Here is a 143,777-nt window from a genome sequence, read left to right as displayed (position 1 = left end):
AGCTGGCGGGAGGGAAACAAGGAAGCAGGAAGGACGGTGTGAGTGTGTGGAGCTCAACTGGCCACCGGGTACCGGGTGCCTGTCACCTGGAGGACCTTCTAAAGAGAATTGGATTGTGTCTCCAAAGTATCTGCCACAGGGACAAAAGGGAGAAGCATCTCCACCATGGAGAAGCACCTCTCCCATGGGTGGAGGGCTTCCCGAGGTGTCAGCTCCTCCATCCTATTGGGTTGTGCACCAGGGGGTGAGGACTGGGCCTTCTGCTCAGTCCTCTCTTCTGCTTTCTGATCTGAGAAGAGAAAGAGAGGGGGCCTTTGCCTGAAGTCTGTTGTGGGGCTTGCAGTGACCCAAACTCATGGGTGTTCCAACAACTGGACCCGTCACTCCTGAGGGTGACCATATAGACAGGACACCCCTCCCTCAAAGGCGTTCACCTATGTCACATTACATGGCAAGGCGAACTGACTTGCAGATGGAGTTAAGGCTGCTCATCAACTGACCTTAAGACCTTAAAATAAAGAGGTTTTCCTATATTCTCTAGGCCCAGTGTAAGCCCCCGGGTCCTTACATGTGGAAGAAGGGGGCAGAAGAGTCTGTGTCAGGGGCATGCAGTGTGAAAGACTCGACCGGCCGTTGCTGGTCTTGGAGATGGAAGGGCTACGAGCCCAGGGATGCGGGCAGCCTCTAGAATCTGGGAAAGGCAAGAGGATTAAGATGGTGATCCAGGGGCCAGGGGCCCGGGAGGAGGAGGGTAATGAGACACTCTCTGCCTTCTTCTTTTGTGGGGCCGAGGTGAGCCAAGCTCCCCTGACCGTGCCTCGGCCAAGCTTGGGGCTGGCTTGTCCCTGTAGGTCAGGCATAGAAGCCACCAGAGCAGCCCGCCCATGTGGCTCCCCGTGCCTGGGCCAGTGCATTGGGCACCCACAGACCCCTGTGTCCACAGGTTGGCAGCAGAAAGTGAGGCTGACGGCTGGTTGTCAGTGACGAGGTCTGATGCCCACTGCCGTCTCCACAGCCAGGTGAGAGGGATGTCCCGTTGGGGATGGCATCTTGCATGTGGCAGGACCATGGACGGAGTGTGAGGCCAGTCTTCTCGGGGCCGGGTCACCTTACTACCCCCATCCTGTTCTGAGCCCCTTCCCCTCTTCACCCAGGGCCCGATCATCCCACCGCGGAGCTCAAACGGACTATGCTGTGGGAGGATTTGGTCAAGGTCGAATGCCACACAGGTGGCAGGGTTACCTTTTGGAAAGAGGCCCTGGCCCGCCAAGGTCTGGGAGCCCAGCTCTTCCATCTGAAAAGGAAGCCAGCAGGGGAGACGACTGAGGCCCTGCCGGCAGCTCCTCTCTGCACAGGATCCCCACTCGGCAGGGCAGCCTGGGTGGCCAGACAGTTTCCGTCTTGGTGAGGATGGAACTTGGGACACCAGGGAGCAGATGGGAGCCCAAGGCTCTGATGGGAACCGTGATCCCTGCCACTAACCTCTGTGTTCCTATTCTCCCTCCCTCCCTCCTTCCTTTTCTCCTCTCTCTTTCTCTCCCCCTTTGAATCTGAGATCTCCCCTTCAACTCGATTTCACACGTGTTTGTTCTGTCCCTACGTCTCACTGTCTCCTCCTCATCCCCTTCTTTTGCTTTTCATTTTGCTCTTCGCTGTTCTAACTTAGAAGTCAATCCCCGTATCCCGAGCAGCACACTTGCCCTTCTTAACCATCCTCAGACAATCTCAGATCTTTATCTTGACCTTCCTCCCCCACCCCCCAGTCCCATCAGAGCTGTGTTTCATTCCCTTGGAGCCCCAAATCTTAGCTAGGAATTAATAGCTCCGTTCCTGAATGATTCTTAGGTACGTCACCGGGGGAGGGGGAAACACTGTTTTCCCCCCAAGCCCAAGTCCTACAGCACCTGGCGAGTGAGCTGGGTGGAGGCCTGCTGAGCAGCGAGATTCTTCTGGGCCTATGGTGTGCCCTCAGGGGTCTTCCCTTCTGGGGATTGAGATGACAACCTTCTAGGTTGGCATCTTCCAGGTGGCAGGTGTGTTGGTTAGAGGGAGGACTGCCCTGAGCAGAGGAGCCTCTCCCTCCCCGAGAGCGACTGAGCACATAGAAGTCTACCTGTCGTGCACTCGGGGAACAGTCCCGAGGAGCGCCGCAGGGAGTGGCTGTACTCCACACAGTCATTCAGGGACCTGGGTTCCTAGTATGAGCTACCCCATACTCACTCGGTCATATTTGTCATCCACATGGTTGGAGCTGGGTCATTGCCAAGTCTGGGTTCCATCTCATGGGAAGAGGAAAGAGAATGTGGAGGAAGCAGTCCTTGCCACTTAAACTCCAGACCCAATAACATACATCACATCCTATAACATATACGTCACATCCACGGCAGCCTGGGGAATGAAGTCTGCTCAGGCGTCTTGCCCCAGCGACACCTGTCCATCACTAAGAGGTAAGAGGAACCGATCCAGGTGGACAGCTAGCAATCTCGGTCACACGGGACAACAGAGAAGCTATGGCTCTGACTCCATCACCATCCTCTGCCTTTTTTACTGGGGTGGGGAGCTCACGATTCCAGCCATAGGCTAGTCCAGTCGGTGGCTTCTTTGTATGAAGGGCTCAGGAACTCCTTGGGAAGTCACTCACCCCACGGGAAGAATCTGTTCTCACTGGGTTCAAGGCAAAAATAGCCAGGATAAGGGGCAGAGCAATTCTAGGCACAGCCCGCTGTCTGTCCCTTAGATCTGTGGTTCTGGGTCAACCCGCAGACACACGCTCAAGCCAGAGAGGATGTGCGAGGGCAAGGGGGGGTCAAAACCTAAAGACTCGCCCCGGGCACAGGAGAAGGGAGCAGCTTTGGAACAAGCCCTCTGAGGCGCAGTCTTGCTGTTCCCGCCCAGCGCTCACACCCACGGCTTCCAAGAACAGCCCCTCTGATTCTCTCTGAGGGGCTCCCATGGTCCGCAGCATGTGCAGTTTCCAGGGGTCTGTAAATCAAGCAGTAGGTGTGTGGCTGAGTTGGGAGGATCAGAGGATCCTTTCCAGGAACTTGACCTTTGAGTGGGTGGATGTGAGGATGGAGCATGGTCAGGGTGCTTTGGTGTTGAAGGGCACATGAGGGCATCTAACCTGTTGGTGATGTTCTGTTTCTTAACCCAAATGGTGGGTCTGTGGGAGGCTGGTTTATATTATATTCTTTTAAAAATACATATATTTTATTTATTTGACACAGAGAGAGAACACAAGCAGGGGCAGGGGCAGAGGGAGAGGGAGAAGCAGGTTCCCCACGGAGCAGGGAGCCTGATGCAGGGCTCCATCCCAGGACCCCAGGATCATGACCTGAGCCAAAGGCAGATGCTCAACCACTGAGCCACCCAGGCGTCCCTATTATGTTCCTGACACCATACTGATATATTAGGAATGTAATCTCCGCTTCCCAGCTTTATTGAGGAATAATTGATAAACATCCCTGTAGGGGCTTAAGGCATGCAGGCCAATGGTTTGATTTACATATATTACGAACGAATGTCACGTTTCATATGCTTTTGGTCACAAAAACCAGGCAGCAGTGGCGGTGGGCTGACTTGTCCTGCTTAGGGAACTCTGGAGGGAGCCCTGGCCGGTCCCTGGTGCTGGAGGCCTCCCCTGGCTGCTGCACGTCCTTCCCCAGACTCAGCTGGCATTCTGGGAGCTCTCCCAATATCTCTCCTTTCCCTTGTCCTCGGCCTCCCTCTGCTCCTTACAGATGCCACAACTGGTTTCTGTGGCTTAGAACCAAAAAGCCAGGCCTGAAACAAAGGAAACGGGACATGGGCAGCCACGCCCATGTCACAACCAGTCCCCGTGGAGGTGACTTTGTAAGCTGCTGCTGGGAGAAGGAAGGTTTGGTGGGGAGAGTGGGCAGCAGAGATTCCAGGTGTTGGGAATAGCATGTGCAAAGGTCCGGGGGCCGTCCGTCATTGGTAGGACGGGAGGAAGAAGGCTTTTTTGAGGAGTGAAGGTGAGCTTGGTGGGGCCTCGTGGGGGTGGTTGGGGGATGGAGGGCCTCAGGGCTGAGTCTGGGGGGTCGATGAAGGGGGCAGGTGGGGAAAGGCCTTGTAGGCCATGGAAAGGGGTTTGGAGTTTGTCCATGGGTCAAGGAAAGACACTAGCAGTTCAGTGTATGGGTGTGTATGTGCGTGTGTGTGTTAGTCACTTTCTATATATCTTATTGATTTTGTTTCTTTTTTTAAAAAGATTTTTAATTAATTTATTTGACAGAGAGAGAGAGAGAACAGGTAGGGGGAGAGGCAGTGGAAGGTGGAGAAGTAGGCCCCCCCGCTGAGCAGGGAGCCCGAGGTGGGGCTCGATCCCAGGACCCTAAGATCATGACCTGAGCCGAAAACAGGTGCTTAATCCACTGAACCACCCAAGCACCCCTTGATTCTGTTTCTTTGAAGAACCCCGACCAATCCAGATCTCTCTTTATTCCCCTTCCAGGACCACTTTCTCCTCTTTCATGGGAGCCCCACTTCTGCATGGACCCGCGCAGCCCTGGCTGCATCCATCACCCATTTGATCCCCAAAGTCCCGTGAGGCTGGTTCCAGGAAGTCTATTATCTAACTGTGAGCAGCGTAGTGGTCAAGGGCATGGGCTGCCGGGTCCGAACCCCAATTCTGCACCCCACGTGGGTGCGTATCTAAACTGCTTGTGCCTCAGTTTACTCATCTGTAAGGAAGGGGCGATCTTGTGAGCACCCACCTCACGATCGGGGTGAGGCTTGCGAAACCTCAGCTCTCCGTTTTACTGAGGGAAATCTGAGAGCCAGACAGGTGAAGAAGCTGCGTGCTTCCTCTGCAACTTCGAGAAAAAGCCGGTGAGTCCTTCCTGACCTCGTATGCCTGTCTGCCTGCTGCATAGGACCTGGCCCGCTCACCGGGAGGCGGCAAGCAGGGCCGCTTGCCCTGTGCTCTTTGTGCCCTTGTGTGAAGGCAGAGCTGTCCCTGGAGAAAGTTCTGGAAGGCCAGTCTCTGTGAGGCATGGCAAGCCTGAGTGGCCACTGGCTGTACTCCCCAGGCGCTGGCCTGGGCTCTTCTGTTGCCCTTTCCAACCTCCCACAGGGGGACCAAATTATACTTCTGACTTATTACAGAACCACGTGCCAAAGCCAGCGGCCACCAGCAGCCACAGGGCCTGCAGAGCCAAGGGCACAAACCTCTCTGCTCAGGAGGGCTACTGCCATAGGTGAGACTTTCTTTAATTGGTCCAATAGACAAGCCAACCTTAAGCCTTAGACCAGGAAAAAACAAAACAAAACAGAACAAAACAAAACAAAACAAAAGAACTTAGACCAGACTCACGCTTCTCAGGTTAAACTGGTGAAAAAAAAAAAAAAAATCCCTCTGCCCTATAATGTCTGGTGACAGAGAATCATGTGGTGTGACTATCTGGGTTTCAGCCTGAGTGTCACGAGACTGAGGTTTGCTCATGCCTTCTTTCATTCCCTACTCATTCATTTAACTGGTGTTTGTTATTTATTTATTTATTTATTTATTTATTTATTTATTTATTTAAAGATTTTATTTATTTATTCATGGCAGACACAGAGAGAGAGGCAGAGACACAGGCAGAGGGAGAAGCAGGCTCCATGCAGGGAGGCCGACATGGGACTTGATCCCGGGTCTCCAGGATTCCACCCCGGGCCAAAGACGGCACTAAACCCCTGGGCCACCGTGCTGCCCTAACCAGTGTTTTTGTTTTTGTTGTTGTTGTTGTTGTTGTTTTTCCTAACCGGTGTTTTAAAAGCACCTAAGCTCAAAGCACTGAGAGATCGCAGTGAACAAAACAGGCCAAGCCTCTGACCTCACGATGTTTATCTTTCACAGGGAGGAGGCTAAGAATAAATAAGAATAATACAAGCTAAGGGCACACTGGGGATGCCTTGGAGGCTCACTGGGTTAAGTGTGGGCCTTTGGCTCAGGTCCTGATCTCAGGGACCTGGGATCGAGTCCCGAGTTGGCCTCCCTGTTCAGCAAGGAGTCTGCTTCTCCCTCTCCCTCTGCCCCTCTGCCCCTCCGCCCTCGCTCGTTCCCTCTTTCTCTCCTTTTCACTAAAATAAAAAATAAATAAATAAATAATCTTTCTTCTTCTTCTTTTTTTTTTTTTTTTTTAAGGTAAGTGTACACTAGAAAGAGTGATCCTCAGGGTCTGACGAGCCAGGGTCAGGGGATGTCAGCTGTGGCAACAAATCATTCTCAGAGCCCAGGCCTGATGCAATGAGGGTCTGCTTCTAGCTCACTTAATAGTGCAATGCAGGGGTAGGGGAGGCCCTGCTCCCCCAGTCTTTGAGAAACCAGGCCCTGGCTGCCATGTGACCTGCCTGCCCCCAGAGCCTAGTGTCCGGGAGCCTCCCCTGGATCCTTGCACTCAGCCGGTGGCCATGGCTTGGACTATACATGCGGTGTCTTTTTTTCTGTACGCTTTCAATGTTTTCTATAGTGAGAAAATAAGTGGCAGTGTTTTTAAAAATTAGGTAATTGATTTTCCTTAGCAGATTTATTTCCATTAAGACATATCACAATAACAAAAAAGATGCCCACCCAGTGGGACACTTGACAACAGCCTTCTTATTAGTAGAAACAATTTCTCACATTCGTGATCCCAGTTCTTTACAGTTTCACAGTTTGCATATTTTGGTTCCCATTTCACTTACTCCCTCAGGAAGCTCTGGTCCCACCCACTGTCCGCGGGGTCCTGGTAAGATTCTAGGTGGCAGAGAGCAGCCATTCACCCAGGGGCGGTTGGGTTGATTGGACATTCGAATGTGCATTAATAAGTTCAGGAATAAAGTCATGAATAAATTTAATGAGTTCCTTTCCGGGGGCGCCCCAGATCACAAAGGGCCCCACGTGCCATGCGGTGGGGTTTGGGGTTTGGCCGGTCTCCTGTCGGCCCCAGGGGACCGAAGCAACAGCCTATGGCCATCAGCCTTGCTTTCGGAGCTCACTGCTGTGACTACTGGTCGGAGCTGGGTGAACACGGACGTGGGGGTTCTGGGAGACCTGGGGACAAAGAGCCCACCCAGGGCTCCTTCTAGAACCTCATCCCTTAGCTTCTGGTCGGTTGGGCTCTTCAGATGTTCCTGCTGTGTCATCTTCAAGCGCTCAGAAGCACTGGGGATCTCCCCCGATGCAACCGGGAGCAGCCCCGAAGCTCTGCAGGCAAACGTGTTTCGGATTCTTCTTTGTGTATCTCAAACATCAACAAAGCCATGTTTGTCAGCTGTGGTCGCCTCTCAGGGGTGAGTCAAGAGGTCCTGTGACTGGCCTGCCCACGCGGGACTTTCTGTGAGTAGGCGGGGTGCATGCACATATGCACACACACAGATACGTGCACACACTCATGCACACACAGACATGCACACACTCTTACACACACAGACACATGCCCACACTCACGCACATGCACACAGATACATGCACACAGACACATAGGTACATGTACACACACACAACACATGCACACACACAGACTCATACAGATACACACACATTCACACAATACAGACACACACAGATACATGCACACACACACATGCACAGACACACACAGATACATGCACACACGCACTACAGACACACACAGATATGTACACACCCACTTACAGATATATGCACATACACATACAGACACACACATACAGACATACACACACACACGGATACATGCACACACTCACGCACATACAGACACACACGCAGATACACGCACACACACGCATATGCATACTGGACTCGAAGATCTGCTCTGTGTCCTGGCTGTGCCCTGATCTTCTCGTGGCCAGCCACTTACCCTACTGGGAAGGCCAGGGCCTTCTGAGTTCATTTCCAGTGTTGCGATTCCACGGGGGAATCCCGTTATGGATAAAATATCATGTTTGCAAAAACTTAAACGGTGCTTGGGGATCATTTAGAAACCTTCCAGGAGAAGCACAGGGGCTGTTCTCACTCACTGCTTCCTAATTCCTGCCTTAAATCAAATTGAAGCCATGATGTGCTTTTTATCTTCAAAGCTGGTTTGAAAACTTGGGGCAGCTCCTGGTAAGAAGGGAATTTTGAGTTTACGTGCAACTGTGTTAACTCTTCCAGGTCCGTCGTAGTCATTTCCCACGATTCCGCTGCCATAGCAACCTTTCCTCTTACAGATGGAGAAACTGAGGCCCAGGCTGCGGGGGTAGGAGGGTCAGGCTAGTGGCAGTGCCAGTGGCAGGACCCAGGACTCCTGACTTTGTATCCGTGCATCCCCTTCAGGGAATCCAGTTCAGCCAACTAAACGCCTCAGACGGCGGGCACGTTATTTAAAATCGGCAAATCTTAGTTTTGTCCTTTGACAGATCGGGTGATTTCTAGTTCCTAAGGCTGATGTTGGTTGGGATTAAATAAGATGATGAGTATAAAGTACACAGCCCAGTGCCAAAAAAATAAGGAAAGTGCTGGAAAAAGATTAACTTTACAAGTATTGCCCCAATGTCCAAATAAGGAAATTGAGGCTCAGAAAGTTTGGGCTTCTTGCTGGGTGTGGGACATGAGTCCGTGTCCCCACATGTGCTATTTGTGCACAGGGACAAAGAGGATGCACCTCTAGCTCCTTTCGGCAGGAGTGTCACATGTCTCAGAGAGACAGAGGTCCCTGGGCAAGCCCATAGGGAGCAAGCCGGGCCCCCAGGGGCCTGCGTGAGGGCAGAAGCAACTGAGAGATGGACCCAGAATGAGACCCTGACCTTGGCCACCTGGACCTTAAATTGCTAGAGTCATAAGATGTGGCAACCAAAGTGGTCTCAGTCCCCACGAGCAGGACGAGGAGGCCAGCACGGAGCCAGCACTCCAGGATCCTCCTGAGTGGAGGATCTAGATCTTTCTAGAGCTAGAAAGCAGGCTGTTGAGATGCCATGAAAATCATCTTGGGGGTGCGAGGTTGGGGTTTCGGGGCAGAAGGGCCCTCTGGAGACTCTGAGCTTGTAAACTGAGGGTTTCAGTAAAATTTCCCCAAATCCCTGAAGGGCAAGGAAGCCTGGTTGACCACTACGTTTTGTGGGTCTCAAGCAGTTAGTTGGTTTTCCATAAACCTGGAGAAACAGCCCTGAGAAATTCGCCTTCACCTGCCCTGACGCAGCTCCCTGAGCTCTGCGTTCCGGGACCAATCCCACCAACGCTCAATGCCCCATCCCCTCGGCCTCTGGCAGGACCTGAGCCTCCTGGGTCCCCCAGGACCACCCACCTCCGCAGACGCTCTGCCCACCTCCTACTCTGACCCCGGCAGCACCTGCCTCTCCTTCCTGTGCTTAACCAGGTGAGCCACCCAAGCGCCCCCAGAGGTGGATTTTTCCTATCACGTGCCACAATCTCAGGGTCTCCTTCCTGCACGGAGCCCCCAGGTCCTTCCAAGCGCACCACCTGTCTTCAGGACACTTGCTCCTCCTCGTGGCCGGCACTCTCCGATTGCCCCTTTAGTTGCCAGTAATGTCAGTACGTGGCTCACTGACTCCCCAGCACTGTGCCCTTCAGCGCTCTTGGCATGTGACTACCCATCTGTTCTAGAAGCAGAGCCTGAGACTGGACCCTTGTTCAGCTAATTGCTTGGAGAACACTCCCAGGAAAAGGGGAGCGAGGTAGGCAGGACGGGCAGGTGGGAAAAAAGGTGAAGTGATAAGGCCATCTCTGCTGGAGACCAGCGTCAGCCCGACCCCAGGGGAGCTCTGGGACATTTGCTGCGTGGAGGCTACTTCCATGCTCCAGGGGCACAGGCTCCGTGCCCGCCATCTGTCTCCCACAGGCTGAGATCTGCAGAGCACTGGAGCCTGGGCAGCCTCCCACCTTCACCCCCGAGAACCTTCCAGTCGTCTGATCTCAAGGGGCGGCCCATGACCTATCCCGCCACCCATCTCAGCCACCCATTCTGATCTTGGCTTCAAGCCTCCGGCTTTCTGACCACCATCTCCTGTTCCAGCTCACCTCCTCCTGAAACTTCTCTGCCTCCACCGTCTGCCCCCCCTCTGCCTGCACCTGGAAGCTGATCAGAGCTGCGCAGACTCGTGCGACGGAGTGGCTGTCCTCCTTTCACATTCAGGAGCAATGGACAGTTGCATTAAATCCATGTGCACTTTCCCAGAAACCTCCCTAGTTTATCGCTCCTTCGATCTCTATGTCTTCCATGTGGCTTCCTTCCCTCCCTCGTGGCTGATGATCTGATCTCAGATTTTATAGAGACCGTAGATGTATCTAGATGAGAACGCCCTGTCGCCAGGTCCCAGCCCCCACGTTGGTCTCTGCATGCCCCACAATGGGAGCCATGCCCTGGTTTCTGTCTACGTGGCTCAGGATTTCACCCCCTGCCCCCACCTGCTCAGGGATGATATGCTTCAGTAAACTGTCACCTGTCTCTCTCCCATCACCCATTCTGCGGCCACCACGGGACACCCAGTGGTGGCCTGGGAAACTCCCTGGACCCCACGCCCTCGTCCATCCACCACCCACTCTTCTGCTCCCTTCCCAGCACCACAGAGTTGTCCTGACTGGTCAGCTCCACTTTGTCACCTCCTCCTCTAAGCCTTCCCAATGGGGCTGCTGTCCCCACGATTCCCCCTGAGATGGTTCTAGGTGACCTGCCATGGCACCAAAACTAATGCTCTCCTCCCTCAGCCTCCTAATGCCATTTGATGTGACTGGTCACATTGTCCTTCTAGAACCCTCTGTCTAGGCTGCCCAGTCCAAGGGCTGTGGCCCCTTTACGGGGTCCTCCTCCTGCAGCAGAGGCCGTAGGGTCGGAGCGCCCAGGGCCAGCCCTCAGTCCTGCCGCCCCCGTCTACACTCGGGCAGCCCATGTGCTGACCTTGAAGTCCCTTCTTCACTCGAGACTTCTTCTTTAAAAAAAAAAGATTTTATTTACTTATTCGTGAGAGACACACAGAGAGAGGCAGAGACACAGGCAGAGGGAGAAGCAGGTTCCCTGTGGAGATCCCAATGCGGGACTTGATCCTAGGACCCCAGGATCACACACAGACCTTCTTTCTGCCCCTCATCCTGTGGTGCTCTCAGGGCCTCTCAGGGCCTTTACACCCCTCATCCTTCAGTTCTGGAATGTTCTTCCTGAGATCGTGGTGTAGCTGCCTTCTCATCAAAAGCCACCCTGACTCCCCAGGCTGCCAGGCACTCTCCCCACGAACCTACATCTGGTTTGCTTTGCAGGGTCTTACTTACACGTTTGGCTCTGCGCCCGCAGAAGAACGTGAGCTCCTTGGGGACAGAGCTCTGAGGTGTCTGCAGCCAAAGCCCAGTTTGGAGGAAGGTGCCCACACACAGCACATCTCGAGAAGGGTTTCTTGTCTAGCAGAGAGGTGCCCAGAGGCGATGACCAGCCTCACAGGGTGAGCAGAAAAAATAGTGGTTAATGGGTTTGTTTTGGAGCTACGAGCCATGAGTCAGATTGTGTCCACATGGGAGGGAAGAGGCTGCTGGGACAGACCCCACGGAGCACGTTGTGGGGGCTGGCACAGGACGGGACAGGACACAGGACGGGGTCACAGAGGTTAACAAGGGACAGGAGTGCTGCCAGAGGTCTCTGGGCCCTGCCAAGGTGCTTTCCTTCAGGGCCGAGAATGAGGGCAGCCACTCAGAGCTGGAGGAAATGCATTTGTAAGGGCCTGTCTCCTGCGGCGCCCGGATGCTAAAATGCTTGAGCAAACACTAACCCACCTTCGCATTTAGGACTATGTCTGATGACATTCCAGAAAAGGAGGATCAGTACTGTGAGGCATAGTCTGGATAATCTGCTCTTCATCAGATGCAGCGAACTGACTCCAAGAAGTCAACACTGCTGGGTGCCCACGGTGTGTGTCTGCAGCTAATTGGGGATCAACATGGGAGTGGCTGGGTTAGGAGCTGGGCCCGAATCCAGCAGAATCGCCTCACAGACGTGGCCCGCTGATCCTTATCTGGAGTCAGATCACAGGCTTCCTGGGTCAGGCCATCAGGCCAGGACAGGGGAGTCTGAGGACAGGCACGTGGGGATGTCACAGAAGACGCTCCATCTAGAATCGGATGGAGAGTGGTCGGGGGTGGGAGGACCCTAGGGTTGATAAACCCGAGTTGGGTCGCTGAGCAAGCTTCTGGACTTCTGTGAGCCTCAGTTTTGTCATCTGTGAGGTGGGGTTAGCTACTCTCAGAATGCCCGACAGGCGGACAAAGCTGCGGGCTTCAGGCACCCGCGGAGCAGGGATATTCAAACATGCCAAGTAGGGGGGCAGAGACTTTAATATTTCAAATAGTGGTGCAGACAGCCAGCAGGGACAGGTGAGACTTTCTTACGCTCCCTTGTGCTTATTTTAAGGCTAACTTGTAGCACTTTGACGGACACATAATAGATGCTCAATAAATGCCCCTCTTTCCCATCTGTCCTACCTTCTCGGGGGTGAGCCAGAGAGACTTCACCGAGCTGACTCTTTGCCTGGGGGTTCTGTGACATTGTTCTCAAGACAAGAGCCACATCCTCTGTGTTCTGCATCCCTGGAACTCATGTGCACGGTCGTCAGCAAGGAGATCCGGCTATGAACAAAGTGCTTGTCCTGGAGACGGTAGGGTGGTGGTCTACACCTGTGCTAAGTCGATTAGCAGGTGGATTTGCGCTTTGCCAGGTGCCTGGTGACAGCATGTCAGGCTAGAAAATAGGAGAGTTTGGGGCAGATGGGGAGTCTTAGGGTGGGAGGGACATTTGAGGAGCGCCCCAGAGGAGGAGAGGGAACAAGCAGCACTCTGGGGGCCCAGCTTTGCAGATGGAAGAACAAGCAGGAAGGTCTTAGCACGGGAGGGCCTGGAATGTTCAGCACGCAGCAGGCAGTGGGGTAGGATCAGAGTAGCCAGGCAAGTGATACACTTAATCTTTTATTCTTGGCTGGACAGAAGGAGACCTCTGGAGGGTTCAGCGCTGAGGAGCAACAGCTCTGACTATCCTCTCAGAGGATCACTCTGGCTGCTGGGTTAATAACAGATGGACGTAAGCCAAGTGCGAATGGCAGAGAACAGTTATGAACATTTTGCCACAACTCAGGGGAGAGATGATGGTGGCTTGAGGTGGAAGGTCACCAGATCTACAGGGATTGCTTGCGATAACCAAAGTTGAGCTCAGCCAATGTACATGCCAGCCTCGTAGCGTAGCTAAGATAGTAGCTGCCCACTGGACTGATGTGTAGCAGGTGCTTGCATTCCATCAGCGTGCCTGCAGAATCTGGCAATGAAAACAACTGACATTTATTAAATGCCACTATGTGCCAGCCACTGCCAGCTTGAGTAGAACATGGCTCAGAACCAGAGCTACTGGCAGGGAAACTTCATTTCATGGGTATTACTAACCATAACTTTACTAAGCAGATGCCAGGGGTCAGGGACAGGCTGAGGACACGTGTGGCCGATGCAGTTCGGCAGATCCAGGCGGTGACCCGAGGGATCCAGGATGAAGTAAGGCAGGCACCCCACATGTCACCGGTATCTTAGCCCACTGGCTCCTCACAGGGATGGTGCTCTGTGCCAGGCAAGGGGAACAAAATGGAAGAAGCTGCAGACCTTACCCGTGAAAGTGTTTCAACCCAGCCAGGAAGAGATGCACAATGCTCCCCGGGAATACTCTTTTGAGCATAAGTAACAGAAAATCCAACAGAGTCAGATTCAAGTGAGAAGGAATTTTAGGGTCTGATGTCACCAGAGTCCAGGGGTATGTCTCGCTTCGAGAGATGCTCGCAGGATGGCACCAGAACCCCAGGACCTTGGGGACTATTGTGGGGAGGGGTGGATCCCCAAAAGGCTGTGACTGGAAAGAGAAAAATGGGTGCCAGGTGTCTGCAAGCCATCAAAGAAACTGCAACGGTCAGCTGGACTCCAAGCCTAATTGCAGATATCATCCAAGAGTCTGTTGGGGAGGGAGAGATTGATTCTGACTGCACGGTCAGCAAATGGTTGCAGGAAGGTAGTGTTTGAGCTGCAGCTTAATGGGGTGTTTCCGGCCGGTGGAGCAGGCAGGGAGAGGGGTGTGCTAGCCCAGGGTGGTGCGAGCCAAGGGGCAGAGGGGTGGGGGTGGGGGTGGTCCGCCGCCTGGGGATTGGGAGCCAGCGTGTGGCTGGAGCATCAGGGGGCTTAGGAGCGAAGAGAAGAAATCAGCTGGGGCCGGACTGTAGAGGCCTGTCGTGTCTGCTTGGACTTCCTCTTCTACGCGATGCAGGGCAACCGGAGGCTTGAGGACAGGGAGACGATGTGTTTGTTCTCTGCTCTGGAAAGACTGCTGGAGGCAGCATAGATTGCAGACAGGCATGGAGGGCAGCCTGGCAGAGAGCGCAGTTGGCGGAGTTAGCCCAGGTGGAAACGCTGGCCCAGGAAGCCAAGAAGTTAGACTCCGCAGGACGCAGGGACCGGCTAAATGTGGGAGCCGTGCAGAGGGCAGCCGAGTCCTTATCCAATATCCATCCATTCTCCTCTTTCTTGTCCACAGAAATTGAGTTTCGTTCAGGGCAGCACAATGCCTAGGGACTGCTCGCCTTTCCAAATGCCTTGCGGTGAAAGGTGGAATGTGACCCAGCTGTGCCAATGCCGGGGACACGAAGTCTACAGGCAAAGCTATTGCTCCCTGTAAGAAAAGGAACACGCTCAGTGACATGAACCTTTGCCCTGAATCTTCCCCATTCTTCCCGCTTGGGATGTAGTTGCAATGCTTGGAGGTAGGGCAGCCCTCTTGTGACCATGAGGATGAGAGCATCAAGGTAAGAACGGTGGAGCAGGAGCCTACCAGGAATCTGGGTTCTTTTTCTCTTGATTTTAACCTACTTTTTAAAATGTTATATACAGTACAATTTTCTTTTTTTTTTTTTTGCGCACAAGTACACGAGTTTTATCACATGCATAGGTTCATGTATATAGGTCTGTGTAAACCACCAAACCTAGGATATAGAACAATTCTATCACTCTCCCAAGTTTTCTCATGCTATCCCCCCCCCCCCCCCCTTTTAGGAATCTGGATCCTTGATGGCTTCTTTGAGCTGCAGCTTAATGGGGCATTTCCGGCCGGTAGTGCAGGCAGGGAGTGGGTGCACCAGCCCCACACTGCCTGCCTCCAGATTTCATGTTACACGGCACAAATAGATGCTTCTTTGATTAAGTCACTGTACTTGGATCATGACACATTATGGCTCAAGCCAATCTTTTTTTTTTTTTTTAAAGATTTATTTATTTATTTATTTATTTATTTATTTATTTATTTATTCATGATAGACATAGAGAGAGAGAGAGGCAGAGACACAGGAGGAGGGAGAAGCAGGCTCCATGCCGGGAGCCCAACGCGGGACCCGATCCCAGGACTCCAGGACCGCGCCCTGGGCCAAAGGCAGGCGCTAAACCCCTGAGCCACCCACGGATCCCCGGCTCAAGCCAATCTTAATGTTAGGAATGACTTTGGAAACTTGAAGAACCAGGTGGAGAATTGATGTCATTAGCTATGACTGGGAGCTGATTTGGAAGGATCAGTGTGTTAGGAAAAGAGCCCCCCCCCCCCCCCCCCCCCCCCCCACCGAGCCAGGCCAGCCTGTGGCCAAGTGGGGTCCTGGGTGAATCTCTTATCTGGCTCAACTCCTGGATCCCCAGCTATGAATTGGGATTTTAAAGCTGAATTTATCAAGAAGACCAGAAATAACCGCTCTATTATATAAGGTATCTGATACATGCTTTGGGTTCCCAGTAACTTATGGATTTGTTTTTGGGGTGTCGGGAAAGAGAATGCCAGCCTTGCTAGGGATTTAAAGTCGAGATCAGAGAAGCCAGCACAGGGAGGGCGCTGGGAACTCTGGCCTGTGTGTTCCAGCCTAGGGGACCGCCTCTCAGCTTCTCACTGGATGAGGATGACCCCAAGCCAGCGGTGAGGCTGGTGTGATTCCTGAGGGGTAAGCCCCCTCCTCTTGTCCAACACAAGTATGCTGAGGGCGGAATGACGTACAGACCAGACACAGAGATGACTAACTATGGGGTGGTCAGATGTTTGCGGGCTCATCTTTGATATCACATTTCGTGCAGCAACATAAACTCCAAGGAGCAAACACATGGAGCTGACCAGCAATGTGTTTATAATAGTTGTTGGGGAGGGAGGTGACTTTTATTCAGGCATTCCATGGGGTGACTCAGCTCTCATTCAGCCCCTCCACTCAGGCCGCTTGCTGGACCCGGGAAGGCCGTGGGCAGCAGCGGTCTGAGCACCAATGTCTTGCAGGACCACGATCTCAGGGGGTCAGGGGATCCAAGGGTCAGAGGGGCACCGGAAGCCATCTGCCCACTGGAGGGGAGTGCCTGGCCCCTTCTCTGCCAAGATGTTGTTCAACCTCTGCCCCGATGCCCCCAGAGATGGGGACTCCACCTCCCCAAGGACGCCCATTCCCCAGGACCCTGGGTACAGGGGGCAGGTCTTATCCATCTCCTACCCTCAGAGTCCGGCACAGTGTCAGATTCCAGAATCGTCCATCCCATTCTCTTCCACCCAACACCAGCCTTTACTGAGGCTCAACTGAGCTAAGCCAGAGGGTCTCATATGAAGAAATCCCAGCCCCGGCCTGAGGGTCCCAGCATCTAGGGAGGGAGAAAGATGGCAAGCAGGTGGTGACAATATAGTGTGACGGGTGCCACCAAGGGGGTCGTGCAGTATAATTGCTGCACAGGCACTCCCGCAGGGCACACTGTGCTCTCACCTGGCATTGCGAGTGGGGGCAGCATGTGGAGGCTGAGGTTAGCAGAGATTTCTCTGACTCCTAGCATCGGGATCAGATCGGCTGGAGCCCCCACTTCTCACCCTGGGGGAATTCAAAGCTTTTTCCAATATTTCTTGGGGATTCAATTTCCCATGGATGCCTCTGGCCCCAAGTCCTTGATTCCATCATATTCGGTTCCTGGCTTATCTCCCTGCCCCACATCTCACCTGTGTGTTGAACCTGACGTGGACCCCGGCTCCCTCGGTTTCTGCGGATGAGTCAGCGGACACGAAGCTTGCGCCACGTGTGCACGAGCACAGGTGCGAGACTCCCCTGAAGCTCTGTGAGGAGGGGTGGGCGTGCATTGCAGCATCTGTCCCCTGGGCCGCGTAGAACCAGCGTGTCCCGTCCTTTCCTGAGCAGAGGGCTGGGCCGGCATCACGTCCTCGCTCTGTGCCAGCGTTTCTCTGTGCTAGCCACTTCCCGTCGTTGGCTACGAGGGCACTTGCTTCTCAGACTCATACTAAGTGCCCAATAAATCGTACGCTTGGGTTCGTGTGTGTGTGTGTAGTTGTGTGTGTGTATATTTTTGCTCATTTCAGACATTTGCCCAGCCTACTGAATATATTTTCTAAATTGAGAAAAATCAAGAGAAATGATATTTGCATTACGAGGCTCCCACTCTCTGCCGTAACTGTTCAGCAGGACGTGTCCAGGTCAACATAACTTAAGAATATTTTTATTAGAAAGAGCTTCTTAGCCTTTTCATGGCCTTGGGATGACTGATTTCTTTAAACATTTTCAAAACTTAACTTTTCATGCTTACGGATTGTCCCACCTGGGCCTGCAGTGCAAGGTGCAAAGGGATTTGTCTGTGACGCCTCTGTGGTCAGGGGTTTTGGGCTATTCTCTTGCGGCCAGATTTGATGTGAAAGGGACAAAATTTTGCACGGTCAGAGGGCATTTCTCGAGAGGGCCTGTGATTGGGCTTGTATTTCCTTCTCCCTTCCTGTGACAGGCAGTTGCTTACCACTCGGGTCAGAGGGGGAGCTTGGAAATGCTGGAGGCTTCCATCCCCCTGGGAGTCTGCCTTTGAGTCCCCACAGCCAGAGAAATGAATGAGTCTGTCCCGCAGCCTTTGTCACTCATGGCATGCACCCCTGCTGACCCCTACAATTGTCCTGGCTCCCGGGGTGACACTGGGGGCAGGCAGGAGGCCCTGGTAGGGAGAGCAGAGAAAGCAGATGGCTGGCAATCTGCCCTGCCTTCCCACTGTCCCTCTTGGCCTTGGGGATGCATGTGATGTCCCTTCTGCTTTTCCCCAAGGACAAGGTGTGGATTTGAAGAGCTGGAATCAGTAACATGGCAACTGGTCTTTATTCCTTCCTTGCTTCCCAAGGGACGCAGGGCCCACTATTGTCCTCTCGAACTGAGGGAGGAGATGCGAGGGGTCAGGAGATGTGGGCCTGAGCCAGCTCTGCTTTATGGTCTCAAAACAAGGAGACTGTGCTGCGTGATTGAGTTCAGTGACTCCCTCCAACTAATTCCCTCCTTCCTTAGTCCCATCTCATTTCTAATTGTCCCTCACAAATCCAAGGGCTCGTCAGGGCCAGAAGCTTTGCAGGGCTCATCTCGAAGTTTAGAGTGCCCAGCTTTGGGCCAGCCTCCAGCAAAAGCTCCAGAGATCCAGCAGGTGTGGGTGGTATTAGATGGTGGGCCTGTAGCCCTGTGGCCTCTGGGGGATCCTGGCGAGTGAGGAGCCTCTCCCAGCCTCCCTGTAATGGGATGAGAATGTCCATCCAGTAGGGTTAGTGGAGCAAGGACAAGGGCACTGGTCCTACATAAGAAAATATGCCAAACGTGGTGGCTCAAAGCAAAACCCGTTTGTGACCTCAAAGTCCTGTAGGCCAGAAGCCCAGGCCGGCCAGCTGGCTCTCTGCTTTGGTTCTCCTAAGACTAGGACCAACGTGTTGGCCAGGTTGGGTTCTTGGCTGGAGGCTCTGGGGAAGAATTTGCTTCCAGACTTATTCTCATTGTTGGCTGAACCAAGTTCCCTACAGTTATGGAACCAAGGTCGCCATTGCCTTGCAGGCTATGAGCCAGTGGCCACCGTCAGCTTCCAGGGGTCACCACATGTCTTGGCACATGTCCCTCGTTCTGTTAGGAGCAATGCTGCAGGGAATCCTTCTTGTGCTTCGCACATCTCTGATTTCTTCTTTTGCCTCCAACTAGAGAAAACTCTCTCGAAAGCACTCAGGGCCAGGCTTCCTTCCCACCTCATCCCAGATAACCCCTGCAAAGCCCCTCCACAGCAGTACGTCGGTTAGTGTGATTGAATAACCAGGGGGTGGGATGGGAATCTGGGGCCATCCCTAGAATCCTGCTAATGTCAAGTGCCTGGAAGAGTAGCTGGTGCACAGAAGGTGCCCAGCCTCGTCAGAGAGCTGGAAGGGTGGTCCTTCCCCTCACTGGGCTCATGTAGATCACAGAGGTGTCCCTGTGGGTATGGAGATTCCTAGAAGCTGGAAAGCACAAATCCGAAGCATTTCCTCCTGGATAAGGTAACCTTTTTGCAACCATGAGGAAAAAGCCAAGATTGTTACAGAAACGAAGGCCCTAACATCACCCAGCCACTGCATCCCTGGGAAATCACAGAGCAGGGTATGGAGGGGGATGGTGGTAGGCTTCAAGCAGGGGAGTGACTTGACCTGGTGCAACCAGCTTGGCTGCTGTGTGACGGATGGACTTCAGGGAACAAGAGTGGAATCTGAGAGACGAGGATGAGGTCATTGTGTTAGTCCTGGGGATGGAAACCAGAGTGAGCGACAGAGAAGGTGAGGGAAGGGAAGTGGTGGATTGTAGGTACCTAGAATAGCTCGTGGGAGGGAGGGAGGCTGGGGGTAGAGGGTGCACTGTGTCAGGTGGGAGATGCCGGGGGGAGAAAATAAAAGTGCAGGACTCTGCACATGGTCAAGTGTGCAGGTCCGGGGCAGAGGAGCAGCTATTCCCTGCGAGCCAGCCTCTCCGAGAATCCCAGGAAGAGTCTGCAGTGTGCATTCTGGAGAGGGCCAGGGACTCGGCACGTTTAAGCAAGTGCCACAGAATGACTTCTTCCCCTCCAGCTCGAAAGCTTTAGCTCAATTCAGGTCTAGTCCTTAAGGCCCAGAGAGGCCACAATTTGCCCAGAGCCATAGGCCATTTAAAGGCCACCTGCCAGGACACCTGGGGGGCTCAGTCAGTTGAGCGTCTGCCTTCAGCTCAGGCCATGATCCCGGGGTCCTGGGATCCAGTCCCGCATCGGGCTCCCTGCTCAGCGGGGAGCCTGCTTCTCCCTCTGCCTCTGCCCCCCACTACTCATGCTTGCTCCCTTTCTCTATCTCTCAAATAAATAAATAAAATCTTTTTAAAAAAGGCCACCTGCCACATGGTTTACCCATCATATCTGGCTGCCTCCCACAGGGGCTTGTTCTCCCACCATTTGTCCTTTAGAAGGGCTAAATGTTGCTTTGCTAACACATGAAGTTCACCTCTAAACTGTAGGAAAGAACAGGGGCTTTCTAGAGATGGAGCTTTCTGGAATTTTGTGCCATGCCTGAGAGATGATGTCCTAGGGGTCACGGGTCTGACATCAGCAATGCAGGCATATTTTCATCATGTTGCCACATTCTTTCCCTCCTCAGAAGATGGGGCCTGGGAGGAGCAATTAAAAGTGGAAATGGGGATCCCTGGGTGGCTCAGAGGTTTGGCACCTGCCTTAGGCCCAGGTCGTGATCCTGGAGTCCCGGGATCGAGTCCCACATCGGGGTCCCTGCATGGAGTCTGCTTCTCCCTCTGCCTGTGTCTCTGCCTCTCTCTTTCTCTCTGTGTGTCTCATTAATAAATAAATAAAATCTTTAAGAAAAAAATTAAAAATAAAAGTGGAAATGGTTTGTCCAGAAAGAGAGCTGTCATGCCCAGCACTTCTGGTGCCAAAGCGCCTGGCCGAGGAATCTGGATGAGCACTCAGTTGTGGGGCAGTTCCTGCATGTAAAGAAAACTCCATACTCGGTGCTCTGGCAGCCTCGGGGCTTATAAACGCCGTCCCCTACCTCCAGGCAGTGTGTGTGTGGGGGGTGGCGAAAGTCCAGACCAGAGAGGTAGACAGCCTGGTTCTCCCGTTTACAAGCTGTGTGACTTCAAGCAAGCTCCCTGACCTCTCTGAGCCTTGGTTTTCCAACCTCAAGGCAGAGGCGATCATATCTGTCTCATTAAATTATTAGGAGTAAGCCAGCTGGTACATCTGAAAGCAATTAGCAAAGTGCCAGGCCCTGGTAGGTGCTCAGAAACATCCCTTTTTTCCTTCCCTCCTTCCCATCCAGCTGCACACAGCGAGGATAACTACACTTGTGGCCTGATGGTTTCCCCAGAACCAGGTGCCCCACGCAAACAGCACCTGCGGTATCCACCTCAACAGACCCTCAGGTACACTGGGAAGAAATGTTTCCAGCTTTGTGCTCAGGCTCACCCCTGGATGGAAGGGTGCTGTTGAAGCAGCCCCAGAGCCCCAGAGCCTCTGTTCTTCAACCTGGGTGTCCCAGAGATGACTCAGGTGTCCAGTGCACCACTGACCCCCGTCCTAGGAAGAGAGACTCATACAACCTGACCTGCCCTCATCAGCAGCCAGGACAGATACAGGTGTGAGGCCAGCACAGGAGGCTGGTCTTCACCTTCCCCCTAATGACGTGGCTCCCCCAGGTCTGCTGTATTGTTTCCTGCCTCTCTTGCTTTGCTCTGTTCAGGCCCTCTTCCCACCTTTATGTGGCCAGAAAGCTCTGGCCAGCCCTTACGAGTCAGGAGGACATTGTCTTCTCCACAAATAAGGTCCCTCATCTGAAGAGTGGGCCAGCATTTGTCCTCTGGCCCCCTGTGACTGTGTCCGTGATCTTCCCACTGCACCGTTGTTAAGTTGTCTGGTTCACACCAGCTAGTCTGTGGGCTCCTCTGCACAGGGACAGGCTCTCATTCAGCTCCATCCTGCACGCCCAGCCCAGAATGTGGCACAAAATAGCTTCTCTGGGGTTGTCTGTAGACACGCACCCAGCTGCACTTGGCCTGCTGAGGCTGATGTCGAGGCAGACAGGCTCGCTGGAGTCATTGCCCTAATGGGTTAGAAACCTGATGATGAAGTTTATTTCTCATGCTTATGAAATTAGAGACAGCTTGCAATGTTGGGAAAAGTATAAGGAGAAGAAGAATGAGTAATACTCTCTCCACCCGGAGAGAATTCCTGTTCATATTTGATTCATTTGCTTCCAGGCTTCAATTCTAATGCATTGTTCCATGTCGTATTGTTTGCCAGAGTTGTAATCCCTTATGTATACAACTTGGCAGGCCCTGTTTTCCCTGCTTATTATTATAATATCATAAGCATTTCTCTCGAGTGACTTGTAAATATCTTTTAAAAACCGTTGCATAATCTCATACCAGGTAGATTTGCCATTGTTTACAGAATGAATCCCTGTTATTAGAAATGAGGGTTGTTTCCCCATTTTCATTTTTAAAAAGGATACCGTGATGGCTCAGCTATGCACACAGTCGGTTGTTTATTTGGAGGTACAGGGCCCTGTCCACACAGCTGCCAGATTGATGTGCCAGATGGAGCCACGGCCAGCTACCAGCACAAACACCCACAGATGCATCATATTGGAGCCAGACAGGATTGATCTGCTTTTCTTTCTTTTCTTTTTTTTTTTAAAGCTTATATTTATTTATTTCACAGACACAGAGAGCGCAAAAGCAGGGGGAGCGGCAGGCAGAGGGAGAGGGAGAAGCAGACTCCCCACTGAGCAGGGAGCCTGATGCGGGGCTTGATCCCAGGACCTTGAGAGCACGACCTGAGCCAAAGGCAGATGCTTAATTGACTGAGTCACCCAGGCACCCTTCTTCTTTTAAGTGGAAAATTCACACACAAATTCTATTTTATAGCTTCCTTCGAAGGGTCAGAAGACTGGGTGGGCCCTGGGTCCATGTTCCTGCATGTGAGCACCCGCTGGAGCCCGCCAGCTGGTCAGGTGGGGTGTGAGCTCTCCTTTCACCCTGGTCTCTTACTCACTGGGATCCCTCCCTCTCTGTAGTCCCCTACATGTGGAGGCCATGTGGCAGCAGCCACTTACTACTGTACCTGCGCTGATTTTCTTCTCAATGAGAAGAGTCAGATATTTCTCTGACCTATACTTCTTTCAAAATGCAGGCCACACTGAAAGGGCTTTGCATCTCATAAAACACAGGAGCGATCCTTTTCTTGGTGCAGATGAAGGATGTTCCTCATGATTACCATGCACATCGAATCTATCTTTGTAGAAAGAATGCCCCCGGGTCTATAGGATCACGCCCCCGGCCGAAGGCAGCGCTAAACTGCTGAGCCACCCGGACTGCCCTCTAGGTGCTGTTGAAAAGACTGAATGTGCCTTGTAGGTCTAAAAATATCTTTATTCTACTCTCATGCTTGAATCTTAGTTTAGTTGGGAATTTAATTTTATATTGAAAAGAAATTTTGCTCAGTACCCTAGACCCAGCAATTGCACTACTAGGCATTTACCTCAAAGATACAAATGTAGTGATCCAAAGGAGCACCTGCACCCCATTGTTTATAGCAGAAATGTCCACAATAGCCAAACTATGGAAAAATCCTAGATGTCCATCAACAGATGAATGAATAAAGAAGATTGACATATAATATAGAGAGTTATATATTATGGAATACTACTCAGCCATCAAAAGATGAAACCTTACCATTTGCAATGATGTGGATGGAACTAGAGGGTATTATGCCAAGCAAAATAAGTCAATCAGAGAAAGACAGTTATCATATGATTTCACTCAGATGTGGAACAAAACGAGGACCACAGGGGAAAGGAGGGAAAAATAAAATAAGACAAAATCAGAGAGGGAGATAAACTGTAAGAGACCCCTAACTCTAGGAAACAAACTGAGAGTTGCTGGACGGGAGGTGGGTGGAGGGATAGGGTAACGGGGTGATGGGCATTAAGGAGGGCACGTGACGTAACGAGCGCTGGGTGTTATAGGCAACTAGTGAATCACTGAGCTCTACCTCTGAAACTAATAATACAATATACGTTAATTAACTGAATTTAAGTAAAATAAAATTAAAAGAAATTTTGCTCAAAAAAAAAAAAAAAAAAAAAAAAAAAGAATGCCACTGAAACACTGTGAAAGCTCCAGACAAGCCACGTAGGTTCCGAGGCCCTGGCCTGCTTCCCGCATTAGGGTTGTCTGTGAGGCACCGGCTCATGCTTCCGAAGGCAGCCGCTCCAGTGGGAAGCTGTACAGTCGGGAGGCTCCAGGCAGCAAATGAAGACATTCGATGCGAGAAGATTCAAACAGTGAGGACATGTACATCTCGCGGAACTCTCGGTCCAGAGGCAAAGGGCTTCAAGTACAGCTCAGTCTGTGTTGGGTGCTCTCACCAGAGATCTAGGTTCCTTCCAGTCTCTCTACTCAGCACTGATGTCACCCTGATGCTGGTCCATGTCCCATTGACCACTGGGACAATGTGCCTCCCTAGTCACCCTCACCAGGACAAGACACACATAGGACACTTCCCTAACCACATAGATGGCTTCCTCCAGCCTGACCAGGCCAGCTTGGGACACATGCCTGCCCTCTGTTGGATGGTGTCACCTGAGGAGTGATGCATGCAGATTGGTGGCATTAGTTGGGGTGGTGGTATGGATCTTGGGGGTCAACCTCACGTCCACCATTGATGTCTTCCCTGAGGCCCCCTGACTCTGCTCATCTCAGTTCTGGCTGGGTTTTCCATTTGCAGGGAGTCAAGCTAAGCTCTTCTTGAACAAAGTCCCACATGGAAGCCCTGACAAAGCCAGTTCTCCCCAAAACAGGCAACCGGGGGTGGGGGGTACATCTGTCGCCTGCAGCCCTCTTCTCAGAGAGCAGACAGGCTGCTCCATTTTGAGCACCGCAATCATCTCACATTGGGCTGGGGACTCCAGATTACATCTGAACAACACCATATTTTGACATGTACTTTTTTTTCAAGCATCCCCATGGCCCCAGGAGACTGACCGATTAAGGCAGCACCCAAGTGCGCTGTAGAGCAGCAAATGTTTCAGTGAATGGGAGCAGGGGTAACCTCTCCCATCAGACTTGCCATTCCCTGCAGTGGCCACACTACATGCCGATGTGATGGGACCTGGGCCGGGTCTGCGGGGGACCTGGTTATGGAGCACTGTGTGGGGCAGGGGGCAGCTGTCCTCATTTCCAGGTTGCATGCCCTGCACAATTGACTGTTCCGGGCGGGAAGGTTTCCCGGCTAAGCAGTCGGCTGCGTAGCCTCTCTGCCACCTGACCCCGCATCCTGGGCCCGAGCCAGCTACAATCCAGGAAGCTCCAGTCGTGAAAGTGATGAGGTACGTAACAGCCCAGGGGGTGGGCAGCTGCCTTCCCGATGCTAAGGTAATTATGCCTCTGCCACCATTACCCCGGACAGGGATGGGTCTCCAGAGAGCTCTCTAAACGCACATTAGGCCCGCAGCCAGGGCCGCGTTCTCTTGCAAAGATGTTCTTTCACACTTAGCAGTGGGAGAATGTTGGCACTGGAGAGGATGACTTGGGGGATCTGTGAGGCTGAGTCTCGAAGCACCTGCACAGGGTGACCTGGGATGCTGGTAAAAAGGACAATCCTTGGGCATCAGCAGTCCCCACCCCCCCACCGGCATCAGGCCCTCTTGGTAAACATATCATGTGCGTTTGGCATCCAGACAGATCGTGCAGTTGTTGAGCACGGCGAGTGATGGCGTTGGTCAGAGTACCCATGGTTTACTGAACTGCGTGCGGCTTTGTTTGATCAGCTGTTGAGAGAGGGCTCTTAAGCCTTCTGTAGATGACAGCCAGGCTCCACTTCCCCAAATGTGCTTCAAATCATAACTTTCTATTCAAAAACGGGTGAGGGGAGTCCAGCAGGTGCAGAGCGAGACCAAATCCCATAGCACAGCTTTCTGGGCCTCCAGATTCCAGCTCTGCCGGCTTCTCCAGCCTCGCCTCTTACCCAGAAGGATAGTCCAAGTGTCCTCAAGGGGTCTCACTGCCAATGAATCAGCATCCAGAGTGTGGGTGAGTGTCAGAGAGTAGGACTTACTCCCTCAGCCCTCCTTGGGGCACGACGAGCCACACCCCAGTGACCCCAAGCACTACAATTGTGTTGGCACTTGGAAAGAGCCCCATTTGAAATGGCAAGTCAAGAGTGCCACTTATCATCTGGCAATTTTGAGCAGGCGATAACAGGCTCCTGCTAGGTCAACCTTGGTTTCTGGCTATTTCTCAAATTGAAGCCGGCAGTAGAAGGGAAGCAATATAACATTGTGATATCACATAGAACGTGGGCTACTCTCCAATTTCTCAAGAGGAATCTGAGATTATGTTTGGATAAGTAATAGGAGTTACAGAACAAGAGAATGGATCCAGGGGAGGCCTCTTTGAAGACCAATGATTAAGTGGCCAACCGCAGTTAAAGTTGATTTATTCCAACATTGCCAAATGTTGGGGTTCCTCTGGTAGGGCCTCCAGGCTCTAGCCCCTCCACCCCCATAAAGGCTTCCTTGATTTCCTTTTCAGACTTGCTTCCAGCTCCCCACCCTCTCCCCCACCCAACCGTCCCATCACCGCCCCATACGTGTTTGCTCATATCCTATGTTCAGGGAAAATGATGAAAATAAGTAGAGGCTCTGGAGACAGACTTGGGATTGTATCCTTGGTCCGCCACAGTGGCTTTAAGAGGCTGAGCTAATTGCTCAACCTTTCTAAGCCTTGGTTTCCTCAGCCATAAAGTGGAGCTAATAATAGGAGCCTCCTCATAAGTTCTTGTGGAAATTAAAGAGGTGATACATGCAAGGTACTAGAGCCCTAACCCAGAAAGGGAGCTCTACTGATGCCCGTGGCTAGGGTGTTGACGGGGATGACAATGATCACAATCCTCGGTTCATTCTGTCTCGAATGTAAGCAATTCTCTTTACCTGTGATTCTCTTTACCTGTCTCTCCTTCTATGATGGAACCTCTGAGAAGGAAGAAATTGTATCTGATCTCTGCATCCCAAGCACCCACTGTATGCCTGGAACAGAGTAAGCACTTGGCAAATGTCTGTTAAAATGCAAAATGAGGTGACCCAGACCCTAAAACTGGTATGCCAGCACATTTCTTTCTCAACAGTGTGAAGGACTCAAAACTTCTGGAATCACCAGAAGGCTAAGCATTCTGTCAGAAGACATATTTTCAGACTTATCTAACGTAGTTGCTCAGGCTGCCACATGCCAGGGGAGATGTGAGGTCAGACTTACTTCTCACTTGCATCTTGGAGTCTTGTTGGTGTGTTGTTGCTTGTTGAGTTCCTGCAGTTGTACACTCCAGGATGCAGAGTAGGGCGGCCTGTTTCAGAAGCTGGCTCTGCTCCGCTTATTTAACACTTCCCCCCTCCCCACACTGGGGGACTGGGCAGGGAAGGGACCAAAAGATGGGCCAAGGCCAATCTCCCACACCAACCCATTTAATATATTGGTCCAGAGGGAACTGGCTGGCGTGTTTTCCCGTTCTTGGCACATGCCTGCAGAAATGTTTGTTTTGCAATGTCCAGGGGAGCCGCAGGTCTAGAACAATGGTGAATGATTTATTTGGCAAAGTGTGTTTGAGTTCCAAAGTGTTGCTAAGTACATTACATCACTGTCCTTTCTTTTCAGCTCTAACCAGTGGTTTCCAGATCCATCCAGGAAGAATTTCACTTCCTTCACATGATTTTTTCAAGGTGCTGCTTTATCTTTCCCCCCAATCTCCCTAACCCTTGGAAAATTATCACTGTGCCTCTCAACCTTCTAGCCGCGGGGAATCAATGTTATATAAATGTTAAAGATCAAATTTAAAAATGATAAAGATCAATCACAAATGAGTCTTAGTCCATTCTGTATCAGAATCCTAAGACTATTAAATTAATCGTTAGCTAAACAAATTCTTCCCTTGGAGAACCAGTTTTCAGTAAAAAACCAGACAAAGAGTTACCAGTGGGAAGCTGTACAGTGGGATTGCTTCCCCAGAATGAATGGAACACAGAGCAGGAATTGATTGATACACTGCTAAGCTAAGGAATATATCTTGTACGTGTTTTTAAATAAAATTGTTTGTAATTTTTATGCTATTTTGTAACTGTCACCTTGTAGTTAAAATATATCATGGCATTTTCTTAAGTCATTAAATCATTTCCCCCCACAATAATTTTTAACTGTTCCAGAGTATTTCATCAAATGACTGTTCCATAATTTATTCATCCCAAATATTTTTGTTGGATGTCTGGAATAGTCTTCTCTTGATGCAATTCATAATTTATTTGCCAGATGTCCAGTAAGCATCAACCACTTGCCAGGCCTTCAGTGGATAAATAAGGCACAATCCTGATCCTTCAGAAACTCCCAGTTGATCTCATGGTCGATTGCCCTGAAGCAAGTATTCTATCCACAGACATGATGGACAAGGCACAGAGACAGGCCTACTTCTCTAATGGGTGGGGACTGTCCCAAAGCCTGCTATCCCCACTCACCCAAAGTGCTCAGACTCTGAGTGGCACCTGTTAGAGGTGGAAGGCTCACACTGGGCCGGGTGCTAATTCCTCTTCTCCTTTTCTACCTCCTTCTAGGGTACCAATTTTTAACCCCTCTGTGGGTTTGTCTCAGCTGGTAGACTCTAAAAATACCAACACCTAGGGTGCTTGGGTGGCTCAGTCGATTGAGCATCCGACTCTGGATTTCGGCTCAGGTCATGATCTCAGAGTCATGGGATCAAGCCCCACATTGGGCTCCATGCTCAACAGAGAATCTACTTCTTTCCCTCTGCCCATCCCCCCGGCTCATGCATGCTTTCTTTCTCTAAAATAAATAAATAGATCTTTCAAAAAATTTAAAGAAACACCAATGCCCAGTCTGATCAAAGATAAACCATGAATAGGACTTGAGAAGTGGTGTGCTGGGAAATACCGAATGGTCAGCTCTCAAAAAAGTATTCATATTTATAAACGTACATCAGTTTATCATAAATTTTACTGATATAAAGGATGGTTATGACAACTTACAAAATAACTTAAAATATGTAATACTCTTTCTTATAAATTCCACAACCAGTGATTCTTACAGAAAGCATTTGCCAAATCTGTGGTTGCAAATGACAAAGGAAGCTAGGCCTACCATGGATGATGGCTGGCGCTTTCATTTATGTTAATAAGCATGACAAGAGTGAAACAACACAGTGTGTCAGAGCTTCACTCACCTATCAGTGACAGGAGCGACTTCTTTGCTGGATTGCTGAATATTCTCTCTCGTTGTACTATTCACAATATAATAGCTACAAACAACACTTTTTGAAGTGTCATCTGCATTATTAATATTGTCTCCATCAGTGTCATAAGTTTAGACAATTAACAAAATGACAAATCAAACTCTGATTGCTAGCATTTGCTGATTCCTGGGGCCTAAATTCTCCCGTGGCTGATTTCAAGCTACTGGTGTGACATCACTGAGCACAGACCCAGAGGAGGTGCTAGGTAATGCCTCATTATGTATAGTTTCAACCATCCCGATGTGTTGGACCTGAATGACCCCAAGCACATAGGTCACATGTAGTGAAATAGTTTGAAAATGAGGACTTTTGAGTATTTTCCATCATTGTTTTAAACAGAATTTACTTAGCTATAAATTTATGTAGTTTAACTCTTGATAATATCCATGCAAAACTTCTGAAAATTTAATCATCAGTTTGCACAAGCCAGGAAAAGCCAGCTCTCCCACAGCACCAGGTCCAAACCCAGGGACTGGGATCTTTCCAAAGCCTCCCCGAGTTATTCTTATATCCAGCCATTATTGGACAGGGCAAAGGTTCTTTTATTGTTTGTTCGTTCTGTTTTTGTTTTTGCTGGTGAACTCTTTAAAGTAATTTTGGAAATTATCCCTCCTTCCATACTTAGCTTGACACCTAAAACTCATCTTAAGTTGAGATAGTTGCAAAGCCTCGAATTTCCAAAATATTCTAAATACTGATATTTTAAAACTAAAACTGTCTCATCTCACTTCTAAAAGTATCCCATGGAACTTGAGTGACCTTGAAGCCTCTGTTAAGAGAATTTTATTTCAGATGCAGCAGGCCAGGTCGCTGCCATGGTCGCTTCCTGTGTCCACTAGTTATGTCTGTCTGCTCCCAGATGCCTTCCAGGTTCACTATATTTTGATTCTTGATTTTAAAGCTTCTTTCTTCTCCTCCACTTCCAAGAAAAACTATAATAAAAAGTACCTTATTCTAAATAAGTAAGTAAGTAAGTAAAAGTATCTGATTGAGTTTAAAATCCATAACCATTTGATACTAGGTAGGGGAAGAAAAAAAATCTTTCTTCTTTATACCTTCTAGGTTCTTGGCAAGGGCTCTATAGCAAAAAGATTAACAAGAGAAAAACAGAAAATTATTAGCAGGTATGTTTCATACATGTGTGGCAGAAACACAGGGATGGGTAACTCTAAGGGGTGGCTAAAACTTGGGCTTATCCAGCATCTTCAAGGAACAGTGCTTTTGTAGAGAGATGTCAGGACAGAGGTTTCAGGCTCCCAGGGTAGCAGACAAACATATGGGGGAAATAAATGGAGTCAAGTTTGTGTGCATGTTCCCCTGGTGCCATTTCTGGGCTGATGAATCTAGATCTGTCTCTAGTAAATGGAAATTTACACCTTACCTTGAGGCAGAAAGAGGGAGAGTAGATAGAGCTTTTCCTACATTTGCTTCATCTTAATTGCCTTCAGCTCAAAATAATTCTTATGTAAGAGATACATATTTTGGCATGACAGATTCTGGCTTCCTTCTATACCCATTATCAAAAATTTATGTAATACATAAATAATTCATTGTCAAAAGTTATTATATATTTTATAGTGTTCTTTATTTTCTCTTTGAACTCCTATATCCACTCCATTTTCCTCCCCTCCAATTTGATTTCAATGTAGTAAATAAAGTCCTTGGTGGCCATGAAATCATGGATATAAGTAGAAATGCAGATGATTTTTATTCCCTCTGAACGTAGACATTAAATGTAAGAAGTTTCCTGAATGGAGATGTCATGATGATGACTACCAGTACACAATTTGGCTAAGCAAGAGAAGATGTTGAAGACTGTTACTATCCAAACAAAAAAGTAAAACATAACTGGAAATGTATGTTGTGGTGAATGTCTATTGCTTTCTCCCTCCTTAGTTCATGTATCTGTGGATGTGTATTATTGCAAAAATGCATGCAAGGCAGGCTTCAGTTCTGTGCTACTTTTTGTCTTTACAGGTGTAAGTTCTGACCAGCACAAAGAACAAGTAGATGGGATAGAAAGAGTTTTGTTATAATGTCACTAAATTCTTCAACCATCTTCTTTTTTTTATGTTTAAACTTAGATGTTTTTATTTGTGTTATGTATTGAATGAGTCTTATTTATTTATTTAATTCAATTTGTCAGCATATAGTATAACACCCTGTGCTCATTACGTCACATGCCCTTCTAATGCCTGTCACTCAGTTACCCCATCCCCCTACCCATCTTCCCTTCATCAACCCTCCATTTGTTTCTCAGAGTCAAGAGTCTCTCATGGTTTGTCTCCCTCTTTAATTTTTCCCCACTCAGTTTCCCTTCCTTCCCTTATAATCCCTTAAACTATTTCTTATATTCCACATATGAGTGAAACCATATAATTATCTTTCTCTGATTGACTTAATGACTTATTTCATTCATCACTGGATCCAGTTCCATCCACGTTGATGTAAATGGTAGGTATTCATCCTTTCTGAAGGCTGAGTAATTTCCATTGTATACATAGACCACATCTTCTTTGTCCATTCATCTTTCGATGGACACCGAGGCTCCCTCCACAGTTTGGCTATTGTGAACATTGCTGCTATGAACATTGGGGTGCAGGTGTCTGGCATTTCACTACATCTGTATCTTTGGGGTAAATACCCAGTAGTGCAATTGCTGGGTCATAGGGTAGCTCTATTTTTAACTTTTTGAGGAAATCCTATACTGTTTTCCAGAGTGGCTGCACCAGTTCACATTCCCACCAACAGTGTAAGAGGGTTCCCCTTTTTCCACAACCTCACCAACAATTGTGGTTTCCTGTCTTATTAACTTCAGCCATTCTCACCAGTGTAAAGTGGTATCTCATTATGGTTTAGATTTGTATTTCCTTGATGGCAAGTGATGTGGAGCATTTTTCATGTGCTTGTTGACCATGTGCAGGTCTGCTTTGGAGAAATGTCTGTTCCTGTCTTCTGCCTAATTCCTTGATTGGAATCAAGAAATGTTTTTTGTTTTTTGGCTCTTCAACCTTCTTCTTCTAAGTCATATTCCAAAAGTCATAGTTATCTCTTGTCTCCAATGTATTTTAATACTCTATTAACACAATTAACCCTTCTTAAAGTTATTTAGAGGAATTAGAAACCATCTCACTAACACAAAGGCAATTAGACTTAGATATTTCTAGCTGTTCCTTTGTTTGACACTGAGGAATTTATACTCAAGACAAGATCCCCTAGTAAGAGAGGCTAAGGATCTACCTTTCCTTTATGAGGTGGAAAAGGCAGGTGAAAGGACAGGAGCTGCTTGCCTCTTGGACAGCAGGCTGGGTTCTCGGGTCAATCAGCTTTAGGAAAGAGTCTACTGGAAGTTGACAATCTAGAAATTTATTCCCTTAAACAAGGCATGCCTGCATGTCCTGTTGGTGAGTCTTCTTGTGCCCAAAGGGGTATTGTTGCCCAGTTTGAAGACCGCTGCTGTAGACTCTCCAGGAGAAACAAAGGAGAAACAAGGAGCTTCCCCACCCCAGCCACAGCAGTGCCCTGTTGTGACCTGGATCCAACAGATCCTGCAGCTGGGGTGGATGTTAGAGCAGTGGCTCTGCCCCAGTGACCATGACTTCATGGACCACTTTTCATGAAAGGCTAGAAAACTGCTTCTAGCAGGAACAGAAGCCATCAAACCCCCATGCCCTGGCTCCTCATTTGAAAGTGGGATTTGCACACCAACTTCACAGGGCTGTTGTGGGATGAAATGAGACAAAGAACACTTCAGTGTTTTGGAAGTATCAAGAATGATTCAAGTCCAGGGAAGTGGTTCTCCCCCAGAGCAGTGCTCCAGAAACAGCAGAAGCACAGGGACAGTGAGGGAAGGAGCTCCACGGTTGTTGGAAACTGCTCTGCACTTTTCAGATAAGTCATCCAGGACCTGAAGGCAAAGCAAATTGCAGAGGCTCAGGCTCTTTTCCACATCCTCCTGGACCTTGTTTCCTGGGCTCGCCCAAGGAGAGTGAACCTGTGTCTGATTTTGCCAACACACACTATGTGCCAAGTTACACACTGGCTTGGAGGTTTCTATCTGGCAGAAATGCCAATATTTTTGGTTCAGTGGAAAAGATAAGCCCAAAGATTATACCTGTGTTGACATCAACCAGGGTTGTATCTAGTCCAGCATCTCATTCTAACTTTAAAAAATGTGTTTAAAAAATCCAATTCCTATACGCTTCTTGAGACAGCTCTCTTACTTTACTCGTTCCGTCAGAAATAAACTGAGTAAATCTTTCACTTGTGTTCATTCTGTATATTTTTTTCATTTTATAGACATATATTTAAAATTTTTATTCATTCATTTCAGAGACAGAGAGCACAAGCAGGGGCAGCAGGCAGAGGGAGAGGGAGAAGCAGGCTCCCCACTGAGCAGGAAGCTTGACTCAGGGCTTGATCTCAGGACCCAGAGATTATGACCTGAGCTGAAAGAAGACACTTAACCCACTGAGCCACCCAGGTGCCCTTTCATGCTATATTTTGATGAGAATCCTGTTTTAAATTTTTAAAAAGTTATACCTGGACAGTATACCAGATATATATAAGATAGATAGATAGATAGATTAATAGATAGATAAATAGATAAAAATTGCTTTTGATTTTGTTTAATTCTCTTGATAATCTTGGAAATAGACCCTATCACCCTCATTCTACAGATGAAGACAAGTAGGCTCAGAGGCAGAGGAGTTTGCCCAAGTGGTCCAGACAATGAGCAATAACAAGTGGATAGTGGGACGTGAAAACAGAGTCTTGGAGGTCTTGAGGCATCTTATTTGCATTTCACTGAAACCGGTGAACTTTTAATGGCAAACTCATGCCCCCTCCTACCATCTATCTCCGAGGCTATCTGCTGGCCCCAAGCTGGGTGAACTTGCTCTACTCTGAGCTCCTGCACTTCTAGCTGTGGGATTATTTCACCCACATTCCTGCCAATATGCCTCAGATCACTGATGCAGTGGCCCCTGGGGGCCACTGAAGGCTATGTTATTGTTTCCAGGCTCTAGGGCCGACCAGAACCCCATAGCCCGGTACTAATTCTTCAGATGCATCAAATTAGCCAGGGGGTGGGATGAACTGCCCTTGGCTCCCCTCTGTGAGGACCACACCTGATCCAGGCCCTCTTTCTCCCCCAACACCATGCTGGTATGGCCTAGCAGGGACTTAAGAGCCCCGAGCAGCCAGGGCTCCCAGTCTACACCCAGTCACTGCTAGTGAGATCTGTCAGCCCGGGCAGCTGGTGGCAACCAGAGCCCCTGATGGCACCATTTGGCAGAAATCTCTTTTTTTTTTTTTTTTAAGATTTCATTTATTTATTTGTGGGAGACATAGAGGTAGAGACACAGGCAGAGGGAGAAGCAGGCTCCATGCCGGGAGCCCAATGTGGGACTCAATCCTGGGACCCCGGGATCATGCCCTGAGCCTAAGGCAGATGCTCAACCACTAAGCCACCCAGGTGCCCCAGAAATCTCCCTTTTCAACCAGGGACCCAGATATGTGTATGTGTGTGTGTGACCTGCCCTTTGCCCTCAATTACAAAACATACGTATTATTTTGTATGATCACATTTCCTCATCTATTTATACTGTATAGTGTTCCCTTGTGTGGATGGCTCCACACTTTAACAAATCCCTATTGCAGGACATCAGTGTTGTTAACGGAGCTTTGCTGTTACACACAGCCTTGTGGTTTTTAACAAGGTGAAATGTAACAGAGTTAAACACAAACCTAGGGGACACCTGGGTGGTTCAGCGGTTGAGCACCTGCCTTTGGCCCAGGGCGTGGTCCTGGAGTCCCAGGATCAATTCCCTCATCAGGTTCCCTGTGTGAAGCCTGCTTCCCCCTCTGCCTGTGTCTCTGCCTCTCTCTGTGTGTCTATCATGAATAAATAAATAAAATCTTAAAAAAAAATACAAACCTAGTATGAGAAGACCCAGACCCTGAACTCCACGGTCCATCTGATTTTAGAACCTGAGCCCCTCAGACAGAGGAATCTGCCAGGATGAGTGTATTAATCACATTTTTTACTCTATATATTTTATGACCTTTTGGCATCTTGGGGCCTCACAGACCTGGGAGGGATGGTCCAGCCCAGGGCTGGCTAATTCCTAAAGATAGCAAACTGCTTGCCGTGAGTTGAAAGCCCACACCCCCACCCGCCTGCTATACCAAACTCACACACCATGTCAATCTACCCCCTGCCCTCAACCACCCAGGGCCAAACTCTGAACCACCAGGGACCACCTTGCAGCCCAGAGCCTGCCAGATTATGCAAACTATCCAATCCTAAATGTACTCGATGTACCTACCCAGCCTCACCTGTTCTGTCCTGCAAGAACCACAGTGGAGGGCAGCCCGGGTGGCTCAGTGGTTTAGCGCCACCTTCAGCCCAGGGCATGATCCTGGAGACCCCAGATCAAGTCCCACGTCAGGCTCCCTGCATGGAGCCTACTTCTCCCACTGTCTGTGTCTCTGCCTCTCTCTCTCTCTCTCTCTCTCTCATGAATAAATAAATAAAAATCTTTAAAAAAAAAAAAAGATTCTTAAAAAAAAAAACCCACAGTGGAGGCTCAGGCTCTTGCTCTCCCTTCACTCCTGCCCCCTGACTCACGCTGCTGCTTCCCCATGTGGCTCCGGGTGCACACAGCTCGTGTGCCCCTTTCTCCTGGGGATTGTAAGTCGTAAACTGTTCTTTGGAGGCAGTTGTCTCTGTCTCTGTCACCTTCCCATATCTGATTAAAACAAAATCCTGGACACATTTTAAAATTATGAGGAGACCAACTGGGCTTGGCTGGGGGTACAGACCTCCCACCCTAGTTTTTGCTCCTTAGCCCTCCGCCTGTTCCAGCCATCCTGGGACATCCACCCTCTTCTGCTAGTCTAGCCAGTGTCCTCTACCGGGGCCTGGTCAATTTTCCAACTCGGCCCAAGTCTCAGCTCTAATGCTTTGGTTTAAATCTGTTAAGTTTCCAGAACACTGCTTTTGGGGGCCCTGGGTTGCTTCCCCTGTGGGCACTCACTTTCCACTTCTGAGGGTTTTTTTTTTAAGATTTTATTTATTTATTCATGAAAAACATAGAGAAAGAGGCAGAGACACAGGCAGAGGGAGAAGCAGGTTCCTCTGAGGGAGCTCAGTGTGGGACTCAATCCCAGGACCCCGGGATCACACCAAAGGCAGATGCTCCACCGCTAAGCCACCCAGGTGCCCCCCCCCCCACTTTTGGTGGTTTTATGCAAAAACTTCCAATAAAAATAGTGACCAGGGGCTCTGGTTGCCACTAGCCGCAATCTTCTCCAAGGCATTAAGGAACACTTGTGGACCATGTTGTCTGGAAGGAGCAGAGGAGCTGATTTCACTTGCAGGGAAAGCATCTGTCCTTTAGGAGGATCACTAATGCCAAGGTTCTGCTAAAGTTTTCTTCATAGCTGAGCTTTCAGATGATAAGAACACTAAATAGAGCACGGCTTCCTAAAATAAATGTCAAAGTCTTCCATGAAGCTTTGTCTTGAAGTCAAAATCCTCTGTTTCTCTTGAGAAATTCTTTTTGGGAAGCCTAGAGAAGAAGGTAAAAGAAAAAGTAGAAATTTGACATGCAAGATGAGGCAAGATTTTTCCTCAAGTAGGAAATTAAGTTGTCCTCAAATTCAACTTCACTGTCCTTTGTTGAGTCTCAGAAAGCCATGAATGTTCTTGAGAACTGCTGGTAAAGTGGAAGAGTCTGTCCATGTTGTGAGCCGTGTGGACTTCACGCCAGGAATGCCACCCCTCTGTGCTGTCTTCTCCAGACTTGCTCGGTGCCCTGGCTGCGGCACAGGTCATGGAAACCCAAGGAAGGACTCTTCCAGTGAGCTCATGGCACTTGCAGGAGACCCATGATGGGATTGTGTGGGGTCTGTGCTTCCTTCAGATGCTCCACCTGCAGATCTTGGAGATATGTCTCCCTTGAAATCGGAACCTAATGGCACTCAGACTGACCAGGGATTCAAAGAGGCAGGACTCTGGGGAGGGAGTTGAGGGGGGTCAAGGGGACCAAGAGAAGAGAAAGGGGTTTGGTTCTTTAGTGCCTGCAATGGGGTGGCCTGGTGGAGTTGCCCCAGTAGCAATACAGGGGCAAATACCCATGTGCATTAAGACAACAGAATGAGATGAGTTGAATAGGAAGAAAAAGTACTCCTTACATCCCATGCTCATGCTCCTGTGGGTTTGATGGGTAGAAGATAAGACCCAATGTCAGCACGAAGCTTTGTGAGTTTTGTACATTCTTCTGGGCTCTGCGTGGCTGTATGTTCTTGACTGGCCTCAAATCAGGATGTGCAATAATGAACCCCCCTCCACCTCCCACAAATGAAGGTTGGGTGCTCCCACTGAGCTCGAGGCAGCTGGCAATATAAGAGGAATGGGGAGGAGAGCGGGGACATGGGCAGTCTTATCTAGAACCTGCTATGGGAAGGATCGAAGTCTGTACCTCCAAGTCATACATACAGAAGCCCTGGGTCAGAGCTGCTGGTTTAGACTAGGCTCCAGGGAGGCCAATTCAGAACCAGCTTGACTATAGACTCCAAGCTCCATGTGCACATCTATGGACCAGGGGGCTCACACAGGAGGAGGCAGAGCAGGAATATCTAGAAAGCTAGAAACATTTGAACGGGTCCAAATGGGGTTGAGGGCTATTCAACATTCTTTCTGGAAGTTTCACATTCTTGGGGAGGGAGTGGTGTGCTGGAGCTGACTTCTGTAGGCTACAGCAGCGTGTGATACTTCTCTTCCCAACTCTGTGCTCTGTGACATCAGGTGAAGGAGGCCGTGGTGGGAATATTTACATCATGGCAATGAGCAATTGCTACAAATCAGGTTGTCCTTTCTCCCACAGAGTTGGTCTTTAAGCATTTATGGGAATGGTAAGCATCTCTGGCCATAGGTAAGGGTGGTGGGAAGGTGTGTGGGAAACAGGGAGATCTATCAGACAGATCGCAACACGTGCAAGTTCTGCCCCTGAGCCACCTGAAAACTAATCTTAATCTAGGCCTGAAAGAGAGATCATTGGGGTTTTTTTGGTGAATTCAGCAACTAATAGTGAAAAATGAAAATGGCATGGGCCTAAGAGTCAGACAGGTTTGCCTGGGTTTGGACTTGAGTTTTGCTACCTATCAGCTGGTGACCTTGTGAACTATGAACTGCAATTTCATTGGTTTGGAGCAGGACAGCAGTATCTGTCTCTTTGTGGGATGCATTCCGTGAGCTGGGCATTTTGTATACACTGTCTTTACCCCTTACATGCCTTTAATAAATGTAGAAAAGTATTCACTTAGTCACTAAGGATTTCTTGGCCACTTATTAGGTACAGTGTGGTGGGTAATGTGATGCCCAATATGCCAGCAGTATATGGGAGTGTGCGAGCAGGGTGCAACTTTGTTGTATGACGCTGTACCCAGCCCTCAATGGCCCCAGTGAGCCTGACCTCCTGGTGTTCACACCCTTGTGTAGTCCCTTCCCAGAGTCTCAGAGCTGTTCTGTGTGACCAACAGCATGTGGTAGAGTGATGGTGTATCACTTCCCAGACTGGGCTAGAGGAGTCCGCAGCCTTGGTCTGGGGCTCTCTTTCCTGAGTCACTTACTCCAAGGGGAGGCAGGCACCATGCTGTGAGCCACCCTACAGAGAGGCCCCTGTGACAAGGCACTGACAATGTGCGGGTGACCTTGAGAGTGTATTCTCCAGCCCCGGTCAAGCCTTCAATTGATGACAGCCCTGACTCACTGCAGCCTCCAGAGAGATGCTGAGCCAGAACCACCCATTGAACCCCTTCCAGATTCTGACTCTCAGAACCTGCATGAGGCAATAAGTATTCATTGTCTGAAACTGCCGAATTTGGGAGTAATTTGTTTTTTTTTTTAATTTTTATTTATTTATGATAGTCACAGAGAGAGGGAGAGAGAGAGAGAGAGAGGCAGAGATATAGGCAGAGGGAGAAGCAGGCTCCATGCACCGGGAGCCCGATGTGGGATTCGATCCCGGGTCTCCAGGATCGCGCCCTGGGCCAAAGGCAGGCGCCAAAGCGCTGTGCCACCCAGGGATCCCAGGGGAGTAATTTGTTACGCAGCAAACAAATAGTAAACATAGATGGGTCTAAGGATTCAAAACTAAAGAAGTAGTATGGTATTTTACAGATGAGGAAACTTAAATTGAGATAAAGCTGTATGCAACTTGCTCAGGCAGGAGGCCATAGAGCACTAGAGAGGAAGGAAGTCTTAGAAATCATCGATTTAACCACATCGTTTAAAAAGGTAATTAAAGGGACACCTGGATGGCTCAGTGGTTGAGCTTCTGCCTTTGGCTCAGGACATGATCCCGCAGCCCTGAGATCGAGTCCCACATCGGGCTCCCTGTATGGAGCCTGCTTCTCCCTCTGCCTGTGTCTCTGCCTCTCTCTCTTTCTCTCATGAGTAAATAAATAAAATCTTTAAAAAATAAAAATAGAAAGATAATTAAAGGGGTACTTCGGTGGCTTAGTTGAGCATCTGACTCTTGATTTCAGCTCAGGTTATGATCTGAGGGTTGTGAGATCGAGCCCCATGTCGGGCTCTGCGTTCAACGGGGAGTCTGCTTGAGATTCTCTCTCCCTCTGCTCCTCTCCCTGGTCACTCTCTCTCAAATAAATAAGTAAATCTTTTTAAAAATTTTAAAGAGATACTTTAAAAAGAATATTTGTTTTTAAGTCACCTTATGGCATCAAAAAAATTGCACCCTAATGCCATTCCCCCATCATGTCAAATATCTACATTTCTCCATGGCCCCTTCCACTCTTCGGCTACAAGTTGAATAGTTATTATTCTATTTTTTAACAGTTATTATTCTAATGTGCATGCAATTTTAAGGCCAATTTTTTAAATTTCATGTTCCTTCATTTACATGTTGTCATCTCTCTACACAGATGTCACATTGATCAGTTTAAATGTGTGTTATTCCATGGTATCAACGAGTCAGGCTTCCTAGGCCTTCTAGTAGAATATGTTTCTGTTGTGTATCATAAACAACTTCCTGAGAAACACCTATAAGTGATATTTCTATTTTTCCCCAGTTTTCTCCTTTCAATACATTCCTAGGAGTGGAATTAATAACGACATATGTTTTGGCTCTTAGTATAGAGAGAAGGGGTGCCCGAAGGGATGTCTTAATTTTCTTCTTCCTATACTTCTGATATGTCTGGAGGTCCAGAGAGGGTGCTCCCTCCCAGCATCTAGCACATAATGGTCTGAGGTCTGTAGGAAATAACTCATCTTGATAGAAGGTGGGGGGCTGAGCCAGAGAAATAACAACCACTATTTGTTGACAGTCTGCTGTATTTCAGACAAGTGATCTTCATGATTTCTTATATCTAACTGTGAGAGGTATCTGTGTATATGTGACCCATTTTACATCTGGAGAAAATAGGGCCACACAACTGGTACATGATAAGACTAGCATTCCAAACCCAGATCTGATGGACTCCAGTGTTTTTCTCTCTACACAACATTGTCTTGAAGTCAACTTTTATTTCTCATTACATTGACCCCTGAAACCCTTTGGTTATTGTGACCTGGGGACCACGGTATTGGTCTTTCCAGAAATCATGTCAGCTTCAGCATCCACAGTGACACATGACTGCATATACTGAACTGCAAACTTACCTGCACTTGTACTTGATAATTTTCTTCATTTTCTCTGGTTTAAGGCAAACTCCTCAATTTATTTTTATTGCTTTTTTTTTTAAACTCCTCAATTTAAATTTGGAGTGAAAGTGTTTGCCCAAGATCACCTGGTGAATTACTGTGCAATTTTGGCTCAACCCCACCTCCCATACATTCCTACTTTATAACTTTCTGTCATCCTACTTCTTTCCCCCATCCATCCTCACATTTGCATTCTCAAGAGAGGTTGAACATGGCCCCTTTGCCACAGTTCTCCAGGAAAACTGGTTGAGAATCAATTTGTCAAAGAGTCCCCTCCTTTGTAAACTGAGCCAGGGCATGACTAATCCCACACACCCAGGTCCGTCCGGCGAGACAAAGCCAAGGACACCAGCCACTGTGCCTCTTCCCAGGCCACAGGAAACCTGGACAGCAGCCTCTGCCAAACTTTGAAGTGTGTGTTTCCTCAATGCTGCAGGCTCCGGGGCAGAGGTTCCACTTTCCACCTCTGGCAAGTCAGACGCCTTCACAGGAGAATGTCTCCCTATATGGTGGTTGTTTTTCCATGCTCCAGGCTGGTTCCCAAAATAGGGGCTGGGGAAGTCCTCTCTTTTACTCACCAAGGGAAGGGCGTCTTCCAGAAAAGACGAAGATATCTTGGGATGGAACTGGGGAAGGGGAAGGCAGAGCGACAATTAGACCTCTGGGATTGGTCATTAAGGGAGGGACATTATGACTTATATTGTGGACTCCAAGTCCATTAATCAGATATGAGGGAAGAGGTGGGCAGCCTGGAGGGGACATGACTAGTTCCAGAAGAGTGGCTTCAAGTGCTCATAGGGGTTTTGTTATGTTGTGAAGAGATCCTAGAATCATTTCTTCCCCCTTTACTTTTTTAATTGAGGTAAAATAGACAGTAATATAAAATTAGCCATTTTAAAGTATACAATTTAGTGACATTTAGTCTATCCACACATCGCTGTGCAACTACTATCTCTACCTAGTTCCAAAAAAAAAAAAGAAAAAGAAAAAAGGGAAGAAAACCCTGCACTCCATTCCCACTCATCCTACCCTAGCCCCTGGCAACCACCAGTATGCATTCATTCTGTGCCTATGATTTACTCATTCTTAGTGTTTTATATAAATAGAACTGTATGATATGTATCCTTCTAGTTTCATTCTTCTGCATGTGGATGTCCAATTGTCTCAGCACCATTTATTGAAGAGACTGTCTTTCTTCCAGTGGATAGTCTTTCCTCCTTTATCGAATATTAGTTGACCATAAAGTTCAGGGTCCACTTCTGGGTTCTCTATTCTGTTCCATTGATCTATGTGTCTGTTTTTGTGCCAGGACCACACTGTCTTGATGATCACAGCTTTGTAGTACAACCTGAAATCTGGCATTGTGATGCCCCCAGTTATGGTTTTCTTTTTTAAAATTCCCCTGGCTATTCGGGGTCTTTTCTGATTCCACACAAATCTTAAAATAGTTTGTCCCAACTCTCTGAAGAAAGTCCATGGTATTTTGATAGGGATTGCATTAAACGTGTAAATTGCCCTGGGTAACACTGACATTTTCACAATATTAATTCTTCCAATCCATGAGCATGGAATATTTTTCCATCTCTTTGTGTCTTTCTCCATTTCTTTCAGAAGTGTTCTATAGTTTTTAGGGTATAGATCCTTTACCTCTTTGGTTAGGTTTATTCCTAGGTGTCTTATGCTTTTGGGTGCAATTGTAAATGGGATTGACTCCTTAATTTCTCTTTCTTCAGTCTCATTGTTAGTGTATAGAAATGCCACTGACTTTTGGGCATTGATGTGTATCCTGCCACACTGCCAAATTGCTGTATGAGTTCTAGCAATCTTGGGGTGGAGGCTTTTGGGTTTTCTTTGTTTTTTTTTTTTTGTTTTTTTTTTTTTATTTATGATAGTCACACAGAGAGAGAGACAGAGAGAGGCAGAGACACAGGCAGAGGGAGAAGCAGGCTCCATGCACCGGGAGCCCGACGTGGGACTCGATCCCGGGTCTCCAGGATCGCACCCTGGGCCAAAGGCAGGCGCCAAACTGCTGTGCCACCCAGGGTTCCCGCTTTTGGGTTTTCTATGTAGAGTATCATGTCATCGGCGAAGAGGGAGAGTTTGACTTCTTCTTTGCCAATTTGAAGGCCTTTAATGTCTTTTTGTTGTCTGATTGCTGAGGCTAGGACTTCCAGTACTATGTTGAATAGCAGTGGTGAGAGTGGACATCCCTGTCTTGTTCCTGATCTTAGGGGAAAGGCTCCCAGTGCTTCCCCATTGAGAATTATATTTGCTGTGGGCTTTTCGTAGATGGCTTTTAAGATGTTGAGGAATGTTCCCTCTATCCCTACACTCTGAAGAGTTTTGATCAGGAATGGATGCTGTATTTTGTCAAATGCTTTCTCTGCATTATTGAGAGGACCATATGGTTCTTGTTTTTTCTCTTGCTGAGATGATGAATCACATTGATTGTTTTACGGGTGTTGAACCAGCCTTGTGTCCCAGGGATAAATCCTATTTGGTCATGGTGGATAATCTTCTTCATGTATTGTTGGATCCTATTGGCTAGTATCTTGTTGAGAATTTTTGCATCCATGTTCATCAGGGATATTGGTCTATAATTCTCCTTTTTGGTGGGGTCTTTGTCTGGTTTTGGAATTAAAGTGATGCTGGCCTCATAGAATGAGTTTGGAAGTACTCCATCTCTTTCTATCTTTCCGAACAGCTTTAGTAGAATAGGTATGGTTTCTTCATTTGGGGAATATAAAAAATAGTGAAAGGTAATAAAGGAGAAAGGAGAAAAAAAATGAGTGTGAAATATCAGAAAGGGAGACAGAACATGAGAGACTCCGAACTCTGGGAAACGAACTAGGGGTGGTGGAAGGGGAGGTGGGCGGGGGGTGGGGGTGACTGGGTGACGGGCACTGAGGGGGGCACTTGACGGGATGAGCACTGGGTGTTATTCTATATGTTGGCAAATTGAACACCAATAAAAAATAAATTTATTAAAAAATATATAAATAGCAAAAAAAAATGTATCCTTCTATGTTTGATTTTTTTTTCACCTAGCATAATGTTTTCAAGGTTCATCCATGTTGTAGCAGGTGTCAGCACATCATTCTTTTTTTAAAAAAATGATATATAGTTGACATATAGCATTATATTAGGTTCTGGTGTACAGCATAATGGTTTGATATTTGTATACATCGTGAAATGTTCACACCACAATATGGCTACTGAACATCTGTCACCCAGACACAGTTGCAAATTATACTTTTTATGATGATAACTTTTAAGATTTTCTTTCTTAGCAAGTTTCAAATATGCACTGCAGTGTTATTAACTATAGTCACCGTGTTGTACATTATTTATTTTATACCTAGAGTTTGTACCTTTTGAGTGTCTTCAGCCGTTTTGCCCACCCCTTCCCACTCCTGCCCCCTAGCAACCACCTCTGGCAACCACCAATCTACCCTCTGTATCTATGAATTTGGTTTCATTTTTGTTCTAGCTTCTACATATAAATGAGATCATATAGTTTATGTATTTCTCTGTCTGACTTGTTTCATGAAGCTTAATGTCCTAGTACTTCATTCTTTTTATGGCTGAATGATGTTCCATTTTATTTATCCATTCATCCGTTGATGGACATTTAGGTTTCTCCCCTATCTTGGCTATTGTGAATAGTGCTGCTATGGATATTCATGTACAAGAACTTATGTGAGTGCCTGTTTTCAATTCTTTTAGGTATACACCAAGAAGAAGCATTGCTGGCTCAAATGGGAATTCTATGTTTAACTTTTTGAGGAACCATCAGATTGGTTCCTGCAGCAGCTGCATCATTTTACATTCACACCAGCAGCACATGAAGATTCCAGCTTCTTTGCATCCTTGTCAACATTTATTGTTTTCAGGTTGGGGGGGGTTAATTTTATTTTTAAATTTTTAAAATTTTTAAAAAGATTTTATTTATTTATTCATGAGAGACAGAGAGAGAGAGAGAGAGGCAGAGACTCAGGCAGAGGGGGGAGAAGCAGGCTCCATGCACGAAGCCAAATGTAGGACTCCATCCTGGGACCCCGGGATCACGCCCTAAGCCAAAGGCAGATGTTCAACCACTGAGCCTCCCAGGCATCCCTTGGGTTTTTTTTAAAAATAGCCATTCTAGTGGGTGTGAAGCATCTCACCTCGGTTTGATTTGCATTTCCGTAATGACTAATGAGGCTGAGCATCTTTTCTTGTGTCTGTTGATCATTTAGAGAAATGCCTCTTTGTGTCCTTTGTCACTTCTTAAATTGGGTTAGAATAGTTTTTGACCTGAGAAATGAACAGGACCTTGGGGATCATCTGTTGCCTATATACACACCTCTTATTTTAGACATGAGGAAACAGAAGCCTAGACGGGTACAAGGCTGCCCTCAAGATGACACAGATGGTCACTGAGCTGGGACAGGACATGATCTCCTGACAAAGCTCCATGCTTCCTTATAACTGCTTTGCAGATTTGACTTAGGGACAGGTCACAGATTTGGGCAGGTTGGGCTTTGGCTTGAAGAAAAGCTCTGGAGTCAATCTAGGGTCCCATCGATCTGGCTTGCTGGTCCCCCAACTGATGGATGTAGGGCCTTAAGAGTAAAACAATGGCCATGGAGAGTGAAGTTGGCTGGATTCACATTCTACCCATCATCCTAGATCCTGTCTGTCCCTCCTTCTGTTTTGCTTCACTGTATTTTTATTCCCATGCAAACTATAGTATTTTTATTCTATTTTTATTCCCATGTATTTTATCCCCACTGTATTCTATTTTTATTCCCATGTGGACACACAGACACACACACATCATGCATAGACACACATACATGCATGTGCACACACATACATGCACACTCATGCGTACACACATGTGGATACATACACAGACATGGAACATTTCCTCTGTCCCACCATTCTCCTTTCCCTTCAGTTTCCTACCATGCTCTCTGGAATCCCCATTCCATGGCTTCCTGAGTGGTTTTGTACTTGCCTGTAAAGTGTAGATCCTGTCCTTCAGACTGTGGAATTTACAGACCCTTGTGAGAGGGCAGTTCCATGGGGGAGCATGAAATTTTTTGTTCTTGTCTGAAATATCCAGATTCTCACCAGCCGCAGATTCTTCAGTGCCTCCTGCTTCTCCCGGGTCTTCAGTGGCGCCATACTGATCTCCTTCTCAGCTCCCAGCAGCACCAACAGTGCTCAGCTCTCTCTTATTTTTGCAAACCTCTCCCCTGAACTCACACCTCCCTCACTGTAGCTTTTTCTTTTCCTGTCATTACAGACTCCTCTTCCTCATCCTCACTCATTGGCCAGCCTGTCCTCTGGCTCTTGCCTTCCACTCCCCATTCCACTGAAATGGCTCTTCCCAGGGTGATCTGCAGATCTCTAAATACGACCAATGCTTTTGAGACTTTGTCTTGTACTACCTCTTGAAAATCTGAAAAAAAAAAAAATGCACGTGGTATTGTGAAGCCATTTTTTCATCATTAAAAACCACGTAGGTGAACTTCCCCCAGCTAAGAACCCTCAGGTGGCTTAGATGTGGTCTCTCTCATGGGCCCTAAATTTAGGCAGTCCAAATATAGACCAGAAAACCCACTCCTGTAGATTGCACCTGCAGAAGGCCTAGTCTCATGGGTATGTGACCTGTGTAGGCCCCGCATTGGCCCCATGCTCAGAAGGCCTCACACTGACTGAATGCCTTGTTGAGGCTGTCTTGAACTTATCATTATGTCTTTGAACTTGTGTTTTGTAAGTGAAATCTGATGGGACTCTGGAGCATATATGTGAATGAAGGAAATACTCACAATAGGTGTGTCCCTATTCCTTACTCCTTATTCACACATAGTGTTCAAGATGCCCTGTAGACTCATGATGTGTAAGAGTCCAGTGAGACTCAAAGTGAGTACAAGGTAAGTGTGTGACATCCACAACTGAATAAGAGGTGAGCTATGATACTTTCCTTTCTGACCAGAACTTCCTTTGAGAGCAGAAATTAGGTAATGGGATTCCAATTGAACGGAAAGGAAAGACGGGCGCCCAACAACTTCCTTTCCTATCAGTGAGCCCAAGGGCAAGAGTTTTGGGAGAATGTGTGCCTATCAAGAAATAAAATGAAATTGGTTGAGTTAATTTTGTGTAATGTCTCAATTGTTCTGGTAAGAACAAAATACCTATGCACAGACAGGCTGTGAAACACAAACTGTTTCACTTCATTGACTCCACCTGTGAATTATATGTTCTTATATTTACATTTAAAACTGGAGATGCATGATACAAAGATGAATAAAATTCATGCCAATAATTTAACACTGGAATTATTCTTTTTTTTTTTAAGATTTTATTTATTTATTCATGAGAGGCAGAGAGAGAGAGGGAGAGGGAGAAGCAGAGACACAGGCAGAGGGAGAAGCACGCTCCATGCAGGAAGCCTGATGCGGAACTCGATCCTAGGACTCCAGGATCACACCCTGGGCCTAAAGCGGCGCTAAAACGTTGAGCCACCCAGGCTGCCCCTGGAATTATTCTTTACTTAGAATAACATTAAAACCAAGTAAAGGGTCACCTGAGTGGCTCAGCTGGTAAAGTGTCCAACTCCTGAACTCAGCTCAGGTCTTGATCTTGGGGTCATGAATTCAAACTCCATGTTGGGCTCCATACTAGGTACAGAACCTACTTAAAAAAAAAAGAAAAAAGAAAGAAAGGAAATGAAAAATAATCATCACAACACATTGGAAGAGAGAGACTGGACGAAAGGAAAAGCTTTATATTTTTAATGCCTTCAATGGCATTTTTCTCCTATTTTTTTGAACCAGGACCCTATGTGTTCATTCCGTACTGGACCCAAAAATTATGTAGGTGGCCCTGGGAGCTGGACCTGGCTAAAAAGGGCTTGCTAGATTCTCTGGGCTGCAGGCAACAGAACTGGGACAACTGGCAGGAGTGGGGAGGAGGGTTGGGGCAAACAAAGCAAACAGATTTGGTGTAGACTCCAGAAGTTCTTTGAACAGAGGAAGTGATCCGTGATGGAATTACTTAAATTGTGAGGTCCCTGGGTTCTGGAAGATTCTGTGTAAATGAATAAAGGAAACTTCATTTAAAATAGAGTTGGAGGCTGGGAAATGAACTAGGGGTGGTGGAAGGGGGGGAGGGCGGGGGGTGGGGGTGACTGGGTGGCAGGCACTGAGGGGGGCACTTGACGGGATGAGCACTGGGTGTTATTCTGTATGTTGGCAAATTGAACACCAATAAAAAATAAACTTATTAAAAAATAAAATAAAATAAAATAGAGTTGGAGGGCCAAAACAGGGAGCTCTTATGCCCCATCAACTCACCACCAGTTGCAGACCTGACAGGAAGCAAGGAAGATGATTTGCTTGTCCAGCCAATGAGAATCTGCCACAGTCACAGCCCAACCAATGATAAAACATCACCACCCTAAACTCTCACTTTCCTCTATGGACTTTTGTTTAAAGCAATTTCTCCTAGCTTCTTCCTTTTTCCTATACGGTAATGTTCTTCTCCTTTGTTCTCTACACTTGCCTACAGGTGTAGGTGTCCTGGATTGCAATTTCTCTGCAATTTCTGAATAAACCCATTTTGTTGGTAATACCAGGCTGTTTTATTTTCAAGGTCCATAATTCCAAGCAGAAATTAGAAGTTCTCTATAGGGGTTATAATTGAAGAGATCCCTGACATGAGTGCAAATGATCTTAGAGACCTCCTTGAAGACTATCAATTCTGTGACTTTCAGTTGGGGGAGGGCGGAAGACAGGTTAACATCCCTTCTCAGAGGGCAGCCCTGGTGGCCCAGAGGTTTAGTGCCACCTTCAGCCCAGGGCATGATCCTGGAGACTCAGGATCTAGTCCGCATCAGGCTCCCTCCATGGAGCCTGCTTCTCCCTCTACCTGTGTCTCTGCCTCTCTCTCTCTGTGTCTCATGAATAAATAAATAAAAATCTTAAAAAAGAAACAAAGACATTAAAAAAAATCCCTTCTCAGAAATATCTATGTGACATAATAGGAAATATATATTTGGTATTTGTTCTTGGTTCCTGACACCGAGCTTCTAATACCTTTGGAATTTCCTCAGAGATAAGAGTGCCTTTTGTTATTCAAACCCCTTTCAACCTTACCTGAGTTTATGCTAATGAGGTGACTCTTGGTGGGCCCCTAGATGGCCTCAGGATGGGGGCTGATTGTCAGAGGAACCAATCCTCTGATTAGAGGGTTGGAGTTTTCAGCCCACCCTCATATCTCTGGTAGGTGAGAGAGGCTGAAGATTGAGTTCAATCATCAATGGCCAATGATTTGATCAATTGTGCCTATGTGATGGAACCTCCTCAGAAACCCCTAAATGATGGGACTTGGGGAGTTACCAAGCTGGGAAGCATATGCACATGCTGGAGGCAGTGGGGGGTGAGTCTGAACTTTATGGAGACAGAAAATCCGGTGCTCAGGATCCTTCCAGATCTCTCCCTATATACATATATCTTTCCATGGGGTTGTTCATTTGCATCCTTTAAAATTAACTGGTAATAAAACCAATAAAGTGTTCTGTGGAGTTTTGTGAGCTGTTCTAGCAAACTTAAAAACCTGAAATAGAGAGGAGGTTGTGGGACTCTATGTTTTGTAGCCAAGATGGGTAGAAGTATAGGTTACTTGGGGACCCAATACTTGTGACTGGTATCTGAAGTGCGGGCAGTCTTGTGGGACTGGTCCTTAAACTTGTGAATCTGAGGCTAATGGGTAGTTGGAGTCAGATTGAGTTGTAGGACACCCACTTGGTATCTGAAGAGTTGGAGAATTGGTTGGTGTGAGGAAAAACACCCCACGCTTCTGTGTCAGAAGATTTATGAGTCAAAATAGCTCATCCTGGGATCAATTATTCCAGAATTCAAGACTTTCCAGATTTTAGAAAGTAAACACTGCATATATCATACATTATGAAAGACTCCTAGGGGAGTTTGAGAAACACCCTAAAATGGAACACTAGTATTTCTGGAGCAAACTATATGAGCAATGCCTTATGTCAGATTTTTCTTGGAAAGGGGCTCAAATCAAGTTGGATTGTTCTACCAAATATGGGAAGCCTTTGGAATTCACAGTTTTGTTTTTTTTTTTTTTTGGACTTTGGCATTGCAAATAAGGGACTGTGGATCTGCGTGGGAACTTTCAGAACATTTCACTGACTCTGTGGGGAAGGAAAAATCATTTTCCCTCTACTCTTCTAGGTTCTTGGCTGAGGTCCCCTGCAATAAAAGTCAGATTAATAGGGGGAAAACAAACAGAATTTAATGACATGAATACCTTCTCTATGCATGGGAAACACCCAGGAAAACTGCGTAACTCCCCAAAATGGTTGAAGCCAGCACTTTTTTTTTTTTTTTTTTGAGAGAGAGAAAGTGTGTGAGCAAGCAGTGAGGGGCAGAGGGAGAGAGAGAGAGAATCTTAAGCAGACTCCACATTCAGTGCAGAGCCCAAAATGGGGTAGCCCACACTAGCTGTAGCTTGGACCTGGGGCTTTGGAGGCCTCATGCCCACCACTCACCACCCAGATTCCTAGTTCCCAGGCTCTCCAGCTAGGCCAGGTGTGGTGGGGACGCAGGGCAAGATTCTTTTAACATGTTGAGCTCACGGGGGAGACACTGCTTGGACTTTGGGGTGTTGTCTGTTTTGTGGCTGCTAATCTGCAGTGAGCTGGTGGTGGGTGGAGGAAGGAGTGGCCAGGTGGCTGCCCAGCTGGATGAAAAATAAATGTTCTTGTATTCTCACTGAAAAAAAAGGGGGGGGGGGCTCTATCACATGACCCTGAGATCACGACCTGAACGAAATCAAGAGTCAGATACTTAACCAACTGAGCTGCCCAGATGCTCCTAAGCCACCACTTTAATTACCATCTCTAGCTAAAGACAAAAGACTATGGCAGGGGTGGGGGATGGGGGTAAGGGTAGGCAGTGAGGGGAGGTGACCAAAATATTAAACGGGTAAGGTTGCTGTGCAGATTTAAGTGATCACCTTCCCCACTGATAAAGAGTTTCCAGAGATTTAGTCATCCTTATCATCCTGGTACAGAAAAGAAGACACCTTTCTAAATGGAGACTTCCCTTATAAATGCTCATTTCTCTCACAAAAGGGTAACTCAGTGTTCTGAGCTTCTTCCGTGTCTGCTGTTTCTTAAAAATGGCCAGCCAAAAATAATCCTTACACCAAAGAGGGTTATTTTGTAGTGGCAAATTCTGCTTCCCTTTAACTTGAAAAAACAAACAGAAGAAAAATCCCAGAAAACATTTAAACTGAGGAGCCTGAGGCATTTTTAAATTTCATGATTGGAAAGAGGAGCCAGTGCCTGTGTAGTAGTTTAGGTCTGAATGAAAGGATCAGGGGCTCCTCTGTGTGTTTGATGCTCACGACAACCTTATGAGTGAGGGTGCATGGTCACCCTCCTTTGGCAGGTGAGGAAACGGGTTTACACGTGGCCAACCATCTCATGGTTCATAAATGTAGGTGACTATGTGGGAAGACAAATGCCAAACTCTTTCCAGAACAGTGAAACTTCTCAAACGGTGCCCAACAAATGTATGTCAGGCAGTGCAGTTATCGATGTTGGACTTCTGTCTTATAAAGTGACAAATAACAAAGGCTCTGAGCCTCCCAAGGCCTCCTGCCTTATCCGGTTGCTCTAGCTCCTTCCCTGTCATCTTCTAGACTCTTCCACAGTACAGAAGGCAGACCAGATGGGGAAAGGGAGCCTCCTGCTTCAGACACTATGCCCTATTGTGACTCCATATTTTGGCTACTACACCTGTTAGAGGAGCACTAAGATACTGATTATTCTGACCCGCAGAGGGCCAGAGCACCTAAGGCTGTTGCCTTCTGTCAAGAACATTCCCCCCCCCCCCAAATATTTCCTAAGAGTGTTCCACTGAGAGAAAGGTTAGAAGGCCCTGCACAACTGCACATTCACATATTCCACGCTTGTCTAAGCATCACGATCACCTGGAGCTTCTGTTAAAAACACAATTCATGGGTCCCACGCTGACTCACTGCAGAATCAAAATCTCCAGGCAGGAGCCTAAGGAAGATGTATTGTGCATAAGCTCTCCAGGGGAGTCCCCTGACTGGGCCAGTTTGAGAATCACTGTGCCATTCATTTTGGGCAGAAGGATTGATTCATTCAAATTTGGGAGTGTGACAGTAAATAACTGTCCCTAGTTCTCATGCATAAACAACTTGATAGACAAAAGCTCTCGGCTCTAATTATTTCCACTTCTCTACAGCCACTTCCTCCCTTTGTCAATGTATATGTGTATACTTGCAGCTCCCACTTCCCACAGTCTAGCCCCGCTTCCTGCACTGGCCTGGCTGTTCCGTCCCCCACCGATGGCCGCAGAACATACGGTGAGCACCTTCTCCAATTTTTCTCCCTTTGCTCCAGCCCTTTGCTGGGGTCTCAGGAATAATAGGCCCCCTCCCCTGCTGGCATTTGACCCCAAATGTCTATTTGTCTAGCTCAGTTCCTGATTGGCTCGTTTTGGCAATAATCTGATAATGTTTCTAATCATGGGAGCTGGTATTGGTTAGTTACAGAGAGAAGGCTTTTCTCCTCTTCCTTTTTCTGACACTGCCTGTGGCCACCCACAAATCTTGTAGCTGCATCCATGGACACGTGCTTTTATACTCCAAAGAGCTCTTGGTAAATAAACCAGGGTTTTCATGTTCCTCTTTTTTTGAAGGATAAAGAAACATGGGGCTGTTGTGGAGAAAACAATTTCTTTCTACGCTTCTAGATTCTTTGGCTGGCTTAATAAACAAATTAACATAAAACATTAGTAGGAGAAAACCACATTGAATCACATGAGTATAGAATAATATGATAAGAATATGAGACCTAAGGACAAGCAGGCAAATGAGGTTTATGTGCCATCTTGAGCTTAAGATGGGATAGGGACCTGGGGCTTCTAAGAGGGTGATTTGAAAGATGGTAATAAGAACAGATGTTTGGTAATTAGATGTTTGTCCTGCCATAGAGACAGGTAATAGTTATCTCTTGGTAATAGCTCTCTTGCTGGGCCAGGCCCCTTTTGCAAATAACTTTAGATAGTTTATGGGAGAGGTAAAAGTGTTCTTGAGTCTGCTGGGTCTTGATAGCCTTCAGCTAAAAAAAGTCTACAGCCAGAGTGGCACATTGTGGGGACACTTGTTTTGAGCCCCTTTAGGGCCAAATGGAATATTTTTGTGGGGGGTGAGGTGGGTAGTAATATTCTTAGCCCTTGATGCTACCAAAAGGAAGTAAAATTCTTTTTAGTTTAGATCTCAGGAAATAAACTGTTAATTTGAAATCATTACTGCTCATAAACTTCCTGATCCTTCATTTTTCCAATCTGTTGATTCTATATTACAGAGGGAGGGAATAATGGTTTCAACAGCATGAAATATGGTAAATTCTTTTTAAAAAAAGATTTTATTTATTATTCATTAGAGACACAGAGAGAGATGCAGAAACAGGCAGAGGGAGAAACAGGCTCCCTGTGGGGAGCCTGATGCAGGGGTTGATCCCAGGACCCCGGGATCACAACTTTAGCCAAAGGCAGATGCTCAACCACTGAGCCACCCAGATACCCCAATACTGTAAGTTCCTTAAGATGCCAGTTCACATTTTATTGTGGAAATGGCCTGGAATTGGGTATGGCAGTCTTGTCATTTACTGTGTGATGATAGAAAAGTCACTTAACTTCTCTGAACTTTTTTTTTACATGAAAAGTGGATGGCATTTGCATTAGAAGGAAAAATGGGTGACAATCTTCCACCCCTTCCTAAATTCTCACCCTTTGCAATGGGTTGTACCCATCAAGAAGTGGTACCCATTTCCCAACCCTCTGAGTCTGAGTGGGCCTTTTATTTTATTTTAGCTAAAATAATGATGGATGTCAGTTCTAAATCTAGGCTCAAGAAACCCTGCTCACTTCTGCTCTCTTTTGGAACCACGCCCAACTGCCATGTGAGAAAGCATGGAATGGCTTACTGGAAGGTGAGAGACATGTAGAGCAGAAAGGAGCCATTCCAGGAGAGGCCATTTAGATAAGCCAACCTCCAATCTGCTTGGCAGATTGTAAACCCAGATGAGGCTAAGACTTCCAGCTGAGCCCAGCCTAATCTGTCTACATGCAGAGCAGTGAGCTAAATATGCTTATTTTTTTAAGCCACTATTTTTGGTGTGGTTAGTTATGTTGTAAGAGCTGATATAATATGTTTATGTTTCAGGACTGTCGTGTAAATAAAATTAGATACTATACATAAAACACCTGAATCAATACATAATGATGAACAAACTCACTTGGATGAACTGCTAATCCAGCTGAGGTAAAAATTTCATTACCCCCCGCCCCAAGTAGAACATGTCAGCTGCAATGTCCATGGCCTATATTTAAAAATAAATATAGTTCCCTGAAAAGAAACAGCAGTAATATAAATAGAATGTTTCGAAAAGAGCCCAGAAAACTTAGCTATCATCCCACTCCCTCTAACACAGGATGGAGTCCAGATACCTTAGCAGAACCTGCAAAACCCTACAAAGTCATGGTCTAGGCTCTGCCTGTCTTCCCCAACCCCCCTCTCCTATTCCTCCTTGTTTTCAGATGTTCATATAAATAACATGTGAGACGTCCCTAATGTAAAATGCATCTATCTGGGTCCTTAAGCAAACAAAAACTCACAGGTGAAATCTATTTTTAATCAGCGTAATTAGGGTAAAATCTACATACAATATATACATACAGTTTGGTGAGTTTGACAAATGCATACATCATGTAACCACCACTCCAGTTGAGACACAAGCATTTCCAGCACCCCAAAAGTTTCCCTTGTATGTATTTCTAGTCAATCCATCTCCATCAACAGTTCCGGGGAACCACTTACCTGATTTTCATCTCTATAGACTCAATGCACCTGTTTTGAGAACTTGTGACTGCAGCAACCATTCAGCACGTACCCTTCTTGACTGGCTTCTTTCTCTGAGCATAATGGTTTTGGGATTTATCCATGCTGAGGTGTATATCAGTATTTCATTCCTTTTTATTGCTGAGTAATATTCCCTTATGTGGCCATACTACAATTTGTTGATCCAGTTGATGGCCATTTGGGTTGTTTCCAGTTTTTTGGCTTTTCTGAAGAAAGCTAGCAGGAACACCTATGTATAGGTTTTGTTGTTGTTTGTTTGGGGTGTGTGTGTACATATACTTTCATCTTTCTTTGATAAATACCTAGAAGTATAATCGCTAAATTATACGGTAAGTATATATTTATGAGAACTACCAAATTGTTTTCCAAACATTTGTACAATTTTATGCTCCACCAGTGGTGCATGACAATTCCAGTTGCTTCTTGTCCTTGCTACACCTGATCTTATCAATTATTGGACATTTATAGATTTTATCTTGTGAAGTCTCTATTCATGTTTTCTACTATCTCCTTTTAAATCAGGTTGTTTTTAAATTTTTTATTACTGAGCATCAGATGTCCTTTGTGTACCCTGAATACAGATCCTTTGCCAGATATATCTATTGTGAGTATTTTCTCCTGGTCTGTAGCTTGTTTTCTGACTTTTTAAATTGTGTCTTTTGAAGAGTCAAAGTTCGTTTTTTTTTTTTTTTTCCAAGTAGGTCCCCACTGATTGGAGCCCAATCTGGGGCTTAAACTCACAACCCTGAGATCATAACCTGAGCTGAGTTCAAGAGTTGGACACTTAACTGAGTCACTCAAGCACTTTGAACTTTTGAATTTTTAAGATGTCCAATTTATCAATTGTTCATGGATGGTGCTTTTTGTACTTTAAATCTTGGCTTACTACACTGTCATAGATACCTTCTTTTCTGTTTTCTCCTGTTTTATAGTTCCAAGTTTTAAGTCTATGCTCCATTTCAAATGAATTTTATATATGCTGTGAGGTAGTTTGAGGTCTGTTTTTTTTCATTTAGATATCTACAGTTGAGTTTTGAACAACATGGATGTGAACTGTGTAGTTCTACTTATATGTTTTTTTTTTCAGTAAACAGTACAGTACTGTAAATTCACCTTCTCTTCCTTATGATTTTCTTAATAAAGAAAATAAATATTTTCTCTCTCTTATTGTAAGAATACAGTATATCATACATATAGCATATACAAAATATGTGTTAATTGACCTTCTATGTTATCGGCTTCTGGTTAACAAGAGGCTATTAGGAGTTAGGCTGACCATTAAATACGATGCTATCTGTGACCTGCCATAAATACTCTTTATTAGGATTGAGGAAGTTTGCTTTTTCTCTTCCTAGGTTTCTGAGTGTTGGTTTTTCCCATAGAAATTTTTTTTTTTAATTTTAGACTATGAATGGCTGTTGAAACTTGTCAATGTTTTTTTCTGTATCTACGAAGATAACCATATGGTTTTTCTCCACTCTATTGTAATGAATTACATTCATTTTAAAAAATAAGTTATAAATAACTTCAAACTTACATAACATTCATTCCTTTCAATGACAATGACTCAATGACTTTTAATAACTTTATTGCGTGGTGCAACCATCATGATGAATTTGTGTTAGATCATCCTCACTTCCCCCGTTAAGATCCTTCATGCCCATTTCAGTTAATCCCTGTCCCTGCTCCATTCCCAGCCAACCACAAGTCTGTTTTATACATTTGCTTTTTCTGGACCTTTCCATATATGTGGAGTCATACAGTAGGTGGTTTTTTGTGTCTGGTTTCTTTCACTTAGTATACTAGTTTAAGATTCCTTCCATGATGTAACATATGTGAGTAGCTTGTCGCATCTATTGCTGAATAGGATGCCTTTGTATGGGTACATCCATTTCATCCACTCACCAGTTGATGGACTTTTAGGTTGTTTCTGGCTTTTACAAATAATGCTGCTATGAGCATTGATGTGAAGATTTTTGTGTGAACATGTGCATTCCCCTTGAGGAGACATTCGGGAATGAAATTGTTTTGTTGTCTGGTAGTTCTATGCTCAGCTTTTTAAGAAACTGCTAAGCTGTTTCTCACAGTGGCTACACTGCTGGATCTTTTTGAGTATTAAATCAAACTTGATTTCCTAGCATAAACCTCCTCTTCCAGTCATGATACAATAGACTTTTTTTTCCCCCTTGTACATGTTGTTGATTGGATCTATTAAAATTTTTTTGAGTATTTTTGCATTTATAATTATAAGGGATATAATCTGTACTTTTCTGGAAATGTCTTTGTTTGTTTTGGAATCAGAGTAAAGCTAGCCTCATAAAACAAATGAAGAAACATTTCCTCTTCCTCTACTTTCTGCAAGAGCTTGTGAAATGTTGATATTACTTCTTTTTATTTTTTATTTTTTATTTTTTTGATATTACTTCTTTTTAAAGTATTTCACAGAATTCACCATGGAATCCACCTGGATCTGGGGTTTTCTTTGTGAGAAGGTTTTTATGACTAATTTAACTTCTTTCATGGATATGGGACTCTTTATAGATTATTTCTTTGTGAATTGGTTTTGGTAATCCGAGTGTTCTGAGTTACTGAATTTAATGGCATTAAAACTTTCACAATGTATCTTAACTGTTCTATAACTGGTTGTGGGGTCTGGCTAGCCTGGAATCCCCCAAGCAAACTCAATCTCAGGGATCTTTTTTCTGCTCTTAGCCCCTAGTAGCCACTATCTAGAGACGTTGGGTGTTCTCACCCTGCATGCATGCAGCCTAATATTCACCAAAGGACTTGTAAGGACCCCGACATGGACTTTAGCTCCCTCCTCTCTGATGCTCTGCCCCACAGAATCCAACCATTTCAGCTTCTCTGACTCTTGCCTCCTTCTGGGATCAGAGGAACTCTGTGGTCTTTTTAGACTCCAGCTTGCTGCATCATAGTTGGGAAATTGTCCTCATGGAGGGGCTGGGATTATAATGGGGCTCTTCCTGTAAGTTCCCCTTCTTCCAGGTCTAGCACGCCTCCACTACTTGATATCCAACACCAAACAAACAGTTGCTTATTTTGTCTCATTTCATGGTTGTTTATGGTGGGAGGATGTGTTGGGTAGAGTGACTCTATCATGGCCGGAAAGCAAAATCTATTTTTAAACTTTAACCTGTTTATCATACTTTCAAATGTTTTCATGCAATCATCATACTTGTTTTAATGATTCTCTATTCTTTCGCTCATTTGAATGCCATGTTTTATTAATCTACACTTCTCATAAAGCACACTCAGAACATCTTCAGGAAGCAGCCATCATAGGTAACAAAAAATTTATTTGCGCCTGTAGCCTTTTGCTTTTGTTTAGTCATATCTATGGAATAAATGCCTCAATGTGAAATTATTTTGAATCAAAACATGTGAACAGGCTCATGGCCCTTTAGACATTAGAATATTGCTTTCTGGCACACTTTTATCAATATCACCACTGAGTTTTTCTAATTTTTTCATGTTTAGTCTATTTTGTGCTGATTTCTAGTGAAAATAAACATTTTCCTCCTCTTTGCTAGGTTTCTTGAGAACATATGTCAGGCTATGTGTAGCACACACTTTTTCACATCTGCCTTGTTTAATTTCTGCCTGTTTTTGTTATATCTTCTCATAGCAAAAGCAATGCTTTCCTTCAACTAAACATACTTGTTTTATAGTTTTGTCATATGTAGTGCTTGATAAAGCTTTTGCATCTGGAATGAAAGTTCCTTTGTTCAGTATGTTGACCCTCTTGCATGGCATTAAGTTTTTTCTTTATTTCTCATATTTTTTAAAGGTTTTATTTATTTATTCATGAGAGACACACACACACACACACAGAGAGAAAGAGAGAGAGAGAGAGAGAACAGAGACACAGGCAGAGGGAGAAGCAGGCTCCATGCAGGGAGCCCAATGTGGGCCTCAATCCCAGGTCTCCAGGATCAGGCCTTGGGCTGAAGGCGGCGCTAAACCGCTGAGCCACCCGGGCTGCCCCCCATCTTTTTTTTAAAGATTTTATTTATTCATGAGACACAGAGAGAGAGAGAGAGAGAAAGAGGTGCAGAGACATAGGCAGAGGGAGAAGCAGGCTCCATGCAAGGAGCCTGATGTGGGACTCGATCCTGGGACTTCAGGATCATGCCCTGGGCCAAAGACAGGTGCTCAACCACTGAGCCACCCAGGCATCCCCCATATTTTGTTCATGAACTCAAAGTAAATTTGAGATTTTGGGGGGTTTGCATCTATTTGCATTTCTCACTCTTCCTATCTATGTGTATTTTTTCTGTTGCTTCCACATGGCCCTTGGGACTGTCAGAATAGAACCTTGACTTGTACTTGGGTTTTCAAACTCTTGTTTCTTGTTGACACCAAGGAAACCACAATCTAGCTAAAGAGAGAGTGGGGTGGGAGGGCCTTGGGCCAGCCTCAGACACTTTGTCCTCCCTCACACCCTCCCACCCTACCTCTTTACCTCAAAGGCTCTGATAAAGCTATAGTCACAGGCAACAGGCCATTTTCCCCCCGGCCATTCTGTGAATTGAGCCCTCCTTGCCCCACTTTCCCTCTACTCCCCATTCCTCCAACTAGAGTCTGTGCCTTCGCTTTAATCTGTGAGGCTGGCCAATTCTCCCCCTTGTTACACTGAATTTCATGAAAACTCTGCTTTCCTGTTCTTTTTCTAATTAACAATGATGTATACCTTCCTCTGGGTATCTCTTTCTTTTATTTTCTTTGCTCATTGCTACCCATTTGGGAGTATAGTTCAAACATGAACTCCCCCTTCTATACCAGTGGTCCAATGCCTACCATGAAATAAGCAAAACCCATGTTTTCTCTCAGGGTTTGCATGCTGCCTCCCATCCTGACTTGGGCCCAGACCCAGGCCCTTTTTTTACCCTGGGGCAGTTAGCACACAAAATGGTGTTTGTTTGCACAACCTGCAAAATGCTAATTCAGGCCAGTGCTGCTGCCCTTTTGTCCCAAAGTGGAATGACTTTGAGTCTATTGAAATCAATAAATGTTTATTGCGGTCTGCTATGTTTGGTTGGTGGGACTGAGGATTAAAACACAACATAACAAAACAAACCATGTTAACAGATCCTCCTAATAAGGAAAGGTAAACAGTTCATGATAAATCTTCCCCAAATGGCACTTTGTCTGAAAATCTTTGGTGGCCTCCAAAAAACCTACTGCTTCTTAGCACTTGACAATTTTCACCGCTACCTACTTGTCCAAACTTCTTTGCCTGTCCTCTACCCTAGTTATACCTATACCCTCCCACTTTAGTCAGTTCCTGTCTTTACACCTGTGCTCAAACCTGTGGGATAGTTCCTTGTAACTGTAATACAGACTGTCGGATATTCCACTGTGGGGCTTTGGGCAGTAGTGTGTCCTGAGGACATGGACTTAGATCTTAATCTAAAGCATAAAGATGTATATTAGTCTGCTAGATCTGCCATAACAAGATACCAGACTGGCTGGGTTAAACAACAGAAATTCATTTGCTGATATTCCTGGAGGCTGGATGTCTAACATCAGTGAGCAGACTGTGGTGCTCTCCTCTCTCCTAGGCTGGCACGTGGCCACCCTGTTGTTCTCTATGCACACATATCCCTGCTCTCTCTCTCTTTCTCTATCTTAATTTCTTCTTCTTATAAGGGCAACAGTCAAATTGGGTAAAGGCCCACTCTAATGATCTCATTTTAACTTAATCACCTCTTTAAAGACCCCATGTCTAAACACAGTCATTGTGCAAGATACTGGAGCTTGGGCTTATTAAGGAAAGGAAAGAAAAAGAAAGAAACAACAGGCCCCAAATGGAGTCACTTGCTAAGTCCCACCAAGATTTAATACCTAACATAATTTCAGGTTCAAGCCGCCCCCAGCAATGGAATTTTAAACCAATTTCCTGATCAGCCTTAGTGGGAATGTCTGCATAAAACCCTCTGCCTTTTCCTAAAGGAACCTAACCTTGTCTGAAATAATCTACTCTTTCAGAACCTTCTTTGTGCCACTCTCTGCCTATAAGATCCTTCCATTTTGTAAAGTTCTTGGAGCTCTTTTCTACCTGGTAGATGAGGCATGGCTCAATTCACGAATTGATAAATAAAGCCAATTAGATCCTCCAATTTACTCAGTTGGATTTTGTTCTTTGACAGGTGTCACTCCGAGTTCTGGGGGAACACGGCTGAGTCCATAACAAGATGGGTCCTGAGATCATGGGGATGGATGACCTGATAGGGAAAGGGGAGGGCAGGGATGAGGTCAACAGCCCAGAGATCAATGAACAAAGGTGCTGGTAGAAACCCGTTAGCATTTCTAGCTGTATTCTTTTTAACAGAGATATACTTTATTTGACTATTTTTCTCATTTTTTAAAAAGTGATTTTCACAGATAAAAGGTTCTTTTTATTACTTCTTTTGAAACCAGCTTCCCTCCAGTATATCTTTTGGTTTCCAACTTTTGATGGAGGTATTAGCCCAGCAATGATCTTTCAATCATAAGGAAGACAACATAGCAAGGGTTTGATAGATGCAACAGGTGTTCGATGTCATGGGCAGACACGGGAAGGTGTGGCAGGGCCAGGAGAGCACACTGTCTAGAGCGTCATTCGCTTCTCAGATCCCATAGACTGCCACCATGTGGGCCGGCGGACTCAGAGCTGCTGGATTCCCAACCTTTCAAAAGAAGCTGAAAAATTGCAATTTTAAACGTACAATACTCCCACTTTAAAAATACTGGCTCTACTGCTTAAAAAACGCTGTGAAGTTCAAACAAAACAAATTATTAGGTTGTATTTCTAAACTTAGGCATTAAGTGAGAAAGAAGAAGCCCTAGGACAGAGCTCAAAGAGGTTCTGCCTTTGACAAAGTTCAGCTAGAATTTTGCAATCTCTCCTGGCCTAGTTAAGGATCTAGACTGGATGCTGAAATCATCCGATTAAAGGTTAATGTGGGATTATATGGAGGAACCTTATACTCTATTCATTGTGGACCAACAGACATGATGCATCTCCTGGTGTGTGATGTAATAGGAAATGCCCAGGACCACTTATGAACTCTACCAAAATCCCTCAACTGGAATCTAATCAAGCCTCTAGATCAGATTCCCAGCTTACAGGAAATTCAAAGGTCAGAGGAACCCCTTAAAGGTCATTACAAAGATGTAGGAAAATCTACTGGACAAATGGTCGGAGCAGCTTTTTTTTTTTTTTTTTTTTTTTAGGGGGCAAAAAGGAGAGAGGGACCATTACAGATTAAAAGAGATTTAAGAGACAAATCAGATGCATGCAATGTGTGGACCACATTTAGATCCTAATTAGAATGGCTGCTTAAACAAATAACACTTTGAGACAGTTGGAGAAATTTGGACCTTGCCTAGGTATTAATGGACACGGAAGGAATTACTTTAAATTTTATTACATTTGACAATGAATTTATGGTTATGCCTTTTAAAAGCCTTATCTGTTGGAGATACAAACTGAAGTATTCATGGGTAAAGTAATATGATTCTCAGCTTTGCTTTAAAATACTCTGAGACTGGGATGGGGTGACTGGTTGACGGACACTGAGGGGGACACTGGATGGGATGAGCACTGGGTGTTATACTATATGTTGGCAAATCGAACTCCAATAAAAAAAAATATACAAAAAAAAAACCCAAAAAAACCAAAACCCCGTCTGAGACAAGAGAAGAGGGTAGGTACATGAAATAAGATAAACAAAATGTTGGTAATTATTGAAGCTGGTGGTGAATACATGGGGGGGGGGTCATTATGTGATTCACTCTACTTATATGGATATTTTAAAAATTCTATTCTGAAAAAGAAAAAAAAAGAAGCCCAACATAAAGTCTAGGTAAGCAAAGGGCCCTTGAGCAGCATGTCCCCCTTTCTGTTCCCCTCTCTGTGACAACTGTTCAGCAGCATGCTTTGACACTGTGCCTTGACGTGCAACCATGAGCTACCTTCATCTATATTTTGAGTCTTTCTTTCAGCAAACTCTAAGTAAGCACCAATTATTGGTAGGCTGGGAAAGAGCTGAGTCCAAAAAAAAGATGTCATTTTGACATTCTGCATCCAATTCCAACATGTGGGGCTCTTTCCCAGACCACCAACCAAACTTCTGACACCAGATGGGGGTCCTACAATTCGATTCAACTGGGACACTATTTACCTGGAGGTAGCATCAGATCCCATAGGTTCGAGGCTCATTTGTACAAAATTGTCCCCCCCCCCCCCCCCCGCCTTCCTCACCTCAGATACCAAGCACAAGTCCAGGTAGTCACCTGTGTTTGTAGCCTGCCGGTTATAGATCAGAGGTGCCAATGACCCCCTCCTTGAGTTGGATTAATTTGCTAGAGGGGCTTATATAACTTAAACACTTTACTTACTAGATTACCAGTTTACTAAAACAGAATATAACTCAGGGACAGCTAGATGGAAGGGATACGTAGAGTCAGGTATGGGGAAGGGCATGGAGCTTCATGCCCTATCTAAGTACACCTCTGTCCCATAGCTACACGTGTTCACCAAGCCAGAAGCTCTCCCAGCCTGTGTTTGGGTTTTGTAGAGGCTTCATTACATAGTAGTGGTTAATGGATCATTTGCCATTGGTGACTGATCCCCCTTCAGCCCCTCTCCCCTCCCCAGAGGTCAGGGGGTTGGGATTAAAACTTCCAGCCCCATCCCTAAAGTCACCTCATTCACACAATGAAAGACACCTTTATGGTTCTCTTCTCTCTTCACTTAGGATATCCCAGAGGTTTTAGGAGCTCTGTGCCAGAAATGGGGATGAAGACTAAATATATATTTCTTATTGTAAATCACAATATCACCCATTTTCACATACAAATAAGTTCTCTTTCCTAATTTTCTTGAAACAAGCTTCCCTTATTTCTCTGAGCTTCAGGGGCTCCTGGTCTATGCACTGTACCCTCCCACCTAGAGACTGAACCATCTGCAGCAAGACTCATCTTGTTCTTGTCATGCTGTGTTGCTCCACAATATCACTGTTTATGGAGAGCTTACTGGGTGCCAGGCATGGTGCTACATATACATTTATATGATTTAAAATTGTGCATTTTATTTATCATGGGGTGTTTTTTTTTGCACAAATTTGTTTTTTTTAAAACACTGAATTAAAATAGCATTCATCTTGATTGTTGCAGCTATTTTTTTTTGGCACTCCTGAAATTTTGCGCCAAGACTAGTGCCTTACTTGCCTTACAAGATCCAGACCCCACAGGTAGATCTCTCAATAAATACTTGAAACTATGGGAACATCTATTATTCTACTTGTGAATGTTCCGAAAACTTCTATGGCACTTTGCAAACATCATGACAGAAAGCAGGACAAAGAGGATTGGTCCTCCTACTAGTAGAACCCTGGGTAGCACTGGAGACATACAGTTCTCACCAAATCCTCTTCTCATTGTCTTACTTACTTACATTGCAGATCAATGGCTAGGAGAATAAGGAAAGAGGGAGGCAGGAGGTTCTCTTTCTAGAAGTCAAGGCCTCTCTACAGCCCTCATGGGCCACTTTGTTGCTGGCCTCCTTCAATTGGCCATTGTTTCTTCCCACAGATTCCAGGATTCCTCCTCTGTTTCAGGAGCCCCTCCCTTCTCCCCTTCATGTGTCAAGACATCAGGACCTCAAATTTGGCTGGCAATTTCTCTGGGTGAAGCAGGGAGCATCACACACTACCCCCCAGAGTCACTATGGTCATCCCCAAATGTGTCCTCAGCGTCTATCAGCGACTTGTCCTCCTGGGGCTTCATGACGGATTCTCGGCAGTCCTGAATCCTACAGACTGCTTACAGACTCTGTACAGATTGGCACTTTTCCCTGCTCTTTTTTCTTCTTAAAAATGTTGAATAAAGAATCACTCATGGTGTTTCATAGTTGATGTTGGCAACTGCCTATTTCTCACACATATACTATACGTCTACCATTTCACTTGTGGCAAAGGGAAACCCACGTCTGTATGGTTCAAGATAGAAACAATCTCAAAGGTTTAAGATGGAGGCCAAGTTGGTTTGGGGCTTATTTTTCCAAAAGCTGTAAAGATAAACAGGAAGTGACTGTGCAGCACACTCTGGCTTTCAACAAGATGGAATGACTTTCTCTCCCCACACTGATGAAGGGGAACAGAATATGTCACACCATATGATGCCACTTTGGCATTTTGATTATCTTGAATTAAAAGAACTTGAGGAACAGTCAGTGAAAAAAGGACACTCTGACACTTTCCTTTGCCTCTTGAAAGCAGGAGATAAATCTCTGTGAGGTACCCTCTGTACCAGGAGGGTAGAAGTCACCCTTATCACCAGACATAGGGAATTTAGAGCCAAGAAAGCTATATGAACAAAGCTTATCACTTTACCAATTTATTACCCTCAGGCCCAAACCTTTTATCTTGTCAATTTTTCACAAATTTATTGTTTCTTTGTCTAAAAGGCATAAGAGCTTCCTGCTTTAGTCACCTCTTTGAGCCTCAAAGTATCTGTATGTACGAAATTAAATTTGTTTTCTCCTATGAATCTGTCTTATGCCAATTCAATTATTAGACCAGCCAAAGAACTTAAAAAGAAAGAAGGGAAAAATTTTCCACCCCTACCATGACGTCCCTACCAGGGAGTTATTTCACTAAGATGTTCTTGAATTAATAATGACAATGATTCTCCTGAGAGGAAAGCAGTTGTTTGCTTACAAGGGTTTCTGATTTGATTCTTGGGCACCTGTGAAAGCAGCTGTTGTCAGTAATGCTGGGATGTGCCTGTAGATTTCTGGTCCTACAGACTCTGCTGGGTATGATATGAGAAGAGATCAAAAAAGAAGGCTTGTGCATTAGTTAAGCTCTTGATACCATGCCAAGCACATAATAGGCACGCAGTAAATGTTGTCAACTGGTTGGATAAATCAGCATTTAGGCATTATCTATGTGACTCAATTTCTTTCTTTTCTTTCTCTTTCTTTCTTTTCTATCTATGTCTGTTTATCTTTTTTTTTTTTTTTTTTTTAGTGCCACTGGGAAGTGAGGCAGAGAGATGGGGGAAAGAGAATCCCAAGCAGACTCCTCACTGAATGTGGAGCTTGATATAGGGCTTAATCCCATGACCCTGAGATGATGACCTGAGTTGAACCCAAAAGTTGGACACTCAACTGACTGAGCCACCCAGCCACAGCCACCTACTTGTGTGATCCAATATCCAGAGGTTTTGTGAAAGGTCTACTCCCAGCTCCCAAACTTCCTATTACCTTTACTGGGAAGCCTAGAATTCCTCCATAATTGCTTGTGGCTTAAAACCTTGCTCCTTGTCATATGTTACCAACACTCAACATTAAGGAAGTCTTTGGAGGATAGCGGGATATAGGAGTAATTTTTCTGGGTTTGTTGTGTTTCTTGCAGTATGCATTTGGAACAATGGAGTCCTTTGAGGGCAGGGACCAGGCCTTTCATCCCTTGTGTCCCTTAGGTCTTGCACAGAATACACCACCCCAAAATCTGCCTCTTTGGCACAGAGGTTATTTTGAGAAACAGCAGACACATGAGAAATTCTGGAAACAGAGTAGGAGTTAGTGGTAAGGAACATTTTTATTTGTAAAGGGAATCTTCATTTGCAAGCATGTCTCCCTCTCTGCACCAGGAAGAGAAGGATGGTTCTAAATCACAAGAGACTCTTGTCACTAGAGAAGGCTTGGCTCCAATCTGCATAACAACCTTGCCCTTGGTCACCATGCATTTTCTGGTAACTTTCCATAGCTGGTCTCCCTCTACCTCTCACCACACATAAGCTTTCTCTGTCTTTAGCTGAGGATGGTATTTATACTGGTTGTAGGCCACCTCAGGGGAATAACTCATTTTTCTCTGTGTATCTCCCATATCTTTATGAGGTATGCATGTTAATAAACTTATGTTTGTTTTCCTCTTATTAATCTGTCTTATTACGGGGGAGGGTCTCAGCTGAGAGCTCAGAAGGATAGAAAGCAAATTATATTAGTAGGCAGTTAAGAAACGTCCTCTGAACAAGCAACAGAGAAAAGGAACTCTTGTCTTGTTAGTGGTTAGCGTAGGGATTGGTACACAACGGGTGCTCACTGATGGCTTTTTCAGTGGAGGGCCAGACAAATGGTTTTTCAGGAACACTCGGAAGTGAGAGGCATTTTGGTCTGGAAAAGTACAGATTCAGGCTGGAGAAAGAGGCTTTTAAATATATTCCAATCACACTCAACTGCTGACGAACTTGCTTCCAAAATATTAATTTCCTCCCTTTGATTCAGTATATCTCTGAGCAGAGTAAGATGTTTATCAGTGAGTCCTTGGAGAGATACCGAAGCCAGCACTCAGGCCTTTGGGAGAGAACCAAAGAGTTGTGAAATGTTTTGTGTGGGACAGCTGGAGGCCCTGTGACTCTTGGCTTCTTCTCCCACCTTCTGCATCCCATCAGGGAAAGGACATTAGACTTTGTTAAGCATTTACTCCACTAGGATTATTCCCTGTGGTATCAAATTTAAACCACAGAACAACTCTAGACAGTGGGTATTATTCTTTCTTTACATATGGAAACTAACCCTTAGGGAGGTTAGATAACTGGCCCCAGCTTATGTGTGTGGGAGGATAGGTGGCAAAACTGGAGTGCAAACAGAGTCTCAAAGCTTGTGTGTTGCACCACACTGCCCCGTGCAAGACTGCATGATGTCAGCACATAATATCCACTGGGCTGACCATGTGCACTTTGCAGGCACGAGATGGGACCTGGAAGTACCTCCATCTTACAGATAAGGAAAAAGGCCCAAGGCCACCCAGCTGGAGCTCAGGAGCTAGGACTTGAACCCAAGGTCCAAGCCTGCCAGTCCCACTGGCTCCTCCCATGATGGTCTCACTGCAGCTATGATATTCTTGGCACAGACCACCCAGTAGTTGCATACTAGGCCTCCCTGAGTCTTGTGTGCCTTCAATTTATCCCCTGCCCCAACCCACCACTATTTCTTAAGTTGCTTTTCTAAGTCCCAGATCTGACCATGCCAGTGCCCATACCAAGGGAGCAGCAGGTGCTTCTGGAAGATGCACTCTTCCCCAAGTGCAAACACAATCAGGAAAGCCATTCACTCTCGAAAGACTTCCCACAAATACTTACTCTTAAATAAAATGATCTTTTTTAAAAAGTGTATTAAGCATTGTTAGTAAAATTCAACCAAGTAAATTTTAAAGAACTTATTGGCTTTATTCAACCATTCATGAGTCAGACAGTATCCCACCTAGCGGATAGAAAGTAGTTCTAAGGAGCCACACAAATCAGAAGACCTACATAGGTAGAAGGGGGCAGGACAGGAAGTTATCAGCAAGGTGTGGATTGTTTCAGGCAAGATCACCTTCCTTCAGAGGAAGGCAGGGATCTATGAGGTAGATGACCTCTCTGGTGCTGACAGGTAATTCCAGGTTGACAGGTTAAGATTACATTCCCAAAGGAGGCTGAGACTGCAGTTCGGTGACATGGACTTAGCACAAGCGACTCCATTTTAGGTTTGTTACCTTTTTTTTTTTTTTTTTAACAATTCTCCCCTTTTGATCAGACTCACAGTTTATCTAGAGGCATGATCAAGATGTAAGGCATTAGCATCACTCCAAGCTACGGCTCTGAAGTTCTTGCAGTTTTTGCTGATCCTCTGTGGTATCTGCAAGTTATAGGATCTTTTTGCTGAATCTCTATGAACCTCACAAGTCATGACCTCGGGCTCACTTTTTTTAAAGATGGTCATTCTCTTTGTTCCTTTTTTGACATTCCAGTCTTGGGGAGATCATTTGCTTGGTGATTAGCAGCTGCAAACACACATTTAAAGCTTTTGAGAGAATACAGTATACCAGGGAGACTAATGTGATCATTATAAGCAGGATCATTCTCAATGTCTGGAGTGCACTTTGGAGCCATGATCCCCAACACCCAAACCAATCAAAATCAAATAGTCCTAAAAAGACTCCATTGGAAGCATCACTTTCTTAAGCCAAATGGCTCATTCAGTAATATTGTGGAGCTGAGTTTCAACTTCCACCAAAGTGTTAACCCAGGTGTAGCAAGTGGTATTGGCCACAACCCAGATGTCTCCTTGCTCAGTTAAAAGATAATCAAAGGCTATCATATTGTCAAGAACAACCATAGCTAGGGATTCTAAAGAATTTTGTTGGGCACCTATTGCTTTATAAGAAATTCAGGACTTAGAGTAGCTGGTCACATTAACATGAGATAACAAGGGTGATCGTCTCATATGGAGTGAGCTTAGTTTCCCAAAGAGGGTACCACAATCACACTCAGCAAGACCAAAGGTAATATGTGAAACTGAGGAGGTCCAATTGTTTCAGCCAGTTTAGGGACTTTGAGTCTAAGGAGCCCATCAGTTCTCTGATCTTGCCTGATTATTGAGGGTAATAGGGACACTGATAATTTCAAGAAGTTTGCAAGGCTTTTGTTAAGGTTTATAGGATTTGTCCAGTGAAGTGGGTGCCCCTATCACTGGATATGGTCATGGGGTATAACTCAGGTGGGAGACATGTTATCTAACAGCTTATTTACCACTATGAGGGCATCAATCGTGTGGCAGGGGAGTTTCAAGCCATTCAGAAAACACACATCCAATAGCCAGAACATATTGATAACCTGTATGAAGAGGCAGTTGAATGCAGTCTGGCTGGAGGTGCTCAAAGGCTCCAGAGGGAGGAGGTTTGAGGCCTCTGGGGACAGATAATAGTGTTTCCAGGAATAAGAACCTGATGGGCCAGACATTGGTGGCACACTGTTTTGGCAGTTTTAGACAAGTTTCCCCACCAATGCTTATTCATAATCTATGTCATCTTAGATGCACTGTGGTGAGTGAAGGATGCAAAACCTAAAAGATGGAGTTTGCCAGGGAGCCAAGAAGAGGCAAGCATCTGTCCTGGGTTTCCAACAGCCCTGACTGTTCATTGATTTTACAGCTATCGTTTGCTCATTGTGATTTCTCTGATGCAGGAGCAGAATGCTACCATATGTATGGCAAGGACATCAGGATGCCGAAAGTCTGGCAATCAAGGGCCATTTTCTTGAAGAAGCAGAATGAACTTCCTCTACCTCTATAGGTTCCCTGGCTTCTGCCTTTGCCTTAAAGTCAGCCAGGGCACTTCTCTCACATTCAGGCTCAGTTCTTTCGGTGGGAGCCTCAATTTTGATAACAGCAGTTTCAGAAGGTAAGAGAATAGCAGTGAGAAGCCAGTTTATTGTCCCCTTATTATTGGGGTTCCCGGTGGTCATAAGGAAACCCCTTTGTTTCCACAACATTCCCAAACTATGGATAATGCCAAAGGCAAGCCAGCTGTCAGGATAAATATTAACAATCCATCCTTCGAGAAGCCGGTTGGAGTTTGGGCAGAGCGTTGTCTTCGGAGGATTCTTCAGTGACAATGTCAACTGGCACAGATGTTTCTGTTTCTTCATATGATGAAGATCAGGGATCTAAACTTATCCGAAAAGCTAGAGAGGCACCATTTGTTCCCATTGGAATGGCGGGGTTTGCAGCAATCGTCGCATATGGATTATATAAATTAAAGAGCAGGGGAAATACTAAAATGTCTGTTCACCTGATCCACATGCGTGTGGCAGCCCAAGGCTTTGTTGTGGGGGCAATGACTCTTGGTTTGATTTACCTGGTAACCAAGTTACTGGTGACCAATTAACTAGCTAGGTCATTCACGGGAATCAAATTAGCACAAAAGAAACATGTCACTTTTAAATGTAGTGATAAAATATGCTCCCTCCCTCTTCTGTTAAAATTAGTTGTAAAGAGGACAGTTTGCCGATTCTGAAGTATTCCCAATTGCTGCAGAATATCACATGCTTTTGATGTTATATAGGAAGCCTATTTAACTTTTTTTCTGCCTGTTTTGCAGACTGAGTACTTCAGTTTTTAGGGCTCTTAATCCTTTCAGAACAGTGCAAAGAATATAAGCTTCCCCACAACTGAAAATATGTGTATTTAAACCAAACCCAAAAAGCCGATAACAGCTGCTTAGAAGTAGTATTTATTTCAGAATCGTACTTGTAAACATGAGAATAACTTAACTGTGGATCCCAGTTTAGCTTTTTTTTTTGTAATTGCAGAGTTATATTTATGCTGCTGTTGTATTAGAATTTTTAAATGTCTTCTTGAAATAGAAATGTGTATTTTAAGTACTAATGCAAAGGTAAATGAAAAATACGTTTTAAATGTTTGAAGTTTGTTTATTTTCTCTGTAAGAATCATAAATGTTAACAAATTACCTATAATTGAAGTGATTAATGATTTATCAGCAAGGTGGTTTGGTCAGACATTTATACACAAACTTTGGCATACTCCAGAATGCTTTATTATACATGAAATTTTCTTGTCTAACCTGAATTTACATTCTATGGTGATAACATGGTAAATGTAGTGTTAGTAAAGTAAATGAACACATCAATTGCCTTGTATTTATTTTTATGTATGTATTTTTAGTTTGGAAAAAATAAATCATTCCTCAAGTGTAACACAAGGATTAAGTTCCAAGAAAAGAGAGAATGTTTTGTATTTTTAGTAGGAACGACGGTGAAAGAATATTTATCAAGTAGGAATAATGGTTAACGTTTATTGAGTATTTCCTGTGTGCCACACACTGTTCTAAGTGCTTTTTATTTATAATGTCAGATTTCCTAACAATCCTAAGAGGTAAGAACTATGATCCTTATTTAACAGAGGAGGAGACTGAGGCATAAACAGTGTAAATATCTAACCCAGCATCTCAGAGCTAGAAAGGGTGGCAGGGTTGGTACTGGAATCTGGGCAGTCAAGTGGTAAATGCTAACAGGTACTAGAAATGTTGGCCTTTGTGAAGTTAACGCTAGAGTGGCAGCAGTTATTATACATTAATACAATTAGACAAGAGGTTACGGCATGGTCTTGACTCTCCTGACTAAACCTTGGATCAAATCAGAGTTTTCTCAGTCTTAGCTATAAAATGAGAGGTTTGAGCTAGGTAATTTCTACAGTCCTGTAAAGTTTATAGGTCATTATATGAGTCTGAAAAGTGCTTTAAAAGTAAAAGCTGCTACTAGGAACTATTTTCTCAGGTTCTAATAGCCCTCATAGGAGGTCTTGGTAGGCAGTTCTAACCATTGTTTCATGAAGGATAAACCTTCTGTAGAAGAACAAATTTGGGAACAATTTTCAGAAAATTGTTGTAATAGATGTACCTTATTGATTTTATCAAACTAATCATTTGAAAGAGGTTGATCTAGGCCAATGCCAGAGGACAGGGCAAACAAGAGTGAAGTGTTGAAAGGGTAGTGAGCATTATGTGATTAAGGGTGGGGTTGCTTATCCAAGGAAAAGAGTGGTAAGTTAGCTGGATAAACAGGTTGGCGTCAAATAATGGAAGTTCTTAAAAGTGGCTCGGGTTGATGTGATAGTACATGTTACTGAATCAGTCCTGGGTTCATGGTTCTGCCACCTCCTAGCCAGGTAGCCATGGGTTCCTCATCTGTAAGATGGGGACAATATCAGTGGCCTAGGGTCATTGGGAAGATTAAATGCAGTGGTGACTATAAGGAGTCTAGCATAGCACCTGATGCATGAGTAAATTCAGCAAATGACTGCTACTACCCTTAGTACTGTGGTAAGCTTGGGAAAACAGCAGGGTGGATGCATGGGCCCTGCCTTCACAAATGACAGTCTGGCAGGGTAGGCTGCCACTAAGTGATTACAAAAAGCATGATGAATACTAGGCATAGGTTGCACCAGTAACTTTAAGCTGGGGGACCTAATCCCAGGGCTGGAGTCAGAGAAAGTATTCCTGGAAGTGATGTTGTACCTTAAGGAGATGGTATGTTGATTTTTCACTGAGCATTTGATTTCTTGGCTTTATGTTGTATGTTTTAAGGGCATTGATGAGTGATTGCTTCCATGTCTCCTCTAGTCTCTTTGAGGGCATGATGGTCTTTTTCATCCAAAGCACCTGGTATTAGTGGTCTGGGCAATTTAAGTGTTCAAAAAGTATTTATTTAATTAATTGGAAAAAAACAAAACAAAACAAAACAAAAAACAATCCATCCTTCCAATAAGTGGTCTATGGGAGCAAGTGTATGGGCCTCTGCTGGAGGAGGGGGAGCGGTGGCAGGAGGCTTAGCTTTTGGGAGGCATCTCCTCTCAGGTAGCTCATACTGGGCAACAGCCTAGCCAGCTTGGAAATTTCCTCTTTTGTCTTTACAATCTGATCCATCAACAAACAAAAATTAGATCAGGATTAGTCAAAGGGATGTCTTGGAGATTATGATGTGGTGTCACTAAATGGGATGTTTTTCACAATTGTGGGGCTTACCTTCTCAGGCAGGGGTAGTCATGTAGCAGGATTAAGAAGGTTGCAACATTTAAGACAAAGATTAGGTGGTGAAAGCAGAAGGATCTCAGAGGAGGGTAATCTGCTTGCAGAGAGATGTTGGGTCAGTTCCGAATTGAGGAAACTTTGGACAGCATGAAGGGTTTGTAAAACAATGTCATTTCCTAGGGTTAAATCTGCAGAAGATTCTACTAACTTTCCAGCTGTGGCTCTAGCCAGTTCGGATATGCAGGAGCACCTGAATCAAGGTGTATGCTGTAATAAGCAATAGGCAGCTATTTCCTGCCGTGTTCTTGTGTGAGCATCCCCAGGGCTTGGTTGAATCTTTCCTGCACACATTAGGTGAAGGATTTGGAATAGTTAGGTAGCCCCAGGGCAGGTGGTTCTTGCAGCCCTTGTTCTAGTCTTATAAAGACCTGCTCACCTTCATCTTTCCAAGGAAGGGGCTCAGGGACTGAAAATTTTAATAAGTTCCCCTAGAGTAGGGAAGCCAATAGAGGAAAAACAGGAACCTAGAGTCTACAATAGCCAGCCAGGCTTAGGAATCCGTGACACTGCTGTTTAATTGAGCACCTAGGGAATTCTTGCATTAGCTTAGTTCTGTTTGGAGATAGCTGGATTCCTTCAGCGCCTAGATCATGACCTAGGTAATGAACAGTATCTAGAAATCATTGTAACTTTCCCTTAGAGCCTTTATGCCCTTTTCAGTAACTTGCAGCAAGTGAATGGAATCCTTATGGACGTCTCTTTAGCAACAGAGCACAGTATGAGGTGGTCTACACATTGTAAAAAGGTCGATTTCCCAGGGAACAGGAGGTGCCTCGAACTTGTCGGGGAACTTGGGAGAAATAAGAAGGGGCCTCAGGGAACTCCTGAGGCATGACTATCCAGGTAGATTGTTGATTGTTCCCAGTCAAGGTGAGTTGGTACTGGCTGTTGGGGGTCCACAGGGATGCTGAAGAAGGCTCAACACAGGTCCACAAAGTGAACCGCTGTGTGCGGGTGGAACTTGTGACAGAAAGGTGTCTGGGTTTGGGATACCTGGGAAACAGGGAACAACTCTCTTGTCAATAGCTCTCAAGTCCTGGACAAATTGTCATCTGCCCATTAGGTTTCTGGACTGGCCAGCTCCATGTGTTCAGGGGGTGGCACAGGGCATGCATGATTAGCCCATGGGTGGTAAGGTCTTCTGCTGTTGACATGCATCTTGTGCAGCTTTGGGCTTTAATGGATATTGAGGTAACTTGAGACGAGGTTTAGTTATGTCTCCCTGAATCCTTATAGGCTCTGCAGTTTTCATTCTTCCAACGTCAGTATTAGAATAGCCCTCAGCCATTAGAAACAACAAATACCCACCATTTGCTTCGACGTGGATGGAACTGGAGGGTATTATGCTGAGTGAAATAAGTCAATTGGAGAAAGACAAACATTATATAGTTTCATTCATTTGGGGAATATAAAAAATAGCGAAAGGGAATAAAGGGGAAAGGAGAAAAAATGAGTGGGAAATATCAGAAAGGGAGACAGAACATGAGAGACTCCTAACTCTGGGAAACAAACTAGGGGTGGTGGAAGGGGAGGTGGGCGGGGGGTGGGGGTGACTGGGTGACGGGCACTGAGGGGGGCACTCGATGGGATGAGCACTGGGTTTTATTCCATATGTTGGCAAATTGAACACCAATAAAAAATAAATTTATATATATATATATATATATATATATATATATATATATATCCCACAGAGTTTAAGACACCTTGATTAAATTAGAGGACTTTCATTGGAATTTGTCCTCTTCTATATCAAGGACAGATTGTAAAGGATGTAAAAGATCAGGCTCATGGTCATCAAGAAATTCTAAGGTGGGGCTTCCATCAGAGGTAAAATGTATTAGCCCTTATTTCCTTAAGGAAATTACTGGTAGCAGTTTACCGGAGGACCCTTCAGAGTCCCATCAACCCCCGGGGGGGGTGCCCATGTGGGGGTCACATTTGGGGGCAAATAGGGATACATCTGAATTGATGTTGAAGGGTTTGCATAAACCTTTGAGGACTATCTTTTTTCCAGCGTCCCAGCTGAGTACAAATGAGACATTGACTCCTGGATCAGCATCTTTTTAAATTAAAGTATAATTGACAGGCAATATCCTTTTAGTTCCAGGTATACATCACAGTGATTTGGTATTTTTATACGTTGCAAAATGATCACCATGTTAAGTCTAATTGCCATCTGTTGCCATGCAAAGTTGTTACTTTTTAAAGATTTTATTTGTTTATTCATGAGAGACACAGAAAGAGAGGCTGAGACACAGGCAGAGGGAGATGCAGGCTCCTTGTAGGGAGCCCGATGTGGACCCGGGATTATGCCCTGGGCCGAAGGCAGGGCTCAACTGCTGAGCCACCCAGGTTCCCAGCAGTTTTTACTATTGATTATATTCCTTGTGCTGTACACTACATCCCCACACCTTATTTATGCTCTACCTGGAATTTTGCACCCTCTAATCCCTTTCACCCATTCTGTCTGCCTCCAATCCTTCCCCACTGACAGCCAGCAGTTTGTTTCCTGAATCTATGAGTCTGTTTCTGTCTTATTGTTCGTTCATTTGTTTTGTTGTTTAGAGTCCACATATTAGTGAAATCACATGGTATTTGTCTTTCTCTCTCTGACTTATTTCACTTAACACATGTAGTTCCCTCCATGTGGTTACATATGGCAAGACCTCAGTTTTTATGGCTGAGTAATATTCCATCGTGCAAACACCACATCTTCTTTATCCCTTGCTCCCCCTAGGCCAGCACTTTGATGATGGAACCCTAGGAAGGTACCATGCAGAAGGCTCAGGTGTTATTTTAGGCTTATGGCCTTGGAGTTGTTGTAGCTATAAGGGTAATAGCTTGGCGAAGCTATTTGCTTATGATCTAGTTCCAAAGTCCTTTCAAAGTGCTCAGTTATGGTCCTGGGCTCAGTCAGACTGGTGGCCTCCCATGCTATTTTCTTCCTTTTTAACAATCCACTAATCTCAAGAGATAATCCATTTATAAACAGGGCAGCTAGAACACGTTGGGTGACTTCATTTGTTGTATAAAACCCAGAATGCCACAGGAAGAGAGCTTCCAGATCAGCTTGAAAGAAAGCCTGCCGCAGATTCGTCTTCCTTGTTGCAGGTTTGAATAATACGCCAATCAGTGTGGGCAGGGAAGAGTCTAGGAATTGCTTTTAAAAGCTCAACTGCTATTTTGTGAACTTTTTCTGCTCCATACGGTCCATGATCTTGAATATTATCTTCAGGGTTATGACGTTCTGCTTCCCAGATCCGTTTTGGGGCTTCATGGTGTCCTACCAGCAGATGCAGAAGCTCATAAAAGTCTGAAAGCCCAGGATAATTGGCCCCATTAAGGACTCTAAGTTCTTCAGAAACTTTTGGGGATCCTCCCTGGCTTTAGCAAATTATGCCCTTATTTCAGTCTTTGATTATAGTGTGAAAAATCCCTGAAGAAGATCTCCTGCAACGTTGCGTGGTCTTATATGAAGAGGTAACTGTTTAATGGTCTCTTCAGGGTGGGGGAAGCAGTTTGGACAGAGAATTAGTAGACCATGAGTACTCACATAAAGGAGGATAGAGGGGAGGAGTCGGAGTCATGTCAGTCTTACTGTCTTGTTTTAGGCACTTCTTGCGTCTTTAATTTTTCAGTAGTCTTTTGCAACAAATCTTTTAATGAAGCAATTTTGGAATTTTAAGATTTGGAAGTTTCTACATACTAATTAAAATAGGCATCCCATTCTGTTTATTTGATTTGGAAATCTTACTTTCAAGTTCACTTCTTAAATGAATGATCTTGTCTAATTGGAGCATTTCCCATAATAGCCATTGCAACCCTAGGTTGCTTCTGGTAAGATCTTGTCATCTTGGTAGATAGTAGCACCTTCTAGGATTAGAGTTCTTGGACACAAAATAAGCAGGTATGCTGGAAGGTGGCATGCTCTACTTTTTAGAACTTAAAGATCCCCCTACCCCTTGCTTTTCTTTTCTTTTTTCTTTGGTTTTGTTTTTTTGGTTTGGTTTGGTGTGGGGTTTTTTTGTTTTTTGTTTTTGTTTTTTTTTTTGTTTTTGTTTTGGCTAAGTCTTTGGGTTTCTCAGAGCCAGACTACTACTTAAGAAAGATGTGCCACTGATTTGGGGATTGTGTGGTGTTTCACAGTGTATCTTGTTCCTGAGGTTGGCAGGTGACTTAATGCTAATCTAACCTATTCTGTGACCTAACATGGAAGTCTTGCAGGTAGGGGACAAGTGCTTTAACAACTTTTTAAGTGCTTGACCAAGCCCACCAATATCTGTGAATTTCAGCTTCCAAGATTTCCATTAGCAATAATATTTACCTCACATCCACTGTAACACACTGACAGTAAAGGAAGAGATGTTAGGGGAGCCTGGCTAAGAGAAGCCCTTGCACACCATCAGCAGCTCTCAAGATGAAAGTCGGGACTGGGGTTCCCCACGATAGGAAACTGTAGGCTGAACTGCCAGCCGTTCCCAAAGTGGGATCTGGAGACTAAACCAAGGGCTGGGGTGTCCAATCAAATGGGGAGTGTTGAGAGCCAATTAGATTAGAAGCAGAGAGAGTGGAGCTCAGAACCAAGGGAAACTCATCCATGGCCCTCCAAAATGAGGAGAAAGGCAGAGAACTCCAAGGGTTCATGGGTACCATGCCTGTGTTTCTTGTTGTCCCTGAAACCATCAGAAGTCTCCTTCAGATCCCACTGCTGCCACAAAACCTGTTACAAACAAACTACAGGGGATCCCTGGATGGCTCAGTGGTTTGGCGTCTGCCTTCGGCCCAGGGCATGGCCCTGGAGTCTCGGGATCGAGTCCCAAGTCAGGCTCCCTGCGTGGAGCCTGCTTCTCCCTCTGCCTGTATCTGCCTCTCTCTCTCTGTGTGTCTCCCATGAATAAATAAATAAAATCTTTTTAAAAAAAACAAACTACAACTGAGTGTATTTAAAAAATCTTACCAGCTTTATTCATGATTCATGAGTAGGGCAGCATCCCATCTAGCACAGGAAGTAGCTCCAAGGAACTGTACAAGATGAAACACTTTGATAGGCAAAAGAGGACCGGACAAGGAGGTTACCAGCAGAATGGATCATTTCAGGCAAAGTCACCTTCCCTTAGGAGGAGGTGGGTTCTATCAGGCAGATGACCTCTCTGGTGCTGACCTGGTAATTCCAGGTTGACTGGTTATGATTATATTCCTGGGGGAGGCTGAGACTGCAGTTAGGTTAGGTACTAGGTCTTGGTTTGTTGATGTGGGCTTAGCACAAGTGACTCCGTTTTGGACCTATTGTTTGTTTTTAACAGCACTTGCTATATTCCAAGCACCATGAGGGGTGTTGACACTTGCAGTGGACCACACTGGGAATCAGTGACCTCAGAGGCATTTCTCAGCCTGCAGAGGAGGGACTGCATTTATCTGTGGTTTCCTGAATGCATAGGTACGAGATTATGCGTGTTATGTGTCTCAGCTCACTTAATCAACCCATTTCACAATTGAGGGATGGCAGCACAGAAAGGCTAAGTGAGTTTCCTAAATGGCAGGCATTGGGACCTGAATTCAAATGCAGATCTGTCCCTTTTTCCTCATGGCGAGCCCCAAGAAGGAGCTTGAATGAAGGAAGGTGTCTGGGTGGGCTGAATGGAGCTGAGACTGGTTCTAAATGGGAACATGTAGTCAGCTGACTCGGAGACACTGCAGGATCCTTTCATCTCATCCAAAGTGTGACAAAGATTCCTAGAATCCGAAACAGAGTGGGGAATTTGGTGTTGGCCCCCAGCTGTGTAACCTGGGGCAAGGTGCTAGCCTCATCCTCCCCCCATCAAATGGGCCCCTAGACTTTCCTCTGAGTGTTGCAGCAAAGATGAAGGAGTAGATGTGTGTGTCCCCACACACCTGGTCTGTTCCCTTGTACATGAGAGTTCCCTTTAGGATCCCCCAGGGAGGGGCAGACAAGTGAGCCCTGTGCCTGGGCTCGGGGCAGGTGACCCTGGAGTGCCCCTTCCCCTCCAGCCACCTCCCTCTAGAGCCAACACATGTTGGCTCTTCTGGTGGCCCAGAGTCTCCCCCGAAAGCTCCATGGATGTTGACCCACTTAGTGCTGACAGCAACACTATAAGGAAACACCATTTTTTTAAAAAAAGATTTTATTTATTTATTCATGATAGACACACACAGAGAGAGGCAGACGCAGGCAGAGGGAGAAGCAGGCTCCGTGCAGGGAGCCCAATGCGGTACTCGATCCCAGGACTCCAGGATCACACCCCGGGCCGAATGCAGCGCCAAACCGCTGAGCTACTGGTGCTACTCCGGAAACACCATTGTTATCTCTGGTTTGCAGGTTGGGAAATTGAGTGTGGGGGAGGTTGAGCGATGTACCGAATGTTACAGGTAAAACACAGGTGAGACACAGGACGTGAGCCGAGGCAGTGAACCACTGCCCTTCATCACCACAGTCAGTGCTGGTGTTTGAGTCCCAGGGCAAGAAGAGGGGAAGGTGTAGGATTGGGGAGCACCTGTGCCCAACCAGGTGGAGCTCTGTTCCCTCTCCCTTCTCCTTGTCCTTGAAGTGTTCATGGCAGACACTTCCCAACAGCCAGAGTGCCTTCAAACCCTTTTACTTCCAGCTGAGATATTCTTTTTCTGACTCCGGACATACCTGCTGGACCCAGCAGTCATCGCCAAACCTGTGTCCTCCAAGCAGAGAAATAATTTTAAAAAAGCAGAGAAAAGTGAGTGTTGAGACTGGCTGTACACAGAAACGTGGTATCCTGGGAACTTCACCTTGAAGGCTAACTCACCGGGAAGGAGAGCCACAAGGTAAACATCAAGTGCATGCTGAGAAATTAGGGAAGGAGTGTCACCGTCAGCAAAAGGGGCACTGCATATTAATTAATTAATTAATTAATTAATTAAAAGATTTTATTTATTTATCCATAAGAGACACAAAGAGAGAGAGGCAGAGTCATAGGCAGAGGGAGAAGCAGGCTCCCTATGGAGATCCTGATGAGAGACTTGATCCCCAGACCCTGGGATCACGCCCTGAGCCGAAGGCAGATGCCCAACCACTGAGCCACCCAGGTGCACTCTATTTTATTTATTTAAAAAAATGTTGAATTTAAGTCTTGTTAGCTAACATACAGTGCAACATTGGTTTCTGGAGTAGAATTCCGTGATTCATCCCTTACATACAACACCCAGTGCTCATCACAAGGGAGCCCTGCATTTTAAGAGGGGCAGAGTCGGCTTGGGCTGCCATAACAAACTAGCACAGACTGGAGGGCTTAGACAACACACATTTATTTCTCACAGTCCTGGAGTCTCTGAAATCCTAGATCAAGGTTAAGTTGCTAGTGAGGGTCTTCTTCCTGGCTTGTCACCTTTTCATTGTGTCCTCCTGGGGCTGAGAAAGAGTAAATTCTCTGGTGTCTCCTTTACAAGGAGATAAGCAGGGCTCCACCCTGAACCTCGTTTAACCTTAATTATTCTCTTATTCCAAATGCAGCCCCATGGGGGTTAGAGCTTCACCATATGAATCCTGCGGGGGTAGGGAGGACAAAATTCAGCCCGTAGCAGGACAGAATCAGCATTTCAGGCATCTGCAAAGGAGAGTTTGTACATGGGTTAAAGTCTTGGAGTCTACTGGACAGTTTCCTTCTCTGACCACCACCTCCCCAACCAGGGTGCCTCAGTTTCTTCATCTGTAAAGTGAGACTATACACCTTTCTCGTAGCCTTACTATGAGAACATAATGAGAAAATATACCAAAAATGCTTAGCACAGGGCCTGGCACATAGGAGCTGTTGATACTATTGGCTGGATACAGTCTATTTCTCACCACTTGCACGTGGGCAGGTCTCAGGACTTGCTTTCACCGACAAAATGAGGTAGAAGTGACAGGGTGTGAATTTTAGAGTCTGCACCCAAGAGGCATTACAGCTATCACCATGATGCTCTTGGAACTCTGACCACACCCCCCCCCCCCCATGTGAATAAGCCTGTTGCAGGAGGAGAATCAGGCCGAGAGCGAGGTGTCCCATTCCAGACACATGAGTTCCATTATTCTGGACTATCTAGTTGCCAGATGAACACAGATAAATCCAGAAAATATCAGCCTGGCTGGCCCAGACCAGAAAAATCACGCAGCTGACCCACAGATGTGTGAGCTAAATAAAATGGCTATGGTTTTAAGCCACATTTGAAGTGTGTGTGTGTGTGCGTGTGTGTGTGTACACCCGATAAAATAAAATTTAAGCACTAGTGCTATCTGCCTATCTGGGCAAAGCGTGGGTGGGTGTGTATTCGGTGGATAGCAACAGATCTTGGCAGGTATTTGGGCTTTTGTCTTTACAGTCAAAGGGGACCAATGACATCTGAGCTGAGTTGAAGTGTACAAACGGGATTGTTCTATCACCTTGGGTTTTTGTTTTGTTTTCTTTTCCTTCTCATGTTTAATTATACCAGCATGTGTGATTGTCTGTGTAGAATCAATCAGAGTCAAGCTGGGGCCTCCGAGGGGACCCTCTCTGCCGGTCCCCCTCCCAAAGCTTCCACGATTTCCGCCCTGCCTCCGTGCACTATGCCCGTCTCTATGGACACGTGGAGACCCGGGTGCAGGGCTTTCTACCTTCTGCGTGGGACTATATCACGTTTGTTCTTCTCCACCTTGCTCTTTCATCCACTGATCCCATCCTGGAGAATCTTCACTTCAGGGCAGCTGAATCTCCTTCCTCCTTTTATTTATTTTTTATTATATTTTTAATGATTTCTTTACTTATTTTAGAGACCATGAATGGCAGGGCAGAGGGAGAGGGAGAGAATCTTCAAGTAGACTCCACGTTGAGCGCAGAGCTGGATGCAGGGCTCCATCCCACCACCCTGAGATCGTGACCTGAGCCAAAACCAAGAATTGGTCGCTCAACCGACTGCACCGCCCCCCCCCCCCCCCAGGCTTCTCTCATCCCTCCTTTTATTTTTTTAAGATTTTATTTATTTATTCATGAGAGTCACAGAGAGAGAGAGAGAGAGAGAGAGAGAGAGAGAGAGAGGCAGAGACACAGGCAGAGGGAGAAGCAGGCTCCATGCAGGGAGCCCAACGTGGGACTCGATCCTGGGTCTCCAGGATCATGCCCTGGGCTGAAGGCAGCGCTAAGCCGCTGAGCCACCCGGGCTGCCCTCATCCCTCCTTTTAATGTGACTTCGTATTCCATGAGTCGATAGACATCATTTCCAGTTTATTGCTATTTCAAATGATGCCATCATTAAAATGTCTGTGCACGTTTCCTGGGCATAATCGAAGAGATTTTCCTAGATATGTACCTCGAGGTGGAAGTTCTGGGTGATAGAGCTGGACACATCTTTAAAAGCTTTACAACTCTTTCAAATCTGCCCTCAAAGGAGACTGATTATTCTTGCATCCCATTTCCCTGTACCGTTTTCAGTCTATGATACTATGTCTAATCTTTGATTATTGACCCCTTGTGGCCACGTCTCCCGGGTTGGGAGGAAGCCTTGGGGAATCTCCTCGTCAGCAAAAGTGGACCAGTCTGGATTTTCTCTTCCTCGTACCTACAGCTGTGTGAGCTTGTTTATTTGCTTATTGTCCATCTTCCTGTCTGGTGAGCAGCACACAGCACACATTCAGGAGGTCTTTGCAGAGGGAACTCTGAAGGAGGGTGGATGTGACATTGTCATCTCGGTCTGAACGGCATCTGCTCAGGCCCAGCTGCCCCCCCATGTGTGCACAGTCACAGCCACAAGGGGGGCCCTGGCAGCCCTGCTGAGAGCTCCTGAGAAGGCTCCCCTGTGCATGGGACAATGGAAACAGGGACTTTGCAGCCCATGGTCATTGCCGTGGACCCCGGCATTAATGTACTTACAGACTGGGGGAGCAGCAGGGTAAGCTGCATTACTTGAGGCAGGGGTATCTAGAGGGTCAAGGCTCATGTGCTCGGGCCTTTGTGAGCACACCCCAGAGCCTTGTCCGGGTCCGGGCTGGGGGCTTCTCGGCTGCTCTGGTTCGTGTCCACACACATTTGGGGCCTCGTGTGAAGCCTCAGTAGAGATAGTTTTTGAGGACGGATCTGTGTCTGGGTGACCTGAAAAACAGGCAGCCTATACCCCTTGAGCTCCTGCGGTGTCTTTAGGAGTTAGTCTCCTGCACCAAATTGACCAAATTGGGCCATTCTCCATCCATACCCATTAAATGCCATGCAAGCTGTCATTTACTTGGTGTCACACTGAAGGCTGTGAAGGTGAAGGACTCAGATGTCTTGGGTTCTCCCTCCTTCCCTTCTGTCTCCTACCCTCCCTCTCTCTTTCCTGCCTTCCGCCTCTGATCTTCAAAAAATATTTCGGGGCACCTGGGTGGCTCAGTCAGTTAAGCATCTGCCTTCCGGTCAGGTCAAGATCTCAGAGTCTTGGAATCGAGTCCCACGTCAGGCTCCCTGCTCAGCAGTGAGTCTGCTTCTCCCTCTCCCTCTGCCCCTCTTCCTCCCTCACACTTGGTCACTCTTTCTTCTCCTTTAAATAATAAAATAAAAAAATATAAAATCTTAAAAAAATATTTATTGAAAAAAATATTTATTGAATGCCAACTATATGTCAGGCAGTTTGGTGGGTACTGAGGGTTCAAGGTGAATAAAGCAGAAATCTAGTAAGGGAGACACACACACAGAATTGGAAGGTGGGTTAAGGCCTGTGACAGAAATTCACAGAAGGGGTGGCAGCAGCAAAGCAGGTTTTGTCACAGACAAGGTGGTCGGGGCCTCTGAACAGGGCGAGCCGTGAAAAACCAGAAGGAAGAGGATTCTGGGCACAGGCTCAGGGTGGGGAGGGCCCCGAGGCCAGCAGAGCCCGCTGCCTTCCCAGGACCCAGAGGAATCGAGGGTATCCCATGTGGGGCTGGGGCCTGGGTGCTGTGGGAGCCACTGTGGGGTGGAGTGGGCCAGATGTCCCAAGTCAGGTGGCCAGCTGTCCTGGTTTGCGGGGTTCTGGGGCCTTCGTCCTTAGAACCCGGGAAGTCCCTGGCTACTGGGGATCCAGCAAAGCCCCAGGGCAGGGAGGGCTGGCGCTGGGCAGGAAAGGGTGGGGACGGGCCAGCGGAGGGAAAGTGTATGGGGTGACTTGGTGCCTGTGTGCTTTGTTTTTGTAGGGAACGAACGGTCTGGCCTGCCGGTCACCGATGACCAATCTGAAAGTAACTCTTGCTTTTCGCCGCTTGCTCTTCTTGAAACCTCTTTCGTAAGCCAAAGCCTGTAAACGATGACTTCATGGCCATCCTGGCCTCCCGTGGTCTGGCGGCTCTGGAAGGGGCCGGGGCGGGGAAGGGGGGAAGGGGGGACACTTATCATCATCTCCACCATCTGGCCGTCTGGGCCTCCCGCCCTTCCTCACGTGCTAAAAGGTCACCCCTTATCCCCCCAGGGGCCCCCAGGACGGCAGCTGTCTCTGGGACCTGGGGGGGGGGGCAGGTGGAGGTAAGGAAGCCCAGTTACCCGGCGCCCCCCCACCCAGAGCTCCGTAAGATGCTCCAGGGAGAGATGTTGTTCAGAGGCCCCGTCTCTGTGAACCCTTAAAGCCACCCTCCTGTGGCTGCTGGGACAGATGGCCTCAAGTGTAGTGGCTCAAAACAGCACAGTTCTGGAACTAGAAGTTCAAAAGCAAGCTCCCTGGGCTGAAGTCAAGGTGTCAGCAGGGCCGGTTCTTTCTAGAAGCTCCGGGGGGAGTAGAACCCTTCCCTCTGCCTTCTCCAGCCCTTAGAGATGCTCACATTCCTTGGCGGGGGTCCCTTCCTGCAACACCCCAACTGCTCACTTCCATCCTTTCCTCTCTTACCACCTGCCCCGACCCTCTGCTTCCTTTTGGGGGAGGCATAAGGACCCCTGTGATGTCCTTGGGCTCGCCTGGACAATTCACGATCCTCTCCCCAGCTCAGGATCTTTAACCTGATCATGCCTGCAGAGTCCCTTTGGCCACAGTCATGGGCCCGAGGGCCGAGGTCCCACATCTCTGAAGGGCCTCCACTCAGCCCGTCTCTGCCCTGCCCCTGTTGCCATTTTACAGGTGAGGAAACTGAGACCCGGGAGAACTTGTGTCTCTTGCCCAAGGTTGGGGCCCGGACTGGAATCAAAACCTGCCGGGGCCCGCACACCAGCTCATTCGGGTCATAGGTACCCTTGTGGGAATTGAGAGGTGCTCTTTCCTCTGGGAAGATGTAACCCATGCCAGGCGCAGAGCTGGACACCAGCCCCCAAAGGCTCCTAGGCCAGACCCCTCTGTGGTGACAATCCATGCAGCCACATGTGGCCCCCAAGCCTGCCTCCACGTCTGTTCCTTCTCAACCCGAGGGCCGATGGGTGGGTTCCCTGGGGGAAAGATGGAAGAGGTGGCAGCAAGGGGATGTGGGGCCGCTTTCCCTGTGCCGGCTGCGCACAGCACTGCCTCCTCCTCAGCTCTGTGATCGTCACAGAGCTAGAGCCGGTCTCATAGCAATAAGCAGGCTGCTAAAGCATCCTCCTCTACCCCTTTCCAGACTGATGTTTTTTGAATCCAGGGTTGCAAACCCAATGCCCAGAGGGGCCAGTGGGTAAGATGGGACTGCAGTCACCCGCTACAAGACAATCTGGAGTTACGGGCAGGCTGCCCTTAAGACACGCCAGGCCAGAGCAGTTGTGCCAACAAGCCCATATACCAAGTCCAAGTATGTAAAAGCTATAAATCAGCTAATGAATTATTGAATAAAATCTATCTTATTCTTCTGTCTCGACAACCACACCTTCACAACAACCGAGAAGGATGTGGATATAGACTTAGATATGGATTTCTTGGACTCTATGACAGTTAATTTTATGTGTCATTGTGGCTAGGCTATGGTGGCCCAGTTGTTTGGGCCGACAGCAGTCTTAGTGTTGCTGTGAAGGTATGTTGTAGATGCAGCTGACAGTCAAATCAGTAGACTTTGAATAAAGCAGATTGCCCTCCGGACTGTGGGTGGGCCTCATCTAAGCAGTTGAAGGCCACAAGGAAAAGGACTAAGGAATCCTCCAGACTGCAGCCTAGAACCCTGCCTGAGTGTCCAGCCTGCTGTCCTGAGGAATTTGGGGTTAAGATCACAACATCCATGCTCTTACCTGCATTCCCAGACCAACAGCCTACCCTGCAGAGTTTAGACTTCTCACATTCCACAATGGCGTGAGGCAATTCCTTGAAATAAATCTTTCTTTCTCTGTGTATGTCCTATTTGTTCCATTTCTCCAGAGAACCCTACCTAATACGAGCTCTGTGGGGTTCTATGCTGGAATATGGTCTCCAGAGAGAGCTGGCTCTGGCTTGGGGCCTGCCTCCATGTTCTATCCCCCATGACCTATGTATCTGAGTTCCCTCTAATGCCCTCTTTCCTATCCTGGAAACAGCTGCCCTACCCAATGGTGGCCCAAAAGTGCAGCCACCAATGGCAGTCAGCTCCCCAAACCTACAAACCTCCTCGGCCTTGAAGAGGACACAGAATTCTGGTGTCCTGAGTAGTGAAATCTGGTCTCGAAGGAAGAAAGAAGGGTCCTTCTGGACACGTACCCCTGGCCTCTTGGGCTCCCCGCTCTACAGGAAGGGGGATGCAGAGGAGGACAGGCAGGTGCCCTTTAAAAAGTGGTGGTGGGGGGGCAAGGACCTATCTTGCTTGGGCCTGACGTGAACAAGTCTACACTTCCTTTCGAATCTGCAGCCAACCTCACCCCCCACCCCTGCAGGCAGGCAGCCGCCCTCCCTGTATGGGTCTTTTCATTTTGTCCAGACTTCCAGATTTTTCTATTGCTGTTGTTCTTGGCAACGAACTGAAATGAGTTCTACAACAGTGTACAGGCTGAAGGGGTTTCTGGATGAGCCGACGACTCATTGACCTGAGTCCTTGGTTCACAGGTGTGATGATTTTGTGAATATTCATGTATGGTATGTGGGTTTTTCTGTCTGCACGTCATCCTCCAACAATCCATGCTTTATTAACACAAAATAGAGCCAGGCCCAGGCGCAGGCCCACGGGAAGAGGTCTGAGGGCTGGGTTGGGGCTGAGGCTCACCAGTCTGGATCCCGCCTTTCATTCTGCGGTGCAGGATCTGGGCCCAAAGGAGGGAGGGGGTTCTGCTCAATTTCCTGTGTGGTTTAGGTGACTCCCTGTTTGGGAACATAATCTCCTGATAAAGATTGGCAAGTCATGGTGCCCTCTGGGGGCAATTTTGGGGATTGAATTAATGCACGGGGCGGGGGGGAGGTGGCGGTTTCCAGGAAAAGCAGGATTTTGAATGGGTTTCCAAGGAGTTGGAAAGTGTCAACATAGGTAGAGCCACACACAGGCACACACGCACTCCTTTCCTGGAGGAGGGGACAGCAGGTGGGGAGGGCTGGAGAGGGAGTCGTGGCTCCTGCCAAACGGCTCCGGGGGGAAGGAGAATCACATTCCACAAGGGTCATCACATGTTTGCATGTCCACATGAGCAATGACACTATATTTTCATTTTCGTATTCACCAAATAATGCTCCTGCCTCCTGGCCGGAAACAAAGTAAATCTAAGCACACGGGAAGGAGGGGAAGTCTTGAGTGGACGCAAGGACATCTTTGCAAGTGGCTTTATAACAAGCATGCTTTTGCCCTCCTTCCCCACCACCCCCAGTTAATGGACACAAGTTTTTATCACACAGTTTTTAAATACTGAAAATTAAAGCTCTTATAATTCTCTTTACAGCAAATATATAACATCAGTGCTTTGACCATCTTGGGTTAAATGCCCTTTACCATAAAATATATGGTTTTTAAACTTTGCACAAATTGACCTATGAATCCCTTTGACTTTCCTATATATGCAGAACCGAAGAGTGCAGTGAGATTAGCAAATCCTGACTTGGCCTCGGCCCTTAAGCAGCACAGGTTTGAATCTGCAAGGCAGAGGTTTTTTTTTTTTCAATAAATACCATCCAGTACTGCAAATGTCCTTTCTCTTCCTTACGATTTATCTTAATAACATTTTCTTCTCTCTAGCTTACTTTGTTGTAAGAATACAGTGTGTAATACGTATGACACACAAAATATGCAAAAAATGGATGGTTTATGTTATTGGTTAGGCTCTGTCAACAGCAGGCTATTAGCAGTTACATTTGGAGGGAGTCAGAAGATAAATGCAGATTTCCAGCTGTGTGTGGTTTGGTGCCCCTAACTCCTGTGTTGTTCAAGGGGCAACTGTATATGGATGATTTATCATCCTTTTTTTTTTTTTCTGATGATTTATCATTCCTTGTGGTTTTTAGAAATAGGACATGACCCTGATACACGTCAATTCCTTGGCTTTCACTGGCGGTATATGATGCCGCAGAATAGAGGCTTGGTGAATGTTAGTTCATATCTACAAGGTGGTTCACATCCACAAGTTAAAGATCAGGTTTCAACACTGACTCCTGTAGCAAGCCTCTTTCTGCCTGGGAAGCAGTTATGGTTGTGCTCGGATCGCCTGACAGCTGCTGCGTGTCCCTGCTCTTCAGGGGCCTAGGGATGGACAGGTGACGGCTTCCATCTCAGGATCCACAGTATTGACTCACAGAGCAAGGAAAAGGATGTGGGGCTATGGCTGTGGATGGTCCTTGTGGAGATCCACAAGGACCCCGGGGCCACAGAGAGCCTCCTAAGGCTCAGGCCCTGAACGTGAGGCTGGAGGTCAGCCACTGCTGCAGATCCAAAGCAGCACATCGTACCGCGATGTGACACGAGAGAGCACACTGAAGTCTAGCTTATGAGGACTGATTGCTGGGGGGCAGCTTTGGGTGTCTAATTGATCAGTGGAGGAAGGGGCAGCTTGGGTTGCGGGGTCCAGAAGAACTGAGTTTGAACCGGCTGTGTGACATTGGACGAGTCTCCTAACCTCTCTGAGCTGCAGCTTTCCCATCAGTAAAACGGAGATGAACCTATCTAGCCCTCAGAGCAGTTGGGGTGATTGCTTTAGATGTGATCCCCGGCAGCAGACCTGAGACAAGGTTCACGTGCAAGTGATTTATCCAGGAAGTGCTTCTGGGGATACTGGGAAAAGCTGGAGGGAGGCAGAAAAGGGCGGAGAGCAAAGCCAGGGTAGCCGGTTCAGGCAAAGCCCTGCAGAGGGCAGCCTCAGCCCGATCCTGCAGGGAGCTCGGAAATGCAAGTTCTATCCCATTAGGGGCAAAGGAGGGACGCCTGTCAGTCACTGGTTAAGGGGCTGCCCTGGGGGCGGGCAGGGGGAAGCCGGCTCAGGCCTTTTCAGCAGCTTCCTCCAAGTGGGCCAAGCCCCTTAGCCGGAGGGCAGTTGTCTGGTGTTACAGGTGGGGGCAAAAGCATCCTGAAACGGGGACAAACCCAAGCGTGCATGTGCTGGGAAGGATTCTGGGCAGAGCAGCACAAGGGCAAGACAAGATCAGATTAGAAAATGTATGTCAGGGCGCCTGGGTGGCTTAGTAGGTTAGGGAGGGGCCTGCCTTTGGCTCTGGTCATGATCCCGGCCAGCGGGGGTCCTGGGATTGAGCCCTTCCTCGGGCTCACTGCTTGGTGGGGAGTCTGCTTCTCCCTCTCCCTCTGCCCGCCTCTCCCCCTTGTTTGTGCACCCTCTCTCTCTCTCTCTCTCTCTTTCTGCCAAATAAATAAATAAAATCTTAAGAAAAAAAGAAAGAAAATGTATGTCAAAGAACGCTGAAGCTCTGGAGGGCTGTGCACGCGTGGCTTTCTTAGGCTCCCCGGAGCAACAATAATGACCCGGGATTGTTTGGGGCTGCCCCTACTCTCCACAACATTCTACTGATGAGAAAAAAATAGGGAGTGCACTGTCCGATGGGTTGTCATTCTTTGGGGGCCTGATCCAAAGGGATGCTAGGCACATAGGCTGATCCCAGGGTCAGGTCCTGGGTCCTCGGGCTCATTGATGGAAAGTGTGTGCAGTGATCAGAGACCGAAGGGCAAGACCAAGGCTGGGGGTAAGGTATCAAGCCAGAAAAGCTGAGCCTGCAGTCGTCTCAGAGTGCAAACCACTGGGGCCACGGGGAGGTGGGTGGAGCAGAGAGAGACTGAGGTTGCAGCCAGGCAAGGGAGCCCAGGATGGTTGATGTTGAATAGGAGGGGGTCCCTAGCACTTGACTCCTAAAGGGTGGGCCAGCTGTCATGGGGATTAAAGGGCAGAGTGCATTGAGAGAGTGTCAGTGAAGCCTATTACAAGGGGTAGAAACCCAACTCAAACTGGTTCAGACACATGGGGGATTTGTTAGCTCATGTAGCAGAGAATCCCACAGGTGGGCCTTCAGGTGTGGCTTGATCCAGGAGTGTAGTCAGACCCATCAGGAACCAATGTTTCTTTCCACCTCCGGGTTCTGTGTCCTCTGCAGCTTTCTTAGATGGTTCTTCTTGTGGGGGCAAGATGGCAGGTGGCCAATACAGTCACGTCCTCGTCCTCATGATTCTCCATGCAGCAGAGAACCTTCCTGGTGTTCCCTTACAAGCCAAGGGATCGTTCAGCCCCCTGTGTGTGGCCACATGACCATCGCTGACCCGGTCACTGGAGCCAGGCGGGTAAAATGTCACAGCGGGCTGGGCCAGAGCCACGTGCCCACCTTGGGCAGATCACTGTGGTCATGCACCCTGGAGTGAACCGAATACCTGGATGGAGAGGGCGGCTCCCCAAAAGAAGATGGGATGCTATACTAAAAGGAGGGACGGTGGATGCTGGGCGGTCTGTCGGCACACAGCAGTGGAGCCTGACGGCTGGAGGTGCATGATCCCAGGGGCACCTGCCAGAGTCATGCGGGGCTGCCCCCTCCACGTAGGAGCAGGGCCAAGAAGATAATAGGTACCACCGGGCACACCCCAAGAACAGCACGCCCCCTGGTAACAAGGTGCTTTCAGAGGCTTGGTCTCTGGGGAGAGCTGGGGCACATCTCTGAGTGGGACTTCAAGACTGGACGGGGAGTGCCTTGGAGGGTGTGGGGGGGAAGCCAGGCCGTAGGCCCCTGTGTCTGGCTCTGCCCGGAGGCTCAGCGAATGATTGTGAAGTGGATGGATGGATGGATGGATGGATGGATGGATGGAGGGTGCTATTTCCCAATGCATTTCTGGGACAAGACCACACTTGACCACAAGAACTGCGTGTGGAACTCTCTTCTCCACCCAGCTCCTCGGGGTGGGGCCGGGGTGGGTGCTGGGCACGACGGTCGGGTGGAGGGTTCAAACTGTCATCTTAGGCTGAGCCACCACCACACCCCTGGGAGCAGGAGTTCTGAGAACTGCAAGCAGCTCTCCTGGCATTTGATGACTCCTTCCGAACCCCCACCCGGAGAGACTTCGCACGGCATCTGGCAGCCAAAGGCCTGTCCCCGGGGTTCCCCAGCCCGTCTGGAAAAGCTCAGGGCTGTCCAAAGAATTCACTGTCTTTCTAGCCAACACCTGACATAAGCCTCTGACCTTCTTTTCTTAAGAGCATTTACTAAAGAAAAGGGGTGTGTGTTTGGGGGGGCGCTGCTTACACAGTGAACCCTCCGTCTCTGGACCACCCACAACCCAGGAGGGCCTTTCTCAACCATCTTAGAGCCATTCCCTCAAAATGTCATTGTGGGGGGAAAATGGGGTCTGTCTCCTGGGCTTTGCAGGAGGGTGGACGTCGTTTGCAGAGCTGCCAGTGAGCGGGCCCAGCGGGCCCCTCCTTCGTATTTGTTCACTCCTGACCCTCCCTGAGCCCCCCAGGCCCACACCTGCCCCTTCTTGCTCCCTCTGTCACTTTTGCACAAAGCCGGGTGTCCCTGCTGACAGTGGTCACCCAGGGCACCCTTGTCATACCTGAACTTCTCCTGCTGGGCCTTGGTCACCATTGCCAGGTTCCTGACATCCCTCCCCAATGGTGCGTCCCTTCCCTCCAGCCCTGCCTGCTTTATTTTTCTCCAAACATTTATCAATAACATCGAAGCATCCACTCGATGTTATTGAAGGAAAACCGTTCCTCTGTGAACGATTCTTCCGACACGGACCGTGTGGGGTGCTCTCCACACTGATGGTTTCTCCAACTCTCGGACACCCCTGGAGGGGCCTGTACTTTCCTTCCCTCCTGACACTAACTACCTGGGGGCTTACGGGCTCAGACCCACCAGACTGCCCCCACATCAGATGGCCCCCGGGGTCCCCACACTTGTGTCCGACTGGTCAGTTGGGGGCCTTCCCACACCACCTTCCTCGGGTTCCATGATTTGCTAGAACAGCTCACAGAACTCAGGGAAACACTGGACCGTGTTTGCCAGTTTGTGATAAAGGATGTCGTGTCACACAGAACACGGCTGAGCAACCAGAGCAAGGCTGAGAGGGTCCTGGTGCAGGTGCATCCAACCCCGCGGAGTTTGGGGTGCACTGCCCCCTGGATGTGGCTGAGTTCCTCCACTTGGTCGTTCTCCCAACCCCCACCCCCCGGTTTAGGGATTTTATGGGGGTTGCTTTGAGCAGGCAGGATGGATGACTTACCTCCAGCCCCTCACCTCCCCGCAGAGAGTGAGGGTGGGGCCAAAAGTTCCAAGCCTCAGCCATGGGGAGCCCACCCGGGGTCACCTGGTTAGGATTAAAGACGCTCCCGTCGCCCAGGAAATTGCAAGAGAGAGGGGCCTTCCCTGTTCCCCAGGCATCTCCGAGCCCAGCCCGGAGTGATAGAGGCAGGCTGCTGTGGGTTGGGAGGGGCCCACACAGGAGCACCCCCTCCCCTGCGGCTGGAGGATCAAAGCTGGGTTGGAAAGAGCTTGCAAGCCAGCGCGGTTGCCATGGTGGTTAATGTTATTTGTGTCCTTTGCAGGAAAGGCCCCCGCTGCCCAGCTTGCATAAATATTCATCGTCCAGCCGTTTCTGCTGCCCTGGCCAGGCCAGCACCCTGCAGGGACCTAAACGAATGGAGGCCTGCCCGAGCCAAATGGAAAATCACCAGGGAGGGCAGGCTTCGGAGCTGTGGGAGCAGGGGCCCCAGAACCCCTGGGGGGCCCACCACCCTCCCTCCCCTCCTCTTCTTCTTTCTCCTCCAGCATCGGCTCAGACAGCTCCAGGGGTGACACTGGGATGGCCATGCCACTGGGTGTCCAAGGGCGGTGCGTTTGTCATCCCACCTGCTCTGGTTTATTTATCCACCCACTCGTGGGGAGGTATGACACCGGGCCACGCCTGGGCTGGGCACTGGGCGGGGGGACACATGGGTGAGCCACAGGGGACAGGCAGGCTTGTTCAGGAGAAGGGAGCCCACCTGCCCCACCAACCCAGCAACCGGCTGGCTCCCCGGACTGGAGAGCTGTGGTTGTTCGAACGTTCACCTCTTTACGGGCCCAATATTGCGTGTTGACATCCTGAGCCAGCAAACCCATTTCAAACCGTTAAAATATCAAGACAATATATTCCTCCTCCAGACACTGTGTCCCCTCCTCCCCGAGGCCCAGCCCTGCTTGGGTACAGCTGATGGCAGCGCACTGCCCACCATGACCCTCCCACTCTGACATCCAGGGCTCCTTCAAGCTGGCTTTATCTGCTAATCACCCATATCCCCAGGACTGCCTTGCAGTCACACAGTAAAAGGAGCCAGCATGCAGGAAGGGGGAGCGTTTTCTGGTCCTTTCTGCCTCCTCCACAGCAGCTGACATTACTTCTAGGAGAAGCATCATCCTAGGAGAGAAGACGGTGTGGGGTGGAGCGTGTTAATCTGTTCCTTTCTTCCCCTGGCCGCGTAGCTCAGAGCAGAGGTGGCCAGGGCTGATTCATGGGCGTGTGACCTGTGCAGTCGCAGGGGTCCCCGCGCTCAGAAGGGCCCTATGCTTGGTTTGTCGCCCTGGGGTCACTATCTTGAAATTCTTCCGAACGATGAACAAGAGCTCCACGTTTTCATTTGACACTGGGTCCCACGGATTAGGGAGCTGGACCTGACAGTGCAGGTCCTCCCCTTCTCTGGGAACCCTGAAGGAGCAGCCTTCCTCCTTGACAGAAGGGACCAGAAGCACTGGAACGGTCTGAGACTGTAATCAGGGTGGGAGGTGTGTGTGTGTGTGTGTGTGTGTGTGTGTGTGTGTGTTGAGGGGGGTTTTCTGCAGCCCAAGACCTCTTGGTCATTAAAGCCTTTGACACCTGGTCCATGGATTTTTTGACTGGCCTGCCCCATCCCACACCCGCTCCAGAGGTAGACCCCTCCTACCTTTTAGGATGACCAGACTTCAAGTTGGGGCCCAGGGCTTTGGGTCTAAGCTCCCATTAGCTGTCAGCTGTTCCCTAAGCCACGAAGCCCATCAGTTTCTTGCACTGTTCCTGCCTCAGTGGGACCAGAGAGGACCGCCTTTGGGGCCTGATATGGACCCATTAGTAGGGACCCTGGTGTAGGACTCAACACCTGGTCCCTTTTCATTTGGGCATATAACATTGACAGCGACATTCTCTGTGGCTCTCTCTACCTCAAGCATGTGCTCGGGGACAGGGGCCGCTCACCTGCCCCAGCACCCCTGCTGCAACACAGTTGGAGCTCAACAAATGTCAAGGAGGCATTTTACAGCCATTAGAATACGGACTCCGAGCCCTGCCTGGATTCCAGTCCTGGTCCTGCCACCGAGAGACACCAGCTACATGGCCCTGGGCCAGGAAATGCGCCCTGCCTCAGTTGCCTCTTTCGTAAAAACAGAAACAGGGTAACAGTAGTGCCTACTTTATATAGTTGCTGTGGCAACAAAGTGAGCTAATACGTGTAAAGAGCTCAGAGCTGCACGGAACACCTAGTCAGTGCCATATGTTTGCTGCTATCAGTGAATGAATGAAACTATAAATTCAGGCTCACTGCGGAAATTTACTGGGCCGGTCTTTCAGATATCATTCATTCATTCCCTGAATGTCTGTTGGGTGTTGACAGTGAGTCAGGCACGGTGTTAGGTGCGGGGGATTAAAAGGTTGAGTAAGTCGCGGGGACCCCTGCTACTGCACTTTGCTCTCAGAGGACTCACAGGGTGAGGGCTCCCGATGGGGAAGTGGATGCGGCTCCTGTGGTCTGTTCCAGGTGTGAGGCCGGGGGGCCTGGGGAGGGTCCCGGGGAGGGGGGGTCGTCATCTTTCCTTGAGTGGGGCAGACGGGGCACCAGGACGGACGTACCTGGAGCTGAGCCTAGCTGCGACAAATAGATGGCATCCTTAGCTAAAGCACACGTTGGATTCAGACACTTAGGAGGTAATGTTTTTGGTTTTTGTGTTTAATGATCATAATAGAAAAAGACAAAAGCAATAGTGCTGACAACGGACACGACTCCACAGCCACATTTTTACATCCATCAAGGTTAGATATTTTTCACCAAAGAGCGCCTTGAAGCCCTCCATTAAGAAATCGTCTTTTCACTGTAGTAAAAGTTAGTGATCTCATCGCAAAACTGGGGGTGGGGGGGTGTTGAGTAGCAAAGGGTTACAAGAATAGTTAAAATACCTTTTTTTTTTAATTAAGTAAACTACTTACAAGTTGATTATGAAAACATTAGTAAGACACAGAAACGTTTCTGATTCTCTCTGCGTGAAGAACTGGTGTCTGGAGAGCGGCTCGTTACAATACGGTTTCTGCAAAACTTTAAATAGTAGAAAGTGTGACTATGCCTTCAATCAGGGGTGGGGGGGGGGTGGGATGGGGCACATGGAGAGTCAAAAACAAGGTTAAGATGCAGGTTTGTCCACAGGCTGTTAGGCAGCCCCTCCCATCCTCATCCTTTCCAAGCTCCCCACTGCCCCCCCCCCCCAGAAGCGCTTCTCAGATGCAGCAGAGGTCAGGTCCCTCCGGGTCCCAGGGACCACAGCTACTGGGACAAGTTCAGCCTCGCCTTCCCATCCGCTTTGTAGGGCTTCCTCCATCCGGGCCGAGTCTCCCCTTGAGAGCCCAAGGTGGTGGGAATGGGGAGTCCATGGATACCCAAGACTTGCTAGGCTGCAGGCCACTGCCCTCTGCTGGGATTATCTGACCTCAGGGCTGCAGCCAGGATCCCTGCTGTTGCCCAGAAGAGCTCTGATGCATTGGACGACTCACAAAAGGGGGAAAGGTAGAGCTTTGGAGCTAGCATTGCCCACCGCCGGCTTTCCCCATTTCACCACAATTGGTGTTTTGGGGCCAGTTCATTCATTCTGTGTTGTTGGGGGTGCTCAACAGCATCGCAGGCTCCTATCCGCTAGATGCCAGTAGAAGGTCACCCCCCACCAAGTTGTGAAAACCAAAATTGTCTCCGGACATTGCCAAAGATCCCCCGAAAGGACAGAATCTTCCAAGATTGAGAACCACTGGCATAATGGTGGAGAAACGTTGCTACATGGATGCCCTGGGCTCCTGCCGACCAGCCCGAGCTCTCACAAACCTCTCAGAGACTCCGTCCCCCCGAAGTGTGAACGTTTGGAAACTCCCTTCCTAGCAGCATACAGAGCCCTGATCAGAATCATCCAGATTGCTGGGACAATGCTTTGGACTGGACGTGCAGTGATTCTCTCATTCCTTAAGACCGTAGTGGGACAGCCCCTGGGATCACTGGTGGCTGCTTAGCCACATGGTGAAGAATAAGGGCTCTGGATTTCCCCAACTGCCACAACACACAAGTTCCCTGCACATATGCCTTGGGGATGTGTCAGGATTTAACCCCAAGGCAGGACAGGTCTCAGCCACCCTCCTGGGATGGCGGGAAGGACCCAGGGCCAGAGGATGGAGCCTCATGAAAGCAGCTGGCTCGAGTTCCAGCAGGTGCAAGTCCGTACCATGGCCGAAGGATGGGTGCGGGGTACGTCTGGGGTACCGCGCAGCCTGTCCTGCCTCTCCCAGGGCTCCCTCTGCTTTTATCATCTCTCTTGATAAAACAATTTATGACTTTCCCAGTGACTCAAAACAAACAACACAGACTTACACTCCCAAATCTATGGAGCCAATTTTTCATACATTTCGACCATTCCATTTTGCTCCTGACAGCTGCCCTCTTCTCACTCTGGGGGAATCGTTCCTCTCTTCAGTCACTGTGGTTTGCACTATTTTGTCCTCTGTCACACACACCGCCCCGCCCCCCAAAAAAAGAGAGGCAAGAAAATGCCCAAGGTCTAATCTCCCAGAAGTGACTTTCCGGGGACATCTGGCCACCTACTTGATTCTGATGACCTGAGTCTCTTGGAGGGGCTCCTTCTTTTCCGCTTGGAGATTATGAACTCTGTCCCTCTGGGCTCTCAGCACTCAGCTCAGCCGGCCTGTCCCATGTCCCTGTCACGGAATGACCGAGGCCAGAGGCCCGTGGGGCAGGCAGGGCAGGAGAGGTGGGGCAGGCCACTACAGGACAATGGGACTCTGACTGTTCCTGTGGGGTCCCTGAGCACAGCTGCTTGGTTGTTCCATCAGGGCACCCAGCCCAACTAGCATTCATTCTGGGGGGCGGGGGGGGCGTCAAGGGCACGTGCCAGGACACGGCCCAGGGTGCCGGGGGACAGCTGGCAGAGAGCACGATGCTGGTCCTGGGGCTGGTGCTGGCAACCCAGGGCCAGCCCTGCACTCCCCGGTGACTGCCCAGCAGGCTGGGAGATGGTGTCCTGGGCCAGGCAGCCGGGGACCTGCCAGTTCTCCACCCCTTTACCCGCCCTGACATTACAGGTCCTCACTGGGGGCTCTCTAATGCCTCTTTACTGCTGGGAGGTTCTCAGACTGCTCAACATGTGCACATGCTCCTGTCCCCCTTCCAGGACCTACACTTGAAATCCTTGATCCAGGACCCAAACAGCCCCAGCCTCGGAGTCCCCGTCCTGGGACGGTCCGTTCCAGAGGGTTCACGGTGGAGAGCGTGCACGCAGGGAGACACCGGGTAGCCACCCAGCCTGGGGAGCCAGCAGCGGCGGATCTGAATCACAGCTCTCTAGATGTGGGTTCTCAGACGCACTGGTCTGGCCTCAGTTTTCTCAGCAGAAAAAAAGGGGGGATGATAATTAACGTGCCCTTCTCTGCACCTCACTTCTGCCTCTCAGGGATGGGTTGAGAAGTCAATGGGATACAAACAGAGCACAGCACAAGGAAGATGCACGATAGATGAGCACAGTAAGGATAACAATTATCAATAATATCACTGCTAATGATGAAAGAAGGTCATGCTCCTGAGGAAGGACAGGAGCATTTGTCTGGAAGGAGTCAGGCGCACAGCAGACGATGGCCGAGTTTCTCCAGTCTCCAGGGAGGGATTCTAACATACACTAGTGGTCTGGCCAGCATCCAGGCCTTCCATTTGGAACAGGCTGGAAAATGGCTTATTGCCTCCCCAGCCAAGTGGTACCAGCCTGCCCTCCCTAACTTTCTCCCTCCGATCCCAGGGATCTCCTGAAAGAAGATACAATCATCTCTCTCTGGAGGGCAGGGGAGGGCAGGAAACTCTCACCTGCCTCTTGACCTTGATCTCAGGGAAAAGGGAGGGACAGCAGAGCAATCACCCCACCCAGGCCCATGCAGGAGGTGGAATCTCCTCGGGACACACCTGGCTAACGTGTCCTCTGGCCTCTCCTCCAAAGCTCCCGTGACAGTGGCTCCAGCCCTCCTAAAGCAGGTGTTGCTTTGTTCAGTGAAGTGTCCCACATGCAAACAAACACAGGTACGGACACCTGTGGCTTGCAGAGGGAAGATGGGGAGGCATGTCAGAGGCCCAAGCACGGGGAACATTCCAGCAAACGCAGGACCCCTTCTCTGAAGAGCAGTTCCTGGGATCCCTGGGTGGCGCAGTGGTTTAGCACCTGCCTTTGGCCCAGGGCGCGATCCTGGAGACCCGGGATCGAATCCCATGTCGGGCTCCCAGTGCATGGAGCCTGCTTCTCCCTCTGCCTATGTCTCTGCCTCTCTCTCTCTGTGACTATCATAAATAAAAAAAAAAAAAAATTGAAGAGCAGCTCCTGAAGAGGCAAGCCCCTTCTTCCTCAGCATCGGCTCATTAAGTCAAGGTGGGCTCTGGGGCCAACCTTACCCAGGTGAAGCCAGGTGGGAGCCCCAGGCTGGGGCGTGAGACAGGAGCCTCCATCCTCCCTGCTCCGGAGAGGGTCTCAACAGAAGGCCTGAGCCTGGGCTGGAGCCTCACCCACAACACGGACCATCCTGACCTTCCTCGGCGGTTCTGGCTGCCTGAGCCTCCCTCCTTGCACGATCCCCTTTGTTGGGCTCTAGGTCATGGTCAGGGTCCTTCTGCACGTCTCCCAAGAAAGCTGCTCTCTAGTAACTTTTCTGGCCACACAAAAACTCTTGTGTTCAATTTTAAAGAGAGGGGCAGGTAACAGGGCCCCATCCCTGAAGCTTAAACAAAGAGAGGGCAATGGGCAGGGGGACGAGCATGCCCCATTCGGGGGACGATCAGACTTCTACCTGTGGAGGAAGCCAGAGCTGGCCCGGGCCACACCATGACATGGGGCCTTGGGGAATGGCCTCCGTAGACCCAGAGCCTTGTTTAAATGTACCCTGGAGGTGCCACCCAGCCACTGACGGCAGCATGGTGCAGCAGCAGGAGGCTGGCTTTAGAGCCGGAGGGTCCACACTCAAATCTCAGCTTACCACTTTCATGCTGTGTGGCCTCAGGTAAGCTCTCCGCCCCTCTGAGCTTCTGGTTCCATATCTACATACTGGAGCAATGATGCTGTGAGGTAATCATCCAGATTAAACACATACATGTGCGTCTCTAGCCCGGTGCCTGCCTGTTACCTAACATCCAAGACAGAGCCGAGCTAAGTAAGGCAGGCGGGACAGCACAGCACCCTCTCTGGCTGGAAATCTGTCCTTTACCCTTAATTGGACATTCTCATGCACATCTATCCTTGTTGTTATCTAAGTGGTGGTGGGAAAAAAAAATGGATAAAAATACTGTAGGAGACTGGGACAATCGTAGAAGGCAGTTTGAATAAGATGGTCCCTCAAGCTCCAGGTCCTGTGTCTGTGGTCCTGACACTGAAGAGAGAGAAATATTTGGAAGTTGAATTTAACTGGCATTTATGCCAGGGGAAATGAAAGCCTTCACGGGGGAGACCCCTGTGCCCAGAATTACCCAGAGAACACCCGGCCCGCCAGGGCTGCCCTGGATACGTGGAGTCTTTCCTTAGAGCTAGGACCACACTCTCTGCTCCTCCTCTGTCACAGCACACAGAACCCTCTCTCCCACTGCCACTGCCGCAGGCCATTTGGAGGACAGGGAGCTGTCACCTGCCTCTTCACAGGGCTCCTTTGAGGCTGTGGGGTCAGAAGGTAAGGAATCAGGATATCTGGGCCAGAGTGACCCCCACAAAGACACCAAGCATCACCTTGGTTCCCCATCCTGGCTCTGGACCTCCTCCTTGGGTTCTCCTGAAGACACCTGTATAAGAAAAGCCCTTGCTGATTGGGCACACGTGGGGGCTTGGGACGGAGAAGAGTTTGCTAGAGAAGTAGCCGGGGTGACAGCCACGCCATGGCTAGTCACGCAGCCCAGCCCCCGGCTTGGTCCCACGGAGAGCACAGCCCTGTCAGTGATTCCAGAAGGAGCCCAGGCACAAGGTCCCTCTCTGCAAGGGTCACGCTGGCTCTCTGCGCTCGTGACCTCCACTTGAGCCACAGCATTTGTGCACGCGTGCACAGCCACAGTGACAGATGTGGCTAAACAGAACTGGCGGCCGTCTGCTAACGCTGTCTGGAGGTTGGGCTGGTAATCCTGTTATCACAGCAGCTCAGCGCCAACCTCACAGGCGAATGACTGCCTCTGGACAATTAAGATGTCCCTTTGCCTGTCATCAGGAACACTCATTTCTCCTGAGACCACAGGGACACACAATTAGCCTTTTTGCAATTGTCCCCAAACAGCACCACAGGTTCCCACACAGGCTTTTAAGTTTCTCAACCACTTAGGGGACGTTTAGAGCATTTATTTTCTTTTGCACGGCACGGGGGAGCAGGGGGGCAAGGAGAAAGCCACTCCTGGCCTGTAAGTGAGGGAGCCCGCATGTGAGCCTCTCCCACTCTGCTGGGCACAGGGGAGCCACCTGGGGAAGGGAGGTACCGTGCAGGGGCCTTTCCTAAGGACAGAAGAGCGAGTGCTTTTCCGTGCTGCCCCTCTCTCCCAGTGCCTCCCATCCTGTTCTGGTCTTTGCAGGAGGCTCCCCTGCTTCCCAGACCCCCCAGCCACTGGCTTGGAGGAATGCAAGGAGGCTGACTCGGACAGAGCTCGTCCCCACTTGCAGGGGAACACGGTCGCCAAACCCAGGGTACAATGCAGGAGTCTGAGCACCCTGCCCACCTGGTACACAGCTTCCAGACCCCATAGACATTGTCCCCGAGGACAGCTGAGAAGTAGGAATTTGCTTAAGACAGTGCTTCCTTGGGGCTGAGAGAGCCCAGTGAGTCAGGAAGCGTCCCTCCTGCCCCGGGGGCTCCAGCACCCTGCCCTGTGATCACAGGCCAATCGCCCTCTCCCTCCCATCCGTCGGAAGATCAGGTGGGCATGAGCCCGCCATCCCTAAAGTCCCGTGATTGCTCAGAGGAGAAAGAGCATCTTCAGGCAGGTGGTCTGAAGACTTGACTACTTGGCAGATCTGCAGTTTTAAAGGCGCTGCTTCTCTTTTTAAAAAGAAGAGCAAGTCCGTCCAGCAGAGAACCCCCCACCCTGGGAAATCCCACCACGTCACCAGTAACTCCCCCGGCCTTGGATTTCCTGATGCATCCAGGTCTCAAAAGGGGCCAAGTGTCTGGTGACAGAGGTGCCCTGTCCAAGTCACACGAGGAATGTTCTATGGCCCAGTAACCACCACCGGTATTCCAGAGGGCTGAGTGGGAGACCAAGGCTGGGCTGGGAACATGCCAGTTCTGAGGGCTGCTCTTGCCCGGCACCCCACACACCAGGGGTGTAAGTTGGCATAAAAACAAGACACATATGTGATTATTTACTGCCAGCAAGCGATCGTCCAACCATGTCCATATTTCACACCTAACTGGCTGTTTCCTCTGGTCTTACCTTTTTGGAATACGGTTTCAAAAATCTTCCAATTTGCTCCTCGAAGTCTTTGCCCCATCACGCCTCCAGGGGCTGGAAGCTCACGCTCCCGTGTTTTCTGGATCAGCTTGACCACAGCAAGGAAAATTTGGAAATCAGGGCTGCTTGGGGGAATTCCCGACCCTGCAGGGTCGCTGCCCCCGGAGAGGCTGTGTGTGTGGTCAGAGCTCCTGGTTCCAGAATGTGGGCACAGCCAAAGGCCAACAGTGCTGGTGCCCCGAGCAAAGCCTGGCCCTGCCGTGAGCCCAGCGCAGGGTGAGCCGGCCCGGAGCTCGTGGGCGCCCGAACCTCAGAAGGTGAAGGCGTACACCACCCCAACCACCACAATGTTCCCCAGTGTCGCTATGATGGCAATCCAGAGCAAGACGGCGTCGTTGGAGGACCGCGGGGGCTCCTCCAGCTGGCCCTGGCCGTTGGAGGCCGCGTGGACGTTGGTGGAGGAGTTAAAGAGGGAGTACTCCGTGCTGAAGTCCTCGTTGGGCGAGTCCATGAAGGCGCCTCCCATCATGGGCAGCTGCGGAGAGGGAGACAGAGAATTAACTGGGGCTCATGGGGCTCGGGAGGCACCCCCCCAAGACACAGCTGCCTGTTCAGGCAGCCCCGTGCGCACACACAGCCTCTCCCGGGGCTCTCCTCGTGTTCGTTCTCACGGGCAGTGCCTGGTTGAAGCTAGCGAGGAGATTGCTTTTAAGCAACGCTTGGAGGCAGATACGCTCATGCCCATTTCACAGATGGAAGCACTAAGGCACACAGCGGCGGGGCAGCGCACCCACAGCCGGCGGCAGTCGCCGGGACTTACAGACCCCCTCTAGGCCAGGCCCTCTACGCCAGCATGGCTAGAAAAACGCCGTCCCTTCCTCTGCTCATCGTAAAGTTATCACGCTCAGAACATTAAAGAGATGTGAAAGATGATAAAGAAAAATTGAGGGCAGCTTGGATGGCTCAGCGGTTTAACGCCACCTTCGGCCCAGGGCCTGATCCTGGAGACCCGGGGTCAAGTCCCACGTCGGGCTCCCTGCATGGAGCCTGCTTCTCCCTCTGCCTGTGTCTCTGCCTCTCTCTCTCTCTGTATCTCATACAATAAATAAATAAAATCTTTAAAAAAAAAAAGAAAAATTGAGAATCTGCCTCACTGCTTTAGGTTAATCACTGTTAACATTGTGCCATTTTTCTTTGGCACCTTTTTCCTAGGTGAGTGGACGCGGGTGTAGGTATGTGTGAGACAGAGAGAGAGAAAACACGTCTGAATATGTGGTTTTATTCCTGTATAACAAGTCCATCAAACACCATTTTACCCGTTGTACACTATTCCACCACAAATACAAACCCCAATATATTTATTTAAAATATTTTATTTATTTATTCATGAGACACACAGAGAGAGAGGCAGAGACACAGGCAGAGGGAGAAGGAGGCTCCCTGCGGAGAGCCTGATGCGGGACTCGATCCCGTGTCTCCAGGATCACGCCCTGAGCCAAAGGCAGAGGCTCAACCACTGAGCCACCGAAGCATCCTTACACACCCCGATTTGACCCTCCCCCTAGAATTGGAGATTCAGGAATTTCGTTTTTTTTCCTTTTATAAATAATGCACTGATAAGCATCCCATATGTGCATTTGAGCGTACATACATGCTTATACATGCATTTTTATTTATTGGGTCAGATGCACAGGCACGGAACTTCGGAGTCGACGGGTATGAGCACTTCAGAGCGTCTGGCGTACAGAGACACACTCCCCAGAAGAGTGATTCTAATTCTCAAAGCCTCGCACATAAGATGTCAGCGTGTTTGCACTCCAGGGATGGGAGTAAAGGCTCCAGGCTGAGGATGGGGACGGTGGACCCCTCATACAGCCATGAAGAGACCGTCCCTGCTCCAGGCCATCTGGGTCACTCCAGGGGTGGATGTGCCTTAGGCTCAGGGTTGGCTCTGGCCTCTACTGCTTGCTGGGAACGGCCCCCGAGTGAGTGTGTCCTTCGGTACACATTTCCTGAGCACTTGCTGCTAGCAGCACGGAGGCCCTGCTGTAGACTCAGGGAATGTGCAAGAGATTTTACAGTTAACCACTCAGCTGTCCTGTTGGAGGTGCCACTGTATCCCCATTTCCCAGATGGGTCAGCAGAGGTCAAGGCTACGGTGCCCCTTGGTGGTGGAGTCAGGGTCGAGGGCCAGTCTGGCCGTGCGGCCGGTGCTTCCCACTCTGCTCACAGCCGCCCCGACTCCGGGGTCAGACTCCGGAGTAAAGATCACCGTCCCCAGGGAGACTCGGACGACAGGGGAGCAAATCGGGGGCCACTTCACTCAGCCACTCCGCTGACAAATACGTACGAGGGGTGTGTTCATCAGGGGCCACAGCGCCAGCCTCTGGATACAGGTGAGCGAGGCAGGTGGGGGCCCCACTCTTACAGGGTCACACTCCAGTCGGGGCAGGAGAGCAGGGAGGAAGGAGAGGCCAGAGGGAGGCAGGCAGGGGCGGAGGAAGGGAGCACATCTGGTGGGAATACAACCAGCAGGATCGACACGGTGGGGGGTGGGGGGCTACCTTCAGGCAGCTCTGCGCTTGGCCGGCCCGGATCGCGGTAGCCTCCGCGGAGCACCTGCTTGCCTTGACAGGAGCGGCCTCTCTGGGCTCGCTCAGTCACAGGAGCCTGGCATTTCATCACGACACAGCTCTGTCCTTTATAGGTGGGGGCCTGCCAGCTGTCAACCTGGGGGATGTAGCGACAGCAGGGCCGCTGGGGACCTCGGACAGGCCAGGGCTGCTGCTTACGGGAACGTGTTCACCGTGGGAGCACACAGCCAGCGCTGCGTTAATCTACGTGTCCCTTCTCCCCCGTCCATTATGGTTTAGCCGTCTATTAAATTAATAGGTTGACTTCAATTAACAACTCAGTGCCTATTAATAGCTACCACGACAAACCCAAATGAGAATAACAACTGATATGCACTCTATGAAAAATACTATTAAGAGTTTAAGGAAGAGAGCTGCGAGCTCCTCTTGGCCCCAAGCTGGTGACACAGGAGCGGAGGGTCACAGCTGCTTCAGGCACAGGCAGCCTAAGGGGGGGTGAGGGGCTGGTGGGGCGGCGGGGCCTCTGGGTCCAGTGCCTTCCCATTAAACCCATCCCTGCTTTAGGTCTCCTCTCCACTGGAGCCCTCCCTCCTGTGTGACCTCAATACCAGGTCCTCGCCTCGTGGGCACCCGTCCAAGACACAGCTCCTGTCTCCTTCCCCTGGAGGTGGGACCGGTCTTCTTCTTCTTCCCTTTTTTAAGACTTTATTTATTCATGACAGAGAGAGAGGCAGAGACATAGGCAGAGGGAGATGCAGGCTTCCCGATGCGGGACTCGATCCCAGGACCCCGGGATCATGCCCTGAGCTGAGCTGAAGGCAGACGCTCAACCACTGAGCCACCCAGGCGTCCCCCTGTGTTAGTTCCTTATGGTGGCCTTAACGAGTCACCATGAACTTAGTAGCCTAAAATGACACACATTTATTCCCTTCCAGGCCCAGGGGTGGGAAGTCTGACACAGGTCTCACCAGGCTACCAGCAAGGTGTTCACTGAGCTCCCGCCTCTGCCAGCTTCCAGAGCCACCCCCCTTGGCCCGTGATCCCCTTTCTCAGTCTCCCAAGCCTGCAGTGCAGCATCTTGCAACCTCTTTCTTCCCTCTTATAAGGACCCTGGTGATTATACTGGGTTCCCTTGGATAATCCAGGATGATCTCTGATCTCAAGATCTCTCTCTCTCTCTCTCTCTTTTTTAAGACTTATTTATTTATTTATTTATTTATTTATTTATTTATTTATTTGCGAGAGGGAGAGAGGAGAGCACATGGGGGAGGAGCAGAGGGAGAGGTAGACAGAAACTCAAGAAGATTCCCCGCTGGACTTGGAGCCTGACTCGGGGCTCGATCCCATGACCTGAGCTGAAACCAAGAGCCAGATGCTTAACCTACTGGGTTCCCCGGGTGCCCGTGACCTCAAGATCCTTAACCTTAATCATTCCTGCAAAGTCTCTGCCCCGCAAGGTGACCTATCCAGAGGCTCACCTCACTGGAGGTCGGTCTACCGCTACACAGGGAAGACTTTTGAAGGCAACCACGTGGCCTCCTTGTCTAAAGCTCCCTCAGCTCCACTGTTAACAGAAAAAAGGTGACAAACAAGATTCTGTGGAATTAATGAACTGAAGTCAGCAGAAGGGCTCCCCACCGGCTGTCTCCCTAAACCCAGTCCAGAGACCCCTGTGGGGGGACAGTGCATTCTCCACAGGGTGAGCCCCTTCTCTGCCCTGCACCTGTCATGACAGCTCAGGGCTGCCAGAGACCACGGCTGGTAGCTGATGGATGCTCAGAGGGTGGAGACAAGGGTAGGTTCTGGTGCTAGAAAGACTCGGGGGGTGAATCTTGCTTCATCCCATCTAGTAGAGCCAGAATGGGTTCTTTAACTCGTTTGTAAGTAATGGAGATAATTCATTATCTTCAGTGGAACCAGCAGGATTCTTGCAAGGAGGGAATAAAGTCATAGATGATAAAATGTGGCCCAAGATAGTCACTCAGTAATTCCTCATAGTCTTTCCTTTTATCATTTTTGTAGAAATTCAAAACTAGGAGCACCGCATGCATCTCCTATCCAACTGCTTAAGCTGAAGGGAGGGATGGGGAACCTGGCATTGCCAGTCATGAGCTTTTATGCGATCAGTTAATCAGACACTCTTTGCAGGTGCAACAGACAGGCCCCTCCGTCCCCAACTTATGCTTAGGCTGAGAGATGCTCCAAGTCTGGCCAGCAACTGTCACTCGATCCAGCTGTCTTAGGTGTTCGGTTCTTTTGATGTTTTTTCCTTTTGTAAAACAGATTCTACACTCAAAGGGCTGGAACAGATACAAAAACAAGTTTAAACGGCAAAATCCGTGAATAGAAAACAAAAAACAAAACGGTCAGCCTCAATCGCGTTATTGGGAAGCTGGAAACAGCTGACCAGGAGGATTTATGGAGTGAGGGATGGTGACTGCAGTCACCCCAGAAGCAGGTGGCGAGAAAAGCACCTGGAAGGTCCCTTGGAGATGCCTCTTGGATGACAACTGGGCTTTTCTCACACCAGTGGGCAGGTGTGGTCACTGGCCCCCCGGGAGGGAATCCTTGGATGAGGGTTCAGGTCAGAGCAGATTTGAGGGTGAAGAAATCTAACTTCACACTCCGGAAGGACCATCCCCGCAGAAGACAGAGGCCCAGGGAAGCAGAATTGGAACCCAAGCATCTCTCCGCGGAGTCACACTCGCCATCAGGGTGCCACAGGACAGGGCAGGGGTGGGAGGAGGGGGAGCTCATTTCCCCATCACAAGAGGCGGTCACGTCCCAGTCAGAAAAAAACCCGTGGGCTTGTTGGAGAGGGGACACCAGGACAGGTCAACGTTCAAGGTCCCTGTTCTCAATGAAGGCTGTGTGCTTCCTGACAGTAACTTGCAGGAGGCCAGGAGCCTTCCCGGTTTCCCCCAGCATCTCCAGTGCCCAGAACACAGCAGGTGCTCAGAAAACATTGGATGAATGAACAAAATCCTGGACCATCGGCCAAGAATCCTGCGGGCACCTAGAGCCAGCACTTCCTGGCTGGGAGATCCAGGCCCATTTCTTAACTTAACCTGTCCAAGCTCAGGTTTCGCACAGAAGCATAGTGGAAATGCCAAACAGTGCTTCACAGATGGGGCCTGGCAGCAGGTGGAGAACGGTTTCTGCGGTGGTGGCATGGGGGCTGGGGGCACGTCACCGAATATACTCGGACAGCATCCCTGACATTAAAAGGGTCTGCAGGGACGCCCGGGTGGCTCAGTGGTTGAGCATCTGCCTTCGGCTCAGGGCGTGATCCTGGGGTTTCGGGATCGAGTCCCACGTCGGGCTCCCTGCATGGAGCCTGCTTCTCCTTCTGCCTGTGTCTCTGCCTCTCTCTCTGTGTCTCTCATGAATAAATAAAATCTTTTTTTTTTTTAAAGCATGCCTACAAAATACTGTACATTAGACATGGATCCACACACATGAAGTCAAGGATCATAAATGTATGAGCCCCATTCACCATAGCAGCTGCCTCTGAGGAAAAGGCTTGGGGGCAAAGGAGACTAGTTTTGTCTATATAATATTTTATGCTAAGAAAAGATGAGCAAACAGGATAAAATATTACAAAGAGTCTCCTCTGCTCACTGGGCACATGGGTGTCTGCTACTTTTCGGTATTTTTCAACTTATAACACGAAGAGCAATGCTTTGAGCGCTGGAGCAGGTCACAAACGGGATGGGTGACCATCACCACTGCGGACCTGGCGGCTCTCAGGCCAGCACGGTGCCCTGCCCCCGGGTCCCTGTCCCTCTGGGCTGGAGTCCCTGTGTGGCTCGTGGTGGCCGGGCACGGTGTGGAGGGGCTCCAGGGAGTGCGGCTGTGTGGACCCCAGGGCACCATCCGCAGGGGTTCCCAGAGTCCCCTCCCCACCCCTGCCCTGCAGAGCTGCTCTAGTCCCCATCTGTTCCTGCCGAGAGAAGGGGGAGGTTAGATAAATCTCCCCTAAGCTGGGCCTCTCCAGAGGAAAGAACAGAAAATGCTTTCACAGGGAAATCTTCAAAGCTTGGTAACCAGAGGTGGCCCTGGAGGACTTTCCTGAATAATGCCCACACTTCAGAGGAGGGGACATGCGAGACAATGGGCATTTGTTGCTGGAGGCTCTGTGAAGTGGGCTTGCTGGCCACCAGACCCTCCTCCTGTAGAAGGCCATCCTCGGGGCCCCTGGGGCATCCCAGCCACGAGGAAAGGATCTGATGCTCCTGGGCTGTGGGTTTCAAGGCGAAACTCATAAGAGGGTAGAAACATCTATATGGTCCCCACCCCCAGTGGGTGGTGGCACTCTGGTGCCGCTCAGGGCTGGGACCCCTGGCCCTGCTTCTCTCTCTGAGCCTCGCTTCCCCGGGGAGCAGCTCAGCTGAGTGATGGCTAAGGCCAAGCCCAGTGCTCAGAAGCCCTTGCCAAACGCTGAGAAAGCCGGAGTCAGGTCTAGATGGTTCTAAAGGGAGAGATGGGTGGCAAGGGCCAGGAGACAGGCCGTTAGATAAAATCCTCACCCAGTTCAATCTGAATTTCAGGGAAACAACGGCAAGATCACTTTTTAGCATAAGCATGTCCCAAATAGTTGATTGGACACACTTAAAGCAAAAAAAAATCATACAGAAAGATGATCTGACATTCAGATTTAACTGGGCCTCCTGTGTTTTTATTTGCTGCATCTGGCAACTCTGTGTGCGGTCAGTCTGAGAAAGAGCTGCAACCTCGGAGTTTGTGCAAGGGGCCATGCCCTCAGTTTTGTCTCTCTGGGGCATGCCATCTGCAGGCTCCCTGGGTGACCCAGGTCACTGGAGAATTTCAGGATACCTCCAGCCAGCCTGCTAACATCATAAAGACAGTTTCGCCCCTTACTACTTCTCGCAGGGTCTCCGTGGTCCAAATATAAAGGCTGGATAGATTGGGAGCGCCGTCCATCCATTTGTTAGTCATTCAACAAATGGTGAGAGCCCTCTTTGCACCTGGAGGAGCTGGACCGGCATCAGGGATGCCCAAGGGGAGCCCTGGAGGGCCTGACATTTAAAAGGAATACGGACTAATACACAGTCGTAAAATGGTATTTCACGCACTTTAACACGGATAAGAACAGAGCAACAGATCTCCCAGCGTGACTCCGGGCAGGTTGCAGTTAATTCCTCAGAACTGAAGAATCAAGCATGAGCCTGAGCCCTGGCTCTGTGCCTTTTGGGCTGTGTGACACGAGCAAGTATCTGACCCTCTCTGGGCCTCCGTTTCCTATCTGTTCAAGGAGGATGGGATCCACCCTGTGGGGGTGCTGTGGGGGTGAGTACCGTGTCCTGGCTCTAAGGACTCAACACCTGGGGTCCCTAATTTTAAGTATCGTGGCAGCTGGAGGGAGAGTCGGGGTGAGGGAGGGTTCCAAATCGCGACTGTGGGTGCGGTCACGGTCTCTACGCATTTGTGAGAACTTACGGAGCTGTATGAATGCCCAGGAGAGGGTACCTCCCAGGATGCACATTAGAAAGGAAATCACAGCACATCTCGGAAGGCCGCTGCTGCTCTGAGCCATGCTCTCCACCCCTGGGAGGGGTGGGGGTGAGGTGGGGAGACTCTGGCTTTCCCCCTGCACGGGACCCCACCTGCAGAGCCGGGCTAGTGAGGCTGGACCCCAGCCCACGTCGGGCCCTGAAGCCTGCTCTTTCCACAGCCCCCAGATTTTCCTGTATGGTCAAGACAGGTAGGGAAACTGAGGCACGAGGTCTACTGCAGAGTTCCTGTGACATCACCACAGGCCGGCTGACACTGACCTGAGGACATACTAAGCACCCTGCGCCTTCTGCCTCCTTGTGGCTGTTCACACCCTTCCCTGACCCAGAAGCCCGTCCTAGACCTGTACATACCCAAATCCTACTCAACTTTCCAGGCCGGGCTGCTATTTCTGGAACCCTCCCTCGAAGTTTCAACTTCCTTTGGTTCTCAAAGCCTTTTATTTGTGGCTTTCCTGCCATCTCCCCAATGCCAGAGCACTGCGTCCTGCATCCATAAGATACGGTGTGTGTTCACATGCACACACGCTTGCACGTGTGTGCCTTACATGTGGTCTTAGGTTCATAAATGCCTTGGAGAGTTTCTTACTCTCTCCGCAACCCCTGGATTGCCCAGGCTTTTCATGCAGAGTCACTTTAGGAGAGAAGGAGGGAAAGAGAGAGGGAGGGAGGGAAGAAATTTGAATCTAAGGGCTGGCATCTAGCTCCTGCTGCCTTGGTTAGCACATAACATGGATAAGAAAACACTTCTAATCAAGGGAAGTGATAGTCATGTGAAAGTCTTCAGAGCGGGAGCCACTGCCTGTCACCTGTCCCCTGGAGCTGGTCTCCCGATGGACATTTGGGGCTCTTATTTCCTTAGATTTGGAACACAGCTCCCCAAGGTTGAGTGGAGCCACCTCCCAGGGCTGGCTACAGGGCTGGGTCAACAGGCTCCCCCGCAGACCCCACCAGAAGGCAGGGCTTGGGCTGTGGCCAGTTGCTCAGAGGCTGGAGATCCCCACTGGGCAGTGTGGGGAGGGCTTAAAAGGAGTGATTGCAGTGGATGATGGTGATCAAGACACTGGAGTCTATACCGCCAGGTCCAGGAGAAGGCTGAAGGGGGCAGGGGTTTGTTGGGGGCACCTCATAGTGTGAGGAAGTTCCTTTATGATGCAGGCATGGATGCCATATGGCCACTTCTTTTGCAAAGAAGCAAAAGACCTCACAAAACAGACTGCACACCCAACAGATATGCAAATACGTGTTCACCAAAACACTTGGACACACATGTCCATATAGCATTATTCAGGATAGCCCCAAACCGGAAACAAGCCAGTTGCCCACCAACAGTAGAATGGATATGTGACTGGGGCGTATTCACACAGTGGAATTCTACAGTGAGAAAATGAGCCACAAGCATGTACCATGGCATGGATACATCTCACAAACACAATGATGACCCCAAAACCCCAGAGGCAAATAAGAACATGCTATGAGATTCCATTTATTTCAGCGGTCCTCAACTGGGAGTAATTCTGCACCCCCAGGAGACATTTTGATTGTTACAGCTGAGGAGTAAGATGTGCTACTGGCTCGTCGTGGGTGGAGGCCGGGGATGCAGCTGAACATCCTATGATGCACAGGACAACCCCTGACAACACAGAATGATCCAGTCCCAACATCAATAGCGTGTAGATTGCAAAATTCCGATTTTTATAAAGGTCAAAACCAGGCAAAATTAATATCTGGCATCAGATTCAGCCTATAGTTGCTGCTGGGAAGAGGGACAGGGGGGTTTCAGGGTAGAAGGCGGCTGTATTCTCATCCGAGCGCTGGTTACAGGCGCTCACTTGGAAAACACACATCAAGCTCTACGCTGTCCCGAGTGTCTGTCCTACTTCAAAAGTTGTCCTTTAAGAAGACGGAGGGAAGAGTCAGGCCTGCACAGGAATCTTGAATTTGATTTCTTTTTTTTTTTTTTTAAGATTTTATTTTTTATTTTATTCTATTTTTTAAGATTTTATTTTAATTATTTATTCATGAGGGACACACAGAGAGAGGCTGGGCCCCAACCCGAGGGGAGCTCGATGCGGGACGCGATCCCAGGACCCTGGGATCACGACCTGAGCCAAAGGCAGACACCGAGCCACCCAGTGCCTCTTGAATTTGATTTTAATGACTTTTGAGATGGAACCTCTATTCAGACCATCCACACCTTTTGGGACGTTGCTCCCTGTTCCCGGCACATCAGGCAATGCTCAGAATGAGCTCCCTGTCTGCAAACTGCAGACAAAGAGTATCCCCCTGTGGCCATCATTCACCCACACGTGTTGAGCCACCCACAGAGACCCTGCAGGCCCCAAGAATGGAGAGATTAAGGTGACCCAGGGGCATCCTGAGGGCAGACGTCACAGTAGGATGTGGGGCGGCCAGCTTTGTCCCCACTGCACCTTTGATTTGGATCTCCAGAATGGCACCGCTGGGGCGCTGTCATCCATGCCTTCAGCGAAATGGATGCAGAATCTGCCTCCAGGAAGAGGTAAGCCCTCAGCTGGCAAAAAGAAGGAACTGGAAGGTGTGTGTGAACATGTGAGCCTCATGGGCTCCTGACCAAGCTGGGGCTTACAGGTGGCATTTAGGCCAATCCTCCTGTCTCAGCACAGAAGTCAACTCCCATCCCAAGAGCCAGGCTGTTGGGCTTGCAGTCTTAAGTGGAAGCAGGACTCCCATCTCACTCTCCAGTGAGATTTCTCCCTGGAACCTGGGAAGGTGCTGCAAGATATGCTAATGAGCGCAGGTTTGACGACACCTCCTTGATGAGGAGTTTGTGCCAAGGGCACCCACCCTATCAACTTCCAGGTTGTAAAAACAAAGGTCCGCGTGGCACGTGCTGGAAATAAGGACCCCCCAAATAAAGGGAGCGTTTCCCTGTAAAATGGTAACATTTACACCCTCTACGACGTAAGGGAGGCAGCGCTTCACGGAGGCCAGCTCAACATTCCCAGTGAAGGATGAAGCCTTCATGTCAGTCATCAGCCTCTGAGCCCCAGGCCTTCGAGGACAGTGGAGGAGGCTGAAACCTTCAAAAGCCTCCCCACCTGCCCAGGCCCGTTGCCCCAGGACACCACGTTGTCTCTCTCATGTCACCTTGTCACCTTGCTTCTTGCTCACCCCATACCCACCCTGGTTAGAGAAAGTGCCTCTCAGGGAGGTAGTATTTCCCCATCTTACAGATGGTAAAACCACGGCTTCGATAGATTCGAGTCCCCCGAAGTTCCAGAGCCTGACTTCCAAGTGCCTGGCTGCTACAGGGTTCCAGGCAACACTCCAGGATGATTATTCTGGAAATGAATAGTCTGAGCATTAGGGGGTTCATAGCAATGTTACAGGATGATTCTTAGGGAAACGAACAGTCTCTCCTATATCCTCGCGCTCAGAGGCTGGAACATAGAAGGTGTAAAGGTGGCAAGGGGCCGCGGACGGAAGCCTCCTACAGAGGCCCGCTGTGCAGGCTTTGCGGAGGAACGTGCCTGTGTCCTGCCCACCCTCTCCCCGAGCCGTGCTGACCAGCTGGGGCTCCCCACACCATCCACGCGCCACGAACAAACAGACCCTGCTTTGGTCTCACTCACAAGTGGGAAATCCTTTTCTCTTTCCCATGAGGGTATCAGCAAAGAGCTCAGCCTCCTTCTGCAGATGTTGAAACTGCACACCTGAGTCCATGCTGGCCCCGACCCCCGGGCATCCTGCTTATGATCACTCCAACGGGCATCTCGCCCAAACCCCAAGCCCCGAGAGCCTTCTTATGAAGCCACTGGCCCCAAGCTACTTTGGGACGCTGTCCTGCAGAGAACTGGCCTCCCACTTGGCTATGTTGTTGAAAGAGCACAAGGCAAAAGTCACTTCTGCCCTTACATCAGATTCACCACACACAGCCAGCCTGGCGGTGTCTTTCTCCCCGTGGGCGGGAGGTCACGGCAATACTGCGGGGACTTGCCACTAGTGTTGGCTGCTGCTAACGCGCTGATGAGTTCTTACTGAAAAACAGCATATGGAATAAAAATAATAAAAATAAAAGCTAATATTTATGGAGAGCCTGCTCTACACAGGGTGTGTGGTGGGCCCTTGAAGGACCCGGTGGCATTTTATCAGGAGGTGGGTACCACTCCCATGCCTGTTGACAGGTGACGAAATGAAGGCTCACGTGAAGGGTGATGCTGAGGCATCAGCCCACGATCCTCTCTGTGGCCACAATGAGTGGACTGGGCACCGTGCCGGACTAGGAGAGGCACTTCCTTCTCTTGTTGGGCGTCTAAAATGGCCAGAAAGGCCAGAGTCACACCCGTGACACTCACAAATGTGACAGGGCACAGTGACATCAGGACCAGTGCTGAGTGCACACACACAGCTTCTGGAGCCATGCCTGTGTTTTTTTTTTTATTTTTTTTTATTTTTATTTTTATTTTTTTTCATGCCTGTGTTTAGGTGGAGCACCGAGCCACTGTGACAGCAGTCTCCTTCAGCACCCAGGGGTGGCAATGGGTCAGATCCCATACCCTTGTGGACCACACGGCCCAACACCCCACCTCCTCCTGTACCGGATGTGCCGGTGTTTCCACGCAGCCACCTCGCTGCTGTCCCCCAGTGGACTGTCCCTCCACTGCCTGCAGGTCCTCCCTCTGTGCCCGTGTCCTCCCCTATTGAGCCGGCTGGTGGCAATAAGCAGGACTCTCAAAGAAGGGCTGCTCTGGGTGCTCTGTTACTTCATGGGGTCACCTCAGTCTCACACCAGCCCAGCAGGAGGTGGGTGGCTAGGTGCTCAGAGGGGTGCAGTCATTTCCCCGAGCTTGCACAGTTACAAGTAACTGACCAGGAACCTAAGTCCAGGGGCACCTGGTGGCTCAGTGGTTGAGCGTCTGCCTTTGGCCCAGGGCGTGATCCTGGAGACCCGGGATCGAGTCCCCTGCAGGGAGCCTGCTTCTCCCTCTGCCTGTGTCTCTGCCGCTCTCTCTGTGTCTCTCATGGATAAATAAATAAAATCTTTACAAAGAAAAAAGGAATCAAAATCCACCTCTGCCAACTGCTTACCCTTATTGTCTACTCTAGGCTGAATTAAGCCTTTCTCCACTGGGGTCCCGTGCTAATTTGTTCCCACAACTGATGAACCATGTATTACACTGCCTTATATCTATTACAGTACATCGTATTTATTACATTATTGTATTAGATTATATCACATTAGGTGATGTTCTGTTTTATTATGTTATAGTTAGCGGGGAGCTAACACATTATGTCCTGCTACATTACAGTATATCACGCTTCGCTGTGCACTTTATTACGTGACGTCATGTTATGTTACGTCATGTTACAGTTAGCTGTGGACTAATATTAAGTTATTTTGTTGCAGTGGGTAATATTCTGTTAGATTACACTATATTACGGCTAGCTATATACTAAGATTACATTATAGTACATTTGCTAAATTCCATTATATTCCATTGTGTTACAATTAGCTGAGTACTTTACTATCTTTCTTAGGGACTGTGAGCTTCTTTTTTTTTCTGTATAAATTTATTTTTTATTGGTGTTCAATATTCAATATTTGTTTTTATTGGTGTTCAATTTGCCAACATATAGAATAACACCCAGTGCTCATCCCGTCAAATGCCCCCCTCAGTGCCTGACACCCAGTCACCCCCACCCCCCGCCCACCTCCCCTTCCACCACCCCTGGTTCATTTCCCAGAGTTCGGAGTCTCTCATGTTCTGTCTCCCTTTCTGATATTTCCCACTCATTTTTTCTCCTTTCCCCTTTATTCCCTTTCACTATTTTTTATATTCCCCAAATGAATGAGACCATGTAATGTTTGTCCTTCTCTGATTGACTTATTTCACTCAGCATAATACCCTCCAGTTCCATCCACGTTGAAGCAAATGGGTATGGTGGGTATTTGTCATTTCTAATGGCTGAGGAATATTCCATCGTATACATAGACCACATCTTCTTTATCCATTCATCTTTCGATGGACACCGAGGCTCCTTCCACAGTTTGGCTATTGTGGACATTGCTGCTATAAACATCGGGGTGCAGGTGGGGACTGTGAGCTTCTTAAGAACAAGAACGGAAGTCTGGTTTCCCCTTGAATTCCCAGTACCTAGGAGTCTGGTTTCCCCTTGAATTCCCAGTGCCTAGCATGTGAACTCGCACAGAGCATTTTATTAAAAACGATTTGCTCAATTAGTTGCTGTGCATTGTGCCACCCGATACCATGTCTGTGTGGTGGACGAGGTGGTTCTACCCGCAACTGAACATGTCGACACCCACGAAAAGCCCAGGGGCCCAGGAAAATAAGGGTATTTCTGGAAAGTCTCAGAGCACTACAGAATGAAGAGGAAAAAGCTAATTCACCACTTTTGAAACCGTTGCCATAGAAACTGAGCACAACGCAGCAGGAAAAAAACAAAAAACAACAAGAAAAAAAACGCTGGCTTGTCAGAACACACATCATCTTTGATTACCAGTAATGGAAGCAGCACTTGCCTTGAGGGACTGAAAGGCCAGCCCGTGGTGGTCCGGGACTCCCAGGACCTTGTCCTCCACCGAGTGTCCGTGGTCCTCAGTGAGAATCAGGGGCCCCTGCTGGGGTTTATGACACTGGCTGAGAACCTCGAGGAGAACCGGCCGCCCTGCCTGCTGCACCTGCCGGCCTCTCGACAGGGCCTGGTTGGTTCAGCCATGAGAAATTCCTGTCACCATCACTGGGTATAAACAGTAGAGCAAACACAGAACACTGGGGATTTCTAAAGTTTCCCCTTAGAGAAGAGCTGGCAACGGCTGTCATCAACTAGTACCTGTCCTGCCCCCAGTGAATTCACTAACGTCTTAGGAATGATTCAACAGAAGCCGAGAGACCAGTCCCCTGTGTGGGCCCACACCCCCTGATCATACCAAATTCCCTTTCACCAAGTGGAGTTTCAAGGCCTTGGGGTGAAGGCTGGGAAATCTGTTTGTTCAACTGTTCCTTCATTCATTGGCTGGACAAGCATCTACCGCATGCCAGGGAGACTGGCCGGAAGCCAGAGGTACAAGAAGAAAAACCACGTGCTGCTTACTTTGGAGGAAGAGAGAGAAAGAAAGGGAAAGAGAGAAGTAGGAGAGGGAGAGTGGGAGGAAGAGAGGGCAGAGAACAGAACTGACAAATGAAATTAATTCAGACACAGCATCGCTCCGTGGCCGTGAGCGTGTACACCGTGGAGTGAAGGGAGGCTGGGGCCACGGCATCCCCAGTGTGCTTACCTCCCTACGTGGACCCTTTGGGATCTTTTTGCTTTTCCTTTTTTTTTTTTTTAAAGTAAGGAAAGGCTTCATTTGAATGTATTCTTGCCTTAAGTGGAGGGTGACTATAGCAATAAGGAAAATGTGTGGATCATTTTTTAAAAAGGTTTTATTTATTTATTCATGAGAGACACACAGAGAGAGGCAGAGACACAGGCAGAGAGAGAAGCAGGCTCCATGCAGGGAGCCCGACGTGGGACTTGATCCTGGGACCCCGGGGTCACAACCTGAGCCGAAGGCAGATGCTCAACCACTGAGCCACCCAGGTGCCCCTGGATCATTTTTTAATCTCCCTTCCTCTATACCACAAAATCATTTTTGGTAGTCACTGTGGCATGAGACAAATAGCAGCAACAAAAGGCCGGGCACTCTCCACTGGGGGTGTCCATCGGGACCTCCAGGGGAACGTTTTGAAAACACCAGCCTCCTCCCACCGACGGTGTTCCTGACGAATCTGCTGTGCCCCTCCTCCACAGCAGGAGGAAGAGAGAGATCTGACACAAGGGAGGGGATGACTCATGTCCTAGGAAGTTTCCAGAACAGCTTCCTGAAAGGGTGCCCCTTCAGATAGGTCCTTACAGATGGACAGAAAGCCTGTCAGGCAGAGAAAGGGGGTCGTTTGTCTATATTTGTTGATATTGTGAGTTAAGAGCTGGTGAGTAGCACTCTCTCCCCATCTTTTGTTGGCTGCACTGGTTGCTGGCTCAGAAAGCTGGCCACTGTTGATACCAGGCCGCTCAGAGCACGAGTACTATAACGGGTGTTTCTTTTGTTTGTTTTTTTTTAAGATTTATTTATCTATTTGAGAGAGAGAGAGAGAGAGAGAGAGAGAATGCACGTTAGTGAGCAAGCAGGGGAAGGGGAGAGAGAATCCCAAGCAGACTCCCTGTTGAGCTCAGAGCCCGGCATGGGGCTCGATTCCAGGATCCTGAGATCATGACCTGAGCCAAAATCAAGAGTCAGATGTTTAATCGACTGAGCCCCCGGGCACCGCTGCACTCACAGGTGTCTCTGCAAACCCAGCCAGGTCAGAAGCCAGAGGAAGACTCTCCTCCCCCATCTGTGTTTGGGAAGCCACATCACAGCCCCTTGCCTCTCCATGGGAAGGAAATCCAGCCCAGTGTGCTATCAAGAAAACAGGGTCAGAGAAGTAAAGGAGGCTGGCACCGTGGGCAGTGCCTGCCACAGAGAAAGGCTGGTCCACAGAGCTGGTTTGAAACACAGAAAAAGCCAAGTGCCAGGAAAGCAAATAAAGACTGGATCATAACACTCATGATTCCCCAAGAGGACCTCACGGTTCTGTTCCTCAGGCCAAAAGGGCTTTTAAAGAAGAGCATGACTCCTCTGCAGCTGGCATTCGGGCTTCTTAACCTGCTCCTGAGGGCAGCCATCCACCATCGGGGGGCTCGGCCAGGGGCAAGGAGAGCAGAGAGCTTGCTCACAGCTTCAGATCAGCAGCTGCTGAGAAACCTCTCTGGCCTCAGCTTCCAAACCTCAAATAGTCATGACATGATGATCCCTACCTCCTCTACCTCCCGGAGATTTTGCAAGGGTCAGAAGAAAAGATGTTTCTATGCAATGAAAGTTACAGTTTTACCATATACTGATACTCATTTCATGATCCAGGAATACGGAGACCTGAGCTGTCACCTTTGATCCTGAGTGTCCACAGCAGGTACTCAACATAGGCTCCCAGGCTCGTCTGGACTAATTCAAGTCTGTATTATGCTCCACAGGATGCCTGCCTGTTGGAAATAAATTATCTCAGAAACAAGGCCATATTCTTCCCGAGAGGATTCAGAGCTAACGAGGCTCAGGATGCCCCAGAAAGGATGTACTTGACAGCCGAGGAGCAAAGAAAGTACTTCAGTCCTCTGTCGAAAACCCCTGGTCCGGTTTCAGCTGAAAAGTTTGGAAAAGGGATGTGGGCCTGTCTCCTGGATGGTGTGGCAAGGATGCCACTCAGAGGTGGAAAATGCCTCCTTTCCAAGTGATAATGACAGTTTCAGATGATTCATGTAAAGATGCCCATGGGGGGGGCTGTAGGGGGGCTGTAATCCCAATGTCTGCTTTTGCAAGAGGCAGGCAAGAAAGAAGAGGCGATAAGCGAGAGGGTAATAGAAAGATCCCCTGGTCCTTGGGCTTGCCTGCCTTCCGTCTTTCCTTCCTTCCTCCTCTCCTTCCCTCCCACCCTCTCTCTCTCCCACCCTTCCTTCCTTCCTGACTGACTGGGAGCAATCAGAGGCTGTGATGCTCATCACATGGTTGAAGTAAGCAGAGGGCTGGGGGCTCAGGCCACTGTCTCTGTGGCCATGGACACACTTCTTCACCCCAAGCCCACCTTCTTTATCTGACCCATGGGACAACAGCCCAGTGGCCAGATGGTAGGGCGGGGCGGGGGGTGGGCAGGTTCAGAGACCTACAGCAGATGCTCGATAAGCGCAGTGACTTTCTGAGAAAAGCTGTGAGCAGATAAGAAAGTTGCCTGCAGGGGCTTCTAACCTCAAAACATACTGAAGGCTCAGGGCAGATGGATAGACGGTTTCTCTTCAGGAAGTCTGATGAACTCCTTATTAGGGAGGGATACAGTTACCAGATAGAAAACCGAGCATTAGAACAATCATCCCGTTGAGGAAGGCGCTTGCTCAGCCAGGGGCACGTAGGTGGCTCAGTCTGTCAAGCACCTGCCTTCAACTGGGGTCATGATCTCAGGGACTATAACACGGGGCGACAAGTGTCGCCCAAGTTAGAACGCTTGTCGCCAAGTGTTGCCCAGTGGCAGCAAGTCACACCAAACCCCGACTACTCCAACGGGGAGCAATGCAGGGAAAGGGAGCAGGGCCATCCACCTGACGCGGTTACCGGGGAGCTGTGTGACCGTGGACCAATCCCTCACCCTCTCTGAGCCTTACTCTTCTCATCTGTACGGAGGCTAATGAGAACACCCTCACTGGGGAGCCGGGAGGGCTTCGTGGGCCGATGGATGTAAAGCCCTGCAGCTCGATGCCTGGTGCATGGTGTTAAGTGCAGGGCCTGGCACCAGGTGGACAATAATTTAATAAGCTACCATATTTCTTAGTGTTACTAGTAGTAGCAGTAGCAGTAGGTGGTGGCGGTCGTGGCGGCTATGCCTTTATTTTTACTACTTTACGATGGTGCGTGCTCTGCCAAGAACGTTTACAAACTCTGCAGTTAGGAGCTCAGTATGTTCCTTGCAACTCAACGGTCTGTAGCAGGTAAGCCATGGCGGGAAGGGTCAGGAGGGGACTCACCGCACCCACCAGGTCAGAGGTGCCTGCAATGGTCCAGGAGAGGAGGGCTGGCCAGGCCACAGCAGTGCCATGGGAATGTGTGGACACATGCTTCTGTGTTAAGAAACACCTGCCACTCCCCCCCCCCCCCCCCGGATGCCTGGGTGCTCAGCGGTTGGGCGTCTGCCTTTGGCTCAGACCGTGATTCCGGGGTCCCGGGATCGAGTCCCTCATCGGGCTCCCTGTGAGGAGCCTGCTTCTCCCTCTGCCTGGGTCTCTGCTTCTCTCTCTGTGTCTCTCATGAATAAAAAAATAAAAATCTTAAAAAAAAAAAAAAAGACAAGAAACACCTTGCCCTGCTAGGGGCCCCCAGATTAAAGAATAGCCCGCACTTTACACTGCACCTGACAGGTGAGTCTGGCACGGAGGTGGATAGCAAGGATGCCCAACTGCAGACCTCCAAGTCCCCCTCTGCTACTCGCTTGTTTTACGACTTGGGCAAGGAACACAGACTTTGAGCCTCAGTTTCCTAATCCGTAGAACAGGAAGGACGCTAGGAGCACTTCCTGCACCACGCTGCTGTGCAGATTCGCACATATACAGTGCCCATGGTGTGCACTGAGCTAGTGTCCAACAAATGTCAGGTTGCACCGCTATCACTACTGCTACAGGTGCGCAGCCGTTTGCACACATTAGCACATCCAATGTTCAAAATGAACCAGCCCAGCAGGTACTGAGCCTGTTTTCAGACATGCGGAGGGACTCAGAGAGTTATGATTTGCTCAGGTACCTAGCGGGGCGTAGCAGAACGGAGGTAGTGGAGTCAGAGGCTCTTGGGCAAGCTGTGGGCTCCTCGCATGGAAGATAAACCACCTGCCAGCTACCCTTGGCCTGGCCACCAGCAGCCTGTCGGCTGTATCCTAGAGGCGCCAGGGAGTGGGGGTGGGGGGCGAGCTGGGCCACAGCACAGAACTCTGTGAAGGCCAGTCTTCCTGGCCCCCCGTTAACATCCATCTTGTCGACAGAAAGTGTGTCTGGTTTGCTCTCTTGCTTTCAAATGTCCTTTATAACTAAAAGATTTATATACATATAGCTTAACCCAATGTGATGAACGGGCTCCATCCTGTGCCTAATACTTACCTAACGCCTCTCTGTGCAGAGAGAGGAGGCCAAGGGCAAAACGGTTTGGAGTGAACCCCTATCTGGCTTCCAGGAGGGAAATTCTATAGAGTGACCTCAACTTTGGCACCAGAAATACCCGATAAGAAAGATGGATCCTATTTATCCACGAAACAAAATGTAAACATGAATTAATCAGGTTATTTCAGTCCATTAAGGCCACTAAAGCGGCTGGGCTCTGCGCGGCTCTGCGTTTATTTTAGGAGCCTCATTCACACGTCATCGGAAACACACTGGTCTCTTGAGAGTTTGCATGGAAATGAATTGCACAGAAGGAAAGAGTTAAAAGTACTTAATTGCATCGGTGCGAGATCCAAAGGGATTTCAGAATCCTGTTGTTTCAAGGGGTTGAATTGTTTTAACCCTATTTGCCTCTATTTGCTGATTTGGACTTTTTGCTATTGTCCCTGGTCAACAAGGGAGGCAAACCAAGGAGGCCTTTCTGTGTCTCCTTCAGCTAAAACTATGGAAAGCCTGTCACTCCCTGAGAGGATCCTGATCCACCCTCCCACACCCCCGGGGAAGACAGCAGCCTGGTGGTTGTTGTACCCCATCCCCCAAAGCTCCCTGCTTGAGAGAACAGACTTTGTCCAGCATTTCCCGGAATCACTTGTAGAAAACCCACCACGATAGCTCCCATTCAAAACCATTCTGATGAATCCTGCTCTGCTTTAAAATGTTCTCAGACCCAGTGAGAGATTAGAGCTCCTTAAGAAGTCTCCGGCAAGAAAGTTGACTATGAACCACCCCTCCCCCCCAACCCGGAGCATTTTGATAATGTCCACTATAATAAAAATCAGCCAATATCCACAAGGTTTTTTAAAAGCAAGAATAGGGAGTTAAGTGCTGGGGGTCAGGGAACAGGGTCAGTAGAAACTACGTCATTAAGGAACGTTCTGGTAGATAAAACATGGCTGGGTCAGAGGCAGCTATTTTCAGGTGACAAAAGATGCATTTGTGAGTAAGCTGTGTGCAAAAAAAAAAAAAAAAAGCCATTCTGTGTGCAAACAGAGCTGTAGAGGAGTGACCGGTGGAAGATGCTCCCTAAGGCCTGGCAGGAAGTGTGAGAGGGATGAGCAAGTCCTTGGGAGGCACTGGCTACAAGAGGGCTTCTAGGGGGCCCTGGAAATGATCTACTTCTTGACCTGGATGGCAGTCACGGGGGCAGGTACATGTGTATGTCAGGCCCCTAAGCCTACCCCAGGTTTGATGATGCTCTGGGAAGACTCATGGCTCCCCGGTATGAGAGCACAGGACACAGAGCAACAAATCAGCAAAGGGAAAAGGTGCAAGGGGTGTGAAGCCCCCAGGACACCAGGCACCAGCTTCCAAGGGTCTCCTCCCAGTACAGTCACACAGGATGCCCCTAATTCCCCAACAACAGGTTGTGACAAAATGTCCCAAATGTAGCCAACTAAGGATACTCAGCACCAGGGATTTTACTGGGGGCTGGTCACACAGGCACCCCCTGCGCAGCGCAAACCCAAATTCCAGACTCCGGGAAGGAGAGCGGGAGCTCTGCATGAACCGTACTGTTGGCACCAACAGGGCCAGCATGGCGAGCCACCCTTCGCGGTTAGGGTGGGAGGGAGCCTCCGGCCAAGCACCAACTGTGCAAGCAGGGCTTTCACGCGATGGCAGCCGGGCCTGATGTGTCAACAATTTTCTGCACACCGTGGAGCTTCATCAGGCTGCGCGCCTCAACCTGTGCTCATTACTGTCAATAAGTTACACGTCGCCGGAAACAGAATAAACCAGAATCCACAGATAAGTATGCTTGAAATTGGAGACACCAGGAAGCTATTGATACAGGGCCTTTTGTCTAGCTTCGCTTAGATAAGAGGAGAGATTATGAAATATTTACATCACAGTTGCCGTAACATTGAACTTAAAGCCCCATCGAGTCTGCCTCTTGTCCTCCAAAGGTCAAGCTTCATTCCGTTTACCCAGAAGAGCCACCAGCTTTGATGTTATAATAAATGCTCTGTTTCAACAGCTCTAGAGGCTGTTGACTTAACCACTTTGAGTCTGTGAATATTGTTATCATTTGTTAGAATATTTCCTGTAGAAAACTACCTGGTCAGCCAAGGTCACGATCAGGAGGTTTTCTCTCCCAGCCTGCCTGTAAGTGGCCCTTTGACTGCCGATCCCCTGTACTGGCCCCAATCAATAATCAATTCAACCTGCTGATTGCCTTAAAATGAGGAATTTTAAGCTAAGGTCTTTTGCATCCTTGCACACAACTATTTTGCAAGGAAACACTCTGACTGCAAGGTGAGCCTTCAAATGCAACACCTTGAATCTCACCCTGCCACCTAGTACCAACCTTGACTCACAGCGGAGCTAAAAAAAAAAAAAAAAAAAAGGGAAGAGAACCATGAGATTTGAGACAAGGTTCAGGGAGAAGGGACTGGTCTGAGCCAGGAGTCCTTGCCAGCTGGAGCCAGGCTGGTCAGAGGAAGCAGAGGGCAGTCCCCAGACCCGAGCTGGAGGGACAGGAGACTTCAATGTCATGAGTTGATGTCTCTGACCCTGAGTTGGCACATAGGGCCGTCCCCCTTCCTGGGTCTCCCTTCCTTACATCTAGACAGTGCTCAGTGCCAGGCCTGTCTCCTGGCTCTTCAAAGGCCCTATGCAACCCTTTAAGACAAATGTCACTTGCTCAATCTCACAGGCAAAGAAACAAGTCTAGAGCTGCTATGTGACTGGCTCAAGTCACAGGAGCCTGGATGGCAGAGAATTTGAAGGCAGCTGTGTCTTCCACCAAAGGCAGAAGCACAGCTGGGGTAGGAGACACAGGAGAACAGCACGTGTCCCCAAAATGGAGGCATTTTAGGGTATTATAAGGACAGATCAGTTATTAAGACTGATGAGAAGGTAGAGGAGGAGCAGATGGTCTAAAAGGACATCTTTTCTAGAGGCCAGCTCCAACCACGGATGCAGGCCCTGTCTCAGGGTGTCCCCACACCCCTTACACTGTCCCACATGGGACAGACACCAGCTCTGTGTGAAGGGAGCTTTGATGACAAGCCTCTTCCTGCTACAGCAGGATGCAAGTCTGTGATTGACGATCCAAGCCCCATGCGCTCTCCCTGCCCAAATGGGGAGCCACTGCTCCCAGGTGGGCAAAAGTCCCCGGGCCGACACCCAGAGACCTAAACACCCACACAGAAGGGGTCTCAGGGAGGAGCCTGGCTTCATCCAGAGTGAGCTTGGCAGGCATGTGGCGTCTGGGCTCAGAGCAGCAGTTGACAGCGGGCCTTGTGCATTACAGGTGTGACGAGGAGAGGGGACATGATGGGGTTCCGGGAGGAGAAGGTGGGAGGGACACCTGGACTTCACCCCTGCCCTGGCCAGCCTTACTTCCTGAGGGGTCTCACTGCCCCAATGTCAAACTTCGCAGGCCCCAAAACAGACAAAACCTGGCACTGGCTGGAGCATAGAATTACAGGAGTCAAGGACCTGCCAGCCTGTTCCTTCCAGAAACTATGGCCACCCTAGAGCTGCTGCAGCCTTCAAGAAAGCCTCAAGCATGCAGAAGCAGAGCAGTAGGACAGGAAGCCCTTAAAGGACAGGAGGCCCTTAAAGGGCTTCGAGCAGGGCTTAAGACACCACTTCCTCCAAGAAGCCCTCCCAGACAGCCCCTGCAGGCTGCTTGAGACGCCCTCCTCTGAGGCCAACCCCACCCTTCTCTCGGTATCATCAGTTCTCATGGCTCCCCTGCTCTCCCACCAGACGGCTGGCCCCTTGGTAGCAGGGACTGTCCCGGCCACCTCTTCTCCTGGTACCCAGTGCAGAGCCAGACCCAGGCCCAGAGGATGGCTGTTAAATGAATGAAGTGGATTAAGGAAGGGAGACCTGCCTTGGCCTAAGGGCACGAGGAGTAGTATCAGTTGGCTCATGCTGTGGTCTGAGCACCTCTGCTTTGCAGGCCCGAGGGGTTCATCCCCGGTGGGCACCGAATGGGCACCAGAAGACATGGCATCTGTCCACCATTCTGTCTGACGGTGCAGTTCTCTTCCACCAGCTGCCCGCAGGGCCCCTCCTGCCTGCAGAGAACCTTTCGGATGTGCACCTGCTCCTCTGCCCAGAGACCTTCCCAGGCCACTCACCAGCTGCTTCCTGAGCCTTGTGCAGGGCTTCCCCTTTTGCGGGAGCTTCTTCTGGGACCCCTGACTACTACCAGGCTGGACCCCAGCCCTGGGGATATCCACTCCTCCTCCCTGCACCTGGGTTTCCACTTTCGAAACCAAAGCTGCTGCCCCGGGCTCCCGTATGGGTAGAGCCTGCTCTGACACCTGCTTTGCGTGGGGAACCAAAAAGCACCGTGGAAATGTGAGGGGCTCCAGGCACTGCCGTTCTTCCGATTCCTTGCTCGGGCTCAGCTCTGATCTAGCAACACATGAGCCTCACGGCAGAGCCACTGAGCCCAGGGAGTAAGGAGAGGAATAGCATGTGGACACTGAAATCCCAGCTCTGCTTACTTACCCAGCTCTCCCAGCCTCGGCTGCTTTATCTGAAAACTAGCAGAACTGTCATTTCTGCTTCAGAACATAGTGGTGAGGCTTAGCTGTGCTGCTCCAATGAAAGCACTCAGCAGAGAGCCTGGCACCCAGCAAGCGGCAGGTGTCACCGTGGCTGGCACTGGGTAGTGACCCCAGGGGCCAATGGCAGCTGGGGTTCAACTCCTCCACCACCGTGACATGAACCCAGCCAGAGGAGCCCTGGCGTCTTCACATTCCTCTCCACGATCGATCCAGGGAATGGCCGCCTGCAGGTTCCTCCCCCCAGAATATCCCTCAGCACCACTGAATTTTCCTGACTAAAAAGATAGGAAATGGGCTCCACCTCTGAGGGCTCAGGAGATGTCATTTGCCAGGAGAAGGCTGAGCAGATTTTCCTTTTGCAGAAGGCATTGTTCCTTCCTGTCCACCTCGCTTGCCACTGGGGTGCACTGAGCTGGGGGGGGATGTCCATCAGCCCAAGCTGCTCCAGTGGATGTCTTGAGGACTCATCCTTGCTTTGGGACAGAGAGATGGGCAGCTCCAGCCAGTGGGACCTGTGTGCGGCCCACATTGAGAATCCGACCAGTTCTGGCCCATCCAAGACTCCATGTCTGGTACCCTCCAGCTGGCTATGGCCCCAAATAGAGGCATGCTCTCTGGAGCCAGCAGCCTGCTGATTGACAAGCTCAGAGCTGAGAGGCACCTTGAACACCGACCCACCTCCCGGGCCAGGTGTGGTGACCAGTGCTTTCGTCATACATGATGGAAGGAGGTGTGATTAGCTGCTGCACTGACGGCGGGCGCAGAGAAGGTCACATATAACCAGGGGGAGGCTAAGGAGAATTCGGATCAGGGTCTGCCCACCTTGACTCTGGGAGTCTTTCCATGTCCCCTTGCAGTAAGAGATCCCGTGGTCCACTCCCACCCACCCTGTTTTGCAGACCACTACACAGAAAATGGGACATCACAGCAGGCACCATTCAGTGGCCAGGCTTTGCATGCATCTGGCCGTGTTTGATCCTCACAACAGCTCCAAGAGGCGGGAAAGGTCGTCATCCCCACTTCACAGATAAGGGAACCGAGGCCTATGAGGATGCACAGCATGTTGGAGTCTCCCAACCAGTGTCAAATTCAGGATTTAAACCCAGTGTGTCTGCCTTCGTCTCCAACCCTAAACCACCTCACTATACTGAGTCCCTAAATGGAGCCTAGGAGGGAGCATTCATCTCCCTGCCCCAAGGTCACACAGTGTGTGGGCAGCATTGCTGAGACCAGACAGCAGGTCTCTGGGGGCCGAGCTACCTGGGAGGGTGGCCTGGGCAGTTCTGTGTTCCCTTCGCAGGAGGCCACAGGGGCCCTGCCACGAGGATGCCCAGCATGCGGAGCGGTCTGCAAGTTTGCAAAACCAGCTCATGCCCCGCAGCTCCCTTCGCAGCCCCCTTCATTGTGCTGTTTGTTCCTAATCAGTTCTCTCCAGGGAGCGGCTAGAGTGGTGGCCTTTCCCAGCAGGTAGGAAACACATGTCTCTGGCCCCACACTGAGTTCGGGAAGCTCAGACTCCCAGAATAGCACCATAATGGTCCTGCTGAGCACTTGTCTCATGTAGGAATGCTCCAAACGGGGCCCTGTTTATCACCTCCTCTCATTTGTCTCTAAATCCCAGGGGGCAGGTTCTCGGATCTGGATGAGGAGGCTGAGACTCAGAAAGTAACTCACCCACGTCCCCTAAGCCTGGGCACCAGTCAGGCTCTGTGCTTTCTGCTCCACGCCTCCCAACCCCAGCTTCCTGGCGCTCACCACCAGCTGATGGGCTCCGGGCCAGGGATCCTGCCCATTAGACAGGAGAGAAGAGGCAGGAGCATGAGGACCAGGTCAGGGGGGGATGGTGCAGACACAGGGCCGAGAATCAGGGGCTGGAAGGATGAGCTCCAAGTCACGGTGACCGCAGCTTGCTGCCTTCTCTCCACTGCCTACTCTGCACCAGCACAGCAAACACACTTCCAGAAAGCTATTGCAAAGAATCCCTCACAGCACTTCTACTTCAGGCTGTACAAACGGAGGCGCAGAGAGGCTAGTACTCTGCCCCAGGTGACACAGCTCAGGAGTAGCCAAGGGAGCCGCAAGCCCAGATCTGTGCACCGGGGGTAGAGGGTGAAGTATAAATAGATCATCGGGAGGCTACTCTCCATCCACCTCTCAAGTGCCCTCTGGACAAAGGAATCAACAGCTTTTGTTTCATACTATCTTTTATTTTATTTTATTTTATTTTAGGATTTATTGATTGATTTTAGAGAGAGAGAAAGAACAGGGGAGGGGCAAGAGAAAACCTCAAGCAGACCCCTCACTAAGCGCAGAGCCTGACGCAGGGTTGGATCCCTGGACCCTGAGATCATGACAGGAGCCGAAATCAAGAGTCAGATGCCAAACCGACTGTGCCCCCCGGGGGCCCTGTTTCAGACTATTTTTTAAGGATGTTTGCAGAGCAAACCACCCTGAAGAAAGAGCACGTCCCCTCGGTGCCAGAGGACACATTTGTTTCCTGACCAGGGTGACATCTCTCTCAAAGACAAAGGTTGGGCGGGTTTGCCAGCAGCTCCCTTTAAAAGTGTGGGGTTTCCGAAGCATGGGGGTTCCCGGCCGTTCCACAAACCCAGTGTGTGCCTGGCCTCCCCGGGGCTGCTTGGCATCTTCCTTCCGGGCTCGTGTGGTAAGGTGCCCTGGTGAGAACATGAAGCTCATGCCACTGGCTCCGCTATGAGTCATAAAGTCCTTTATCCAGGAGCCTCATGGCTTCTGTCAGCGTCTTTTAAATTATAGCAGGCACACTTGCAAACAGGATGGAATTTCAGATGCTTCACAGCTCTTGACATATCTGTGCTAAGGTTCAAAAAGAGCAGTTGTACACATTCTGGAAGGTAGAAATGGCTAAGTAGCGCTCAGAAAAGAGAGGTCTCTCATCAGCATGAGTCAAAGGTACGGAAAGCAAGATTTGACTCTCCATGGCCACATTCATGGGTGTATCAGGGCTAGATCCAAGGAGGTGATGGATTCTTCTGGAGCATCACATCTTATTTTAAGAAAATGGATTTATGAGAACACTGCCTGACCTAGTGAAGATTCCAGAGGGAATATTCATTTGGGAAACCAGTGGAGAGAAATAGTTAACATTTAGTCCCAAACCAAGAATGATACCAAGGGAGGATACAGGAAGGTGGTTCAGAGTAACAGGTAATGCAGTCTTGTACAAAGTGTACTCTTTGTACAACCATCATCTCATTTCATTCTCCTGCCCGTGCCGTGAGCTAGGTGTTACTGCACCCATTTAACAGACAGAGACCCTGAGGCTCCGAGAAGTTACGGATCTCACTCCCCCTCCAAGTCTCACATGGCGGAGCCAGCCCTGAGACTCGGGCCTCCACCTCATGCGCTCTCCGGGGCCCTGTGCAATCACAGAGGAGGCCACTGTGCAAGCAGGATTAGACTCACTGCCTGGGACCAAGGGGCAGAATTAAAGGGAAGAGGATTTTTGACTCAAGAGAGAACGTTTGCTGTGAGTAATTCCTTTTACTGACACTTAGTAGGAGCGACATGACCAATGTTAAGCCTCAAAGTCTTGAGGTTTATCATAACTTATCACAACTACCCCTATCCCATTGCACAGTGGAGCATGCTGGGACTTGGAGAGAGGAAGTGATTTCCCTGGCTGCACTATTGATTCCAGCCGAAGTCACAGTCTTGCAAGGTGGTGAGTTCCCCGTGGCTGAAGATACCCAGAGGGCCACCTTACAAGGCATGCTTGTGGGGGGGGGGGGGCGGTTCTGAGATTACAGTGGATCTGCCTGGTGATCTGGCCAGGGTCCTACACCAATGCAAACACGGAAGTCAGAACTCACTCTGGGGTTCCCAGACTTGGGGGCTCACTGTCACTTAAGCACCTACTATGGGCCTGGCCCTGACGCTCCAAAGAGGAATAAGGCCCAGCTTGTCCCATTAGCCTCTGAGGGTCTCCTGGACAGAGAGGGGAGGCAGATATATGTGTAAAGGGGCATGAGCTGTAAGGTTTTGGCGTATGGGAGGGTTCAGCTTTAGCCTGCCTGGAGTGAGTGCTCCCCACCAATGCTTCATGACTCTAGCAGCGCTGTCTTTCTTTGGGAGGGGTACTTCATCCCCAGATGGGCTACGGGGGATACTGAGGCCCAGGAGTTAAGAGGGACCAGCCCTCTACTCAAACCCAAGTCCCTCCCATCAGATATAGGCTGTGGGGGTCTTCACCGCTCTGGGCATGACGACCACCTCATCAGTTCCCACCGTGGGACCGTTCAGAGGTTGGAACAAAAGGATGCTTGGAAAACAGGAGTCCAGGCCTGCCCCCCCATGGCAGGCACTCTGGAGGGGGGAAGAGGAGGGAGCTGGGGAGATCACAGACAGGTCGTGGGGTGCGGTGACAGCAGGACTAGGTATTGTCAGTAACTGGGGGCCTCGGGGAAAGAAAGCTGTGATCCAGAACCTGGAAGTGCCTGGCAGAGTGATGCAAGATAGGGTTTTTTTTTTTCCTTTTCTTAAATGTTTTATTTATTTATTTATTTGAGAGAGAGAGAGAGAGAGAGAGAGTTAGAGAGAGAGAGAACCAGCAGGAAGAGAGGGAGAGGGAGGAGACTGCCCACAGAGCAGGGAGCAAGACATGGGGCTCAATCCCAAGACCCCAGGATCGTGATCTGAGCCCAAGGCAGATGCTTAAGCCACTGAGCCACCCAGGCGCCCCAAGACAGTTTTCTACCAGTTTTTCTTGCACTTCTATTGATTCCTAGCTCTCTGGATTCATTGATTAAATATTTACCAGGTCTGGCCCTGGGCTGGAGAGTCATGATCCCAGCATAAAGGAGACAGGAACCCTTGTCCTCAGAGAATGCCAGGATTCCGTGATGCTCTGATGGAGGCAGAGGGGCTGCGGGGTGCGGAGGCGGAGGAGGGGGGGGGAGGACCACTTCCAGAGCCCCGCCCCCAGCTCCTTCAGCCTCCTGACCGCCCCCCCCACCCCACCACCAGCCTCTGGCACCAGCCTGTCTGGGCTCTGTAACAACTCCCTGCAGCCACAGTCCCCTTTGTGCCCATGGGCTCTAGAGAGGGAGGGCGGCTAACAGGGGCGCTGGGCTGTGGGGGGCTGTCTCATAGAACCACACCTGTCCAGGGTGCCCCCGGACACCCGTGTCAGGGCTGCAATCCATCAGCTGTCCCCCAGCTAGTCCCTGGGCCCTGGCTCAGACCCAACCTGGTCTCACCCCTTCCAGCCTGGGTGACTTTGGGCCAGATTCACAGGCTCTCTGAGTCTCAGGAACCCCTGTCTGAAATGGGTGTGTGGCAGTGCTGTCCAGGCACAGAGCCTGGTCCCCCACATGTCCAAGACTCAGCCACACCATCTGCCCCTCTTCCTTCACCCTGCCTCACCCAGCTGCCAGCCTGAGGGTGACGTTCTCTGTGTGATGTGCGCTCACACGATGATGATCAGGGTGACAAAGATGATAGCCCTTTTCTGGCTCCTAGACACTGCCCGACACAGCTTGGGGGGGCCTCTCTGTGGCATGCTGCCTGCAAGCCCACCCTGCCTGATAGATCTGGTTACTGGGACGCACAGTTGGGCCCCAGGAGAACCTCCGCGGAGAGGAAGGGGACTGGCAGGACATCAGAGAGGAGGCAGGAAGTGCAGGCAGAAGGAGCACTGCCAGGCTCCGCGGAGAGGTGGGGGCACAGGGCCCGAGGTCCCCTCCACCAAAGCTGCTGGAAGCCAAGTGTCACTGCATTTCAAATCAGCTCCCCCAGCTCCGTGCTGCGGGGATGGATGAGGGGCCATCACAGGGCCTGGGGAAGACACGCAGGGTCCCAGCCTGGGTGGGCCTGAGGCTGCAGCGGCCTGCTGCCCACCCCTGACTCTCATCCTTCTGGGGACTGAGCCTCCCTGCAGAGCAGGTGCCTGCCGGGAGGCCTCAGGGAACCGACCCCGGCTCACTAAGCCACCTAACCTCTGGCTGCTGGCACACAGGCCTGACACCTGCATCACAACACTGGCCCTTTCGATATCTCAGACGTCGTGGAAGAAATTCGAGGGACAATGGTAGAATGGAAAGGAATTTGTTCAGCCCATGCAGTTTGGCTTTCCACAGTGCAGGAAAGGAAGAAGGTGGGGACATGGTTGTTAAAAACACAGGCTTAAGAAAATTCTGCTTCCAGCCAAGATGGAGTAACAGGGACTGGATCTACCCTTCCAAATGAAAGAACAACAAAAATGTACAAAATACATAAAAATGGTTCTCAAGATATTGGACATCCTGCAGGGAAGAACAGTGACCCGTGAGAGACAGGAAACAAGCCAGGTAATCTCTACAAGTGACTCAGTTGCCTGCCTGGGGAGAATTTCCAGGCTGTGGAGCAGGAAAGGGCAACCCAGACAGAGACCAGTGGGTTCCCGATTGAAAAGATGGGACTGAGAGTCCGGGGAGACCAATGCAGCTGGAGACAATGGAGGGGAGAGAGTTTATGGAGGATCCTGGGGGTCTCTGGAAGGACCCCTCAGATAATTAGGAGAGGACCGATGAGTGCATGTGGGTCAGGGAAGCACTGGAGGTGGGAAGTACCCAAAAGGATGGCAGGGAATAGCGCCTGGCATCCACACAGGCCTGAAAGAGTCCCTGCGTCTACCAGCCACTTGGAAAATCTTGTAATTCACAGAGCCCTGGGTGGAATACCCAGAGCCACCTGCCTCACCAGTGGGTGAGGATGGCTCTTCTGCTAAAGGATGGCTCCAATCCAACCTAACAAACCTTAAAAGCAAGCCCCCAAAGGGTCAAACTGTTTCCAAGTAACATAACTGTATCCCAGAATAGAGCTCAAGAATATTTATAGGAATACAAGACTATCTAGCATCCCAGAAGGTAAAATTCATGTTTGGGATCTAATCAAAAATTACCAGGCATGCAAAAAGCAGCAGGCAAATATGACCCTTAGTGAGGAGAAAGTAGTCAATCAAACTTAAGCAGAACTGAGGCAGATTTAGAACCAGCAGAGGAGGGTGGAGGAGCAGTTGTTGAAACTATTCCACATGCTCAAAAAGCTAAAGCAAACACTGAACATGTAAAGAGAATTGAAGATATTAAAAAAAAAACATAAATTAAGATTCTAGACATAAAGACTACCACGTCTAAGATCAGAAATACACTGCATGGGATTCATAGAGATTAGATGTTCAGGAAAAATACTGGTGAACTTGAAGACATGTCAATAATAATTACCCCGAATGAAACACAAACAAGAAAGAATAAACACCAAGGAGCTGGCATACACATGTAGGTGGCCGAATATATGTGTAAATAGAGTCTCCAAAAAAAGGAGAGGAGGGAACAGAAAAGATATGTAAAGAAATAACAAGGGGCACCTAGGTGGCTCAGTGGTTGAGCATCTGCCTTCGGCTTGGTCATGATCCCGGGGTCTTGGGATCGAGTCCCACATCGGGCTCCCTGCAGGAGCCTGTGTCTCTGCCTCTCTCTCTGGGCCTCTCATGAATTAATAAGTAAAATCTATTAATTTTTTAAAAATACTGTACAATACATTTGAAAGTTGCTAAGAGAATGGATCTTAAAAATTCTCACCATAAGAAAAAAAGAATTGTAACCATGTGAGGTAAGGATACAGTGATCATTTTTGCATAGACACACATATCAAATCACTATATTATATACCTTAAATTTGCACAATGTTATATGTCGACTCAATAAAACTGTGGGGGAAAAAAAACGAAGAACAGCAGAAGTCTTTCCAAAGGTGATAAAAAGTATAAACCCACAGATGTAAAAGCTCCCAAATCCTAAGCACAAGAAACATGAAAAAAAAAAAACTACACTAAACCACGTTATAAGCAAAGTGCCCAAAATCAATAAAGAGAAAACTGTCAAAGCAGCCAAAGGAAAAAAGACATATTATGTTTAGAAGAACAAAATCCGATGGTATCAGATTTCTCAGTGGAAACATTGCAAGCACGAAGATGGTGGAATAGTATCCTCACGGAAAAACAAACTATCAACCTAGAATTCTACGCCCAGTAAAAATTAACTTTCAAAAATGACAGCCCTTCCCCCCCAAAAAAGAAGGCTTTCCCCCCAGACATATAAAAGTTGGAAGAATTCATTGCCAGCATTTCTGCACTAAAAATGTGAAAATCCTTTAGGCAGAATGAAAATAATACATTTGTGATCTACACAGGAGAATAAAGAACACTGGAGATAATAACCCTATGGGAAAACATATATGACTTTATCCTTAGTACTTAAATTGCTTTAAAGGATGATTGACTTTTATCAAAAATAATAATGTAGTGTGCAGTTTATAACATGCAGAAGTGAAACGTGTAACAGTAATAGCACAACAGCTGAGAGAGGGGAGAAGAGAAGGATATTGTTGTAAGGTTCTTACACTATATGTGAAGTGCCATAAAATCGCTTTGTAGACAGGCTGTGATAACTTAATGACATATACCACAAATCCTCAACCACTAATACAGCAGAACAGAGCTAGTAAACCAACAAAGGAGATCATACGGAATACTAAAAATCTCTTAATCTGAAGTAAGGCAGAAAAGGAGGGAAAAGGAAACAAAGAACAGATGGGACCAATAGGCAATTGTGAGATAGTAAATTTAAACCCAACCACAGGGAACCCTGGGTGGCGCAGCGGTTTAGCGCCTGCCTTTGGCCCAGGGCGAGATCCTGGAGACCCGGGATCGAGTCCCACATCGGGCTCCCGGTGCATGGAGCCTGCTTCTCCCTCTGCCTGTGTCTCTGCCCCGCCCCCCCCCCCCCCCCCGTGACTATCATAAATAAATTTAAAAAAATTTAAAAATAAATAAATAAATAAATAAACCCAACCACATTAAAAAAAAAAAGTCACACTAAACATGAACGGCTTAAAGACTAATCAGAAGGCAGAGACTGTGGTATTACATTTAAGAAAACAAGCTGACATGGCACAAAGATCTGGGTTTGAATCCCAGCTGTGTGTGCCCTAAGCCTCAGTTTCCTCATCTGTAAAATTAGATCCTAAAATTGCCTATTCTATGGAGCTGTCAAAAAGGATTTAGTGAGACTCTGCACGATGCACAACACAGGGCCTGCCTGGCACCCCCCTAAGCGGTTGATAAGTGGCAGTTCTGATGGGAAGGCACAAGGGACATCTTGAGGGGACAGAATGAGGAGGGAGTGAAGAGAGGTAGGTCTCCATCACCTTAGAGTAGAAGGAACTGGGGTTCAGATCCTAAGAGCAGGGCTGAGTACACAGCAGCTGCACCATAAACACTTGTGTATTTAATTGGAGACTCGCAATCCACCTCCAGATGCCCCGGTTCTCTTAACTCTGTGACACAGAATTATTGCCAGTCGGATGGAATGTCTTGACTCTTAAAATGCTGTCTAGAAACCCAGTCTACGAAAGGTACCATGGATTTTTATTCTCCCTTGACTGCTCATTACACCTCTGCAAAAATGTAGTGTTATATTCTCTCCCCAAGCAGGTCTAATTAGAATGATAAAATATTTAAATCTTTTAAATGAGAATTTGAAGCACAACAAGACAGGCCCTCTGGTTAAAAACATCTGAGATAATAGACAATTTGTATTTTAATGATAATTCTGGCTTTAAGAAAAAGGAGCAGCCGCTGGCTGGGGAAAAACGTTCTCTAAGTAGCAGATTGCCAGGCTCTCTAGAATTCTGTTTTTCTGGGCGGTGCTGTGTTCCTCTGGGGAGAGAAAATTTCTGCTGGTGTCTTGCAGACTTTCGGAAAAATCCCACAAGCCCATGAATGTAGCTACGTCCATTTTAAGAGAGAACAGAATTGCCTCTCCAACACTACCAGATTCTTTTGTGAATTTTTTCTTCCTCCATGAAAAATGATTATAATGCAAATTAACTGTGAGCCCTGCAAGGTCCAGGGAGAGGGAGGGACAGACGGAGGGTGGCCTGGCAGCAGAAGTAACTCAGCTATGATTAGACCACGCATGCTGTCTTCCAGAAAGACGCGCCCACCATCAACACAACGTTCCAGATGTGACTGTGTCCTCCCACCAAGGAGGCCAAGGTTCTAAAAGCCTAGCTAAGGGGAGAAGTGTGTGTGTGTGCGTGTGTGTGTGTGTGTGCGCTCGCGCCTTCCACTCCTCAAACGCAGGAAGCCCCTCAGATCTCCCCAGCAGGTACTGATCCCCCACCCCATGTCTCCTCACTCCACCCCTCCATAACTCAAGAACTTACTGTCTCACCAGGTTGTAGTCATTAGGCTGAACTATATGAAATTGTCAGGTCGAAGTGACCAAATATCAGCAACTTTTTTTTTTGGTTTCTTTTAGATTTTATTTATTTATTCATGAGAGACAGAGAGAGAGAGAGGCAGAGACACAGGCAGAGGGAGAAGCAGGCTCCATGCAGGGAGCCCAATGCGGGACTCAATCCCGGGTCTCCAGGATCATGCCTTGGGCATGAAGGCAGATGCTCAACCACTGAGCCACCCAGGCGCCCCCAATATCAGCAACTTGATACAGTTCAGCCTAATAAAGTCATGGCCTACCTCCTTAGTAGTAATTTGCTTCTCTCTTGAGCATGGTAGTTCCCAAGGTTTTGTCCAGCTCTACACACACCCCATCGATCTAGAGCGACTGCACGGGCAGCCCCAGGATGACCCCCACCCACACATCTGCCTGCCCAGTTTGGCCCCATGCAATGGCCAGGCCCCAAAGATATCCACTCCTTCCATTCCTCCTGGACGTGCACGCTGCTCCCCACATTGAGAGATGGAATTGGATCCCTTCCACTGAAATTTGAGCTGGCCTTAGGACTTCCTTGACCAAATGACCACAGAGTTACTGATATTCTGGGACTTCAAGGCTTCACAGCTTCTACCTGGGAATGCCCATCCAGGGGGGAGGCAGTGCCACGCAAGAAGACCACCATACTAGCAAGAAACCCCAGCTGCCTGAAGAAACATTTGCAAGACAAAATGCCAAGTGGAGAGAATGGTCAAGTTGAATAGAGCTGCCAGACGTGTGCGCCATGCTGGGACTCTCGACTCCAGGCCCAGCTGCCACTGAGCAGAAAAAAACTGCCCTGCTGAGTCCTTCCCAGATCTGGTCCCACAAAATAGCGAGCAAAATAAATGACTGCTTTAAGCCACTAAGTAACTGAAATAATGAGCAATCAGTAACTGAAACAGCTCACACTGTGGTTGGTTGGCTTACTAAAAATCTTTAATTAGTGGCCCGCATTTAAACAAATCCAGCCTGGGTGTAAAAATCCAAATTTTCAGTTTTCTTGGAAACCCAGAAAACCTCACAGACCTGGGCCTGTGTGTCTGCATGGCACCACAAAGAGCTAGAGCTCAGGGCCGCTGCCCTTTCCAGGTCAGCCCTCTGCTCTCTGGGCCTACATAATGGCGAGGCATCCTTCGCACAGCTCCATTCAAACTTCCAGAAGCCTTCCCTGACCTCTGTGTTAGGTGCCTCCTCTCTCTGCGTTTACGTACACCATGTCACATATCACACGGCAGGCCTGTGGCCCTCTCCTCCCCAGAGCTCCGGGCCTGGCATGCAGGAAACATCTGCTGAGGGACTAGATGGACAGTTCCAAGGGGAAGGTTATTTTGTGCCCATTTCACGGAATGATGAAACTAAGGTGTAGAGAAGTGATCCGTCCGCTGCTTCTCTAAGACCAGGGGCCACTAATATATATAAGAATCAAGATCCTGATTGGGTCTTTGGATGCTACTGTGGGTTGAATTGTGTCTCCTCCAAAAATATGCTTTTGAAGCCCTAACTCCGGATACTTGTGAGCATGACCTCCTTTCAAACTGGTTTCTCTGCAAGTATAATCTAGTTAAAATGAGGTCATTAAAGAGTGGGCCCTAATCCAGTATACCAGTGTCTTTATAAATGAACATAAACATGGGGTGCCTGGGTGGCTCGGTCAGTTGAGCATCTGGCTTCTGCTTGGGTCATGATCTCAGGTCCTGGGATGGAGCCCCACTGCTTAGGGGGAAGTCTGCTTCTCCCTCTCCCTCTGCCCCTCCTCTTGCTCCTGCTCTTTCTCTCAAATAAATAAACAAGCAAAATATTTTTTTTAATGGACATAAACACAACACTCTGTATCCAGGGATTGATGATTTCCTAAAGCTGATTCACGGTGGGGCCCCAGATTTGCCACCCCAACCCCACACTGGGTCTGCTCTGCAAGGTGGTGCGCTCACATGCAGGATGGCCCTGTGGTCGGCGCTCTACTCCTGGCTCCTCTGCTTGTCGGTGGAGCCACCCTGGCTCTCCATTGCTTCCCCATCTGCATGATGGGACTAATAAAGCCACCTGCCTGACTACAGGTCTCCCACCTGTGGCAGGTACGGTCAGGAGGAAGAGAGACCCTCAATCCTGGAGCAGGTCCCCGGGTTATATTATTCTGGGTCTCACTCTTATAAGTTGCTGAACCCATACTCGGGTGACTTCCAGTGACCACATGACTTTTTGTGACCTGACAGGGACCAGAGAGCCAAAGACCTGTTCCATCCTGAGGAGGGGGAAGGAGATAGCCTTCAAGCCTCTACCCTGACCACACACACTGGAATCAACTGGGAAATGATAGAAAATATCGATGTGTGCTTCCAGCTGAGACTCTGATGGGGGCACCTGGGGGCAGGGCAGAGGCAGCAGGTCTTAAAAGCTCCCAGGGGATCCTAATGGCACCAACATCGGGAGCTCCTGGGGTTAGACTAGTCACTGTTCCCTACAGCATGAGACAAACACAAGACCGAGCTCTTGAGCCATACGTGTGCTTGTTCATCATGGCCTTAGAGCCTCCGACTTGAGAGGAGCGCTCCTGGGCCCTCTTCCTGCCCACACAGTACATTCCTTAAATGTTCACTCTCTTGTCTCCTCATGGAGGTCTCAGGGTCTCTGCACATCTCTTATTAACTGTTCAACTCTACGGGGTGTCTGGGGATCCAGGGGCTCTTGCGGAGCGGGGCAGGGGTGTGTCCAGGGTGGAGGAATGGGTGGCTGGGTGCCTCCAGGGCTCAGAGGTGATGTGGGGTCTGTGAGCTGAGTGTTCACATCATCAGTGTCCACAGCCTCTTCCAAACCCCCAACATATAACCCCACGAGCCCACAACAGCGAGGGCATATCTGCATCAGAGCAATGGCCTGATCCCGGGTGTCCACCTTCTCCTTCCATAAAGGGTGTCTTTGTAATGCTTAGCCTTTGAGAGGCAAACCTTTCTGAAAGGCTTATGTTCTCTGAGTCTTTGAAAACTGGAAGCAGGAATCACAGTTCATGAGACTGAGGAGGGAGAGAAGCTTTTGGAGTCACAGGAAGCTGGTTTCATTCAATTAATCAAGCTAATTGATCAAGCAGGTGTGCACTTCCAGCTCCACTCCTGCCTCCTCATGCTTCTGGGCTCCGCTGGGGCTGGGATCTTCCCAAAGTGCTACTTCAGTTATAAACCACTCCCTGCTCCACAACCTGCAACGGCTCCCACTTCCCACTGATTAATATAGACTTCCCACTCAACAGTCAGCACCTCTGTGACTTGGCGCTGGCCCCCGGTCCCAGCTGTCCCATGCCCCTACCTTCCCTCTTCCTGGCAGAGTCTGTGACTACATTCCGGGCCTCCCTCCCTCCTGCCTCTCTGCCTAGAATCCACCAGGGAAGATCTGTCTGTAGTTCTACTCCATCAGACTGAGGTCCTCAAAGTCCTGAGGATGACAGGTGTTCGGGAAGGGGGGGGGTGTGACTCTTTGAACGCACTGTTTCCCTGTTCTTGTCTTTTCACCATACACATCCATCTTGTCTCACCCCCATCCAATGATCTAACAGAAACTTGCTGAAAGCCTACTATGTGCCAAGCGTCTTGGTCCACCCAGCCCTGATAGATTCCCTTTACTGGGCATAGCCTGGCCCATCCCATCCCAGTCCTCTGGAAGCACCCAGAAAGAAAACCTACACCCTATTCCACTTGGTCACCAGCACCCCAGTCCTGGGGCCTGGCACGGAGCTTGGCACAAGGCAGGTACCCAACTTTTGCCGAACAAATAGATGGAGGCATTAACATTTCCCCATTAAAATTGTCCGCTGCTGATGTGCGGGGACAGCAGCTGGGTGACCTGCACCTGGTGGTCACTCCACTCTCATACCACATGGTGAGCACTCCCCACGGCCAAGCACTCAATGCTGCAGATAAAGAGCAAAAGTTCCCACTCTCGTGGTTGATGGGGAGGACAGAGCAACATCAGAAAGCAACGCACCCTGGTGAGACCATTTCCTGGAAGAAGCAGAAGAGGTGACTCATCTTTAGATATGTCCCCCGTCCCTTAGAGCATGTCCTCTCAGGGTGGAGCAGTAAAGGAGGAAACCCCAGCAGCTGTGAAAAACTACCCAGCCCCAGATTTGAAACTCCGTGCTCCTCCTCCTAATAATGGTGTATCCTGGGCAAATTATTTAATCTTTCTGAAGTTTGCTTTCCTGATCTGTAAAAAGAGGAATAACAAACGGGGCCCACATCCTAGACTAGTAAGGATTCACTCTAATAAAGTGTGCAAGTGGCTGGCACACAGCAGGTGCTCAACAGACCTCTGCGTCTCTCCCCCTGTGATGGCAATCATGTTTCTGTTCCTTGCAACTCGCTCGGAACTGGGCATGTAATCAATGCCCAGATATCTGTTGGCAGGAATACAATCACCACACAAAACTTGAGAGTAAACAAAAAAGAGACAGGAAAAAAACAAAAACAAAAACAAAAAGAACCCAAGCTCTGTGCAAGCTCGGACTATATAGATGGTGCAAAGCCCTGTTTATTTTGTCAGGTTACCATAGCAACTGCGGAGGCTCCAGCCAGCCCCGGGGCTAGCAGTGATCAATTTATCTCGTAACCATGGACACAAGCTGTTCAGTGGGATCCAGAGGGGGCAGGCAGAGACAGACGTGTGTGAGCTCCTCTGTCCCCTCCAAATAAATCTGGTGAAGCTGCTCCACTTATCCTGTGGCTAAAGTCACCACGGTCTAAAATGATGCCTGCATGACAGTTTTTTATAAACATGGGCTTAGGAACAGGCGACAGAAAACTAGGCAAAAAAAGACCAGTGTAGCTGACAGAAGCAGAGAACATCTTGGAAAATTAAACAAGTGGCTGCAGAGAGCTGGGATCTGGAGCCACCCTGGGGATCCGGCATCCTTCCATGACTGTTCAGGGACTCGCTGTCCATACAGCCTGGGTTTGGCTACTACTTTTTCAACAGGCTTCCATCGGGGTGAAATTTGGGGGAGGGAAAGGGAAGCGTAGTCTTAAAATCCACTCCCTGGAAAATTAAACAGCAGCAAGTGGGGCTCCTGGCCCACATGCAGGGGATGGAGGGGAACTCCGGTGGCCTTCCTACCTCTGGGCTCCCAACATAATCGACTCAGAAGGTGCAAGATCTGAGTTGATTATGGGGCTCAGACTGGGGCTTTCTTCTCCTAGAGGAAACGTGGCCTTCCCTGGAGCCAGACTGTCCCCGGAGCTGGGCCCCCGGAGAGGCCACAGGCAGCTCCGCAGAGCGCAGAGCGGGTGTCTGTCTGCCTTTGTTCTAGCTCAAGAGCTGAGCCAAGAAACGTAAGGACCACCCAACGCTCCGAACTCCAGGGGGTCCTCCTTCAGCGAGGGCCCAGGGATGAGAGGTCATCTGTGTTTTCCTGCCATCGGCAACCTGTTCTGTGCGAAGGGAAGACTGATGGTCGCGTTGGGCACTGGTGGCTACAGGCTCAGCACAAAGCAAAAAAAAAAAAAGGATAAAAGAATCGCTGCGCTCTGGCGCGCGGCTGGTCACAGAGCGGGTCTCACCTCCTTCCTCCCTCAGGCTGCAGGGGCTGCGGTCTAGGGGACAGTGGGGGGGCGAGGTCTCCCGCGCCTCGGGAAGATGGGGAGTGGACAGCGAGGCAGCCCGCCCAGCCGGGTTTGCACGGATCTGGGCTGCACGGCCTTGGGGGCGTCCTGGGTCCTGCAGGGGACGGCAGGGAGGGGCCGACCCGCACCCCCAGGCCCCTGGCGCTCTGGGAACGGGTGCACCCGGGGCGCTCGGGGCGCACGGCCCGCCCCACCCCCGGGCGCCGCGCTCGTCCGCCTCCCGGTCGGGGATGCCCGGCTCCGGACAAAGGACAGGGGACGTGGAAGCCCCGCGGCGCCACCGCCCGGCTGGAAACCTCCGGCGAGCCCGTGGCCCCGAACCTCCCCAAACTTCGCAGCCCAGGGCGCGCGGGGAGGGCGCCCCGTTACCTGCGCGGCCATAAAGGACAGATCCATGGTGTCGCCGCTGCCGCCCGCGCGCGGGTCCTCGCTGCTGCACCTGCTGCACCTGCTGCACCTGCTCCTGCTCCTGCGGGTGCAGCTGCCGGCACAGCCGGCCCCGGACCCCGCGGCGCCGCCGACCTCAGCTCAGCAGCCCCGGGTGGCGGCTTCGCGGGCTCGGCGCGCTCGGCTCCAGACCCGGACCCCGCAGAGGCGGGGGGCGGGGCGGGGCGGGGCTCGGGGCCCCCACGTGACCACCCCAGCCCCACCCCGAGGGCGGGGCCCGCCGGAACCCCTGCGCGCTCCGGCTCCCCTCCAGCACCCGGGCCCCGAGTGGGGAAATTGAGGCCGGGGGTCACCCGGCCGGGGTGGGGGAGCGGGAGCCCTCCTGGACCTCCGGCACAAGGCGGATGGCGCCGCGTGGGGCTGGTCTGCCTTGCTCCCAGGCTTGGGGATCAGGGTCAGGGACCAGCCTCCTGGTGTCCTTCCGGCCCTGGAATGGGGCAAAAAAGGAGGTTTAAAGGCGAGCTCGGCTTGTTCTGCATTGCCTTGCCTTGCCTCACTTTCCCGAGCAGAGATTCTAGGTTCCCTAAGAGTAGTGAGAGCAGACAGCTGCTAGCATTGCTCCTCACCAAACCCGGGGTCTGGGGCGGGGGCGAGACCTGCACCGGGTGGACCTCGCACCCCTGCATCCTCGCGCCTGGGTGGAGACTGTGCTCCTGGCGGGGGAGGGGCGGGGAGGCATCCCCGGACATCTCACCTGGCAGTTGCTCCGCAGACCTGAGGTTTGTGCACTTAC

General features: G+C 48.9%; 1 protein-coding gene and 1 long non-coding RNA gene across 2 annotated transcripts; both read right to left on the bottom strand.

Annotated features, from left to right (window-relative positions):
• Positions 1-22,713: 22,713 nt before the first annotated feature.
• On the bottom strand, positions 22,714-27,292 carry LOC144321104 (uncharacterized). The gene is made up of 3 exons (XR_013386818.1): positions 27,094-27,292; positions 26,772-26,867; positions 22,714-25,843 (listed from the first exon to the last, which is right to left on the bottom strand). It is a non-coding gene; the product is annotated as an uncharacterized LOC144321104 (long non-coding RNA).
• Positions 27,293-95,478: 68,186 nt separating this feature from the next.
• C9H14orf132 (chromosome 9 C14orf132 homolog) lies at positions 95,479-143,198 on the bottom strand. The gene is made up of 2 exons (XM_077910487.1): positions 142,967-143,198; positions 95,479-102,802 (listed from the first exon to the last, which is right to left on the bottom strand). Exons 1-2 carry the CDS (start codon positions 142,991-142,993, stop codon positions 102,578-102,580), a joined length of 252 nt encoding a protein of 83 aa, XP_077766613.1. The 5' UTR covers positions 142,994-143,198; the 3' UTR covers positions 95,479-102,577.
• Between the last annotated feature and the right edge of the window lie 579 nt (positions 143,199-143,777).

The sequence above is a fragment of the Canis aureus genome, chromosome 9 (assembly GCF_053574225.1).
Source record: "Canis aureus isolate CA01 chromosome 9, VMU_Caureus_v.1.0, whole genome shotgun sequence".
NCBI lineage: Eukaryota > Metazoa > Chordata > Mammalia > Carnivora > Canidae > Canis > Canis aureus.
This window is presented reverse-complemented; position numbering and strand designations above follow the sequence as displayed.

What these genes read in the sequence shown, in the direction of transcription:
- C9H14orf132 (XM_077910487.1), bottom strand. Translation starts at nt 142,993, where the DNA reads ATGGATCTGTCCTTTATGGCCGCGCAG. An exon ending in TGTCCTTTATGGCCGCGCAG is followed by an intron (nt 102,803 to 142,966) that starts GTAACGGGGCGC and finishes CCCTCTCCGCAG; the next exon opens with CTGCCCATGATGGGAGGCGC.